Source organism: Leuresthes tenuis, unplaced genomic scaffold (genome assembly GCF_036924035.1).
Source record: "Leuresthes tenuis unplaced genomic scaffold, fLeuTen1.0.hap1 SCAF_15, whole genome shotgun sequence".
In the NCBI taxonomy this organism is placed as follows: Eukaryota; Metazoa; Chordata; class Actinopteri; order Atheriniformes; family Atherinopsidae; genus Leuresthes; species Leuresthes tenuis.
In genome coordinates, this window is record NW_027325369.1 from 4,693,055 (window position 1) to 4,837,233 (window position 144,179).

The 144,179-nt window shown below is 40.9% G+C and overlaps 1 protein-coding gene across 6 annotated transcripts; it reads left to right on the top strand.

Annotated features, from left to right (window-relative positions):
• The first annotated feature begins 13,550 nt into the window (after positions 1–13,550).
• On the top strand, positions 13,551–81,281 carry fgfr3 (fibroblast growth factor receptor 3). Of its 6 annotated transcripts, none has more exons than XM_072366152.1 (18): positions 13,551–14,005; positions 19,381–19,606; positions 38,236–38,499; positions 41,065–41,130; positions 50,278–50,447; positions 58,022–58,145; positions 58,336–58,526; positions 63,455–63,599; positions 64,241–64,416; positions 67,312–67,460; positions 67,656–67,777; positions 68,037–68,147; positions 68,238–68,428; positions 69,578–69,700; positions 70,136–70,206; positions 76,079–76,216; positions 76,458–76,563; positions 76,998–81,281. In XM_072366152.1, exons 2-18 carry the CDS (start codon positions 19,459–19,461, stop codon positions 77,160–77,162), a joined length of 2,460 nt encoding a protein of 819 aa, XP_072222253.1. In that variant the 5' UTR covers positions 13,551–14,005; positions 19,381–19,458; the 3' UTR covers positions 77,163–81,281. The 6 variants fall into 6 exon arrangements, with proteins under 6 accessions (XP_072222253.1, XP_072222255.1, XP_072222256.1 ...); XM_072366154.1 differs by having other exon boundaries at positions 67,315–67,460; XM_072366155.1 differs by having other exon boundaries at positions 64,244–64,416.
• The last annotated feature ends 62,898 nt before the right edge of the window (positions 81,282–144,179 follow it).

Consider the following 144,179-nt stretch of genomic DNA (forward strand, 5'->3'; position numbering starts at 1 on the left):
ACAAAGTGACAGTGTGGTGCTACTTATAGTGTTTGAATTTAAAACCATAGAAAAACCATAGAAAAATATAATCATCTTTTCATAACATGCTCTTTTCAAAAGTCATAATGCCAGAGTGGTACGTTGCCTTTGTATTACTTTCATTTATTAGGTTTCCAAATGGAATTAAAGGCTGCCAGTAGTCTGACTAGCATACAATGAAACTAGAAAGTGAATTCTTTGCAAGATGTAAATCCCAGCAAAGCAAAGGCAGGAATTTGCTACACAGATGGCAATATATTGCAGCAATTGTGCCATTGTAGTATGATCACAAGGTATATTACAGAAGCTCTGATAATATGAGACTGTGGTTCTGAGGGGGGAGACAGCTTAGTTCATGTAACCTCACTCGAAGAGCTTGTGTACTATTTTGGCTCTGTGCCTTCTCACCACTGTCTTCAATGTATGTTTAGATAGTGAAATGTATAGTCTGCTGTGTATCCTAGGCAGCTGAACATGAAGTCCTTTTTTACTTACAACAGTGATACAACAGAGAGTCAGATCAAAACCACTTGTGAAAGAACAGATTTATGGTGGGAAAAAGCTGCAGTGACACACAATGTGATGATATATCCACAGAGGAACCACACCTGAAAATAAACTAGTTTAATAATGGTTGAAAACTTACAGGTGGGAAAGACCAGCAGGATCAAGGGGAAATAATGATGAAAAAAGGAAAACCACTGGGACAAGATAAGAAGTTGTCAACAAAGAAGTTTGGAAATTAGGAAGATAAAAACCGAATGAGCATCATTGAAGGGTCAACGTTAGGAAAGAGAAGGAAGCTAGGTAAGGAAGAAAGGAAAACAAGCTCATTGAACAAGGACGGCAGAATGGCTGGAGATAAAAAAGGAAATATGGCGGTAATGATGGAAAGAAATAAGAGAAAAATCTAACAGAAAATGAGGTAGAAAGGTGGAAAAAAAGAACAAAAAAGTTACAATGACAGAACTGAACAAAGACTGTAAGACATACAGATGCAAAGAAAGCAAACAAGAGGAAAGGAAAAAAAGAAAGATTTCACTAAACAAAGACACAAGAGAGAGATGATTTTAAGGTTCTCTTTTTGAATCAGACAATTTCAGCTCACTGCACTCTGGTCTAACCCTGATTTTGAAGTGATTAATTTAATAACACACAGCTCAAGTGCCTGCTGTGTTGTGTATGAATGTAGAGACAGAGAAAAAGCTACATTCTTCTCTGATCCAAGCACAGATCCACGTATCCAGCATCACCACCTTGATTCAATAAAGTTCAAGAAAGCTTTTGTTTTTATTCTGTCTGGTTGACAGCAAAGCATATGGCAAAGTCTGACAAGCTGTTACATTGACAAAAAATGGGAAGAGAAATCCTCCTAAAAATATTGCTTTTTATACCTATTTCTTTTTTTCAATAAATTTTCTTGTTTTTGCTGCCATGTAAAGAGTAAAACAGTACTTCATGCTCAAAACCAGACCTTTGGCTTTCTCTCCGACCTCATATGGATTCTTTCATCTTATTTTTGTCTTCAAGTTTAGTTTCAACCTAGATGAATATGTGTGGTGTCATGCTTCTTTTGTTTATTTCTTGTAAACAGCAGATTGTCTTTGAGTTCTCAGGGAAGGGAGGCAAAAAATAAAACAAACTGCTTTTTGACTTTCTGAGTTTTTTTCTTTTCTTTTCTCTTCGGTGAGTCCAAGTGCAAACACAGCTGAGATCTTGTTTTGTATTGACTTTCTATTTTACACCTCAGCTTATAATCAAAGCAGAACAGAGGTAAAGCCTTAGATAGACATGGATATGGACAGTGTGCCAAGGCCCAGACATGGAACAACTGGCCACTGTGTCCTGGAGAATTGAGAGTCTCCTTGCTCTTGTGCCAAACTAGCTCTGAATAGCAGCAAATAATCAAACTGACTTATTTTGATTTACTGAGCTAACCAAGTTGGAGGTGGGGGGGGGGGGGGGTGGGGGGGGGGGGGGGGGGGGGTTTCAACTGCAGATGGATGATTTAACTCCTCAGATCAAATTAGAACATTCACACCTTTGGCCAGCTCCAATATCCTATTTCTCATGGAGAGGGAATGTAACCCATTTCTAATCATAAATCTTAAATTTAGCACCAAAACCTGTGTTACAACACCAGCTCCAGCAAAAACTTCCATCCTTGAAAATTGATTTCTAACAATGTCTACCCCATTATTACTTCTCCACCTCAAACCACCATAACTCACTGATCCTTCAGCCAAAAACTTTTACTACAATGTTTTGTTGCAATTTTGTGATAGTGATATTGGTCTTATATTAGAGGTCTTTCACCTCTCACTTTTACTTTAGGAAGACTTGTCCTGTGAGATTTTTGTTTTAACCTGGTTTTGTTCCTCTCATATCACCAGCTAAGCTGATAAGTTCTGAAATGTTCCATCACAGTTAATCTTTGCTTTTGTTGTCAGTTTTTTTGTTGCTCCTCTCCACTATAGCATTTGACATGTTCTCGTAATATTATTTATTAAACATATGACTGAAATTAAAATCATCATTATGTCTGAAATTAGATTTCACACAACTTTCCAGCTGTTTTGGAAGTTGGGTTGAACACTGAATCACCATCTCTTTGATATTACAGTACACTGAGCAGGTTTCACATAAAAGACCTACTGCTCATAAGTACTACTGTACTTTTTGAATTGTATTAGTTTACAGAAAAGCAGGCTATAAACACCTGATCTTGTCCTGCTGATGGCTCCCTGTTTTTACAGCATACACATGCATATAGGATTGAGTGACAAGAGTGACCACCGGAAAAAAAGGACTAGGAACAATCTTGGCCCTTAGAAGTTGCTTTCAAGCTGTTCCCAATGTCTCTCCAGTGAGAAACCCAGGAATCTCAATAATTATTAAGTGTAATTGAGCATTTCATATCTGTTTATAAAAAAGTTGATTCTATATAATGTGGAACCAGATGGCTTTGTTTCAGAAAAAGCTTCTAAAGACGATGACACTAAACCCCTAACAACCAAAATCCTGAGCTAATTTTATTTTGCTAAGTGTTTTGTGAAATCCACTGGTTGATGGAAGTTTGTGCAACCATTTATCATACAGTGGATGTAGGATCAAGAACACAGCAATGAATGCCTGCAGCTGATTAGGAATGAGTTGTTGATGAGCAGTTGGCGACTATGCTGATCACACACGACCACTTGCAAATTGAATAAAGACCAGTCGCCAACTGGTAGGCAACTACTTGTAAGTGGTTGGCTGCTGGTCAGAGACCAAACCAGAGGGGTTCCTTACCTTGCAGGAGAGCTCACATTTCTGTGTTTATGTCATCAACAGACTGGATGATGATGATCAACAAGAAGAGACACAGGCATAGCCCCTAATGCCAGTGTCTTCATCATAGTTTGCAGTACCATTGTATTTAAAAAAAAAAATACTTGAAAAGAGAAATTAAAGAAAGACTGGGAGTGAGGGGTGGGAAAAGAACTAAGCTTGAAAACATCCAAAAAACACCAACATCCAAAAAAACAGATAAGCAACTGCTGCATCTGTGGAGAGAAAAGAAAACACAATGCGGTCATGCACAGGACCATCAGGAGCACCTGCAAAAACATAAATGGAGAGAAACACACAATAAACAAACAACAACAACATCACCAGCTGTAAGTATATGAGAAGGAAAGTCATGTAGTAACTGATTATTATTAAAGCCACAAAGTCACATTGTAACAGTGGAGCGAGCATGTGACTGATTTTACATGAATTTATCATGATCCGTGTTGTTTTGATGTCTTTTGGTGTTTGTTTTTTCCATTCTGTTTCTTGTTAGGATTCTGTCATTCAGCCGTCAGCTCCACTCCCTTAACCTGTGTTCACTTATCCTTCACCAATCACCCTCCTCTGTATTTAACCTCCTGGTTTCCTTCACTCTTTGCCAGAGCCTCACTATTACCCTATCTCATGCTCTTCCTAGTTCCTTGTGTCTTTTTTTGTCAGTCTAGTCTATTCGAGGTTTCTCCACATTTTGATTTTGTATTTCCCGCCTTGCCGCACCTTTATTTCAAATGATTTTTAAAAATATTGTTCTGTTTCATTTTTGCCTCCTGGCTCTCGGTCTTTGTCTGCAGCTGGATCCTCCTTCCTCGCTTCCACCATTGACGCGTGACAGAATTGTATAGTAATAGGGTAAGGGGGCGAAAACCATACCCTGCCCAGAGATTAGGAGCAGAGAGGATAGCCCCCCTGACCAGTAACCCCCATCAGACAAGGAAGAGAGAAACCAGGCAGCCCATCCACTGCTGTCCGCTTCATCCCAGCAGGCAGTAGAGGAAGGCCCTGGGTAGGGTGCCCACCGTAGTGGAGTGAAGGAGCCAGGGAACCAGGGGTGATGGGCCAGTACCATCCGCCCAGCGTGAGCCAAGTGCAGGACCAAGAGCCCCTCATGCTAAAGGACCACACCTCTACCCAGCAGAGGCCCACACACCCAAGGGGACTGTGCCACCACTGACAGCCGCCCCCAGCGAACTAGCAATCGCCCCACTCTCCAAGGCAAAGTTGCTCCGGGAACCCAGATGTGCCCAATAGCAAGGGTATCAAGGAGGAGCGGGAGTGGATGAGGAGGAGACGTGCAACCAGACGACCAGTCCCTCCTCCTAGTCCCTTTGCCCTGGGCAAAGCCCAGGAAACAGGGGTGTGGGAAGACCTTCCCCTCGTCAATGCCATGGAATATGATTGTATGCTAGCTAAAGTGCAGTTAAAATCAGGAGGGGGAAATGCAGCAGAGACCGTCCACAGCACCCAGACAGCCCAGTGTGACAGGGGCCTGACATCTAGTTTAACAAAATCTGTCTTAAGTCTAAAACAGTTATTAATGGAACTTATCTCTCTTTATCTAATTATGTGACTTATGTAGCGTTGTTTCTCTTTTTTTTTAGAATTTCTCAATGAAAATGTATTCTCTTCCAAACTGTTGCTTGGCTAAAGACTTTAAATAGCACAGTAACCATCAACACTGTGTTTCACTTCTTTTGGGTAAAAAGCCTTAGCCTTAAACTTTCACTTGTTATTCAAAAAGCCATCTGATTCTTATTCAGTTACTCATCTTTTTTTAAAACTAATGACTGAGCAAATGTTCTAGGTCCATCATAGTCTTGGAAAGTCTCCAACTGCCTATCTCTTAAACATAATCTAGATTGAAATTAAAGGAGATATTTGTTTCAAGCTGTATTGGCAGATGTCCAACTGACGATGTGGATGGAAACCCTTCAGGCCTGACAATACACATCCCAGCCATTATTGTACAATTAATCTTCATGGTGTTTATCTTCTGGTGTGTTAAGACTATAACCTTTTCTTTTAATATTTGATGAAATGAGGAGCCTACATTTCTCCATCAATCAAACTACAGTCCACTGACATGAATGCAGTTTTACTCTAAAAACATGATGATCCAGATGGGCCTGAATGATTTACTCATGCTTTCATTTGTTTTTCTCTGGACAAACGTATAAAAAGCTCAAACTGTCAAATGTGTTTTGACCAACAAACTATCCTCTCTCACATCACAGCCACACCTCATCATGTCCCTTCCAAAGTGTGAAAATGGCTTGCAACTCTGTAGTCTTCTGCAGAGCTGTAATGGGAGCAACAGTCCTAAACATATGGACTAGCTCAACATCTTTACCATCTCCACCAAACAACCTCCATCACTGAGGCCATTAAACCCAGTAGGAAACATTTCAAACTGGAACACTATAGAGCCTTAGTGTTGAGTTCACTTCATCTTGTGCTTCAAATATGCTGGTCTCATTTTGTCTCACAGTTGTTGGTTACGAGGGTCTTCACCAACTGTCTTATCAACTGGCTCCCTGTGTTCTGGAGTTTTGTTGTACAACTCATTTGCTTGCAAATGAGCCCATGAAGTACATGTTAATGATATACCCATATAACCATTTCAGTTAGTATATTGACTTGTTGGTATATTCTATATGTAGATATCCCCAAATGACTAGTTAGAAAAATTAAGTTAGAAAAATGTTGTTTCATGCAGAAATCTTGAAAATGACTTCACTGGACAGACAAAAATAACTTGATTAAATCAGATTACAACAAAACTAGCATTTGCTAAACATTTGAATGAACTCAGACCGCCATGGAGGCCACTTGTCCGACCTATTTCTTGTTTCACTGATATGAAAAAAAGTAAATCAAACCACAGCAACTACCTCATAAAAGAACAAATCATTTATGCAATTGACTTATCAACACTGAGAGGTGTTCTTTTTTTTGTTAACCTTCTGTAACTATAAAAGATAACACCGGTCATTTCAACCATTGTTAAAAAAAAACAGCGACATATCTGCATTCAAGTGGCGAAGTCCAGTTGTTTGTAACTTTTTACATCTAAGTCAACTTTCTGATTTGTTTGCTTAGATGGATCTTGTCCATAAGCACTTTGTGGAGGAATGCAGGTGATGCTGCCAATCAGCACCCAAGAAATCCACAAAACCCTCTTTCTGGTGCAAATCAACACAAGGTAGTCCAGTTGAGTGTTCTGATTGTGAACGAAGAAATTTTGGTAAAGCTGTAATAGAGCCACTGTATCTGTGTAGGGAAGGAGTTTGGATGACTGAATTGGTCAACAAACCATTGGATTTCATTAAAAGTGATTACTTTTTTTTCAATTTCAGTGTGATGGACGTTTCTGTTAATTTCGAGTACGAGAAAACCATCCAATACTAAACAATTTACCTGCATGTTTAATATTCAAATGTATCGAAATGCCCTTTTGCCTTAATGCATTATGTAATTTGCTATTGCTGCTGTGATATCATCATGACACAAGTTTGTCATTTATTATTCCACGGTGACTTTTTTATAGTTTATCTCAGGCTTATCTCTTGTTGGTTTTATGTTCTTATGGACCCCTCACCTAAGTAAAAAAAATAGAGAGCAGTAGGGTTTTTATTTGAATATTTATCTCAAATTAAATCATTCTAAAACAACTTACAAATAAGTTATTTCATCTGTAGCTTCGTGCAACTTTTGGGTCACCACGTTTTTATTAATGGACAAATGCATAACATTTGGGTCACATGTCAGCTTCAGCTTTATGAGGTATTAACTGATTGTGAGGTGGAAGGAGGGCACCCCGCTTTCACCTGAGAGACTCAATGTTGACTCTTGGAGGAAACTATTCATGTTTAACGTGAATACCATCAGCCCTTACCTCACAATCCATTTCAAAGTGTGCCTTTGTTCTGTATTGTGTCCTGTGTGAAAGTACAGAAGCAGAATGGGTTGAGGTCAGGGTTAGGGTCCATCAGTGATGAGCCTCTACTATTATACATAAAATAATTCATGCAGTCCTCAACTGGCCTTAAATTCAGGTAAATACATCCTCATATAAACAATAACACTTGACATTTTACATCACATCATTATCAAACAAAACAAAAAAGTTAAGCAGTTATAAACTACCAAGCACAGTGGTCGTGAGGTGATGATTTGGGCTTGTTCTGCTGCCACAAGACCTGGACACCTTGCAGTCATTGAGTTAACTCCAAACTCCTCTATATACCAGTATTCCAGAGTCAAATGTGATGGCATCTGCCTGATTGCTTGTTTAGCAGAAATTGGGTCATGTAACAGAACATGACACCTCACAGACTAGCCAGGCTAAAACACAGTGGCTGAAAAAATCAATTAAGGCGTTGCAAAGGTCCAGTCAAAGTCCAGACTTCAATCCAATTGAAATGCTGTAGTGTGACCTGAAAAGAGCTGTTCATAAAAGAATAACATTAAACCTCTATGAGCTGAAGCAACATGGGAAAGAAAAGGGATCAAAATGTCTCCAAAACAATGTGAGAAACTGATCACATCATACAGAAAAAGGATTATTTCAAGTTACTGCAGCTATAAGTGGCTCTAGAACCTGTTGAATCATAGCTTTTTTTCACACACTGCTTCTGCATTTTCGCATTCATTTTGTCATGTGTTGTTGTTCAATTTTAAGAGCTGGTAAAGATTAGATGATTTTTTTTTTGTCACACTAAGAAAAACCTTTACATTGAAAGAGGGTGTTTTCTTATTGCCATTACTGTATGTTCCACAGCCTTGACGTAATCTTTTCAAAACAATATCTAATTGTCCTTTTCAGCTTTGGCTCCAAACCACAGATATTAGTACACAACCTGTAAAAGTTGAATGGTGTCAGCTGGCCACTGCATGCAACTGACTAAATTGTATCGTAAAAGTATTTTTGGCCCCCACTGTGTATTATTTCATTTGAATTACTTTTAATTACCCGAAAAGCCTAACAGAAAGAACAGGAAATAAAGGGTATTTACAAAAAAAGTAGCAAAGTAGAAAAGTAGTAGAATTTTTTCTTCGGTAGTTGAATCTCTGGTTATCATGGTGTCTCTGGTGTCTTACCAGAGGGGTCCAAAACCCTTGATGGGAGCCACTGGTATACAGTATGTATGTGTATTACAGCAACATAGGGAATCAGCAACAGTTTCTTTCTGGCAAGTGAGTAACTGAGTTCAGCAGTGCAGAGCAGAGAGCAGCCTTTAGTCGAGTGTGAAGTGGCCTCAGTGATCAGAAACCTTCCTTTGTGCCGCATCTTTGTCTGGCCAGAATCTATCCAGTTAATGATTAGCCCTGCTGCTTTTGTCTCCCTCAGTTCAAGTCAATTGGCAGTTGCCCACACAAGCGGTGTACAGCGAGCCCAAAGAGAAAACATTCTATGCTACTAGCTCCTTGGGGTTATCAGTGAAAAAATGTGCCATGATAACATCAACCAAACAAAAAATTGCTGGACCAAGAGGGATCTATTGAAGTTTTCACATTTGTTTCTGGATGTTTCAGTCTTGGCTAATCAATCCAAACTCTGAGGCTTTCTTGTTGTTGTTTAATTTTTAACTCTGTTTTAAATGAAAAAGCTTCACCTTTCATCTCCTGTTGATCTCCTCCCTGGGGGGCAGGGAGAAGAGGAATGTCAGGGGAGGGGATGGTTTTGGTTGTGTGTGTGTGTGTGTGTGTGTTTGTATTTGCGTGTGTGTGTGTGTGTGCGTGTGTTTGTGTGTGTTGTGAGAGTTCATTAGAAGTTAGGGTGTTGTCGGGGTGCTGGGAGGAGTTTTGTTTTTCCTATGAAGATGAGCAGTTGTGGCGTGATGAGAACTGTGGTTTGTGTGTGTGTGTGTGTGAGCGTGTGTGAATGTCTGAAGGGGTCATTTGGTCAGTTTGCCCATCAGTACTCAAGATGTCTGAGTGAGCATTCTCACCATCTGTATGACCTCTCCTCCTGACCGACTGGCTTTTGTTCCCAAGCTAACCTCCCTCCCACTAACGTCTCTCACACAGCACTGTAGTCCAAAGGGTCACTCAGCCCGGCTTCATCATCAATCTGTTCGCCTCTTCTTCTCTTACCTTATTGGAGGCTGCTTGTTCTTTTTCACTGTTGGATTTTCCCTGATTTTGGGCACAAATGCAGTGTCACTTATAGTGAAAAAAACATAAAGATGTGTGCATTTAAAGCTAAATTCTTGTACAAAAGGTAAAGACATTATGAAAATACAGCAGCCAGTAATAACCCATGCATAGGTGCAACTTCATTTACCAGGAAACTGAGCTTTACAACAGTGAACCAAACTGTGCAAAAGTAAAATGAAAACTTCTACATTTAGGCTGTTTGAAATAAAGTTTTTATGCATATCTAATCAAACAAATTTAGGATCTGTGAGTGTCAGATAAAAGGACGACTGTGGTTTTAGGGAATCGCTGTAAAACTGCATGTACCGTGTCTTTTTATGGACTATCATGACAGAATTCAAAAAACCTTGACACTGTCATGAGAGCTGCCTGCCTTCTTGCCACATCTGCTTTGTTGCCCACTGAGACAGGCACCTCTGAGGTCCTTTGCAGAACTCTTGAAACAGTGAAAATTATGATCACTTGGGTTATGTCTGCCGCTTCCACAGAGGCACCATGATTAGGATAGTCTGTCTTTCCATGAAACTGTGCAAGCCATTCGTTCAAATGTGGTATTTGGCTCACAAAATTCTGAAGGCAAAAGATCAAAGATCACATGTTCTTAGCACAGACTGAACATAAAAGATGGATGTAGCCACCATTTTGTGGCGTTAAACCTGTCTGCAACAGCCAATCTGATATTTTACCGTAAATCCAGCATTTTACAGCTACTCTGCCACACAACACGCGTCGGTAGCAGTGACGAGAGGGGCTTAATACCTTCATGTGCTGACCGTTCAGCCAATCAAATGGCAGCATATCTAACCTCTTTGCAATGCAGGTTACACTGAACATTGCGATGAGAGGGCACGTCGGAAAAATAGTTCTCTACAAATGTTTAATACTACGTTTGTGAAAAATATTATAGTTAATGCATCTTATTAAAAAAATGTCATATTAGAATATTATCAAAAATATTGGTAGGGACAACCCTGTCTTTCCCTAACTTTGGTTGTGACTTGTCCCTATGGTGCCTATGCAAACTTACGCCCTTAAGAAAAAATTAGGACTAATACTCCCAGATAATGCGGTTGGGGTTCGAATCATTCCTGCTTGTATACGCTCAATAGGACTCATATAGAAACTACTAAAGCATGTTTGATGGACTGAACAGAAATTTGCTTGCATTACTTAAACATATCGAGTTTAAATTTGTTAAAAGATTCATTGCTGTTGGTTCAAAACTAATCTGTAGGATGAATACCACACACTTCCATCTAATCACATAAAGTACATTATGCCTTTCTTGATCATTAAAAATGAACACCACTGGTATTAGTTGGTAAAATGTAATTTGATTATAAATGTAATCTCCTCCCACTCAATCAGTTTATTTTCTTTAGGTAAGGGAGTACAGTGATTGATGGCGCCCAGCCTTCACTAACCCTTTCCTGCCATGGTATCACTGCAGTAACACAGCAAGAAGTTCAATTAATTTAAATTTAGTTTTATCTATATGGTACCAAATCACAACAATTGTCTCAAGGCAATAAAAAAACACTCCCAATTCAAGCCAATCACAATTGAATTCATTGTAAAGCAATCAAAATGAATACAAAGTCAATTAGAAATGAAATTGCCTAGCTAAGGAAACCAACAGATTGCACTGAAACGTCTCTTCGATTCAATCCCCTCTTCCTGAGCATGCACGAGGCGAATGAAAAAACTCAGAAGGAAGAAACCACTGGCAGAACCAGAGTCAGGGAGGGCAGCCATCTGCCTCGATCGGCTGGGGGTTGAGAGGACAAGAAAGAGGGAACAACAAGCACCATAACACCAACCCAGGCATAGCTGCTGAGAAAGAGAAACACAAATTAATGACAACAGTAATGTCACATGTACATAGAGAGTAAAAGAGAGCAGAGTGAGGAGAGGTGCATCATGGGAGGTCTTCCAGCAGTTTGGGTCTATAGCAGTATAACTATGAGATGTTTCAGGGTCACCTGAGCCATCTGTAAGCTTTCTCAAAAAGGAAAGTTTCGACCCCAATCTTAAAGGTAGAGAGTCCTGCCAATTTGAGTTTAGGAAGCAGACACCCAAGTTCATCAGATGAAAGCAGCAACATCCATAATTGTAACTGTAATGTAATACACAACGCAGTTTCTTAATTTCATTGCCATATACCTAAGCAAACATCTTTCATAGTTGCATTTGAGAATAAATTGAAATAAGAAAAAAAAAGATCCATCTATTTGATTATACAGGTGCATTGCTTTTTTCAATTTATGATGTGTTGACACAGATCATCACAAATCATGGAGGAGCAGCCCACCTCTTCCTGACCAAGGTGGACGACAGCAGCACACTCCTCAAGCCTCTTTACAGTCACTTAGCAGAGGGCTGCTCCGCTTTATGGTGTCATAAAGTTGCCTTCTCAAAACACAGTTTATGAGATGACAGTAATTAGCGTGTTGTTTAAAGTTGGGTGCTATCACCTCTGTCCTGATAGCAGCAATTAGCCCAATGGCCAGTGTGTGGCAGATTAAATGGGTGTTAATGGTAATTTAGTCTTGGCCACTTGGGTTTGAATGGTCAAACATTGGTTCTGGCTGGTAGCAGTTGCCTAATGACTGATAGGCAATTGTGACTGAAAGTAAATTATGTTTAACTGTTTGTGTTACAATATGAGAAGTAGCTGGTAGAAATGCAACTGTATAGACAGCAATACAGCAAATAAAGGGAAGATGTGAAGCAGTGTGACCCAACACTGTAGGACAGAGGTTAATTATAATAATTGACTAACAGGTCACCTTTGACCAGGAGATAAATTAACTATTCAAAGCACAATGTCATGAGTTACCATTTTCATGTGTGCTATACATCAATGTGTACAGAAACCACCACTTCCAGGTTTGTTGAAGTATCCCCGTACTGTTGAAGGCACATGCATGTGAAATCTTTGGTCAGTACAATATCCAGTAGACTGGAGTTACTGTGCTGAAACTGAAGCTCTCAGTCATATTTCGGCATTCCATAGACCTTCCACAGCTCCCTCGCGGCGCTCATGTGGCATCCCCACGAGCCCTTCAGACTTCACTTGAACCTTGAGCTTTTTTTTTTTTTTTTTAAATTAAAAAGAAAATGAGAGTGGCAGGCGCTTGGACCGTCACTTTGCTGCCATTAGCGGACCCCGGAGGGGCTTCGGGGGCGGCGACGAAATCTGATAGCCCCGCTCTTTCTCTCCGCTGGTACCTATCCCGCAGCCTGAGGAGGGCGAGGGGCAGCGCGGACCGAAGAGAGCACGAGCAGCGTCAATACCCGCAACACACAAGCGGACACGAACGTGACGACTCAGCCTTCAAAACAAAAGCATAATCTCTATTTTTGCTTTGCTGTAAATGCGACTAATCTGATCTGTTGATCACTCACATAGCTACGTAGAACCGCTTAACCTTTTTTTTAATTATATGTCGAGTTATTTCATTGAGATCTTACAGATGTTTTCAATATTTCCCCACAAGTTCGACAAGTGTTGGTGGGTTTAAAATATATCAAAGTATCCACAAACGACTGTGGAACAGATTAACACCTTAAAATGCCTTAAAACGTGAGGCCGTTAATATGGTAATAACATGATAATGGCTAATAGACAGTTTGTTGCTCATTTAGAGAATAAACTAAATTAAAAATCTTTTCTGTAAAACAATGTGTAATAAAGATCCAAAATAAGGCTTAAACATCTAGCTGCCTCACAAAATATTAGCAAGAAAAGCTACAAACCAGACGTAGTTCAAAGCAGAATAATAACTTTTACTGAACTAAAGGTTTCTTTCTTCTGACGTGAAGTCGGAATTTGTCAGTGGTGTGTTTTTTTTTCTCATTTCACTCAGCCTGCCGCATTTTCACCGAACACCATCGACTCTAACCCTTTCCTACGCACTCGAAAAGCATTGCGTCACAGTTTCGGCGCTAAACATTTATTCTGAAAGGAACACGCGGAAGTCCTCGGGCTTTTTAGCCGGGCTGACTTTACTGTAGCACCTGGCAAATCCTACTTCACGAGCTGCAGTCTGAGAAGAGCCACCAGACCGAGTTGGGTGATCCTTGAAGCAGAAACACGCAACAGGCATTGGGCGCCGGAGAGAGCCACGTTCACCGCGTCTCGTCATTCACAGCGCTCCGCTCGGGACAGGATGAGCGCGTTTTGGAGGTTCGGATACTTTGGACTGTGTGGACAGCAGCGCGCAGCGCAGAGCGGGATTTAGTGGAGAAGTTGGATTTCACAGCGGCGGAGCCCAAGTCGGAGGCTCTCGTCTTGAGGAGGATTTCTGAGTTATTTTTTCTTCCCGCTGTCGCCAAACTGCTCCAGAAGCGTTTGGACGTCAGGATTTTAAAGTGTGGATTTTGTGAAGTTTAAAGGAGAATAAAGGCTGGTTTTCTTCCAATTAAAGATTAAAAGATTAAAGTGACATTTGGAATCTCAAAGCTGGTTTTCTGTCAAAACGGAATACTTTGGGTAAGAATTATTATTATTATTATTATTATTATTATTATTATTATTATTATTATTATTATTATTATTATTATTATTGTTATTATTATTATTATTATTTTAAAAGCTGTCTCGCAGCGGCGGATTCATAAGAGACGGTTCCACTTCCTTGTAGATGCGCGTCTGACAGGTTCCAGCGTCACAGCGTTAAGTGGCTCAGTCACGTTACAGTTCTGTGTGAAACTTGCAGCTGCGGGTTCGGGACCAGCGCCGCTGCAGCCTCTCGGCACAGGTGGCGAGGAGACTCCGTCTTTCCCGGTCTGTGCGCTCTTGGCGCGTTCTGCCCGACGCAGTCCGTGCGCGCAAACACGTCCAGGGTTTGGACCCAGAGTCTGACGGTGTTCCACTAACGCCAGTAAATGCGGTCTACGCTGTGTGTGGCGGGCGATGAATTTACGCACAGAATAGCTCGCACATTTGGGATTGACTGAGTCTTTACTTCTTTTAGGTTACGAATCAATTTCATTAAAGAATGGCGTCCAAATTAAAAGTCCTTCCCAGCACCTAATTCCGGGCAGTTTTAAGATAACTTCACTTCATCTTCCTGAGAAACCCTGGAAAGAAGGGAAACGCGTACGAATTACGTACGTTTATGTCCATCAAGATATTTGATGTTTTTGTTCAACTTTACAACGGAGTTTGCTTCTATTCACGGTAAATCAGACGTATCTGTCTACAATTCCATTATCACAATGTAAAATCCTCCCATTCTCTGCTCGTCAGCACGAGCCCTCTGCTCTCCTCTCCTCGCTGCCGGTGACGTCTTCCCGGACGCGGAGCTGAAATCTGAATTGCACATCAGCCCCTCTCACTCCCCAGCGCTTCTGATCATCTCTGAAGTTTCCCCAGAAAGCAGCAGTTTTTTTCTCCTTCTTCCTCCCTTTGAATGAACGAACCGTGCGGTTCTCTCCCCTCAGCAGCAGATCAGTCATCCCCTCTTCAAACACACATGCGCCTCAATGGGATTCAGATGGTGATTTTGGCCACTCAGCTCAGCTCTGAGAATCGCAGCACGTCAAATCTAAACCGGGGGGGAAATTAGCGGATTGTCTCGTTCTGTGAGTGAGAGAGAGGCAGGCTGACATGAGATTTGGGACTCATGGGATATTGGATTAACCTATTAAAAGAACGCAGCTGTTAAACAATCGTGCAGATGATAATAGTTAAACTAAAAATGATGCTTGTCGGTTCGCGGTTCTCACTCAGCCTCAGTCACATTTCGGTTAAGAATGAGGCTGGTTGCCTCTTTTCATGATCGAAATTTGTTTGAGACCATCGCTCAGCTTTTAGTTTTTACCGTCTATTTTTACTGTTTTCTTCTTCTGGTTTCTCCCACAAAGAGATAACTGCCTTTAACCTCTTTAGTGGGAGAGGAAAAGCTGATCTCTGCCATACATACATTCTAAAGCCAAATCCAGAAAAACATAATGTGTGGCAGCATTGACTTCAGCCGACTTCTTTTAGGAGTTTCCTTGATTTAGAATAAACCTGGGATCCTCATCTGGGAACTTTCCAGCTTCATTTTAAAGCATATTTTATTCCTGAATAATTCTATATTCCTATATCAGACCATATTCTAAATTAGATGTGGCTCTGTTGAATCCAATGCCTGTTTTCCTTGTATCATGATATCTCTACAAGGACTAAAATGTTTCCAAGGCAAGTAACACTGGGCCTTATTAAGATTTATAGCATTTTAATTGTCCTTTAGTCTTAACAATAAAGTCTGACAGAGCTTTACGTGCACATGCTGGTTTATGAACTATGTTTTCATGTAGCGTAATCCTGTGAAGCTGTGTGCTTCTAAAAAGTCTGCCTCCTGCTGAGGACAATAGTGTGGTGTTGTGGACGCATAAGAGAACGCAGCACATCTGACTGTCAGCCCGAGGTGAGGCGAGTCCAGCACTTCTCACTCGGTGTGGTGCTGCACCTCTGACAGCTTTGACTACAAAGCCCTCTCTGCCCCTCAGCTGATCAATATCTCCTCACACCTGAGGGTGCGTTTGACTGAGTGCTCTCAAGAGAGGCTGCTGGTGATGAGTGCATGGAGGAGTGGCGTAGGGGACAAGACGAGGAGACAAAGGGTGGGAGTCGTGCATAAAAGAAAGAAATGTGAAAGAAAATGAGCAGAAAAAGAAACGTTAGAAATTATCTTGTTGTGTGCCTTCTGTTTGCACTTTCACTCGCCTAAAAACCTGCAATCCCCCTTTGCCAAAATGACAACATGGATCCACCTCTGGCTGTTGATTCTCCAGCTTAATAATTAAAGCTTGCTGGCACTCCGCAGAGGTGTGACTAGCATGTGACCGCGTTGCATTGATCCTCACTAAGGGGAGAGCGATGACAGGGATTTGAACTCTGCTGGAAGGCCTTTTCTGCCTCTGAGCTTTACAATGTGAAAATAGTCCTGCATGAATAATGTTCATGTATTATTCACTGATGCGGTTGTGTTTCCCTTTCATGCTTTAAGGAAATATTAACATAGAAGAAAAAAATCTTTTGAGCCTTTGAACTTCTGGAGAAGATCAAGATCCTGCTCTTCTGCTTTTTAAGGGCTGGTTATTGATGTATTATGCTTAAGTCTTGAGCCACCCCCCATTTATTTATACCTTTGCCAGGAAAAAATGCAATTTGTGTGCAAATATCAGTGGTAACAGAGTAAATAAGTCAAAACCAGTGTCTGTACTATTCTAATGAGGTCTAAAGTCAATATTTGGTATGAGCATCTTTATTCTTCAATGCAGCCTCACAGAGTTTCTCTCAGACAAGCTTTCTGCCATTTCTTTAAGTAGTCTTCAGGAATAGTTCTCCAGGCATCCCAAAGCTCTTCTTTGGATGTGGGCTGCCTTTTGTTCCGTTCTCTGTCAGATGATCCCACACTGCTTCAATAATGCTGAGGTCCGGGCTCTGGGGAGGATTCATCCCTCCATAAGACCTGTTGCCACTGATTTTCAGTCCACTTCTTGTGTCATTTGGCATAGCTCAGCCTTTTCTCCCTGTTTCCCTTCTTTAAGAATGGCTTTGTGACAGTCAGCCTTCCATGGAGACCATTTCTGATGAGGCTTGGGCCAACAGTAGATGGATCAGCTGAAGGTCCAGATGCATCTCTCAGGTCCTGTGTCAGGTCTTTGCAGCTTATTTTCCTCTTTCTTAAGGACATCATTTTCAGATGCTGTTCATCTGCCGTAGATAGTTTTTTTGGGGGGGAATCAGACTTCTTTGTTTGTCCTCCACTTGTCCAGTTTTGTTTAAAGTTGTGTAAAGTGTGTGTATGCTTGTATGCATGACAATAAATCTAATCTTAATCTTAGGGAATTTCATGTTTCCAAAACTGTTTCATCTTTGTATTTTTTGATCGATTCAACTAAAGAAACGTGAACAAAGGATGTGTCTTTGTGACAGGCTGTTGGTAACGAAGTGTCCAAAGATACTATTTGAAATTGGTTCTTTGCTGAGTATTCTATTATGTGTAGAAACAACACAGTTTCATCCCTTGAGTTAGGTGCCTTTTCTTCTGCTTAATTTTTTTATGTTTGAACAAACAGACACTTTCATTCCTTAGAAAATGGCCGGGGGGAAAAGGACTGGACTGGAAATGAGTGAAAGAGCAGCAATGTCCAAAGAACAACCTTCAGAAAGCCAGGAGAACTATTGCTCAAGACCACTTTCAAAGATTACAAGACAGTCTGGCAGCTTGGAAGCAAAATATAAGGAAATGCGGGGGGGTGCAAAAGACTTTTGCCCAGTGCTATGATTTGAGTTTTTCACTCAGTGTGTAAGAAGAACTGACAATGAAGCTTCTATTTAGTCAAGAATGGGCTTAAGTTACCTACCACTCTTACACATTGATCATTTATCTCCATTTAACACCATCAGTCATGTGTCAACTCTTGGCTCCTCCTCAGTTTCAAGGATTCACTTTGTCTAAACTACCATCCGACACCAGATTAGTCAGTTCGTTTCTGTGTTCCACTTTCTTCTCGCGTGGCGTCCAACACTGTCCTTGTTCAAACAGATCTGCTCTTTTGACAAGAACCAACTTTTTGAGCCTCATCAGCTCTGTTGTTGTGCCCCGCAAAATTGCTAAATAGATTTTTTTTCCCCTTTTTCCTTTTTCAAAACGTGCGTGTTTCTGCGCCTGCCAGAGAAAACAAAAAGTTGCGATTCAAAGGGGCTTGCAATTATTGCCTGGAGAATTGAGTCGTTATCGTGCTGTTTAAACAAAAAACAGCAGCGTGTAGGCGTGCTGGGCTGCAAGAAGGTGAGGATGGGCTTAGAGAGGAGAACAAGAGCCCCCCTCAGCACATATAGATGACATTATAGGCTGCAGAGGCATGAAAGGTGCAGCGTTTAGATTAGGACAGTGTGTGTGCCTTTAGTTGGTGTTTTCAGTGCTGAAAAACTGATAAGGCGCAAATGAAAGCCTTGCAGTTTGTGCTGAGCAAGGAACGGGTCGCGGGTCCTCCGAGGGAAAGAAAAACGCCGCTGTTAAGACTAAAGACAACACAACCTTTCTCTTGACTGTGCGGCTGGGTGCAGCTCAGTGAAACAGCAGCGTATGTGCTCATCAGACGTGTGTTTTTGTCACAGCAGACACCTCGCAGTCAAGGGTTTTCTGAGGAGTCCAACAGAGGTAGTAAGAGTGTGTGTGTGTTTGTGCTTTGCTTCTCTGGGCACCTCACCCAGAGCTTTCTCTGTGAAGCTCAGTGCATTCCAGTTTCTTCCCGCTCAGGCGTTCATGAGGCAGAGCTCTCCATCGTCTTTCTCCATAGCTGCCATGCCTCTTCCGCCCACTGCGAGCCGCTGGCTTTGTTGAGCAACTCGTACTTATTAACTCAGCGTTTCTAGTCCTGCTGGAAGATTGATAAGTTTGTGTCCGTTACTAAATCATGCAGAAGAATTTCTCAAGCAGAGGAGAGTCCCGTGGAAGGAATGGCGGCTTTGGAATAACACGACTCGTCTCTCATCAGTTAATTCTGCAAAGATAATTGATAACTTAATGATTTTGTATTCAGCGTTTGGGATTTAATACATGGGCCTTTTTCTGAGCTGTCTCTCTCAGAATCTACGTGTGCCCGTCAAAATGATCAGGTGCTCTGAGAGAGTTTCTGAGAAAAACTACGGAGAGGGATTTCCACCCTAATGCTTGGAAATCTGTTCGGAATGTCATGTCACAATATGGGAGCATGCGTGCAGACCCCAAAGCTTTTCTTCACTTATTTACTGCTTTATTTAAGACTGATGTCGATTTCTTTTCTCATTACCTTTTACCTCATAATGAACTGTCATGTCTTCAGCTCTAATTGTCTCCCCCCACACTCATGTTTGTTGTTTTGCAGGTCAGAGGCGGGGATTTGTTGGACGGTTTCTTGCGGCGTCTGTGGCTGCCGTTCTGCTGGACGGCATGCAGATGGAGTATGTTGCGTGAGTTGGAGTCGGGCCTCGCTGCTCTGCGTCTCGCCTCTCCGTCCAGAGGAATGACGGCTCTATGGTGCTCACTCTGGCTTTCTCTCCTCCTACCTCTCTGTGTCGCTCCGGCCAGGCTGCCTACTGCTCAGCCCACAGGTAGGATACAACATCAAAGCCGAGCATATTTGGATTATACTGTGCCTTACAGCTCTGTGCAAACGTCTAGAGCCACCCCTCATTTCTTTATCTCTTGCCAGGGTAACGACAAGTAGGTGCTGCAGTTTTGTTGTGTCCAAACATAAGTAGAAATAAAGTATATGAGGTAAAAACAAAGCTCTAAGAAGCTTGAAAGTCAATATTTAGTCTGAGTACCTTTATTCTTCAACACAGCCTGGACCCTCTTAGACGATGTTCTTGTAATTTCTTGAAGTAGTCTTCAGGAATAGTTCTCCAGGCTTCTTTGGATGTTGGCTGCCTTTTGTTCTGTTCTCTGTTGAGATGACCCCACAGTGCCTCAGTAATGTTGAGGTCCGGGCTCTGGGGGGTATTCATCCCTCCATAAGACCTGTTGCCACTGATTTTCAGTCCACTTCTCGTGTCATTTGGCATTGCTCAGCTTTTTCTCCCTGTTTCCCTTCCTTAAGAAAGGCTTTAAGATAGCCAGCCTTCCATGGAAAAATGTGCTGATGAAGTTTTTAAGGACACACTGCACATCATGCTGAGATATGCCAAGTTTTCAGCCGCTAGCTCTTGTTTTTTGCAAAAATAACATTTTATGCATGTCAAACTGTGTTATCTTTGGCATTTTTCATAAACAAAACAAAAGAAATGTCTTTGTGGTGTGTGCAGATGTGTCCGATAGTAAGTGTCTAAAGATACAATTTAAAATTTAAGATTTTAAAATGTCTGTTATGTGCAGACACAGCACTGCTTCATCCCTTGAGTTAGGCCCTTTTGCGCTTAAATGATTCATAGCTCCACTGGAGGCCTAAGAAACAAGCAAGGTACTGGACTGACAATTATTGAAAAATCAGCCAGTGTCCAAAGAAAAACTTTTAAAGGCCTTCAGAAGGCCTGGAGAACTATTGCTCAAGACCACATTGAATGATTACAAAACAGCCTGGCTCCATGGAAGCTAAATATAAAGCAGTTAGATGATACTCAAGACTTCTGCACAGTACTGTACACACTGCTGACAACACTGTGAACATTATTCGTAAATTTTGTGTCACTGATGTAAAAAAGTCATACTATGGATCACACATCAGTCATTGGTGCTGAAATTATGAGGTTATTAACTGATTCATTCAATCAAACAACTGGTTTAAACAAACAAACTGGTTGAAACTGTTTTATTTCATTGTGGATTGAGCATCTTTTATTTCTGGGCTGCCACAAAAAGCAGCACTGACATGCAGCACAACAGCAGCACGCTGGCTTTTACACTGAGGATGAAAGGGTTTCCTGAAATGACAGCATTCAGTTGATTTGCTTCCCTTCATCGGTTGCGTCATTTTCCATACATGTGACATCTGCTTAGAACTGCGCTCAGTTTTCTGTGTGTTCATCACTTCAAATGAAAGCTCTCATAAGACATTTATTGTTTATGTAAATGTAGTCTTTTTTTTTACAAGGAGGATTTAATTGGACTCCTCTTGCTTCGCTGAGCTTAGCGCGATTTTTCCCACTTTGTTCTCGAGGCGGAGACAAACCCAAAGATCAATCCAAAGTAAACGTTGACTGTGTTTGCTTTAATCTCTCCATATTGCTCAAAAAAACTAAACACAGCAGACTAATCTTTTTCTGAGGCGTTAGCCAAGAGTTGTTGTTTTTTCTTCCCTCTTCCCGCCATGTTTTTTTTCTCTTTTTATGTGAGAGTTATTTAAACCGAGTCTTTGACACACTTTGCACGCTACAGTTCATTGGGAAAGACGAGGAGCTGTGTGCTTTCTGGAGAGGGCACAGCTGTCTTAAGCAAGCTGAGATATGTTCATGTGTTTACAGGACATGTTGGGGCTACTTTCCAAATAATTGAGCACGAAGCAGGGATGTGGATTTTGAGACCTGCATGTTTCCATTGCATGCTTATGTTTGTGAAGCATCACAGTATGAGAAACTCGATGAACACAGCTTTGGAAGGACATGAGGAATTCCATCACTTCACGGAGGCTTGCATTTTGAGAGGCTGAGCTGACAGTGAGTTAATTCCACTCCTCACAGCCAGAAAATTCCCACACCTCTCGTGTAAAACCCCCAACGATACTGTAGACGTTTTGTTATCCTGTACGCCTGATTGCCTTCCCTGCTGGGAGCCATCGCAGCCTATCATGCTTGACATCATCCACAAAGCTGAGTGTGTTTTTTTTTGTTTTTCAAACTCCTGTCCGTGGCCGGCGTTCACGCTGTGATCTTTGTATACCTGAAGCCAAACATGGCTGTGCAGTGGATACTCTTTCGAGCTGCTGTTATTTGCTGTTTTAGGGTGCGATGATCCATTTGAAGTGAAATGGAAAGTTATGCTGATAACCGGTGCAGCCATGCTAGTATCTAAACAGTCAGTTTCTCATCTCTGCGGAGAAGCTTCTCGGTTGGAGGACATACATCATCTAGTAGTTCTTTTTATTTGCTTTTCTCATTTACAGAGCTTTAAGGAAGAATTGGACAGATGTCGCATTATGACCTGAGCCTTAAATATCTCAGCCACTTAAGGATTTTTTTGTCACGACCTTCAGCTGCTGCAGTTTCAGCTTGTACACAGTTGGGCAGTTTTCTAGATGACATGCAGCATTTTCCCACATGCAACCATGTCTGTGCCTGGTTGGCATGTCCGGCCTGCACCTCGTCTCCCCCACGGCCCTCTGGCCTCCAGCAGGGTTCCCCACGTCCACAGATGGATGAGCAGTGGGGGTAAAATGACTGTCGTTTACTGGCAGATGGCACGATTTCCCCTCAGCCGCTGCAGCTCCGAGCTGCAAAGTTGTCACTTAGGTTTGTGTTTTCTGTGTGTGACCCTGTGTTACTGTATGTGTGTGTGTGCAGTGGGGGTGGATTAATGTGTACAGGGTCAATAATTAGCAGGTGCTGAGGACTGAAATGTCCTTGAAAGTTTTTTTGCAGGCCTGTAAATGTGAATTTAAAGTTATGCAAGTTGGACAATTGCTTACAAAAATTCCAAACTGTTGATGTGTCTTTACTGAGCTGAGACTTGTTTGTATGTGGATGAGACCAGTGATCCCTGTGGGCCACTCTGCCATAGGTACGTTTTGGGCAACACTAAAACAGCTCTTGTGGAAGGAAAACAGCTATTTTTAGTCTGAAAGCAGTTCAGTTCACTTTGAACGATGAGAAACTTTCAATTTAAAAACTGTAATTATTCAGACAGAGGGTTTTTCCCCCAAAACGCCTTGCAAGCAAGTCATTTCAGAGTTTTACGAGAAGCTGCAAAAAGAATGGAACTGCCCTTTAAAAAAAGAAAAAACGAGACTCTCGGGAATGAATCTCAGACCTTTCCCCTAGCCTGTGTTTCTGCATGTGTAAAGTAAGGAGACACTATGGTCTGTGTTTGAGTGAGTGTGACGTGAAATTCCTTGTTTCCATTAAGTCCACCATAATGTTGTCTCAGTGCGCAGCATTGTTTATTTCTCCAAAGGCTGGTGGCATTTCCAAATGTTTTAAAAGAAATGTTTGAGAGGCCTGGTTGACTGATGGGAGAGCCTAATGACAAAGAACAGAGGCTTTTCGTGTGTGTGTGTGTGTGACTGTGTCTCTCTGTATTTACTTACCACACACACATCCCGCTGGTGCCCTGCACTCTGTGGATGAAAAATGTGGCTCCTCAGCTGCGAGCTTTGCTGTGAAACGGCACACGTACGCATTTTAAACATTCAGTTAAGTCATTGCATCGAGGTGTATGCACATATGCCCCCACGACATAAATCATTATTCATATTAAAGTTAGCATAGGGCGCGCACACACACACACACACACACACACACACACACACACACTGGAGCGCCCCACAACACTATCACCCTTTAATCATCCAATTATGTAAATGAGCACTGCTCCATGTGTGGGCTCACTATGGCCCAGTGAAATTTGGACCGTTCGTGACAACTTGACCGTAATGTTACTCTTAAGCGGTTCCTCCTCTTGCGCAGCAGTACGCTGCCTTTCCGAGTCTTTGCGTGGACGTTCATTTCCCGGGAAACATTATCAAGAAATCTTTTGGCAAGCGTGGGAAACGTGCTGGCCAAACAAGCTCTGCAGAATGTCGATTCGTTGAACAATGGCTGCTCTATGCCGAGTCTATCATGCACCTAATCCGATTGACACGTTAGACACTTTTTTGGATGAGAATTAAACATTAAACACAAGTCTCATTTAACAGGGGCTCATGGTAGAACACCTTTTAGAGACTCTTGTAAGTCTTGCCCTCAGAATTTATTGCTAAACATTGTCACTTGTATGGATTTTCTACAAAATGAGCTGCTGGCAGATCTGAACTGACACACCAAGTATTAAGGCCCTTGCCCTGATGAATACTTACAGCAATATTTATGTTGTGTTTCACGTTGTCTGGTCTTTCTCAGCACATTATGCTGCTAAGTACAGTGTTTTTCCAAGAACACACAGTTTACTAAAAGTGGAAAACATGGGTTTACTAAAGCTTTTCATATCAGATCACAACCTCATATGAAAAGGGTGGAATTGAATCATTTTAAAAAACATCATTCAAATAAAAATAAAAAGAAGCCCTTCCTATCTCTGCACCAGGGATGGATATTTACTCTCGTCCATTTCTGACTTTTCTCAGGTTTACTAGCAGACAACTGTAGATCAGCAGGTCACTGTCAGCTTGTGGCCCTCTTATGGACCTTGTGTGCAGGCCTTGGCGATGTATATATTAATGCCCTTTGAAATCCTCTCTGCGCGCCATTGAATGAATTATGGATGAAAAGACAGACCTGTCTGTGTTCTCTACTCACATCTAACCCCTGCCACCTTTTCTGCAGTGGGCTTTTTTTTTTAACGTGTCTTTCTTTTCACTTGTGCTCCCGTTCACTGCACATACACATGCATTATACCCGGTCAAACACATTGTAAGCTGATAGCTTTCCTTCTCTTTTGGCATGTTTTCAAATCTCAATCAGTTTCTAAGCCCTCTGATAGCAGCATGTACTGCCTGTTTCTTTTTAATGTTGTCTTTGAGGCATGTACACACACTCTGTCTCAAACACACCTGTACATGTCCTCTGCTCTACCTCGGGCTGTGATTCAGGGCAGTTTTTCGCCCGCTGGCTTACAGTGGCGTTGACATACAGCAGGTTTTTAATTACAAAGCTCCCCTTAAGGAAATTGTTGAGATACTTAAGAGATAAGGCCAACATGAAGGGGAACAAAAAGTCTCATTGTGTTGTATCTGGAGAACTGTTTTTGGGGGGGGTTCAGCTGAAGCCGCTGTTAAATCCGACTAAATGCTTTTGTGCAGTGAACTGGCTGGTTTATGTAGTGTTCCTTTGAAAGTTATTTGTCATCTGATTATTTATCTCTGTCATGTGGATCTGTCACCACCATCAGTTGAATTGTATAATCTCGTCTAAATTGTCGGGATGGATCTGTGATTGCAAAACTCAGCCAGTATATACTGTGCACGTTTAAACATGTTTGAGACTGTGTATGTGTCTATGCTATGAGCCAGCTTCCATGGAACAGTGTATCGGGTAGGGGAAAACAGATGGCACGTTGTGTGCTGAGTCCAACACACACGCATACTAAAATGGATAAACATAGGGACAAACCAAGCTTGAGGCTATCAGCCCCTTGATTCACTCACTTTCACCCCACATGGTTGCCTACGTAACCTTTGCTATATTATCACCTTATGATCACACCAAATCTGTGTGTTAGAACTTCTAAAATAGAGTCATTTTTAAAAGATGCCAACCCCGAGCTTGGTTTGTGAAGCCCAGCGATGTGCGTTATTGGAAACTGGAACTTTTGGAAACACTTGGACATCCAATTTAGTTAATATATAAAATCAAGGTTTACAACTCTTTGCACTCTTTTTGTGTGGGTACCCCTTCCCTTTAGGGATGTGCTTTTTAAGTGAAAATACGATTCAAAATCAGAGAATATTGTTTGACCCTTGTTAGATTATCCCCCGCCGCCACTTGCGCAATACACACACACACACACATACAAAAGAGGGAGTGATGGCGAGTCAGTCCTTTCACAACTCTTTGTTTATTTTGCTATCACGTTCATTCGCGATGTATTGCCATCAATGATCTCAAGCCAAATGGGTCATACATCGTCATAGTTGTCACAAGCTCCACCATGGTTAAATGAACGGGGCTGGGTGTGTTGGTCTAAAATGTTAGTTCCTAGTTATGGTAAACTTACGGCAGGCTAGCACAGAGTTCAGCACAGAAGTGTTTTGACAGCTGTGGTCAACAACGCCACCTATACTTTTTTCCACTAGAATGACAACAGTATTCTTTAGTTTTACTTTCGGTAACAGTTCCACTTGTGACCATTCCAAGCAACAGGAACTCTGGTCTTACTTTTGCCAGGACGTTAAAAAACATAAACACGTTGGTCCAGCTGAAGTTGGACTTGTTCAAAGTCAAACTAACGCACCCAAATAATGCGGCCAAATAACTCCTTGTGTGTGATGTTCAAGATGATCCGTTTGTTCATGCAGGCCAAAAAAATGTGCAACCCCTAATGGTCACAAGAACAACTGCATGTGATGATCAACAATGATGGCTCTCTAACTCTAACCAAGTAATGGTCTTAAAGTGTTTTAGTAAAGCTGGTTGTGTCATTAACTGAACATAACTCAGAAGTGGAAAAGCGGTTGTCCTTAACACGCTCCATTAAGACATGAATCATTGAAAGCAAAAGCAGTGTACAGCTGGGGGGCTTCAGTCCTCCGCAACCCTGAACAGCATAAAGCAGGTCTTGAGTGGATTGAAAGAAAAAGGCAAGGAGAGCAAATCAAACCAAATTACTACACATTCATTCATAGATAACTCTGAATGTAGCAGTGTAACATGTCAATCTCTTTTTTAAACCAAACCTCCCTCCCTTACTGGCTGGTCATCTCTTAAATTACAGTGTTTTTGTGTGTGTGTGTGTGTGTGTGTGTGTGTGTGTGTGTGCGCGTGTGTATCTTGTGTAGCGGTGTGAGCTTTTCTTCTTGCTTGTGAGTCCATTTCTTTCATCTTCTTGCTCTTCCAACCCCCCCACCTCTCTCTGTCTCTCTCTCTGTCTCTTCCTCTTCCCTCATGCACCTCTTCACACATCTGCTCCCTGTCCCTTCATCCCCCCTCCTCTTCCTCCCAGTACAATGTAATTAAGTAACTTCTGTCTTTCTTTTCTGGTTCATCCATCTATCTTTGCTCGCTGCTGCATTGATGAGAAGTTCCGGGGCCTTTGCTCTCATATGTGCTTCTGTTCAAAGCTCCCCCACATCCAGGGTGGCTGACACATCTAATATTGCAGCTAACCCCCCCTCCCCTCAATCTCCCCTTATGTTATTTTGCCAGGAGAGCTAAAATAATAAAGCCTTGTACCGTCTGCAGAGTGTAATGGAAGCCTTTTTCTCCCTGGAAAGAAGAGACAGGGAGACGTGGTGTTGTGCTGGCTAACAGCAGCGACAGCAGAGCCGACTCAAGTTTTTTTTTTTTTTAAATAACCTACGTCAAAAGTTTTTTTTTTTTTTACAACTCGTGAAATGTTATTTTTGAGTGTGGTGTTTCTGGTAATTGGCTGCATTTTTTCCTCGTGACAATATTCTCTGTCTGGTCTGTCTGCTGTGTATTGTTGCAAAATCAAATCAGAAAATCATTAGATTATTTCAGCTGTGTTGTATTTTTGTTATTTCTTTGGCTTTGCTTTCAGGCAAGCCTGCTCCATCTGAGCATCACCCTACTTCAGACTTGTTAACTAGTCAAGATGTGAGCGGTGACCTTTATCCTGAAGGAGTGAACTCAAGAACAGGGGCAGAACTGGTTCAGTTTTTCCGATAAAGTTCCTTCTGACTTACATAAGCCATGATGTCTTCCTGTAATCCTTTTTATCATAAACAGAAAATGAATTGTATTCATAATCATTTTAATTCAGATTGTTGGGAGTTTTATGCTGATATGTCGGGTTTTGTTGCTCTCTCCTTCTATATCATGACATTGTCCTTTCATAGATTTAGTTATCTGTTTTGACAGTACTTCGCTTCAGCCTCAGAAGAAGTTCACATTCCTGTTCTCATGCCCAAGTACTGCTTGAAACCGTCAGATGCTCGCTGAGCAGTTTCACAGGAACAGCTGGACATCAAGTGCGATCGCTTTGCTCAGTGGCATGTTGGCGTTGGCTGAACAGGGAAAGTAACTGAACATTTTCTGTGTTCAACTATCAAACTGTGCTCTGTAGGAAGCCCCATTGGCTCTTTAATTCTTTTTAAGGCTGTAATAGGATGCACACGAGGAAGTCCCCCTGGTTACTGAAGTGGTCAGCATGGAGACGTCGGGCTATCCGGGTACCTGCCGGGCACAGCTAGCTTGCTGGAAATTCTTTTACTCAGAAACTGTTAAAATCAAATATAGATAATTATTTTTTCTTTAGTTATTTAATGTTCATTCCACTTATTTTGCTTCTAAGGGTCTACTATATGCTGTTTAGTGTGCTATGGTATAGACGTCTGATATCGATGTCTTGGGACAACTGTGCTCCAGTTGTTCGCTGTTCTGAACAGAGGCTCCTCTCTCTGATCAGATTGTGCAGTGAGTGGAAGCCTGTCCTGCAGGGAAGCAGGAGGGAGCTTGATAGGATTAAAGGGCTTTCCTGCTCCTGTGCTGCTCTCATAAGCAAACACAATTTTAACAGTGCTTCATTTTAGAGTTTCTCCATGTTCAGTCCAAGAACCACAGGGGAACTGAGATGTTGATACTTACTCTGTGACATATTCCTGACCCCCGCGTGCCCCAATCACATTGGTTATTTTTTGTTATTATTCAAAGAGGAGGAGAATAGGAAGGAGCATAAAGCGTCGGTACAGGAAGCAGCTCAGCTGCAGGTGATCAGAAGCACACGGCAGCTCGCGGTACATCCCAAACTACAATGGGGCTGAGAGACAGATCCATGTTTTCCCACGGCACTAATAAACAACATCATAAACAGAGCAGTAAACGCTTTTACGTCCTGTTGATCCCAACACGAGGACAGACACACACACCGCCCTCCTGCCTCCACCTTTTCAGGTCAAACTGCTTTACAAAGTCATGCTGCAAGTTTGGAATTTACCCTGTGAGCTAGATACTGTTGCAGTGAAGACTAAAGAAGACTTTCAGTGCTGATGCTTGTACTATCAGCACCAAAAAATGTTCAATTTAAAATCCATGTTGTGATATGTGTGATGTCAGTAAAAGTTTTCTTCTCACTCTTTTGATTTAGGACTGTTTTTTGGTCAAATCCACTTCTAATTGGTGGGAATAATACAGCTTATGTTGACTCCTTACAATACATACAATACCTGTAAAATGGTTACACCTACTATTTCAAAATGAGTGGGTGGTTGTGTATAATATCAATACATTCCAACATAATGTAAAATATTAGTTTGTTACCATGGTTGTTCATTTAAAAAAAAGCAAAATGCCACAAAAGAGGAAGCTGTTGCCGCCTGTATTCATCATAATTTTTAGTATTTGCCCAAATTTCATGATCCACTAGCTGTATAAACTGAATACAGTTCAGATGGGAAATATTAAACTCCAGAAATGGAGCTCTAAATATCGAAAAATACTGGAATTAGATAGTATGCACAACGTGAACATTCTAATTATAACTCCCTAGGATTTCCCCCCCAAAAATGTTAAGGACTTCACATCAGAGTCCCATTTTACAGGCTGGCTCTGTTTGCAGAGTGGAAAAAGCATGTAACAGGCTGATAACATTTTTGATAGATTGAATTTTGATGAAGTTTTAACTCGTATTTCATTATCAACTTCTCTGAAAAACAGAGTCCGTGTGAGAAAGAGTCAAGACAAGGCCAGCTGGGTTTGCAGTGTTATGACAGTGACACTTAGACACAGAATAAGATGTTAGATGTTTTTTGAATATATGTGTGTGTGTGTGTGTGCGTGTGTGTGTGTGTGTGTGTGTGTGTGTGTGTGTGTGTAAAGACAAGCATGCCTTTACATTAATCACACTCCACAACACATATGCCTCTGTCGCGTCCCACATATAGACGCACAGCACTATCACTGTCCTAGGAGAGCAGGGCAGCATTATTTGTGGGGGAGCCATTCCTGCTGGAGAGTATCAGAGCTTGTGTGATAGTGTGTGTGTGTTGTTGTGTGTGAATGGGGGTCACACTTGCTACACTGAGAGGTCAGGGCAGGGTTCTAGTCGAGGTCAAAAGAGGCCAAAGTTTAACGTTTCAATCAGGCGTCTCCTCCTGCTGTGTCAGTGTGTTTGGAGATGGTTTCCATCAGCTGTTTCTTGTCTTCTGGATGTGATGCCTTCAAAGAGCACTTTGAAATTTGAAAAATTCTGTTCTTTCTAATCAGTTCTGATTGCTTTGGCCCGGATTTACTGAGCCAGCCAAATTAGTATAGAAATGTTTGTTATTAAACAGTTATTCTAGTTACCTCTTTAACAAAAATGGAATTGGCCAATGTTACATACCAGTTTTTCCTCCTAAATCAGATGTCATAAGTCATTTGATTTTCTTGTTGAGATTCCCAAGTCATTTTGACAAATAACAACAAACAATTCACATTGAGTATGATGTAATATTACCTTAGCCCTACAAAAGAAAGTTAAATGAACTTGCTGTCTCATTTAGAAGCAGCTTCGTCCACATTTGGAACCAAAGAAGCTGCCTTGTAATCAGATTTGTTCCTCTGTGTTGTTTTGGGAAGTGTGATTGTGTTGTGTCGTAGTCCTGTATTCACTTCGCAGACATCTTGGCTTTTGTGGGCTGAGCTTCTTACACTTGTCTACTGAATTGAAACTAGGCCAGTTCGTCTTTGGAATGACAATTACCATGGACCAAACCCAGACCCCCTTTCTGAGAGTGGAGGGATGGAGGGGAGGTGGGGGTGACGATGAGGGTACTGAAAGGAGCAAAGACGATTGGTCGCTGCCAAGATACTCTGGATGTACAGTAGCTTCCGATGCTCGTTAGCGCAGCTGAGCAGAGGGCCAGGCACTGAGGGGGTCAGTAGAGGAGGTGGGGAAGGATGGGAGGGTTGAGGCTGGCACAGGCCGGGGCGGGATGTTTAGAGGCAACGTCTATCTTTAACTTGAATTTAGAGGTGCTTTTGATAAAGTGCGGCTCAGCTCGGTAAAGAAAAGAGCCAACAGGCTGGGGGAACCCCTTCCTCCCTCCCTCTCTTCTCTGTCCCTCTCATCTCCTTGATCTCCAGCGAGCCATCCCTCTTTTCTCCCCATCTCCTCCTGGCAGGCTTCTCCGCAACGGTGTGAGGTTGTCAGGCTGGCCCAGATTAAGGGCATTGTCCAAAAGTATTTACATCCGGCCAAACCATATTAAACAGAGATTAGGGGGTTTTCACTGCACATTTCAAAAAAAGAGGGAGAAAAAAAAAAGAAAAGAGTGAAAAGAAGAGGGAGCCTTTCCAAGAGGAGCAGGATTTACAATGTGCATAGCTGTGAAATGGAGAAAGAGAAATGTGCTCTTTCTGGAGGGGGGAGGTGGTAGTTGTTGTTGGTCGTGGTGGTAGTGGGTGGAGGGGACGCTACAGATCCTGTTTGAAGGTCATGTGATGCTGGGCTGTCTGACGGGGAGTTGAGTTTGCCAAACGGTTGGCAGCCGGTCCAGATTTTCTGCATTGGAAGTAGAAGTAAAAGAATCTGTTGGCGGGACGCAGCAAGCAGACGGGCTGTTGCAGAGGACATCACAGTCTGTGTGGCTCGAACTCATCAGGAAGTATTTTTGATAACACCTTTTTTCAACCCACACTTTTTAATTATGAGCTAATTTCCTGATTATTTAATGGTCATTTTGCTTATAAATGGATTAAAGTTGTCATAATACATTTTATTTCTCTCTGTTTCACAAGAAAAAATGCATATTCTTTGGTCAAAAAGTCGCAGAGATGGTCCAACATCTCCCTTTTTAGGCCTCACCCTCTATTGCGATCAATTGTATAATTTTGCAAATCCATGAAAACGTAAATTTTGACATAAATTACACTCAATAAGCCCTCAAACACGGTATAGCATATGAAAGAGAATGCAGTACCTAGCCTGACAGCTCACATTAGCACACACAGAAAACCAAACCTACACTAATATAAATTAAAATGAAAACACTAGCAGTTTTATTGTCAAATATTTACATTTCACTTGCCTGCAGTTGAACTACAGACAGTTGGAATTGAGCTGTCATTTTGACACGGTCTCGTAGTTTGTCATGCATTGAACTGGACCAGACACCACAGACTAAAGTTGAAAAAAAACTCTTATCTTATCAAGCACAAAAGGTTACTGTTATAGAAAAGCTGTTTTGAGTGTTCTATTTGAGCAGCTGGGCTTTCTAAACAAGGGAATGACCGTATTACTACCTTAAAAACACACGGAAGAATAATGTTCAGAGAGAAAACAAACAAGGAACTGGAGGAATTAGTGGCTGTAGATGCTGTAATTAGAGATTCGGGGTACACATTTGAGAACAGGAGGACCACACTAAAATACAAGAACGTAATGCATTAAAAAAGGTGACAGCATGTGAATTTCCTTTGTCAAAGAAGCAAAATACAAAGAGGCATAGCAAATTTGGAAACTCTCTGAGACAGAAAGGCAGAAAACAAGAATAAGAATTTTCCCAGATATGTGGCAATAATGATGACGTTCTTGAGAATTAGCTTGATTTCTTCTCAGTAGCTAATCTACCCTCTCAAAATAGAGGGTAATTGTGGGTGGACGCCATGTGAGATGGTTGCTATCTACAACTTCACCACTAGATGTCTGTTAACTGTTACACACTGATACATTTAGCAGTTAATAAATACGTGCACATCACTTTTTATCTAAAAATGTACACATGCATACTTTGCCAGTTGACAGCTTCTACCACATGCACACCAATTGGCCTCGACCGATCACCAAATAGCTCTCTCTGTTCAAAGAGAAGGAATATATATATATATTTTTACAGTAGTAGACGCACACAACTAATTACCTGCAACAGGCCATTTGTCACCGAATTGTTTGCTGCTGTTTGGGGAGCAGCCTGCTCTGCACATGTTGGAAACACAGCCTTGTTCTATTATTATTAGCTAAATGTAGTGAGGAGGAGGAAAAAAGAGAGCTTGATAAAGATTAATGTCCCCCCGGACCATCTGGAATCCATCACTTTGAAAAGCAGTTTTAATGCAGATATAGTTTGAAAAGGTATATGCACTGCTGCTTTTCTACCAGACTCAATAAAAGTATCTGTTTAGAAAGCAAGTCCCGTATACATTTACAGTTCCCGGTGCCTCATTCCCACCTTGGTTTAACCTGTTTGGATGTTGCTTTATGCAAAGCAGCCAGCTGAACAAGAAGACGTGCAGCCAACATCATAAATCACACTGTCATAACAGCAAGAGATTAAAGGGACACATAACTGACAAAAGTCTTTTAAGGACACTTTAAGGTTTGGTCTTTCATCACAGCAGAGATGAAACTTGTCGTTTTTACTTCAATTTAGTCGTTTACTGACAGAAACCTAAACTTTAAAATGCATCATCTTCACGCTGAATATTACAGATAAAAGCACCTGGAAACACGTTCGGTACACCTGAGGTGAAAAAAACACACCTGTAAAGATCTTGAATAGATTCAGGAGTTGTCCCACTCTGGCTTGAATTTAATTCTTTCCACATTTCCACATTTTCCACATTTTCACAAAACTCAAAACTTGGCCTGAAAAACTTTGTTTGAGACACGCTAACAAAGTCGGACAGTTGGTGACAGACCCCACTGGCAAAGCAATAAGGCCCAAAGAACAAGCATGTGCTATATGGCTGCCATGATACCTCTGATTTTCACGATTTGATTATTGCGGTCAAAAGCATTAAGGAATACAATATTTCTGCAATATTGAAAATCTGGAGGAAAAAAAACAGCATCGAGACAATTGATCTGTTTGTTTTTAGATTGTCTTTTTTTTTGTCAACTGAACTATTCTCAAAATAGAGAAAGGAAACTTTAAAAATTGCACAGTGTACATTCAATAACACTTGCAATTCTTTGGGAAATAATAAGCAAAAGAGTTGTGTTAATTGGGTTAAAGTGGGTTTACAGAAGTAAAAGTCATCAGTGTTCCCTCCTGTGACCTGATACCACAGCAGCCATGGAGACAGCTCCTCAGTCTACACTCCTTCCTGTTCCTCTATGATCTTACACTCGGTCCTTCAATGAGTGTGTGTGTGTAAGCATGGAAAGGCTTCCCACATAAAGAGGCCTTTTTATCCCTGGGGCCGCGGCCTGCCCACTGGCCCCTGGAGAAGTTTGTAGAGGATAAATAAACCTCTTCAGAAGCACAGAAAAGATGGAGTCTGTAAGCGGCACTTAAACGAACGACGCTCGGCAGTATCTCAAAGACAGACTTTATATTATTCGGAGGAGTTATTTGTTATGATATTGAACTGAAAGGGTAAAGAGGGCCAGGAGGGCAGGGGCCTCTTGATTTATGGTGTGACTGTCCAGCCTGCCCTGCACAAATACACACGCACACAAAGCCGCGGTATCTGGTTTGCAGTCGTACCTACGTACACACGCATACATATCTGAGCCCACATCCACATTAACACACATGCTCAGAAAGTACATATCACACATTGCTTCCAGCTGGGCCTCGGTTCCGGCAGCTGAAAGGAGTGTTATTACCCCCTCTCAGACACACACACGCACACACGCACACACACACACACACACACCAGGCAGCCGATAGCTCACACATGCTGCGCCGGACAAGAAAGCAGCGGGAATGTCTAGATGTTGATATCAGACTGCATGCCACCAGAAAGTCAGAGCAGAGCTTTTGTTCATCTGCTTTGTTTGAATCACTTTGCCAACTTAAGCTGCATTCCCACCTCTTGAACCATTTCCAAGAACCAGGGTGCTTCATCTCCACTGTAGGAACCAGGTGCTAAACAGAAATTTCACCCCCAAAAATGGCCCTGGTAGGGAGGAAGTACTACTCCTGAGGCTTGCAGGATAGAGTTAGTAGAGTTTTTCCAGCATTTGACTTCTTTCTCAGTCATCTTTCTCAGCTTAGTGACTCTTTCAGTGATCTGAGTCGAAGCGTTCAGCACATTGCCTCGACGGTATATAGTATTCAGTGTTCTTAGACTAACATAAAAGAACAATGTTGAGTTCAGGTTTCTGGATCTAGTTCTGAATCAGAAATGAAAACTGGAAGTAGTTACAGGCAGAGTTCCAGCACTCCTGTTAATATTTCGGGAAAACATCCTGTTGTCAAAAGCGAACCTAATTCTCCTGTTAGAAGCACACAAGACACACTGATCCAGTTTGATTTCATCCCTCATATTTTTCATATTAGGGAAAGTTCTCACCTTGGAGCTGCTCAGTACAACCACAGTCCCGCACAGCTGGGCACACAGCTGCTCGGTTTCTTTTTTTGTTTTTTTTTTCACTGAAAGTGCCCAGTCCCTAATCGGGAATTCCTCACCGCATATTTCTCTGTGACTCACTTACACCAGCGTGATCTTTTGTTGCTCAAACCTCTGACCTCGCAGTACAGTGCTTTCACTTAAATGTACAACAAGGCAGCCTCGGTCTCTTCTGAAGCTCGATGACTGGTCGATCGGTCCTGAAAGGTTGTGCAGCGGCACAAAGTGTGGCCCTTCGACCCAAATCCACGTTGATTCAGAGCAGCTTCAAATCTGCACTTCAAAGTGCGGGATCTGAAGCATCAACAGACATTCAGTCACTGATGGTGACCAAGAAAGGAGAGCTTTGCTCTTTTGTGTGACACCTGAGAAGTTATGCATTTGTTTTCAAATTTGGAGGAAAATTAGTTTTGTGCAGCGCAGTGCACTCGTTCAGCCTCTGAGAGTCGAAGCATCCAAAGATCACCCTTAAGATCAGAGCAAAGGATCACACTAAAGTATTGCACTGCCTTGCCTTGCTATTAACAAATGCCAATTTAAATTTTTCCCCATCTGAAAGCATTCGGGGGCTTAAATATCATTGGGTGTAGCGTAGAAATATGTTTCTTTAATCTACTTGAAGCAACCTCTTTAAAAAGGAAATGTGTGCCTAATACAGAAAAACAATTCCAGCTGAGTCTTTGTGCTGCTGCTGCTGCTCATTCTGAGCCGCCAGTGGAGGCTGTGGTCGAGCGCTTGGGGTCCATAAAGCCAAAGTGAGCTACGAGTCTCTGGAGAATATTATATCTGCCCCATAAAGCCCAATTCCCCATGTTTAAGACCTGAAGATATTCTGCAGCCTATTTCCTCATGTTTCTCTCACAGTAATATACAAAAGGTAGAGAGCCATTCATGCCGGGCTTGGATTTATTTTGCCTCACTGTTGCCTCAGTGCTTTTCTTCTCCTGAATGAGCTTTTTGTTTGAACAAAAAGTGTTGTAAATTTTTGTTGTCAAATCCAGAGGCCTCCGTACAGCCCTGTTAAGTACATTATTAACTTAATGTCTGCAGTATTTTTGTAAAGTATGAGTTAGGACTGAGATTCCCAATTCATCTTATCCATCCATTTTATTCAAGGCCCGTAGAAACGTAGAAGAAAAATATTGCGTTTGGTTCATTTGATTGCATTTACATTTATCCAGTGGCTGTGGTGACTGGCTGTTCAAGAAACTAGCAATAAAAGATGAGCTAGTTATATAGTTATCGTCAGTGAATCTTGTATTGTTACTGTCATTTAATGGACTGATGATGAGCTAATGCACAGATGTGTTTTAAAGTGACTCTGTCAGCATTACCTGCTGCCACTGCTAATCATGCAGTTGGCCTGGGAGGGTGCGTTTGTACACGCCAGCAGCCTGCCTCGCATTCAAAAAACTCATCACTCATCACTCACCACTTTTGATTTCAACCTTGCGGCTTCAGCTCCGATTTCCTATTCTCAGGTTGAGGCTGTATTTGAGCGGGCTGGGTTCAAGTCCGCCACTCACTTACGTGGCCCCGTCTGCATTAAGCAATGGGTGTATTTATTGGCCTTCATAAATCACTCTCTCAGCACACCTCATTCAGTTTTTCCCATGAGTGTGAGGCGGTGCTCCTGTGTGTGCAAACAAGTGCGTGTTGAGTCATTTGTTGCCGAAGCGGCTCATTCACAAACGTCTCCGATGGCTGAAAGTTTAAATGCATTCGAATGCTTCTTAGTTGCTTAGTTGCTTAGTTGCATGAGGATGTCCACTCCATCTCTCCCCAGTAGCGATAATGTGCGATTGACGTCTGAATAAGACAACACTTCTGATTATTGGATGAGAGGAGAAACAAGGGACCTCTGTTATTTTATCCAAACATGTCTGCTCCATCCTCAGTGGGGGTCAGCATCCTGAGTGAAGTTAGAAAAACATGTTTCCCCGGTTCTAACTAAGCTGGCACTTCTACTGGAGTGAATGAGCTGGTGTTTGACAGAGATGGCTGCAGAGGAGGGTGGTTCGTTTCCACGCGGCCCAGATCTGTCTTCTTCAAAAAGCTGTGACTTCCAGAAGCGTATTAGCTGATAGCTTGCCAGCAACTCTGCAGTTAGCTGTACACCACTGCCTTCTTTATACTAAGGAAACACTATGACTGGGCGGCCTCTGCGTTGCAGAATTTCAATACAGTAAAGCTTTAAGGTAATTCTGCTTTGTCAGGAAGAAAACAGACAGATGTTCCAACAGTCTAAACCACAAAACTAATCAATTGCATCTGGTCATGCAGATGAAGATAACAAGATCATATTTTGCATTTTTATATCATAAATGTACAGTATGGAGAAAAAGTCTTAATATGTCCTGGAAAAAGCATGACTTTCTTGTAATATTTTAAAGTGCTCTTGAGCAATAGTTCTCCAGGCTTTCTGAAGGTCTTTCAAAGTTTTTCATTGGACATTGGCTGCTTTTTCTTTTACTCATTTTCAGTCCAGTCCTTGAGGAATGCTTCTTTTTGATTATTTAACTTCTTTAAAAACGGCCCCCTAACTCATGGGATGAACCACTGCCATCTTTGTTCATAACAGACAACTTAGCAACTTAGTCTTTAGACACTTGCAGCCTGTCACAGATAGACATCATCATCGTTTCCATTCCTTTAGTTAGATCATGACAAAGATAACACAGTTTGACAGTGATGTGCCGTGTGTTCTTCAAAAAAGTTGGTAACAGATGAACAGTATGTGAAAGGGATATTCCTTATAAATAGGACAAAAAAGACTTGACGCGGGACCTGAGAGATGTATCTGACCCTTGAATTGATCTATCTCCTGTTCACTAAAGCCTCATCAGAAATGGTCTCTATGAAAGGGTGTCGATCTTGAAGCCATTCTTAAGAAAGGGAAACAGGGAGAAAAGGCTGAGCTATGCCAAATGACACGAGAAGTGGGCTGAAAATCAGTGGCAACAGGTCTTATGGAGGGATGAATCCTCCCGTCTTCAACATTATTGAAGCAGTGTGGGATCATCTTGACAGAGAACGGAACAAAAGGCAGAAGAATAAAGATGCTCATTGGATTTGAATTAAATCATAGGTCAAGTTGGATTTTGTTTTATAAAACTCTGTTTTCCCCTTTCTGTTTGCAGACTCTGTGTCCAGCGAGACAGCCTTCGTGGACGACTATGTTCTGGTCATGGGGGACACCCTGGAAATGCCATGTGAGCTAGAGGACCACTCAGAGCCCATCGTCTGGTTCAAGGACGGTGCTGGACTTGTGCCGAACAACCGAACGCGACTGGGCCAGCGGATGCTGCGCATCATTAATGTGTCGTACGAGGACTCCGGAGTTTACTCGTGCCGACTCGCACTGAGCAACATGCTGCTCTGCAACTACACCTTCAGGGTGACAGGTGGGAGCATTTTGTACTTCAAGTCTTTCTACTTCAAAACTTGGGTCTAAATCAAAGCTGTAACCTGTGAACCTTTTCATGATACTTGGGACATTGGCTGCACCCAGCAGAACTCTCTGAAGTCGGACCTGTCCTGCTTTTTCTGTCTGTATGATAGACAAATTGAGACTCAAAGTAATTCCTATCAAAAATACTTAAGTGGTTACAGTGGTGATGTCTCAACATGACAGTGAAATCTTGCTTAGGAGGAGGGTTCTATTATTTTCCCCTTGCCTGCTTTCAACTCACAATTAGATCCCTGCCAAGCTGCACACACACACACGCACACACACACACACACACACACACACACACACACACACACACTGTACGCACCGCACTGACAGACTTTCATTGGCTAACATCCGGACAAGTTTCCCCACAGATCAGACCTCCTGATGCACAATCAAAAGTGAAATTCATGAACTAGTGTAAGGATGATAGCTTGATGAACTCTCTAAGTGTGTGATGCAAGCAGATAGTTAATAAGCATGCATGGAGTGAAGGATGGAGGGAGGGAGCGTGTGTGGTGGTGGTGGGGGGGTGGTCAGAAGGGAGTGAACTGCAGCTTAAAAGTCAGCCAGCATTTTCCTGTAAAACTCATGCACACCAGCTGAGCCAGTTACTGACAGCTAATTAGAAAGCAATTAACTCAAAAGATTTCTGCATTGGAACCAGATGGGGTAGCAATAAATGCACAAGTTGGCTCCCTCTGAGTTCACCTACCTAAACACACTCGCATACACACGTGTTTAGCTGCAAGCCGGGGAAAAAATGTCCTTTTCCAGTACTGATTAGAAGTGGACAGCTTCTCATCTTGGACCTGCATATCAGCACTAGACTGCAGGACACATACAAGCACACAAGCATGCAGAAGAAAGTCATGTTCTGCTTTAACGTCAATTTTTCCTTCTGAAGCAAGTGCATGAATAACGTGAGATAAGTGAATTTGCTTCCAGCTCTGCTCAGCATGTCTCGGGTTGAAACCACACAGGACGCAAATTCATTGCTAGCTATCGTGAAACAAATCATCTTAGCACTCAGTACCTGTTTGAATTGCTTTAGAAGTGTGATGACAGTATCCTGTTCCCCTCCCTATACTTTAAACACCGGTCCGCCTACAACACACATGCTGTATTGTGTTGTTCCTCAAATATTTGAATAAGGTGTCAGATACCATGAAGCAGTATTAGATTTAGCACCTGGACGTCGTCCAGGCAGCAGAAAGCAGCCAGATCGTATTGTACACAGACGGTACTCATGTTGAAGACAAGAAGCAGTGAGGGGATGAAAGAACTTATCTGCAGGCTGCAGTGCATGAAAAGGAGGCTTAGAGGTTTTGCAGATGCATCATAAATTTCTGGAGGTTCGTCAGAGACATATGTTTTGCATACACGGCCAGACTTCTTTGCCGTCTTGTACTGAGAAATATGTATTTTTAGTTGATCGATGTCTCTGACTGAGTTTGGTACAAAGTTGTGAGCCACGGCTCATAGGTTCTTGGAAAAAGTGACCCTTTGGTGGATGCTCCTTTTGTACCCAATCCCGACACCCTCACCTGTCACCAATTAATCTGCTCATTGTAGTTTTTGTTCCATTTTAGAAAACTTTCCCATTCAAAATAGGGTTTGTAATTTTATGGTGTGACACCAGTGTGTGTGTCTTCCTCACCATATTCCATTTTAAGGCTTGTTTTCTCACCACCGGGGGAAAAAAATAATTCTTTCCTTGTCTGCAAAATTCCACCAAACTTTGGATGAATATCTCTGTTGAGTTGTTCCACAGTCATGGAGGGCTTCTGTGGACTGAGGTGTCAAATAATAGAAACAAAAACCTGCTAGTCAGGAGTTTCAGGAGCAGATTTAGCTCACCGGGGCTGTCGAGGTAACAGCTGGCTCTCATTAAACAGACCTGAGGAACTGAACCAGAAAACTCCAAGGTCAGAGGGAAAATAATTACAACGCTGCTGTGAAAAAGTGTGATACAGCAAATCTAAACAGTGACCGTGGCTGCAAAATAATTAGACTGACACGCAGACCTGTTAGCAAGCGCCAGTTAGTCTGTTTTGCTAGGATAGCTCCAAAGGGTTGCATTTGGGTTTGTGTCTTCATGTGCACACACTTTCAGACAGCCACACAAATGAGCCTCTGATTTCTGACATGTGTGGAAATGTTTGGGTTGTAATATTTGAGAGCCGCCGCACTACACAGAACTGTACACTCATTCATGAGTTTCTGCACAGTTGAGTGGAACGTGCATTTGTGCACCCACGCATTTGTGTCTATAATTGTATAATAATACTCATTTGTGAGCACGCACCATTTAATCTGTAATGTGTGCAAATTTCAGCTATTTTTACAGTCTTATTTTATGTTTTTTTTCTTGCATAACTGTGATTCTGAGTTGCCGACCTGCCAGATTGTTATCTGATGCCAAACAAAGTTCAGAGCTTAACCAGGAATCAATCGTTGAAATCCAAAACATTAATAATGAACTCTGAAATGTCTTTGTGTTTCCCTTTTTCAGATTCTCTGTCATCTGGTGATGATGAAGACTATGACGAAGATCCAGAAGATGCAGGTAATGGAAATGGTGAATTCTTAATTAATCTTTACTCTCACACAATTATGAAGTCAATCTCATTTGTTTTTCATGAGGCAATATTTCCGATGCTTTCCCTGAACCTCAAAAACAGAAAGGAAAAATATGACCACTTTACACGTCTTTATGAGCCATTATTATTGTGATAGGATGAATTGATCCCTTACAAGAAAAACATCATGAGTAGCCAACAGATTAAAGTCATATAAGAAATAAAAACGAATGACTCAAGACTATAAGCAGGAGCAAACAGAAAGCTTAGATTGTGTCTTCCCTCAGATTCAAGAAAAAAGTATTTCTCATTTACTCAAACTGAAGGTGACGAGGTGTCATCAACAGGCGGGTGGGTGGTTGGTTGTAGTAGGTGACATCACTTGGTGTATTATATCCCATCACAGCGGGCAGCGGCGTCTTATCTCTGCTTCATGTGGAATCAACTGTAACTACCCAAAAGCGTTTTGGAACGACACACAACACGACTTGCTGTGTTGGCATCGATCAAACACTCAAACACACCGTTTCTGAGTAGCAAACAAAGCAATATTTCTCTTCGCACTGGAGTGTGCCTGGTTTACTTTATCACCTCGAGACGGGGACCTGAGTTTGATTAAGGCAGCATGAGCCACATCGTTAAGCTTCATGAGCAGCACCTGCCACACAGGCTGCTACATGACCTCAGGAGTGGGCGCTGGTAGCAGCTGGGTGAGCCTGCATGTTGGGAACATGTAGGTTTGTAGACAATGCTTTAGCGGCTGTATTTTCCATTGATAGTGTGATGATACATTTTTTAACTTAGTTTTGAAAGAAGATAGATTTGATCCACACGTGGGATGTATTTCCAATAAAGATAATAATAAATGCTAACTGAGGCACAGTTGTTTTATGTGTTCAGATCCAGATTTGTGTTGGCTTTCATTGGAGACAAAGATTATTAAACATGAAGTATGGGCGACATATGGAGTACATTAGTGATAATAACGGCTGCCAGCGGGAATGAAGTGCAGAAGTTTTCCAAGAAAGAAACTCACCTGATAAATCTATTTTACATGTTCATTTTCTTATCTTTACTTCACATAATTTCATAAGAAAAACAACAGAAACGTTGATGTACAGTTTGAACAGTGTAAAAAACACTATTTATTGGCAACCTTTCTTTTAATGAGCCGCTGGAAATGTTTGCTTCATATTACTTCTGCCACACTCTGCTACCTTTATTCCTAGAGGTTAACCAGCATTTTATAGTTAGGATTTATTTTACTTGTCATTGTGGTGAAAGAGTTTGCCTACAGAAGCAACAACAATGTCCTTAGAAAGTTTTTGTGTGCCACTGTGAGTCTATCTATGGCTCCGTTAAGATGATTAGAGTTATCAGAGTTTTGTATGTATACTTGTCGTTATGTGGCTCTTGTATCCACCTGCTGCTTTGCTGAACTCGCATGAAACCCGTTACCCCAGAGTGCTTAACTGAACTCCACTGTTGCTCAGATGAAAAGCTGGTGGTTTGCAGCAGGTAACACCCCTCTAAGTGCTCCGCTGTGATGTGAGCTGATTTGGAATTCAGAGATGTGCCGAGTTCAGATACAGGTGAACAAAGAACAATGTGGATTGGCTTCGCAGAAATTACATGCTCAGCTCTGTCAGAAAGCTTGACTGCAGAGAGACAGAAAGCGTCTCCACCCAAGCCAGACGCCACACTGCGCTGCCTTTATTGTACCATATGGATGGAAGAAGACAGGCTGAGAAAAATCTGAATTAATAAGAGAAATTAGATCATGAAAATGCTGTGAAAGATCAGAGACAAAAGGAAAGACACGAAGGAAGACAGTGGGGAGCCAAAAACTTGGAGTCCCACTGAAAAAGAGACAGGAATGGGTGGATGAATTGATGGATGGGTGAACACCAGACTCTTTGGATACTTAAAATGTACACGGCAAAATAAAAAATATTTAATTAGACAGCAAACAGCAACTGAAAAACAGCCAAGTCGTTCCAAAAACGTCATGATTATTAAAGTCAATCCCCATCCACCTTAATTGCTCATAAAATGTGTGCCAGGAGCAAAATATGGAGCAGTTTCAATGACGGAGCGACAGGCGGACGCCTTGCTGAAATCAAAGCCCCTTTGTAAAAACGCTACGACTCTTTAAACCCATGTCGTCACACGTGACTCAAAGTAAAATACCAAGACAGTGACTTTTTGGAGATGCTGCTGCTGAGACAGCCCTGTGGTTATCATTACGGTTTCACCCAGTCTTTTGCCATCATATTACCACTGTTACATGGCAGGAGATAGGAGATTGAAAGACAAGAGATTTTTAATTCCAGAGATCCGTGCATCTGCATTAGAGGTGCTTTGGGTAGTGGGAGTGGAAGGGAAAAATCAGTGAAACAATTCTAGAATGAACTGCTGCAGAACTAGTTAAAAAAGATTTTCTTGCAAAAAGATCATCAATCTTCAATGAGTGTTTTGATGGTCTTGGATTAAAATGCTGACGTTGCACTGATTCTCAGTATGAGTTGGTTCCATGTCACACCCAATCTCTCTCAGTCGATCAAAATAACAGTAAACGTTCTCAAAGTTGCTCAGGTCATTGAGACGCTCTTTCACTTGTTACATACTTGGATGTCTGTTAATGTTCACTATATCTGTCCGTCTTATTGTTCCTGTCACTTTCAACTTTAATCCCTTCATTTTTCTTACCTCGGATGTAATTTAAAACGTAATCTTGCCTCACTTTCAGATGCCTTTTTCTTTAAAGGTATGTATGATGCTTTCATCCAGAGACAATGTACGTGAAAGCAGCACATTAGGATGCAGAGTTAACGCTGCAGAAAGCTCCTTGTTGCTGTCTTTGTGCTGCAAGTCACTATGGATAAGCTTTAACACCTCCAGAGTTAAAAACCTGAAAGTGTTTGAATATGCAGTTTTCCCCTGCACTGAAAGCCTGTAGTGTTTTCCAAATGGACCCAAGTGGCAGCAGCAGCAACTTACTGCAGACATCCTGAATGCCAGTAAATAGCCCCCAACTGCCAGACTTAATCTCTGGATGTAAGTCTACCTCATGACATATGAGGCTCCAATTTCCTAGCCAAAAGGAGAGGGATTAGCTCAGAAACATTAAACCCCTATCGCTGTTTAATGTCCGCTAAGCCACCGCTAATTAGCCGACTGTAGCAGGAAGGAGCCATGTGACAAGCCACACAGCCAGACAGAGAGTCCCTGATAGTCAGCGGAAGAACATCCACATCTACAAGCAGAGAGTTCCAAGATGTGGAGATGGTGAAAGAGTCAAACTATTAATGAGGAGTGGGAGCAGAAAAGTCTTTGCTGATTGACAGAGACTTGGAAAGCGAGAGAGCGGGAAAGACGGAGAAAGAAAAAGAAGCTGATTGTTTGAGGATGTGAGTTGAAGCAAAGCTGCTGCAGACATGAGCTTGTTCTCCACAAACATTAAAAAAGAGAAAAACAAAGTACACTGTCTTTTAATTCCAAGATTTTTTGTATCAGGACAGAACAAAAATTCTCTGGCCATCACAGGCTCTGAACATCAGGTTCAAGTTCACCCCCAGCAAAGACCATGTAGTGCTCAGAGAACAAACAGAGCTCCAGCTCAGACTCTACAGGCCTCAGTTCGAAACATTAAAGTTCATGACAGCACAATTAGAAAAAGACTGAACAAGTATGGATTGTTTGGAAGGATTGAAGGAGAAAGCCTCTTCTCTCTAATGAGACATATTGTAGAGGTATTATTGCCACCTTTTGTGTGGGAGACCTGGGTTCAAATCTCCTGCATGAAAGGTGCTACCTCCAGTAGGGGTCCTTAGGCAAGACCCCCTTATCCTACCTGTAAGTTGCTTTGGATAAAAGCGTCTGCCAAATGCGTAAACAAAGTAAAGTCCCTTAAGAAAACAACATGAAATGAAACAAAGGCATCCACAAACATGCTTTACCCTGCGGGCAACATCGTCCTTAATCACCTTTAGTAGGAGAATTATAGCTTCTGCTCTTTGATCACTCATTTGAAGCAACACAATTCAACAACATTTTTAAATTCAATGCTTCAGAGATGTTGAGCAGACAGAGCAAATAAAAAAGTTAAGACACTCAACCATCCTTTGCCCTCACACGATGAGTTTGAGTTATTTAAGTGGGAAGCAGTATGCACTCTCCGAGCCTGCGTGAAGCGAAAGGGTAGTGTATGTGTGTGTGTCAGGGGGGAGGAATTTCAACAGAGCCTAATCTGTGCTCTGCTGTGCTCCGGAGCTATGCAGCCCCCTTGTTTACCCTGGCAGGAGAGCAGAGAGCCGGACGCCGGGCCACACTACGCTGCTCCACAGACTCCATTCCTCCAGTTCTGTTTGCCTTGAGTCCCTGCAGGCCCTCCGGGGCAGCGTGCCTTCAAAGAGCCCCAGTGTAATCTGTAATGAAATCTGCCTGTGTGCTCGCAGGCGTCAGTGAGGGCAAATTATACAATTACACAATTAAAACACCCCCCCCCCCCCCCCCCTTTTTTTTTCTCTGCCCCCCTTCACCCAGATCGGTGTCTCAGCGCTGAAGGGCCTTGTGCCCTCGGCTCTGCTCCGTGTCCTGCTGCAGCTAATTGCTGTTGTGTTGTTGCGCTACAGTCAGACTGGAAGAAGATTCCCAGTCACGCTTCTCTGATGTGCAACACAGAGCCACAAGTCAGAGGGAGAGTTAGAAAGGGCTGTAAGGGGGTACATTTCAAAGTGTGTGGAACACTTGTTACGGCAACACATGATTCAAATACAAGATAAGTGCAGTCAGTTTTTTTTGTTTGTTTTTTTTTTAAAAACAGCACCCCTGCCAAGGCTGCACAATCCACTAATCTTGTTTTTTTAATAACAAAAAGTATTCAGAAACATTTTATCTGAATCTGGATCACCATCAAAATACACACTGTGCAAGCATTTTGCCAGATGTCTGTCCTTCAAATTAGTAGTTCATGAGAAAATATCATAAGGCCTTTAGAAATAATCTCCCAGTATAAAAATGTGGAAAAAAATGTGGATCCTGCCTAAATGTGAATAATTTTCTTTCAAGGTGGCTTAACGATGAACCAGATTTCATTGAAGTTAGTTGAAATGTTTCAATAATATGCTCTCTAACAAACAAAAAGGTTTGAAAACCCTCCCATGTGCCAGTGTAGTGAAGGTGATGAATATGCATAACTTGTAGTTCCATAAAACACTGTAATGTCTGCGTTGTACTTGTTTCTACGGACGTCACTGAGTTTAGATCATGCTGTTTACCGTTGTAATGAAGGGAGGGAGACTTTGTTTGGAATGAAACTCTCCCCACTGACTGAGCTCACCTCCTTCTGTGTTCAGAGATTCCTTTAGCCACACTTTGGAATCTGTTATCAAACATAAACCAACCAAGCTGGAACTCCGTCGTGTATTTTTAGGCTCCCGGAGAGATTTCCCTGCCCGGTTAACCTCTGCAGCTGACAGGTGGACGTGACACTGTAACTGCAGAGCTGAGAGAAGATGTTATGGTAAACCACTTTCCACTACAGCAACTGCATATCCATGCAGGGCAGGGTCATGTGGAGATCCCATCCCAGTGGAGGTTAAGGGGTATCTGTTTTGAGCCCCCCCTCCTTCGCCTCCCTCTCTGAAAACCCTACTCCCTTTCAGTGAGGAAATACCATCCATACAATTAGACAGGGGATGAGATCCCTGTGTCTTCCTGAGAATGCAAAACAGGACTTTACATTAAACAAAAAATATGCTGACATGAAATCAAAATAATGCCTGAAGTTTCACTTCGGCAATTTTTTAATCATTGTATCCCAAAAAATTGTACAATTCAAAGATTTTGCCAATAACAAAAAAAATGCCTTAAAATGGCTTGGGTATTTTTCTTCAGTAAGGTAATGGGAATCTATGAATATGCTATTCTTGCTCTACCCACATCTCTGGCCAGCAAGAAATGAGTAACTCGGGCAAGTTACTGAGCTAACTCACATGGGGTGCTCATCTGGTCTAGCAAGGAGGCACTAGTCAGTAACTAGAAGTTGATAAAATATGACACTAGAAACGAATGACATCCTGCAAGCAGCGTTGCCCGCTTGTCGTATTTATCACTAGATTTAGCTACTTCTCAGACCCTTCAGCAACCTTTTTTTAAAAAATGCAACTCTCAACAAATTTAGCAACATGTAAGACGATGTGTGACAGCTGTGTATTCTAGTGAGTGAGAAGTAGCAGGCAGGCTAACTCACATCTGCAGTGTGACAGAAGGGAGGAAGTGGAGCAGCAGCCAGCCACCACACAGCAGTTGACATACTTTAATCTCTTAGAGAAAACATCTGAGACATTCTGCTATTTCTAAGTTTCTCTAAGTCAATATCAAACACGTGAATGTAGCTTTTTACTAAAGTGGATGTTGGTTTTGTCATGATGCTGTGCGTATAAAATACAGACTTTATTAGAGCAGAGCGGCGCCATTTTATCCAAATGGGGCGCTTTTCTTTCACAATCTCAGACTTGTAATAAAAAAATGCGAGCAAGTACTTAGGATTATTTCTTTTCTTCTATGTGACTGTCTGACCCCACCTTTATGAGACTGTAGGTGTTTCTCTGCAGGTTCTAAGTAGAACTCTTCTGTCATATCGTTGATGGCAGATTTTTGCTCATGGCTTGTCCTGTAATGGACATGTCAGCAAGGTTAAAAACTTGACATCTAAGGAAGGAGGACTTTAAGGACTATATGAAAAGTTTGGTTCTATACACTTTTATAGAAGGACTGACGAGAATATAAAAAATTCTGAATTGTGAACTCAACTCGCCACTTCGTAATAATCAAAAAATCATGTTGAGTGATAGGTGATCTGTTTGACCCCACCTTTATGAGACTGTAGGTGTTTCTCTGCATATTCTAAGTAGAACTCTTCTGTCATATCATTGATGGCAGATTCCATGTGACCTTTTAAAAATTTTCAAAAAGCCAATTTTAAAGAACCTACATGAAAGAGAGAAAGGGGTGAACATTTTTTTCTTTCATTTTTTAAAGATTTAAACATCTATTTAGCCTTAGCTGCACCCTGTCACCAACTCTTGTGCACAGGACAATGTTTTTCTTGGGAAGTAGAAAAAAAAATCTATTGCCAGAAAATTTTGGAAAAAGACATCACAGTTGCACCTACTCTGTTTGACTGACAGGTGGTTTTGAGGAGTGGCGCTTAGCAGCTAAAGGTCACTGAATAAACCAGTCTTGTGTGTTATGTGGACAAAAACCACAGAGACTTCTCAAGCTTGTATTGAATCCACGTCGGCGTCTATTTTGAGCCAAAGACGTCATTGTGGCCAAAGGTTCAGCAGCAGCAGGAAGGTGTTTTCAGGCCCAGATGAGTTCAGGACTAGCAGGACCACACATCGAGAGAGAGAGACTGTTTAAAAACTGTGTGTTTTTCTGTTTAACTGTGTGTGTGTATGTGTGGATGATTACGATGCCAAGAAAACAATGTGCTCAGACTCCTTGGAGGGTTGTCCCACACTGTGCAAGTTGCTCCACATACGCAGAGACAGAGAAGAGACCGACGGAGGGGAGTAATGAAACCTAACAGATATTTCATTTTTGAGGTGGAAGCAGTTTGTGTGTGTGGTTCCACGCGGAGAGTGTTTGTCGTTGCAAGCTGAGGAGTCTCACTAACTCTTCACACACACAGTTTACTGTCTGTTTAATAGAGTTTCGTGACATTCTGTTTGCTTTCTAAGAGGATACGTCTGCGTCTTTCATCACTGAAAATCTCCCTGAGTCTGGTTGTCATTACTCTGTAAAGCTGGAGCCAAAGTAATCTGTGTCTGAAATGTATCAGAACACCGCCAGCATCACGATGAACAGACTCGCACGTGTAGTAGATCCAGCTCAGGCTTTATGTTCAGCAGTGATTGACATCTCACCTGCTGTATACTGAGGAGTTAAAAGCTGCCCATGTGGTGTCGAGGGCAAGAATTACCTTTTTAGCTGTTGGCTAATCCCAGTCTGATAGCACACACTCGCGCATGCAAACATACACACAAGCGCTGCCATTGAGATGGTAATTTGCTCCCCACTCTCCTCCTGTGTTTGGAAAGTAAAAGAGACATCTGATGACCGGTCAGCTACCTCCCCAGCTTTTGTCCTGGGAAACACACACACACAGACCTATAAAGAGGGTGAGTGAGCCATGCCTCAGTGCTCTCACACTCCGCACCCACACAGCGGGAACAATACGCCTGTCTGACTGGCTACGCTCTCTTTGTCCGGTGTCCTCTCAATACAACTCAATAAATTGGCCTGACGGGTTTCCAAACTCTCAGGTTTGGACGATTCGGATGAACTGTTGTATTGCTATCAGGAGGATGAAGATGATATGTTTTGTTTGCTCCTTGCGACGCTTCAGGCACCAACATTATGTTCTTTCAAAATCTGTCAAACTGTGTTTCACACCGCTCGGTTGTCACAAACTTAATGGTGTCTCTTTGGACACCAGGTTGGGCTTCACATTGCAGAGCAGCGTTTGAGCCTCGGGTACTTTCCTACACATGCTGATGGGGAAGTTGTTGCTGATGGATTAACTTTGATGAGTCCCCAAATCTCATCAAACTTAAAATGTTATTAAAAAAAAACACACACAAACCTAGTTTAAACTTTAAAGTTCATGTCAGTCTCTGTAAACAGTGTTGGTGCTCTTTGCATTTTAAAGAAGGAAGATCTCTTGCAAAAAACCACAACCTCACATCTGTTCTGGAAACGTGCGTAACTCATCCAAGATGCACTTCTTTCAAAACAGGGCAGGGGAGCAAGTTGTCCCATCTTTGCCATCTTTTTGCAATCACAACATCATGTAACTATAATTTGTTGGAGGGTCTTTCCCCAAATTGTTCTATGATCTAAGAATACACAATAAAATAGAAAACAAGGGACAGATACGTTTGGAGGAGAGAGAGGCATCTCTTCAGGGAGCAAAAGTCAGACAAAGCGATCCATCTTCCTGTTCATCACAGCTCTAAAGCCAACGTACCAAACTGCTCACAAATTGTTATATGTAACTGTTTGTCTTAATTAAGTCATTTTCCGATAACTAAAACAGTACTATTTTGTTTTTTGTTTTTTTTTGTTTTTACCAACAGAAGCCCCATATTGGACCAGGCCCGAACGGATGGACAAGAAGCTCCTCGCTGTGCCCGCCGCCAACACCGTGAAGTTCCGCTGTGCTGCAGCCGGCAACCCAACACCAACCATCCGCTGGCTGAAGAATGGCAAAGAGTTCAAGGGCGAGCAGAGGATGGGAGGCATCAAGGTGAGAGGAAGAACATTTTCACACTTAAAGGTTAGAGGAGCATGGCTGTGATTTATAGACTCAAACCTTCTCACTAGCGCAAAAAAACTCTGCCTGGAAGAGGTCAAGCTCTGCCCTGCTTGAGCTACTTTCTAAATTTCTTTTCGTAAGGCATTTTAATCCCTTGGTAGTGTAGAGGAGTCCATCATTAGATGAGTGTTGCGATGCTCCCTGGTGTGAATTTCCATAACTGGAGGAGTGTGAAGGTGTGTGCTGAAAGAAAGCCATGCTCTGTGAATCTTCTCACGGTGAATAAAGGTCAGAAAACACGCCACGAAGCCAAACCCCACCGCCCAAAATAAATTTAAGGAGTCAAACTGCTGTTGCTGAAATCAGAGTGCTACTCAGATTGGTGCATGCTTGTGTGATAGTTCAGCGTTGACAGTAAGGCAAACAACAAACAGCTGTTGTATTCAGTTTTGTCATCGAATTCACTCTTAAACAGGGGGTTCTCGTGTGGAATGGCACCGTTTAAACTCACAGGGCTTGTTCCTCTAATGGCCCTTAGCTATAAGAACAAGAGACAAAAGAAGATGTGTGTTTAGTTCAAAATAAACTGAAACTCAATTGCATGTAACTTCTAAAATTATACCCAGAGATGTTAAACCTTTGAGGCTCATTCCACCCTAATTTCGCTCACAATGCCTTGATAAAGTAACATTTAGGGGACATAAATATACCTTTAAAGATCTTACAGTCAAATATTTTAAGACTTCTGTTCCCATATTTTTTTAATCTTTAAAAATTGTCTTGTTAATGGTGGTTTGTTAAAACAGTTTGGTTTAAGGAAGCAAAATAGACAAATGAAAGTGTCTTGAGGCGCACTACAGTTTCATCCTCGAATGTCAGCAGAGTAAACATGGTCAGGCGGTCAGTGAAGTAAGGGAGAGACGTTTCTCTCCCCTGTGGAACTTTAGTCTTTAAAGAGTTAAATGTAATGAGATCCCACAGCTATTAACAGTTTACAGAGATCTCCAACATCTGCTCCCAGCAGACCAACAGCAGTTGTCTCTCTCCCTCTGTCCCCACTCACACACACACACACAGATTCACACACACCTGTCACCAGCCTTCAGGACGCCCTAACTTGGACTGAAGTGGCTTCCCGACAGCAACTTTTAGCATGTATAGTGCACATGACGATTTGCTGATGATAAGGTGTATCTACATTGTTAGCAGCAAATTAATCTCGAACTGACCGCTCAGAGCTCTTCCACCTGTTCACCCGGTCTCTGATTACATAGTAGTCAGGTAGTCCTGTTGGCTTTGTGCTGGCATTGTTAGTGTGAGCTGTGAAACAAAAAGAGCTTTTTCAGGACTCAGTTTTCGTATGCACACTGCAGGAGCAGTGGACGTTTCATAGGACGTTTCATTTGCGTAGCTGATTTACACTGAAGGGATATCTGCTGTGTTGATGAGAAAACCAGAGAAAATCCCTTAAAGGCTTGTTTGACTTGGTGTTGATCAGTCGTCCAGCTCATGATAATCGTAAATATTCAAAATTCAAGAAGGAAACTGTACTTTTTTCTTTCTTTTTTTTTGCTTCTTAGGCTTGCTTCAATTTCTCATCTAAAAGGATTTTCAGTGCTCACTGACTGGTGGAGAGTTTCAGGCTTATCAGCTGTTGTTAGGACATGTTTCTTCAGCCTGTTTGGTTCTGTTTGGTATTTAGTTCAAAGGCACCTGAAGTCATTAAAAGGCCATTAGGATTCCTGTACATTATCTGCTCTGTGCTCTTCTCAGGACTAATTGTGAGTTTAGTCACCACAGCCTGCACTCACCCTGGAGAGGATAAAAGGGTCCAACCAAACAGGACGTGTCGTATTTGTGGTATGCGTTGGTTAAGTTCTGTCAGAAATGTTTGCCAACAGCTGTATGGCATCACTGCAACATATTTAAAGCAAAAAAGTGGTATAGTATTGAGTTTTCATTTTTATTATTTTGTCTTAACAAAGACAGACATTTTGTCACCACTCGTCATATCCTTCCATGCAGAACCGACAGTTTGAATGCACTTTCTTGAGACTCAGCTTGTAATCAGTCTTTTTGCTTTAAAGCCATTTTTTTTCCTCTTGCCACTGTTGGATGGGTTTTGTGCCCATCAGTATGATATTCAAGAGGACATTTCCGAGCAAAGCAATAATCGTGATTTCTGATGAAAAATTCTTCTGTTTTCTTTTAAGTTTTTTTGGATAGGTTTTCATCTACAAAAGCATTTACCTCCTTCATAATTGAAAGTGCAGTGGTATCTACACCAAAATGTTCAGAGGTGGTCGATGCCTTTTTGAGATGTTTCTCTCGTGAATTTGAGCTCTACGAACACAAAGCATGCTTGAAAATGTAGCACATGTAATTGATTTTGATGTCCATTTTGGCAGATTAAGATGTTTTCTTCATGTGTCTTTATCGAGAAGGAATCGCACGCTCCTCCCCTCCCTTCTGTCCCCAAGCTGTTTTAAAATCAAGTTAGCTAATCACCATGTGGCCACTATTGGCCTTGAGGGAGGTGAAGAGAGAGGTCATCCTCTATAGAACCGGAGTGCTGGATGACAGACAAGTCTGTGACACGGCCAGCCTTCAGATGGGGGGTGTCAGGACCAACAGCTCCGCCCCCAACCTAATGTCAAAACTTCTGCTGACCAGCACAGTACAAAGTGTTCAAAATGAGATGTGTCATTGTGTCTTTTTAGTATCTTGAAATGAAAAATAAGGAACAAAACACTGTTAAAGCTGCAAATATAAAAGAATCAAACAGATAGTTGATGTCAGAAATAACTTGCGGCACCCACAACTATTAAGCCAACTTTTCTTTTCATAGCATAAGCTTAGAGTACCACCACATAATCGCATTAACAGAAAATCGTGTGAGGCAATAAAAACGTAGAAATAAATACTTAGCAACAAGGCAGAGAGTTACCCAAAGAATAAAAGAATATTAAGTTGACAGCTGATGATTGATTTGTCTTTGTGCCGACACGAGTTATAGACATAATTTTACAGACAAGATTCTGTCGCCCCGTTTCACAGACCTCATAACCCCACTTCACATCTGCCTGTGATGAGTTCATCCAGCCAGGCCGGGAGTAGATGGGTAGAACACAGGGGGGACTGAGTCCTGACAGCCTGACAATGGCTTTCTAAAGACTCTATTTCTTCACCAGGGTCCTGAAGGTGAAGACGTCTTCCTCCTACATCCATTTTCAAATGACAAGATCATTTTTGATATGACAGCCGTAGTTAATCCCGCCTGAATGAATGCCGGCCAAGCCGTATTTTTAACCTTTGGACGGGTGTCGCAATAACTTTGTCACTCTCAAAGCAGGGCATGTGTTTGGGACTTTAAGTGACTTACTAACTGATACATGCTGATGTGCACAGCGAAGTCCTCTCCAGCCAGCGCTAAACACCAGCCAGTTTGTCATTTAATCTAAATGCCTTCAGAGCTGCAGAAGTGTGAGAGAAAGCTACCAACTGAGTGGACCATTACGGACCATTAGCCCACCGACAAAAATACTCCCTGTCTTCACAGCAGAGTGGTGGAAAGTAGCCTTTGTTCCCTGAAAACATGCATTTGAAAGAAGCAGTTTCTTCATTTCTTTTTTCTCAAATGTGAAGTGCCTCAATTGTTTCCCCTTGCTTTCAGAGGTGGCATTTACAAGAAGAGATAAGAAGAAAGAGGGAAAAAATCTTAGTTTTGATCTTTGTGGCCTCTAATACCAGTTATTTAAAGTTTTCTTGTGTATAAATACATTTATTTTAGAGCGGTAATGCCTTTCAGACATGCTGTTGTTGCTCAGGCTCCATTTATGAGCTGCTGACAAGGCTTTTATCAGTCAGTCTGCCTTTTTGGAACAGTACTATTGTCCCATAATGATCTGAATGCTTTCAGTTCCTGACAGTGATGCCTATCTGCAGAAAAAATGCATGCACATATAAAAAAATATTCTAAACATCAGGAAAATCCATCCTCTTGGAAGCTTAGCTTTAGTGCCTTTTGATTTTTGTCTGCTCTTTACTGCGTTCAGACATTACTCTTTACTGACATTCAGTCCAGCCTTCAAGGTGTTGTGTAAGTCTATTGCAATGCAAGGGAACTAAACAGAACATTAGTTGGAACTAAATTAAACAATAGATAGGGGATGTGCGGCTCATTTGTGAAATGGAAAAGAAAATTCCTGCAGGGCGATGTGCTGGAGCGTTGTGCGTCTTCCCAGACAACTGTGGCGCTCTCCATTGTGGAGGGGCAAGTCCTCAAGGTCAGAGTTCAGCTCTCTATTGAGCCATCAGATGGAGGTGGCAAGAGGTGGGTGTGTTGTCGCCCTATTGAGGCTGCCTGAGCCTTTGACACCTACAGCTAATGCTGTAGTATGCTGCAACATACAGCGGAAGGGATTTTATTGTGTTGATGCTAAACTGCAAGACTTTGACAATGTCATTACTGTGTTTCATTCCATCCAGGTTGCTCAGCACAGATTTTTCAATCTCTGTTTTGACTAGTTTCCAAGACAGGCTCTTAAACTGGCTCCACTGTTACTTTTTAAGACTTTAAGCACTTTAAGTCCTTGTTTTTCCAGTCCAGATTTGAACACAGCCTGGACTGTGAGTCTCTGTTGGCTACGTAGGAATTTCTGCTGTTGCAAGATTATTTCTCTCTTTTTTTTTCTTTTTAAATTTTAGACTTGCCATATTATTCTCTTTTCTCCCCTGTCCTTTTACCCCAATCCACTATGGATGTCAAAAGACAGATTATCCTGTTTATTTGGTTTTATTACCCTTTTTTCCCAGCACTGAACTTTCTTTCTTTCAATTTTACAGTCTTCTCCTCTATGTTGACACAATGTCAAGCAGAGGCAAAGTCGGGAAACAGACCCACAAACGTTGCCAGCTTTAATAGCCAGCCCTTAGGGCCGCATCTATCTGTTTCCTCCTTCTCTGTGGGTCAAATTAGACGGTAGCAGAGATCCGGCCCACTGGTCCACTCTGGCACAGTCATAAATTCTGGTAACTGGCCCCGCCGGTTCTGACAGCACTATTTTGCGAGGTGAAGACGGAGGGTATAGACTATAAAGGGAACAGTACTTCCTGTGTTTTCTCAGACAACTACCACACTACAAAAAATGCCTGTGCCTGTAAGGCGTTCAAGCTGACAGTGCAGTTGGGAATTCTTGTTGGAATTAGAATAGGTGACAAAACCAGCCAATAGGATGAGGTAACGTAAGTGTTTTCCAAGGCAAGGTTAAAATAAAACAGACGATGCGGTCCCAAGATGTGTCCTTTACAAATTCTGAGCCAAGTACAAATTCCAGCCCACTCCTCTGTCGTCCATGCCAAGACTCTGAAAGTTTCATGTCTTCTTCAGATGCACACTTTTTGCAGTGTATAACCCCCTGTCAATTTCCATGGCTTGCTCCGTTCTGTGCATCCACAGCCAAAGCCCTAAAATCTTTAAAGCCTTGTATGACTCTAACATAAGCTGCTTAATAATTTAATTCTGGTTGGAATCTGCCATGATTGAAATGGATGGGATTATCACGTTTGGGGACTAATGCTGCAGGTTCAACAGGGGTTAGCCAGTGTAACATGTTAATAAAAGCCAATGGCATGCATGTAGATAATAATTAAAGTGCCAAGAGACAGGTGGAGGGATATCAAAGTACAGTGTCAATGAAGATTACGTTTTTCTACCGTAAGCAGATGGAAAAGTGTTGGCAGCCAATGTCTCACTGCAAATCTGCAAAATAACAACATCTATCAGATAAATGTAATGGAATAAAAGGTACCAATAAAGTCTATGTGGGAAGGCTGTAGCTCAGGAGAAAGAACAGTCGCCCACCAATCGGAAGGTTGATGGTTCCCCTGGTCACTTGTCGAATCGTCCTTGGGCAAGGCACTGAACCCCACATTGCCTACCAATGGATCCATTGGTGTATGAATGTGCATGAATGTAGTAGGAAGCGTGTAGCTGTAGGGACTAAGACGTGCTGTATGAGTGTGTGACTGAATGGGTGAATGTGACATGTAGTGTTAAAAGCGCTTTGAGTGGTCAGCTAGACTAGAAAAGCGCAATACAAGTACAGTCCATTTACTATTGATACCTGAAGCCAACTTTGTACTTTCAAATACCAGAAGCCATAACTCTAAATCCAGTCTCTCTACTTCTGTTGGTGGTCTTGGCCTCTACTGACTTTCAGCCCGTACTTTACCACCTTATAAGATTCCCCAGCTCATGCATCGCCTCCCCCCCCCCCCCCCCCCCCCATTCCCCTCTGCTTTGTGACCACAGCACAAGGCGTCACTCATTTGCTCATAAGAGCAGCCATTGACTTCAGTTTGACTCCTCAGTGCTGAGAGGGGGTAGACGGGGTGGAGCCAGCCACTCTGAAAAACCATTTGCCAACTTAGAGCGGACGGCCTGGTCTATGTTACCACGCAACTGCAGAAAGCACACTCAGGCATAATATTTACACTGTTCCTTTATTTTCCAAATGCACCTCCAAGAGGGAGTCAAAAAGTGTACAGTATAAAACAGAAAGGGAAGAAATGGGGGAGGAGAGCTTACAAATATACATAGATATGTTGAGTGAATGGCTGGCTGGTCACACAAACTTGTGAGGTTAAATGTTTGTCAAAACAATCAGCCCTCTCTGGGTCGCCACATTTTCCTACGCAGGTGAGGTTAAGTGTTCCACCCTGAAAAGCCTCCTTGTTGACATCACTCACTCCCGTCATTAGTAATTCTGACCTCTTTCCTAGGAGTTCACCCCACTCAAGCATGGCAGCAGCATCTGTGGTGCACGTTTCCATTCAAACCGAGGAGGTCGTCCCCATTAGAGACTCTGCCTGTCGATGCGTAGCAGGTTCTGTGTCCTCGCCTCACTGTGCTGGGCCCACTCGCTCCTCTTCCCGAGCAGCTTCTGAATCTTCCAAGATAGTATCTGTCGGCCGCTGCCATCCAGCCACACCTGGTTTGAATTACCACACAAAATTTACCCTTCCACTCTTGGGCGACGAATTGCTCTTGAGTGGTACAGTGGAACCAATTTTAGAAGTGCAAAAAAATTCTGTCTACTCTCACTGCAGGCAGAGACAGGAAAATACTTTAAGAGACCGAACGCGCTCTTGTGAAACTATGACGTGAAAATGCTCTGTACATCACAGTGTCTTGGTTTAAAAGGCAGTCGATTGATATTCTGTTACTCTTAATACTCTTGCCATTATTTCTTGGTCAATTTGTTCAGCAATTATGCACTTTTAAGGTTAGAAAAGATTATCTCTAAAATCTTAGGGGTCCATTAAAAAGTAAAATATCTCACTTTCAACATTTTTTATGTTTTCTATGTTCTGTTGTGAATAAAATATTGGTTTATTAGATTGCAAATCACTGCATTCTGTTTTTTTTGTGTATATATGTGTATTTTACACAGCGTGTTGCCCATCTATCAGGCCGGCAAATCTGAGTCCATCTTATATTTCTTGAGATGGTTCGGTTTCCTCCTAATTTAAAAGTCATTCCCCTGTCACTGTCCTCTCGCCAGCTGAGACACCAGCAGTGGAGCTTGGTGATGGAGAGTGCTGTGCCATCAGACCGGGGAAACTACACCTGTGTGGTGCAAAACAAGTACGGCACCATCAGCCACACCTACCAGCTGGATGTTCTAGGTAAACATCGCCGAAACTTTTTCACTTGTGTCTCTGTGTAAACAGCAAATAAAAATAAACATGCGCGAGGAGTTTCGACAGGAGTTGTGCATTGGAGAAACGGGTTATTTAGCACCACTGTCTTGATTTCCTGCATTACATCATTCCCTGCATAACTTAAGCTAATGACTCCATGTTCTTTTCTTCTCAGAGCGTTCACCCCACAGGCCCATCCTCCAGGCAGGCCTGCCAGCCAATCAGACAGTGGTTGTGGGCAGCGACGTGGAGTTTCATTGCAAGGTTTACAGCGACGCCCAGCCGCACATCCAGTGGCTCAAACACATCGAGGTGAATGGCAGCCGTTACGGTCCCGACGGCATTCCCTACGTCAACGTTCTGAAGGTGGGTCTGGAGCCTCACACTGTGTTCCTCATTTCTAATGAGTTTGGAACTCATTGCCTGGAGTCCATCTCAGCCGGTGATAATTTTACTCATAATTAATCTCCACTGTATGTCTTGTTTAATGAGCTTTATAAGGTGGGTCGGTGGGGCCTGCAGGCTCTTTTCACTGCAGCATATAATTGAAGAGCTCATTCCTCAAACGCCAGACCTTCATTATAAGATACTGCAGCTTCTACAAATGAGCACCCATTAACCTGATGATTTCACTGTAAATCACAGCGGATGTCTCTGCTCATACTACATATGTAGCACCTGCACTAACTCAGATGCAGCATCTTGCTGTTTTTGTGTTTTTTTTCCAGAAGATTGTTCCATCGCAAGTTTTCACTTGGGGACAAAGGTTAGATAAAGGATCACATTGTCTCAGGAGGTCTTCCACACAGTTTTTGATGTGAAAGAATAGAGTTGGAAAAAATCCAACCAAATCCGGTGTGAGGCCTTCTTTTTGATTTGGGGTGAAGAGAGGAAGACTCCCGTCACAAACCAAGACGGCTTTTGCCTTCTCATTTGCCCCCCTCTTCCTCCTCCATAGAAGGCGAATAAAACAAACATCTGGTTTGGACTAAGTTAACTGCTGTGGTGGCGGCAATGCAGGGAGGGAGACGAGCTCTGTTAACCACCGCTGCCGTCAGATGTGCTGCGTCGCGTGGTTTGAGAAGAGGAGGAGGAGACGGAGAGAGGGAAGAGGCACCCAAAAAAGTCACGGAAAAAATGAGTGGCGCAACATAAGGAAGGGCAAAGTCAGCAGAGAGAAAGAGAATATGTGACAGAACAGTGGGGTGGGATGGACGGCGAGGCTGAAGGGTGAGGGTGAGAGGAGAAGAGAGTCAGACAGAGAGAGGGGGGAGAAATGTAGCTGAGGGGTTGGAGAAAAGAAAAGAGAAGAAGGTGAGAGACAGAAGACAGAAAAAGATATGAAATCTAACAGCACTGGCGTCTTTTCTCTCTTGAGTTCTGCTTTACTCAGCAAAGAGTTGAAAGTGATCACATGAAGGCAGAAAGGTTTTCTCAGGCTGTAGCCATGATGGATTATTTTGCTGAAGCCTCTGAAAATAATCACGCTGAGGGTAAGGAATCCTCAGGGCCTCATTTTCTTATTTCTGGATCCTTTATAAAAATAAAAAAAATTCTGTGTATTTTCTAGAAAATTAAACATGGGGTAAGAAAGTTTACATGTAAGAGAAACAGACAGTTTGATGATGACGGTAGTCATTTATTCAGATTTTTTCCCTGTGTTGCCTCACTTTTAAACCTCAAAAAACAATTTAAGCAAAATACTTGGCCCTTGGTTATATTTTTGATCACATATGGTGGTTCTTTTAAGCTAGAAGACCAGAAGAAGTTAAATAAGCAATCAGCGGAAGTTGGAAATTACATCTCTAAACGACAACTGTGTCATATTTGTGACATTCTCAAAAACAAGGATTCAGATGTCCAGGATTTCATGTGTTGCAACAAACAGGAAAAAAAAAAAGGAACCCAATGTGTTAATTCGCAGAGTAGGAGCTGGCAGAATCTAAACCAAGCAGCTGCAGCCAGGCTGACAGAGGAGATAGAAGCACATATTTGGTGTTGAGTAACATTTAGCCATGTCTAGGCATGAAAGGATCATTGTTGTGCAAAACCGCCTCTAAATATGTAAATTACATAAACATGGATAAGTTCCGTGGGTTTTATGAATACCCTCTTCAAAACCCAAAATAAACCAGAAAACCTCAAATGAATGAGGTGACATTAGAGGAGCTATTAGAAGGGATTTGTTTTCATTACTACCTAAAACTTCTAAAGCTTACCTATTGTACTTTGATTCTGTTATATTCACAATATTTGATAATTAATACTGAACCATCTATGAAACAGTATTTTCTCTCTGCATTAGGAGTGATTATATATCATTTACATATTTTATAAAATTTCCTTTTGAGGTAAATAAAGTCATTTTCTTATTTCATTGCTTTTCATTATTAAAAGATACATTTTGTTTATTAGATATGTACGGTACGTTGCGTTAACAGAAATGATAACTTACTAGATCTGACTACCATCACAACATTTATGAAAAAGTGACTCGCTTACGTGGAGCTTAAATTATCCAGCAAATTTCAGGAGGTTGCAAGTCTGAGAAGTTGGTGAAAATGAACTGATTAAAAAACAAAATGAAAAGGGTGAAATTGAGAAATAAATGCTCAGGCAGGCAGAGGAAGGAGGAGAGAAATAGTAGGAGAAAAACACACCAGAAAGCAAGCCTGTTGGGCCCAGACTGCGGCTCCAGGCTCTATTTTCGACTACCACATAATTGAAACAGTATTTACAGAGATTTGTGTGTGCCTTTCTCTCTGGGCTCACCACAGTTCACTCAGACATGATATGCTCTCTTATGTGTGGCATACTGCAGGAGTTAAAAGCAGCTCAGAGTGGGAGGAGGGGGCCGTGTTTTTTTTTTTTTCTTTTTTGGTGAGAACTGCCTGAATCGCTCTTTTGAAGCCTGGAAAAAGAGTTAACGATGAGCGACTGGCCCTGTATGGGGAGGGAGGGGAAGAGGGAGGCGTCTGGAGCCAAGCCCTGGATGTTCATTAAGCAACTGTAAAACATGATATGTTTTCTCCTTTATATGCTTTGCCCACTTAATAATTCAGCAGCAGTTTTTCCTCTGGAAGAGCTGGCAGTGTGTATTTTAGCATATGTGTGTGTGTGTGTGTATGCGTGTTAATGCACACAAGGTGCACACTTCAATAAGACTGACATGTAATCTCTTTAATCTACCAACAGTCAGCATGTTTTACTGCAGATAGTCAGAGTAAGATGTGTGGATCCTGTTGTCTGTTTGTGATCTTACAGATTTTATTAACATAGCTTAGCATAATAACTGAAAGTAGGGGCAAACTGCTAGCCTCGCTGTGAAAAACTCCTCTATAGCTCTAGTTTTTAAGGAGCTTCCTGCTGTCAAGTTTTATTTTTATGTTTAATCCTTTTTATTTCCTTTAAGATTTAGTTTTTGTGAGCTACTGTTTTTTTGGGTTTTTTTTATGACAATGTGTTCTTGCAGGACCTGTGCAGGCCTCACTGTGCCTCTCAATTTTCCCTTCACAGAGTAATGTCAGTAAACACACTGTGGCCCACAGTAAGTTGAAACTGTCCAACGTGACAGAGAAAGATGCTGGGAAGTACTGGTGCCGTGCCTCAAATTTTGTAGGCAAGTCGGAAAAAGCTTTCTGGCTTAAGGTATACAAACCAGGTAAATACTGAGCTCTGTACAAGAACCGCCTTCATCACATCTTATCTTCTGCTGTGCCTCCTCCCCTGTTCCTCTTGGTTGTGGGTCTGCTTGACTTGCTAATGGGACAAATACAAACACACGCACATTTATATATATATATATATATATTTATATATATATTTATATTTAAACACGAGCACATTCCTCTGCTGAGCTCAAGTAATCTTTAATAATTTTGTTAGCCAGTAGCTATCATTCATTTGAACTCCTGGTGGCAGTTTAGAATCAATAAAAAACAACATTGCATCGTTAATTACTGCTAAGACTTCTCCCCCTCACACACCCATATGCCACCCTACTCTTAAACACACAACACTGCCAACATATCAAAGCACAGACAGGTCGATATTGATTTCCCCAGGAGTGTGTTCTCTAGCAATATTAATGTGTTTTTATATGAAAGCATGCTGCACTCTGAGGCTTAATTGGGTCTGAATGTCAGTGTTCATTACTGAAGGCCCTTACTGGTCAGCACGGCAAACATTAGTCAAAGTAGAAAAAGTGCAACTAGTGTGCTGCTTTTTTTAGTTTGTTCAGAGAACGCTGTGCTAGAGGTGCTGCTCTTTGGTAAAATAACGCAATCTCACAATAAGATGTGTCCTGAGTATTTTTGTCCACATGTCCAATGTAGTACTGTCTCAATTAAGGTACTGATATCTTATTAATCTATTCAACCGCTATTTGAATATCTGAACCTAACCGTGTGTTTTTTATGCCTGACCCCAACATTGGGACTCAAAACTTGGTGGTCTTGTGTGACAGTCCATAGTCTAACGCCACCATCTACCCCTCCTACGTCCTTTCAAGTGTTTTTTAACTTTTGTGAAGGTGTGCGGTATCACATGGCAGTTTCACAGAATAAGATCATACACTCGTTTAAATTTTCAAGAGAAAACGTAGGAATATGACATGTTATCCAGGTTTTTTAGCTGTTTTTGGTTTTGTGGATCAATTGCTATTTCACCTTCTATGTGACTGGAGACTGTTTTGTTTAGGTTTCTTTTCTTATTTCTTATTCCTTCCATGATTCTTGCAGGCAACAACTCAAGCTGAAAGCATGTGGTTTGCTTTGGTGTCAGGTAAACTGTAGACCTTACACTGGTTTAAATCAGAAATCACAGGTGCTGTCACAAGTGACAGATGACTCCCTCGATCAAGAAAAGCCTTCAGAAATTATAAGATAGAATCATTTGTGCATCACAAATCTGTTACAAATTAAAATGGACCTCTAAATGCAAAGCACTGCCTTTGAATATAGAAAAATGAGGGGAAAAATATAGATTTTTTTCTTTTGAAATGTTCATACTGCGACATTTTAAAAGAAATGATGACTTCAAGAACTAAATAACAGGTCCGAAAGTGCCTGTGGGATTGGGTTGAACCAACAAGCTTCATTGGCAGCGGGTTAAAGGTGCTGCTTGGGTGTTTTCAGTTGCTGGTGGTGGCACAGCTGACTCCTTCAGATCCTCAGTCCTGTTCTTTCCTTCAGGGTGTATTTGGTGTTTCCTCTAAGAGGCTTTGTGCTCACAGTATCTCTCATCTATCTTTCCCTTCTCCCTCCTCCATCTTATCCCTCTCTCATCCTCTACAGACGGCTGGTATTAACACCACAGATAAGGAGCTAGAGGTTCTCTTCTTGACCAATGTGTCTTTTGAAGATGCGGGTGAATACACTTGTCTGGCAGGGAACTCTATCGGCTTTGCTTACCACTCTGCTTGGCTCACGGTGCTTCCAGGTATATTCACATTCACGCAATGGGTCTCCAGACTCTTGTAGTCCATTTCTTCCAAATACAACACTGAAAATATTATGGACATTACTGAAAATATAAGTGCAAATGTACTTTTTTTTTTTTACAATTTCATGTTTTCTTCAGTAGCACAGTCTTTATCTCACAACCACATTAACATGCATCATTGGCAATTGCTAGTTGTTAACACGTTTAAATATTGTTTAAACTGTGTCATCATCCCTTTAATTGAACAGACTCAGCATGTAATCCAGCCTTCACTGAAAGATGCCTTTAAATTGTAGCAGATCATGTGGTTAAATGTCTCAAGGCTGGGAGGCAATTTTAAGAAATATTTCTGTGTTCGATGTTAAAGACGATGATTACCTCCCTGGAGAGAAGCATAGCGCAGGTGTAATTACCTGCCTCACTTTTAAAATGCAAGCTGATTATTTTGAAAGTGACAGCATACCTTTCAGTATACGAAGGCAAGTTTCTGATCTGTTAGAAGACATCTCCTGAAACCCATTTGGGTCTAGAACATACTGCTGATCAAAATGATGACTTGCATTCATCTTAAAGAAATATGACAGAATTTGTTTTGTGTATTTTGACTGTCTTCTGTTTTTCATCATTTTCTTCTAAAGCAGTGAACCCAGAGAAGGAAGACTACTATGCTGACATCCTAATCTATGTGACAGGCTGCGTGCTCTTCATCCTCGCCGTGGTTATTGTCATCCTCTGCCGCATGAGGATGACCACACAGAAGACTCTACCCACACCTCCTGTGCAAAAACTATCAAAGTTCCCCCTTAAGAGACAGGTAACAGAAAGTAGATACAAGATTCGTACAACACTTTCCCCTCTTTTTCTCTCTACTATTCATATTTAGCCTATAACTCTGGTCAAATTTGATGCAAATACGTAATGTTGCATTTAGTTCCAAAATGAGAAACCTTTGCATTGTTTGTGTTTTAACCCATATACCTCTGCAGAAATTCACAAGCGTGAATTCCTGCAAGCTAGCATATAAATAAACAGTGATGGTTATTGTACATCTGTCCGTTATGAACCATTCCCCGTCCTGCTGTTTTAATGACGTTGCGCGATGCTGGAAGGCATCATACTGTTGACATGTGTTCACATTTATCTTGGAGCAGATTCAGCAGAGGGATATTTATGCCCTCCTGTGACTGTCAGTGTTAGTTTTAGATTTCACTGTGTGTGTAACACACACTTTCCCCTCAACTGTTTGGAGAGAAACATGAGGTGGAGCAGCTGCATTGCCACAACATGCAATCTGAAAAACTCTTCACAAACCTCAGTCAAGTTCAAAATCAATCTCAAATGCAAAGATCAAGCTAATGTTTGCATTAGCTTGTAAAGATTAAGCTAATCATGCAACATTTGAGAATAACACTAACTAAAATGAAAACAAGTCTTAAAGGAATAGTTTTGGACAATGTTTTACATGTGAAAGGTTCTATGAAGTTAGAGCAGAAACCTACTTATCTTAGCTTAGCAAAACTTGAAGTAAGGGAAAAACAGCTGGCTCTTAGCAAATGTAACTAACTGCCTACAAGCAACTCTGAAACTCACTGATTAAAACGATATATCTCCTTTGTTTTAACTTAACTATAGAAATAATATGTTTTGAATGAACCTTTGGACAGAATCAAGCTAGCTGTTTCTTCCTTGCTTTCAAGTCTTTATTGGCTGCTAAGCAGGGCTAATTATTTTCTTGCTTTTTTTTAATTGATATTAGCATTAAGCATAAATTCTTATTTCAATCTAGAAAAGAGAGCAAATTCGTATTGCTTTCCAAACTGCTAAAGTGCAGTATGTCTTGAATGTTAAATAACCCAGACGTAACAAAAAAATAGCAGAACTCTATTTTCACTGCTCTCAGCCTTTTTGAGGAAGAAATTCACAATTTACTTGTTTACTTTTAGTGTAAGTAGATTTTCATTTATAGTTAAGAGTTAAGTTAAGTTATTTTTGTTAGGTAAGGAAAATATATTTTGCAAGATTTGTCCACAGTGCAGGTGACTTGTATTTCTCCATCCAGCTTCACCCTACTGGAGTCCCACAGTGTGCTGGACAAAGCCACTGTGAGGTTGTTTTGTGCAAATTCCAGTTTTCCAGCTTCGTAATTGAAGGGTTGAGCTCCTCAAAATGCACAAGACGCATTTGCAGAAAGGCAAACTATTACTTGAAAGTCTTTTCGGTTCTTGGAAAAGAAACTGCATTTTTGGATGTAAACATTGTAAAATGATGTATTGATGCATGTCACATAAAGATGACTCGTCATGTTCAAATACGAACCTCATCTTTTAAAATATCCTCTAATTGCACCCTCAAAGTATTTTCTATTTTTGTTACCTTCATATAAATGGTCTTATAAGGCAGTACAGGGAAAGTTCTTATTGCATTTTTCTGTAATCTTTGCTTAGTTTTTGTGAAGCTAATCTCCCAGTTCTCCCCTTTCTTTTTCATAACTCAGAGTAAATCTCATGTAAACCTCCTGGCATGTTCTATCAGATATTACTTTTCATGCCTCTGAAACTGTGGTCAGAGCTTTTTCTTTTTTCCTTTTTTTTTTTTTTTGCCTCACAGCATTTTTCTCATTTTCCTGCAGTAAAGACGTCTGGTAAGTGGACTTGTTTGTTGCAGAACCCCACCTACAGGGGCAGAGCTAGTAGCAGTCTCTGACACGAAATGATCCATCAAAAACCAGGCCGGAGCCGCCATCTCCTCCCCAGCAGTCAGATTAATGGTGGGAGGATGTCGAGCCCACAGGCTCAAAGGCAGGACTGCCAATCTGGAAATGGAGCCTATTGATGAATAGACATGGCCATCTCGCCACTCTGTCGCCCACCTCTGCATCCTCCTTCATTCGTCTTTGTTACCCGCCGCTTCCTTCTGTGCCCATCCAGAGGCCCACTGTTTGTAAAAGTCACTGCCGGTGTTAGAAGTCAGGCTGTCTTTCAGAGAAAATGAATTGAGAGATCTCTGAGATGTGGAATAAAATGGTTTTCTTTGATTCAAGTTGCTTTGAAATATGTATGATTTATCGAACTGTTTATCTGTGAATTTTCCCAAACCCCAGCTGAAAGATATCTTTATAGTATCTTTAAAGGAAAATGTGTTTTAATTACATATGAATTTTCAATTGTTGACTCATTGGCCTGTTCTTAGACATGAAGACATAACTAGCCCTTTTAACTAGTTCAGCAATGAAGAAATCATCTGACAGTTATTTTAGCTTCTGTTTTAAGGAAGTAGCTCTGTCACAATATATGATTTTGACGACATAGTTATTGTTGCCAAAAGCATTCATGATAATGATATTACAATATGAATAGCACACTTGAAAAGAAAAGAAAATATATTGCTAAGACTTATTCATCTTTTTTGTTTGTTCTTTTCTCCTTTTTTGGCAACTGAATTACACTCAAAATAGGAGGTAAGAAACATAAAAATCTATTTATTTTTATAAATTATTTAAATATAAATTTCACGATTATCATTAATACAGTAATATACCCTTAGCAGAAAGCAGGAATAGAGCCTTGTTATCTTTACAGTGATGTGACCAATTAGATAGTTTTAATATTCAAAGGTCACATTAGGCTTCTCATTTCTCTCTGTCACCTTGTTTAAACACACATCACCTCATTTGTTTCAGAAACTATAACAGATGGTTTTTGCACCCAAGCAGGTATCCTTGGATTCCAACTCCTCCATGAACTCCAACACACCGCTGGTTCGGATCGCCCGCCTGTCATCCAGTGATGGTCCAATGCTGGCCAACGTCTCAGAGCTGGAGCTGCCCTCTGACCCCAAATGGGAGTTTCCTCGGACGCGGTAAGAATGACAGGAACTGGCAAATGAGATGTTTCAGAATTGACAGACATTGTATGCAGTCTTTGTAAGGTAATATTGCGAGTTATCATTTGATGAAATGTAATCACACTTTAAAACTGACATAGAAAGCACTCATCAACAGTTTGTGATGGGGGGGGGAGCCAAGTTCAAGAACTGTTTTTGGTTTTGTTTCAGGCTTACTCTGGGTAAACCTCTGGGGGAGGGCTGCTTTGGTCAAGTGGTCATGGCTGAGGCTGTTGGCATCGACAAGGAGAAACCCAACAAACCACTCACCGTGGCTGTGAAAATGCTGAAAGGTTAGAAATTGCTGTGGCTGCGCTCCACGACTTATTACACGAAGTTGACAGTGACAGCTGTGATTTTGCGATCTGTGATTTCCTGAAGGATTCTTGTGCAATTTTGTCCTTTTTTTGACGTCTGATAATTTGTGTGTAGATAACAGTTTTCCGGACTTGTCTTTCTTCTCCTTGTCTTTTGTCTCTCCATCCCACTCTTTTTTTTTTTCAAATAAAACACATCATCGGTTGTTCTGATCTTGCTTTCCTCTCGTCTCAGATGATGCAACAGATAAAGACTTGTCAGATCTGGTGTCAGAAATGGAGATGATGAAAATGATTGGCAAACACAAAAACATCATCAACTTGCTGGGAGCTTGCACGCAGGATGGTGAGCCCACAGTTTATATGCAGAGGGAGATAATTAAGGCAAAAATTAACCTGGTCTCAAAGGTGACACTGTTCTCTGTGTTTCACGCAGGTCCTCTGTACGTCTTGGTGGAATACGCCTCAAAAGGCAACCTGAGGGAGTACCTGCGGGCGCGGCGGCCACCGGGGATGGACTACTCCTTTGACACCTGCAAAATTCCAGATGAGCAGCTCACATTTAAAGACCTGGTGTCCTGCGCCTATCAGGTTGCCCGAGGCATGGAGTATCTCGCCTCACAGAAGGTCAGCCATAAGTCTTCTTTAGGAAAGAAATAGAAAAGAGCCAACATTTACCTCTGCAGCACTTCTAAGCAAATAAGGAAACTTAATTTTTCAGTTAAAGTAACAATGTGTAACAATTACTGACAGCTAGTGGTCAAGTTGGAGATAGCAACTATCTTAAATGCTGTCTACCCATTATCTTAAAACAACTTGCAGCTCATTTACATTGGTAGGCTCAGTTACTTGTCGAGGAGAGTTACTTGTCTTTGGCAAACTTCACTTCTTAGTTTGTGATTTCCATCAGGGAAAAGACAGCCATGTTTATTCCTGTTTTCCATCTTTGCCTATGCTAAATTTGCTTTGCCTCTTCATGACACCACTTTCTATGACAAAGTTTATTTGTGCTGTTGCCTTTTCTTTCTCTACCAAATAAGTATGATCCTCCGTTTGTCGTATGTATATCCACAAACAGCATCAACAGCCACAGATCTGTCCTCTTTCTTGTCCGTAATATTTTACCATGTACAAATAGGTAGCTCAGATCTTTGGTATTTTTACACACTGCAACTTTAATCTTTTCAAATCATCACAAATAATGCATTGTGTTATGGGGTGTGTGTTTTGGGGATTAGGACTCTAGTTGTTTTTGGATAGGGTAGCTTTTAGTCTATATGGGATTTTGTGGCAGGTATGAGGAGGTTTTTACTGTCTGGGTAAAGTTATATTCAGATAGCAAAGAATGTTTTCCCCAAACATGGGCTATATCTGTGGTTTTATTTGACCCACATTTGGCCTTGAAGGATGACATTCAGGTGACACCTGATCTCAGCCACTTATCTAACAGATGTAGCCTAAATCTGGATTTTTTGGGGGGCTATTGGGTCATGCATGATCCTCACAATCCTTGCTGAAACATACTAAAAGCAGTCGTATAATGTTGTACCATGTCTGGATCATACAGCATATGCAATAACCAAGGTTTGGCCCAGCCATGACCTTTGGACCACATGATACCTGAGAATACCATAACTATGTCATAACCCAAACTAGACCCAAATTTGTCTGGTCTCTGGGAAAAAGCTGTCAGCCTACATTGTGTCTTAACATACATATATTTGTGTGTAGGTGTAATGTACTGTGTTCATTGTGTGTTTGTAATTCTTCTCCCAGTGCATCCACAGAGACCTGGCTGCCAGAAATGTCCTTGTGACGGAAGACAATGTTATGAAAATCGCTGACTTCGGTCTGGCCAGAGACGTGCACAACATAGACTACTACAAAAAGACCACAAATGTGAGTCTCATTCCATCATTTCTCTCTGTCACAGAAAAATATGATTTATTTAAACTTGCATGAGAGAAGAAACGGCATTGATTGCAGCCAAATATTACATATCAGAAAGATTTATCTTTGAGGTTCCAGAAGAAAAATGAAAGTGAAGAGAGTCAAAATGAACAAATTTGTCAAATTTCATCCCTGGATAAATATGACTGAATGTCTCCATTGTGATACAAAAAGACTATGGTCATACATTGTGGCTAAGTATCAAACAAGTCAAGTACAAGTCACATCCAATGTCTGGCCCTTTATTTGAGCAGCTGACATTGAAGGCGTCAGTGTTGTCAAGACATGATGAACATTGTCTGTTTGGATCTATGTTTTCTCTTCTGTTCTGTACAAAATGGTTCTGCTGACAGAAGCAATTCTGTTGTGCCTCTTTTGTTCCAGGGTCGTCTGCCTGTGAAATGGATGGCTCCAGAGGCTCTGTTTGACCGGGTCTACACGCACCAGAGCGATGTGTGAGTTTGCACAAATGAACTGTTGCGTGCCAACTGTCCACTCATGTGGAGCTGCTGTACACTAAAGGAATGTGGGTGTTGAAATATTGTGACTGATCGTGTTAGCATCAAGCCCTGAATTTGTGTGTGTGAATATGGAATCACACCGTTCCCTTGCCAAAAATCTCCCGTTCACTGTCAACCACGCTCTCTTGATAATCTTTAGTTTCTTATGGATAAGTGGCTCCACATTCCTGCCTGCATTTGTTCTTAAATCTCCCAACACGATCACAGAGACATCTTACTGCTGCTTTATCAGCGTAAATACAACCTGCCCCAAAACAGAAGGAGATAAGAGGGTCAATGGACTCAACATAAGGTGCTCCCTCGGGATGTTTTTTTCCATAACAGTTCAAAGGAGTCAGGGCAGTTGAGACAAACACACCTTTTACCACCTCTGACTGCTTCTGTGTTGGCTGCGATCAGGAAAAGACAGGCAAGGAGGTCACAAAGTCAGTCTGGCATGCAGTAGCTGCAACCCACTAAACCTGCTTCTTTCCCCCACCGGCTACAGCCAGACGCTGTGTCCCCTGCACAGCCATCCAAGCCAAACAAGAGCCCCTGTCAACACTGCCTGGCCGTGTGATTACACCAGACTGGGAACGGGCTGAGGGAAGAATCAGCTTGCTCTGTTATTTCAGCAGGCCTGGATTACAGAGTCAATCCTCCCGCCAAACCTCCTCCTCCCTTTATACAGTAGTCACTCTGAGGCCAGTTTACTCTCACACACCCTTGGGGAGCTTTGACTTTTGACCCATGATTGCTTTTCATGCAGTATGATAGGGAAACAGTTAAAATACATTAAAATAAATCTTTCAGAAACCCTCAATCGAACTATAAATAACAAAAACCTGGCATGTAGAGTTACAAACCATGACATCAAAAATCCCAGTTCAGGCGGTCAGATTCACACTCATTATACATTTCCAAACATTTACCGCTACAGAGGCAGAGCTGGCAGTGACAACATTCAGGAGGTGTTTTATTGGATTTTTTTTTTGTCTGTTTGTTTTTCTAGAGAAAGTGTGTGTTGTTTAGTGCAGATATAGACCTTTTAATTCCTCCGTAAGCTTTTTCCACTGGCAGTGCCACAAAGGTGAGGATTTTATTTTGAACAGCTTCAGAGGTGTTAGCCTGTAAAAGCAGCAGTGAACAAATCTTATTGCACCTTCTCAGAGATACACCAATGCAGGGAAGGTGGAGGCGTGGGTCAAAGTCGGCTACTGGCAAAGACACAGTCAAATAAATGGTTTTAATGGGGAAAATTTCTTAACTGTAAACTAGTTAGGGGATCACTATAAAGCAGAGCTTGATGCTGGCAGCTTTTGTGAAGATAGACTCCAATTTAGGACAGGGCAACATGGAGACAAACTTTTATGATTCATAACAGCATCATTGCAACATTTGTTTCCTTCTCTGGGAACCTAAACACAGCTGGTTGTGTCAGATACTGACATTTATTTTGAAGCATCTTCTGCCATAAAGAAACAACAGCTCCTCGATTGGAAACATGCCCAAACAGTTCATTAAACAGGACTGAAACCACAGATGGACACCATTTCTCAAAATACCGATTTTAGCTTCAGCATTAACCTTAGTTTTGTTAGTGTAGGGGTGTTCTTTTTCTGTGTTTTCGGCTGACAGCAAGCAGCAGCCCTTGAAGAACAACTTTATTTCTGAAGTTCTTGTTAACTTTTCACTGTCAAGTTCCCCTGCCCATCCCCCCCATCTTCAACCAACTGCTTGGAACAGAAAGTTCTGCTAGATAATCAGCAACACTTTTCCTATGATTGGTGGTCAGACTGGCCGAGCAGTGTCCATTTTTATAAAATGAAAAGTGATAGTACAGAGCTTCACTTTCACAGTCTTTGTGCTGAGTTTAATCTTATAGCACATTTGGCTTTTAGGTTATTCTTCAGCAACTATTCATCCTTAAATTGTTTTTGCATTACACTCTAAGAATGAAATTGCCATAATCAAAAATGAATACAAAAAAACATAAATGACACAAGAGATAATTTGATATGCTAATAAATGCTACTAAAATTATGTATAAAATATATATGCAATAATCAGTGTATGATTATTGACCTTTTTTGTATTTCTGTATGCATCTCTGCTTAATTATGCAAATAATGAGGGCTGTTTTTAAAGATTGTCATAGGCTCAGCTTCTCATATATTGTCTGATCTTCCTTTTTCAACAAATGACACCAGTAAATGGAAATAGAGGAACTTTGCATTACACGGCTACAAAACAAATAGCTTGTTCACTAATTGATCTGTTTAAAGTACAGTTGTTGTTTATCGAGTGAGAACAAAAAGCTGACATGGCTGACTGCTTTTGGTCAATGTTCCGACTTAGCATTAAGCTAACCGTTAGCGCTGTTAGGGGTGGCAACACCCATTACGAAATCCCGCCTTTCCGACATCCCGCTTTTCCGACATCCCACCATTCCGACATGCAAACGTCCCACCATTCCAACATCCCACCATTCCGACATCTCGCTATTCCGACGTTCAAATTCCGACAAGGCTTTCCGTAGAAGGAAATGTGCGTTACTCAACAGGTGAGTCCCTTCTTTCTGTTCATGCAATTTATATGTTTAACACATGTTTACAGACAAGCGTTATTAAGAACACAAAGTCTCAGCAACTGGAGGAGGAGAAGCAGTCCGCGGTGGTTTTCAATCACGCACTCCAATGCCACTTGTTTCAACTTCCGAAAATTTAATCCAGGAAAAAAGGCTTACTAACATGGACCAAAACGGCTCCATAACACGCACAAGAATCCAAAACAAACGAAAGTTAACTAAAAGAACGCAAATAAACAGCATGAAGTGGTCAAAATTGGTTTTACGCATGCCTATGTGCGTCTGGCACATACGTCTTCGGGCTCTCCCACGTTGGTTTGTGGATGAAAGCTATATGTTCAGCTATAATGTCATGTAAAAACAATCTCTACATGACATTTACTCCCAGGTGTGACCAGTTAGGTCCTTAAGATATCAACAGGCTGTATAAAGCCTTGCGCAACGGCTGTGTGTTTGTGCCAAATGCGCAAAGCCCATCCGCGCTTCCCATAATTGGAGCGAGTACTCATAAATCACGTGAATAACATGAATAAACGTTTTTACTGCATTTTGTTGTGTTTTATACGATCTATGCTGTCATTTCTCTCTTCTCCTATTGGCAAGGCAAGGCAGAGTGCTCGCAACTGTGTCCTGTGCAGTAGCCGTGATATCTGTAATTGCAATTATTACTTTTGCATATAATGACAGCGTGCAAAAGACGCATTGGCTCTGTGGAGAGCTCCGCTCCAGCTGGCTGCTGTGACAGGTCACTGACACTGCATTTCAGCTTAATCAGTTTCAGTCTTGCTAGAGTTACATTAATATCTGTATTTTTATATTTGCAATTCAGGGGATTTTTATAATAGATTATTAAAGTTTGTTTGCGGGGCTGTGGCCTCTGCATGTGCAGAGTTTGTGCGCCAAACTTTAGGGCGTATTTGCGCCGGCATATCATTAGTGCAAAATGTTTTGGGTAAAAAATAGACTATTAAAAGGAACTGTCGGAATGGCGGTATGTTAAAAAAAATATATGCAAATACGCCGGCATATCAGCCTCGCAAATAAACTTTAATAATCTATTATCAAAATCCCCTGAAATGTCAAATTTGCAGTAAAAACGTTTATTCATGTTATTCACGTGATTTATGAGTACTCGCTCCAATTATGGGAAGCGCGGATGGGCTTTGCGCATTTGGCACAAACACACAGCCGTTGCGCAAGGCTTTATACAGCCTGTTGATATCTTAAGGTCCTAACTGTCCTAACAGGTCATACCTGTGAGTAAATGTCATGTAGAGATTGTTTTTACATGACATTACAGCTGAACATATAGCTTTCATCCACAAACCAACGTGGGAGAGCCCGAAGACGCATGTGCCAGACGCACATGGGCATGCGTAACACCAATTTTGACCACTTCATGCTGTTTATTTGCGTTCTTTTAGTTAACTTTCGTTTGTTTTGGATTCTTGTGCGTATTGTGGAGCCGTTTCGGTCCATATTTGTAAGCCTTTTTTTCCTGGATTAAATTTTCGGAAGTTGAAACAAGTGGCATTAAGTGGATTAAAAACCACCACGGTCTGCTTCTCCTCCTCCAGTTGCCGGGACTTTGTGTTTTTAATAACGCTTGTCTGTAAACATGTGTTAAACATTTAAATTGCATGAACAGAAAGAAGGGACTCACCTGTTGAGTAACGCACATTTCCCTATAGGAAAGCCTTGTCGGAATGGTGGGACGTTTGAATGTCGGAATAGCGGGATGGCGGAATGGCGGGATTTCGGAATGGGGGTTGCCACCCCCCTTTCTAAATATCTCAACCTCACAAAATCAAACTTGAAACTGATGGAAGCCTTTTTGCCCTTAATTTATTTAGACCGTTAGCCCTTTTAGATGCACATGCCAGTAAAAGATTAGGTGTTTACATGTCATTTGTGTCATTCTGCTAGCTACTTAATAGCCTGTTAATATTCAAGGGTAACGATGAATACAAACAACCTAGATATGTGTCATCTTTGAGATGGTCCTGAACCTATTCCAACCATGGACACCTGTTTTTTGTGTGTGTGTGTTTGGGGGGAGGGGGGGGGGGGTTCTTTAATGTTATAAACATGATGTTTATAATGGGTTATTTAAGATTTGTTCAGTCTGTGCTCTGTATCACCCCCCCCCCCCCCCCCCCGAATGCTGATGGCTCTCTTTCAGGCTTCTGTACCCTCTCAGTGTTCGGAGGGTGGACCAGCCAGCTGGGTCAGCAGCGGCTGTTTTCCACCCTCTGGACCGGAGCATAGATAATTAGATTAAGCCCACCGTGCACCACAAAGGCAAGAGGGGCCTCATTGTGATTCAACAGATGAACAGCTGAACAATAGTACAGTGGGTTAATAAACTGCCCATTATGTGATTACTTTCCCTTATTTTTTAGCTATTTAGGAATAATGCAGCAGTCCACTCAAGCTGCTGCCACAGAGAGAGAAAGAAAGAGAGATGATGGCTTGGTTTAGAGGTACAATAGATTCCAAACTGGATAGCAGCTGGCCTGGAAACATAAATACTGTAATAAGATTCTCCATTTATCTTTGGTGTTCATTGTAGGTCAGGGTGTGTAGGTATTTTTGAGCTATTATGGCAATTATTTGGCAACTGTTATATTTAAGTGTGCATTATTTGGTTTACATGGCCCAGTTAAAGCTAAAATATGATTCTCTTGGACTAAAAAACTCCATTGAAAGACCTAAACCAGCAAATAATCTGTCCAACTGCAGACACCAAATATGGATCAGTTAAAACTGATATTTTCACTTGTCAGGAGATTATTAAATTTTTTAAACATATTATTCATGCTTCATTTTATACACTCACATTCTGGACCTCTTTACAAGAGAAACAATTGGAACAGTAGTGTTAGACTTTTTAATCTAATATTCAGTAGATTATACATCTAATTTTTACTGACAATAACAAATCAGAATTCATCCCACTTGAGGGTATCTGAACAAGAGAAACCGGTCTGTCAATAGTTCAGTCTTTCCAATCTGTTTAACTCCTTTTTTGTTTTACATCTGGCATAAGGGAAGGGATGGTGAGTTTTAGAAATATTGATTTCTAAATTGAGTGCAGTTAACATTATTTAAGATCAATACTGTTTCCCAAACAGATTGATCTGAGGAAGGAGAGCCTCTTCATGGACTTTGTTACACAGCTTCAGGCTGTGAGTGCTGTTTGACCTCTTATTCATTCTCTGTGTCTGTGTTTATGCTCAGGTGGTCTTATGGAGTTTTGCTGTGGGAGATATTCACATTGGGAGGCTCGCCGTACCCGGGAATCCCAGTGGAAGAACTGTTTAAACTGTTGAAAGAGGGACATCGGATGGACAAACCTGCCAACTGCACACATGAACTGTAGGTTTTATCACATTGTTAACAGAAAGCAAAATAATGCTCAAATTCAAGATGTGTCTTACATAGACTCACGGAAAATGAGAAGTTACTTCAGGCTAGAGCTGGGACTTGGACTGGACTGTTTTTGTGTGTGTTTTATCCTGTTTGGTAACCAAACCTTGAAAACAACCCAAATAAGATAACATGTAGAATTTAAAAGGATCAGGTTCAGAGTGATGAGACTTTGATGTGTGGGTTTCAGGTACATGATCATGAGGGAGTGCTGGCATGCGGTGCCATCCCAGAGGCCGACATTCAGACAGCTGGTGGAAGATCACGACCGGGTTTTATCTATGACCTCCACTGATGTAAGTCTCCCTTCACAGCTGCTCTTTACAGCTGTGTACAGAAGACTCTTAGTTTCACCTTGAACCAGTGTTAACTTATTGTTAGGAAACGCTTCCATCACTAAAACACACAGCACCTGGGGCTTGTTGCACAGTCTTTTGAAGGGTTTCCTTACAATTAAATCAGTTTATTTTATTTTCTCAACCCATTTAGACCCAAGGCATCCTTTAATCATGGGAGCGTTAATACGCACATGGTAAATGAGTTCTTAATGGGTTACAATAATCACTTAAATGTGTAAAGTTGTCTAATTTCTTGGTCGTATGCATGAGAAATTCCTTAAAATAGTAACAAGATACAGTTTAGGGTTCCTTACGCTTGGCATGTTTGTGGCAATAGACATGGTTATATGACAGTGACATCGCAGTGTAACCTTTGAGCTCTCCTCTGACAGGAGTACCTGGACCTGTCGGTGCCCTTCGAGCAGTACTCACCCACCTGTCAGGACTCCAACAGCACCTGCTCCTCAGGAGACGACTCAGTGTTCGCCCACGACCCCCTGCCTGACGAGCCCTGTCTTCCTAAACAGCTCCCCAGTAACGGGGTGATTAGGACATAAAACCAGAGCTCGAGGAGGTTGGACATTAACCTCCTCTCACAGTTTGTGACAAATAATCACCGTCTCAGTCACTAAAGCTCCTCAAGATATGGAAAAAAAAACTCAGCATGCAATACTTCCACAGCTCTTTAGCTGGTCTTAAACTCTTAGTCGACATTCTCGTTGAGCAACTTTTCTTTTCCTCATCCTCGTCCCCAAGAGACTCTCTCAGCATTGAAGGATTATTTTTTTGCTGTTGAACCATGTTGGTGTTCTTTTCAGAAAAGATATTATATTTTTTTACGCGGGCCAGTCTTTTGTTACAGACGGTGTGTGAGGGGAAACCATTCCGTGCCTACTGGGATTAAACCTCCTAAGACTGAATTAAAACGGATGTGAGAGGAGGAAGTGAAGGGCATTGATGAGTGACCGGTTAGCCATGTAGTGGGCAAGAACCACCGATTATGATCCCCTTGTCTGCACGGAGCCCATAGATGGTAGAAAAAGTTTGTGATCTGAAAGAAAATCAGTTAAGATGATACCAGCAAAGCCAGAATCCACTCGATGATGGGACTCGTTCGTGGAAGACAGAGAGGATTACATGAAAATATGAGCATTTACTCATCGACTTGTACGCTATCATCGCAACAGTTTTGTGTCAGTCGCCGAACAAATTCCTCAAAGTTTCAGGGCCATTCATTAATAAGAACACTAAGGTTTGGAGGACTTTTTTTATATATATATAAAAATATATATAAATATATATCTAAAAGTGATTTATTGTAAATATATAATTGCAAATATGTATCATATTGCTGTTCACAGCCATGTACTTAAAAGACAAAAAATACGTTTTTAAGGTAATATTTGAGGATGGAAGACACTGTCATGAGCGTGTAAAACATTTAATCATTTAAAGCGATACAGAAAAGGTTTATTTGAATAATTAACATGTATATTTGTAAAGGTATTTATAGACTTAACATGTGGTTCTTAAGTTTTAAAGGTCTAGTTTAGGATTTTAGTACTGTACACAAAGATTTTTATTTCAATTTTTTGTAACTTATTTTACAACAGAACTGCAATGTTCATGTCACAACTGGCAGACTCTTCTAGGTTTTGATCCATCTTTTTATTGGTTTGTTTACAGTTTGAAAATGGAAAAAAAAAAGAAGAATGTATGACGAAGATGATTTTTTTGAGAGCGAGTGTGATGCATCTGCCAGAGAAGGATTTGTAAACTGAGGGCTCCTGCTGAATAGAGTTGGATGTTTGAATTCTGGTTTGAAAAGTAGATGTTTGCAATATGAAAACAGTGATTGACTCTTGCTGGGCAAGAAATAGCAGCGACTCGAGAAACTCACCACAGAGAACCTCAAAAAATCCACCATATTGACAGAATTTTCTATCACTGTTCAGGCTCTCATGTTTGTTGAATTCCGACAGAGAATAAATGAGAAGTTTGAGGCAAAACTACAATTCCCAGCATACTTTCCAGCAAATATCAATATAATGCGTTTGGTATTCAGAGAGATGTGAAAACATCTCAGAGACAGCGAGCTAAATGAAGTTGCATTGATAAACACAAACTAACTTCTGACTATTTTCTGCAATGCATGCTGGGGCTTTAAGTCCACTTAGCAGCTTCTCTGCTCCTCTTCGAGGATGCAGGGCAGAAAGAGAGGCTCACGCCTTCATTCTGAGATATTTACATGCAGACTCTCTTCTCTTTAAGCTACCTGTGAAGAACAGAGTTAACGCTAACAAGCGGTGTCAAAATGTGCTGTGTCAGCTCAAAGGGAGAAACGTAAAGCCCTTAGGTCCTTACTCTGCTCGAGTGCTTCTAAAAAAGCTGCCCGGATGCTTGAGATTTTATCGCTGCTCTGTAGTATTAATACTGAAATGAAGGCATGCTGTGTGACTCACAGATCATACAGCAAAAAAAAAACAAATATATGTATAAATACAGAATATCTTTATTAGAGACCCTGAAGTCTGTGGTAGGTCCTTCTTCAAGTTCGGTTTGTTGAGAAAAGTGCCAAATTAGTCTTAAAAGTCTATTTTACTGAGTTCAACAAATATCTGAACCAAATGCTGCACTGTTGAATGTAGGTGGGCGGAGCTTACATGTGCAAGGAAGGATCATGGGATTCCCAAATGGATATCTCCATCTTCTCAGTATGCAGCCGGCTCACTAGCTGACCCCCCCCCCAAAAAAAAAAGAACGCGTAAGGATTTAAATGTTTACAGTCTGTTTTTAGCAAAGTCACAAAAGGGAAGGACGTTCATGGGGCATTGCAGAGTTAAGAAACACGACTCACACGCTGCTAAATGGAAATGGTGGGAACCCGTAACAGTGCAATGGCCTTATTCCAGAGTGTGAGTTGAAATCATGTAGAGAAATTAACTGTAATTTCCGAACAACTTAATCAAATCATCCTTATATCTGAAGTACAGAAAACAAATTGGTACCTAAATCTGTTTTTACACTGATGAACTTTTGGGTTATTGGCACCGAATACTTTAAACCGATACTTTTATACACAGAAAAAAAGTCAACTGTCACACAAGACAGTCTGTTTTCAATACAGTTTTGGTCCAAATCCGTGAAGTGCCTCTTATTTAATTTAGCGAACAAAAAAAAGAGATTGGTTTTGATCCCATTTTGAATGTATGATTGCAAAAAAAAAAAAACTATAAATGTAAAACTGTAGTTATGAGAAACGGGCCTGTTTCGTAATTACAACGTGAACAAAACAGTCCAAAAAAGCACTTCTGTTAAGGATGGATGGATCTAATGAAACGGATGGTGTTTTGTTTTATTTATTCTTCCATGCTGGGTAAAAGCTTTCCCTATGGTGAGAGTATTTTTATTCATAGCTGTCTGCTTTTCAGTGTTGCTTTCATTAAAGAGCCAGAAGAAGATGAATATGATGTAGAGTAGTAATTTTACTAGATACTGATGCGTCCCATCAGGTTTTACTTCTGGTGTCATTTCTATTGTATTCTCTTTGATTTAATCTGAATGCCCTCCCTGTTTTTTTGTTAGTTTTTTTTGTCTCCTTGTCACTGACACTGACACATCTGTCTCTGTTAAATCGCTTTTGAAATGAATGTTGCTTTTAGCAAGCTAAGACTAACTGATTCCTTCTAGGTATTTTTTCATTCGAGCCGTTTCAACCTTGCAGCAAAATTTGATGTTTTTGTTTTGTATAAATTCTTCTGGATATAAAATGACATTAAAATTATGATTCTGCCCAACGAGTTTAATTAACTTATTTTAGATGTAATTATCAATTGGAAAAATACTGCATTATTTGCACCAACTGTGAATGCGAAACATCAGCATCGGCCTTGAACTATTAAAAGATAACACACTCCGTTCTGTTCAGCCACAAGATAATCAGGACTGAAGATGAGACTGGAGGGAGAGGAGTGTCATGTCGGATGCACACCTTTCCTTCCAGGGATACAGAAACTAGATATTTCCCCATATTCTTGCTTTTTTTGTTTGTTTGTTTGTTTTATCTCAATGTTGGAATGTTAGTTTTCACACAACTTTTCTCTGTTTTGATCTTATCATCAGTTCTGATCCAGCGATGGGAACGTCGCTGATGTACATGAGTGCTTTAAGAAGCTGTGTGAGCTTCTGTAAGACCTTTAGAGAGGAAAGGATTTTAACACTTCCATCATGTTTCTTTTTGCATTCCACTTTTTTTTTTTTTTTAACAAGAATCGTGAGACAAAATCCTGTTAGTCTTTTGATTTTTTTCTACCCACTTAATTTATTTTTTCTCCATCTGTATTCACATGTCTAACATAGAAAGGTGGAACTAACCATTTGGCATTATATGATTTTTTTTTGTTTGTTTGTAATTCATAGCTTGTTTGTTGCAATGTAACTATTTTGATCATGATGTAACATTCCACCACAGCAACCCCTCTGGGCAGACATCTCCCAGTGGAAAAACAAAAACAGTTATTTCACACTGTCTCTCTCTCTCTCTCTCTCTCTCTCTCTCTCTCTCTCTCTCTCTCTCTTTCTATCTCTCTCAGTCTGTCTCTTTCTCTCTGTGCCTGACAAACTATGCTGTCGAAAAAGGTTTTCAATAAACACGTTATAATAGCGTTTGCTGTCAACAGTGTGTCTGTCGCTGTGTATTTGCACAACAAACAGTTCCCATGGCAAAAAGCAAGTCAAACATAATCCCAGGCTGATTTTTATGATCCGTGGCGAACAAATCAAAAGTTTAGAAGTTTAGTTTGATGAAATGGAACCAAAATAGCACAGAGTGCACATGTTGGCCTGTTTCATTTCCCTGCTCTCCCATTTTGTTTTGTCTGAACACAGAAGCCACAGTTGCAGACAGCGGGACTTGTATACCTTTTACACAAACCGTAGGTTAAAGTGAATACAAACAGACTTTGGATATGGTAAGCACCTCTCTGACAGGCTGTAATGATGTGGCTCAGACATAAAGTGAGAGGGAAGTTGATGACAGGAAAGATTCCCATGTTTGCTTTGGGATTGTTGCCCAGATTTGACCCTAATGTGTCGGCTGTTTTAGAATTGATCGCATCATGAGATGATTCACAGTGACGGTGCCAGTGTCTTTGTGCCACTGGCGCTCACCCATTACATTTCCCCAGTTTAAATAAAGAAAAAATAATACAATGGCAAGCTAAAGTACGAACAGTAATAGAGTGAAGTGAATTGTAGATCTTTCCAACAAGGCAGAAACTCAAAGGCCTGCGCTGCCACCCACAGTTAAAATTATAATGTTCAAATGTTACCGTACGTCCTCAAGGATGAAAACGTGATGCTTTTCTTTGAACATTTTCACCAGATTGTGTATTGTTCTCTTATTTTAAAAAAGCAAAAGGCGAGATGTCAGCCCTGGGAAGTTTCCTTAGAGATCTTATCTTTTTAAGGTTATCAAAAAAAGTGGGCAGGGTATGGAAAATGCTAAATTGAACTAAAAGTAATCATTCTTCCATTTGCCTTCACTTGTATTTATTATGAGGTATTTCATGTTTTGTCTTGTCAACTATTATATATACTAGTATATATATTACATTGTACTAGTATTTTAGGTCTTTAAACGTTCAAACATATTTGGAGCAGAACAATTTAGGGCTAGTAATGAGGTAAGAAAAGTGACGATGTTATTTCAAGTGTGCGATGTCAACAGGTGTTTTTTAATCATGTTTTAGTACAAAGGTACTATCCAAGAAAGGCTGAGTCTTTGAGGAGCAAAGATTGGCAGAGGATCACCAGTTTGTCAAGAAATGCTTGAGAGGATCAATGAAATCTTCAAATGACCAAAAGAATCTGGAAGAATTTCAGTGTGTAAAGAGGAAGTGATCTTCACCAAGAACTGTCATTCATCATCAGCTGATATAACCACACGGGCAAAAGATCACTGCAGGAAATCTTTGTTGATCACCACAATGCAAAACCACGTTTAGCACACATTACAAAAGCATTGCTGTGGAAGAAGAGGGAGGGTAAAAGTTCTGGATTACCTGTGGTTCTGATTTGTTTCCACCAAAGACAAATTTATGACAAAAACTACCCCTGTCCTGTTACCTACATGTTTTCAGGATGAATGGAACAAATTAACAAGTGAAATGTTTCATCGTTTAATGTCATCAGTGAATGAACATTACAGGTTCAAATGCCTTTGAATTAGACATTTATTGCAGGCCTGGAATAAAGAAAATAGTATGATTTTTTTTTAAAAAGAGATGTCTTGAGCTCATATTGTATGCATTTTTAAAAAAAAGTCAAAGCAAATGTATTAATCAAACTCCAACACATAACAGAGCTGCTTGTGCCCTGATGTGTGTTTTTTCCTATCAGAACACTCAAGTGTGTTGAATGATTCAAATGTCTAGAAGATGGTATCATTGTTACAGCAAAGAAATCAGCAGCAGTTAAGATAATCTGTTTTATCTGTCTGTTACCAGATGCTACTCCTGGTAATGATCAATAATTGGTTTAGAGTTCTTGGGGTTGAATGCCTCTCCTTTGCTCCTTCATACCTAACTCTTTATCCAATCTGATCCTACACTTTTCATCCAGAGGACTTTTTCTTTGTTCATGTTATCAGCCACAAACTTTAGTCAAGCTTGACTGTGTTGGTTTTGGAACAAGAGTGCCTTTCTTGGACAAGCAGCCTCTTAGTCTGTGGTGATGTCAATTTCCACTACAGACAGAGACACTGGTGTTCCAGTTGTTTTTATTAGTTGATGGCAAACTTGTTACCTAGTGGTTCCCTGGTCATATCTGATCATTGTAGATGATTACCCCTTTATCTCTCTATCTCGAAAAAGGGTGGAGAATTTCATAAAAACAACACCTCTCCAATTGTTAAGTGGCTTTTGTTGCTGCCTGTGGTGCATAATAGTTCATTGGTATGAATGAGAATGGAGTCAAATATAAGCAAATTCAGGAAGCATAATCAATCTGCCTGTAAAAAGATGAAAAGATGATCTTCTTTAGAAAACTATAATGATGGCAAACATACCGCAAAATCCACAATGAACTATGTCAAGGAGGCACAAGCGTAAGGTTTTTCCATGGCTCTCACAGTCCACCAACCTAAACATCATTAAAAATCAGTGGAAAGACCTCAGGAGACCACTGCATGCAACACTGCCCAGTAATCTCCCAGAACAAGAAACCTTTTGGAAGGAAGAATGGGCAAAACTCCACAAATAAGATTGAAAGACCTGCAGTTGGCTACAGAAAGTGTTTGCAAACTGTGTTCACAAAATTCTGCTTCAGACTCTATCTGCTATTTTTAAATGATGGAAGCAAAAACAATTAATCTAGCTGAAAATATTTTTGATTTATGGCTCTCTGAAAGCAAGTCAGGTTTACTCACTTATATATTCAGTGTACTACATTTTGAGTTCTTTAGAGAATTGGAACGTCGTAGTAAAAATAAAAACTTAATATGTAATGTGATCAAAGTCTTATGTAGCTGAGTTTTTTTGTGTTATTAGTTAAAACACCGTTGTTCAACATATTGCTGTAGCAATTTATCTATAATCGTTAAGAATGGATTTTGGCCAACATTGGCTGTCCATTATAACTTACTTTTGCCACCATTTTCATATTCTTAAGTTTTTTGCCAGACACACCAGTTGGATCTGTAAGGAAAATCCAACTATCCACATCACACAGATTCTTGACTCTGACTATTAGCATTAACTAAAAGTGATAAGGTGAGAAACTCGACCATCCAGAGGGCACTTGGAGTAGAGCCGCTGCTCCTCCACATCAAGAGGAGTCAGCTGAGATGATTCCAGTATCTGATTAAGATGCCTCCTGTCACGCCCCTTTAGAGGTTTTTCCACCACGTCCAACTGGGAGGAGGCCTCAGGGCAGACCCAGAATAGGCTGGAGGGATTATATATCCCATCTGGCCAAGGAACGCTGCAGGATCCCTCAGAAGGAGCTGTAGAGTGTTGCTATGGAGAGGGATGTCTGGGTTTCCCTCTTACACCTGTTGCCTCTGAGACCGGATAAGTGTAAGAAAAGTAAAGAGATAAAAAATGTGAATAGGATTCATCTTTTAGAGAAAATTTGATTTCAATCTGTCAAGGAGTTTTGCCATTTTTCCATCTGGATCAATGCGATGGATCAACAACATTGGGCCGACACAAAAAACTCATTCAGTAGGTCCAATAAAGTCGTGATGTATGGGGAAAGATTATAACCCCTTTTACAGTGTCTATGAGTAAACTACAGCTAGGTGCACCATGATGTTGCTACCAGCCAGTGAAACCTACAGAAAGTTACATCTGCTGCCATTTGATGATAAGTTCAAGACAGCATGTAACCCTCATGAAACCAAAACTTGTTGATTTAGAATTTTGTTTTTCAATGACTAAATGGAGAGATTCTAAAGTGTTACGAAGCCATTTGTTCTTTGAATCTGTAGAGCAACACGTCTGAATGGCTAGTTCAGACAGGCCACGTGTTCAACATACAATACAATATTGGAAGTTTGGTGACTGGCTACAACTTGATGACTGAGGCTTTTTGCATGCACATGAGGAACTTAGTGAATAAGGAGCTAGCACAACAAAGAGGGAAAATTTAGCACAAGTTTGGTGGCGAAAACAGCAAAAACAAGATTGAGCGATGGGCCTGCCGGGAGCACAGGCTAGGAGAGGCAACCCTCGGGTGAGCCATGAGAACCGGGACAGCCCGACTTCAGACTAATTTAGCCAGGAGCCGGCCAATTGGCAAGGAGATCAATTTGATGATATTGAAAGAGATAGAAACTCAGATCGTAAAGATTTTACAACCTAAATGTAGCTCTGCAGTTTTCTAAACTATTTCTTGGCCTTGAATGACAGTGTTTATTCAAGGTTGTATACCTATCCAGAAGAATCAATCTGTATTTAAGCCAACAAGAGCTAGGAGAGGCCAACAATAACCAATTTCAAAGAAGAAAAACCATGAATAGCAATGAAGCACTGGTAGAAAGCTCAGACAGCAGCTGCGCTGGACAATCTTTATTACTCAACACTTAGTTTATTAATGGAAAAAAAGCTTTTTGTTCAATTTGACTTCAGTCTTTTTGCAAAGCAGTGCAAAGCTAAAGAACCAACAACAATACCAAAGAAAAATGCAGACCATACCTCAAATATTGTTTGAGTCTGCCTTTAAGTGGAAGTAAAATGCTATAACAAGTAGACATAGGTGCATAGACAAAGCCCCAACGCAGAGCAAACACAGTAGCATGTTCAGACCCTCAGAATGAGTGTGACTGCTTAGACTCAGCCACATATCCACCAGACATCACCCAAATAAGTTTTTCTTTGAGCCCTTTGGTCATGTCTGGTCCTCACAGCTCTTGCTGTAACCATGTTCTGACATGGTGGTCTTTGACATTTGGGCTGCATCTGGCCAGTACAACACTTTACAGTGCCATAACTGACAAATAAGTGTCTTCATGCAGTACTCATGCATCTTTGTATAATTTAGTTTTCTACTTTGAAAAATAGCTCTCTAGTTTAAGCATTTGTGACTGAATTATCCCAATACTGTAAGTACTAACAGAGTATGGTTTAAACTGTGGAGACAGGGCTGTGTCATTTGCTGGAAATTAGAAATGAAAGTGGGGGACTCCTCACTTCATGAGGAAAAAGATATAGTCATACCCCAGCCACTGCAGGGCTTTTATAGTTCTTCTGATTATACAATTTTGGGGATTTTTTTTGGGGGGGGGGGGTTATAACTGCTGGAATGGAACTTTTTTTGTTTAACTCTAGAGACAACAAAGCCAACTGCTACCTTCACATCATGTCTGTATGCTAAACTCAGCTAATATGTTTGACTATTTGACTATTTATTTTCATGACTCGTGACTGCAAAAACTGCATTTCACAAGGTAAAATGTAGAAAAATGGAATAACCTTGTGGTATGTGTGCAGGATACAGAGGGAAAGTGAAATTACCTAAAATTGAATAACTCCAGTATTCTCCTTTAAATTGGAGCAGGAAATGCAAGCCACAAAGATTTTTGCACCCAGTTCCTGTTGATTCTGTCACACAGTGAACAAATTAGCCTCTCATAGCATCTTAACTGCTCTTTAATCACGGCAAGTCTTTGCCCCTCTGTCTTTGTTTGCTGAGTACAGTTCCACGCCCTCCCTTGCCGCCTCGCTGGCTGCAGCTCAGTAAACGGCTGGTAGGAGAGGGTTTTTTTTCTTTCTCTTTTTTTCCAAGGGGTACTGAAGCTACTCTGCCAGGGAAGGAGGGCAAAGCTGGACAGTGACAGAGGGAGAGAGAAGGGTCTATGTAAACAGGCTTTTGGCCCTCAGCCCGTCTCAAGTGCGTCCTGAGGGGAACATCCTGCCCCTCGATGGAACTTCCTCGGCCGGCTGAAGTGGCCCATTCACGGAGGTCTTGTGAGGGGGGCTTGTTTTCGCTGCTAAATGGATGTTTCTGTTTCAGAGGTGTTTGCGGTGGTGGCCTCTTTCCACCAAGACCCCCCCACCACCACCACCACCACCACCATTCTATTCCTCCTACTCTCTCCTTACCGTTCCCCATTTTTCTCCCTCTGCTTTCTGACACTGTTCCACCTCCTCACACCATGCTCTGCTAAACACAACTATCAGCTCTTTACGGTCCTGTTTGACCTTCAAATTACATCTCATCAGAGGAGGAGATGGAGATGAGGAGGTGTGGCTGAACTGAGTAAAGGCAACACCGACAGCTAATTTTTTTTAATTTACTGAGTTTCAAATTATAGAAAAACTGTGCTTAAAGAAAAGAAAAAAGGACAAATAGAATGAAAACTGACTCTAAGTACAGAAGTTTTTCTGTAAGATTCTCATGAACCGCACAGGCCACACTGAGAGGCCTCACCCGTGCTGAAAAGCTCAGCCATTTTTATTGCTGTCTGGCTTCATGTGCTGCCAAAAAGCACTTTAATTGTTTCCCATTCAGTCAAAGCCACAAAGCTTCAAGCATTCCAGTTTATACAAACTGTCCCCCCTTTTTTGCACACAACTGAAAATAATTGCACATTTCAGACTGGCTTTGAAAACGTAAACGTGTGTGTTATTGCAGAGTTTTAAGTTATTTTGGTGAGTCAACAGTCAAAGGAAAATCAAAGATGGCTGCTCTCTGTGACTGCTGCATAGCTGGTATGCTAATGAGGTAGAAAAATAGTGCGCCCTTTTCTGCCCTGTTTTCGCAGATCTTTAGGAGTTTTTCAAAGTGATACATATCTATCTGTGTGTGAGTGAGCACAAGAATAAAAGTGTGTTTTCAAGGGCGTATGTGTGTGTAGATACTAAGTTCCTGAAACTGGACCTTGGTATGTTGTCACTGTAAGTGTGCCAAATCAGCGATTAACTGCGCTCCCTCTGAGACAGCCGTGTAGTCGAGTGACATCCAGAAGCAGGTGTGTGTAAAACAATCTGGTTTTCAGCGCTCCTTGGAGAACTGCAGTCCCACTGAGCTAGAGGAATAGACCTAATGATAGTTTTGGACTAACATAGGTGTGTTTGCTGCTTAGCCTGCGGACGATCTCGTAATATCAGGGTTCTTCTCTAGAGTACCTTCCTCTCGTACAAAGGTAGCTACGACCCTGAATAGGAATAGGATAAAGTGGGTTTGGATGTCAGATGACAGTGTTAATTGGGAAGGTGAAAGTGCAGAAAGGGACAATAGTCCACAAACATGTACAAATAATGTTTTTATGTATAATGTACACATTGTCTAATAGATTATAGGCACGACCAAGACTATAATTGAGAGGCTCAAAAAAATTAATAAATAAACTGATGGTTGATGATATTTCACCAAGACAATGGAAAAACTTAACTGTCTCAGAGGGAATTTGTTTTAACAACTTGTATACTTTCCAACCACTTTGTATAACCACAAAACAATAAAAACATCCAGCACATCCTGAGCTATCACACTATATCCATACATAGATGGATGTGGATCTGTACAGGCAGCACAAGTGGTGTTGCTGCTGTTGTGCTGTTACTGTATGGCTTGTCACTGAGGTTAGTCATTTTGTGTGTTTTTGTTTTTTTGACAACCAGGAGGCAGAAGAATTCAAACAATGTGCAATGTCAAACTCAAAATTTTAACAAAGTCAAAGTGAGTTCTATTTTTAGCCGCTGATGTTTGGACAACTAAATAGATTTTTTTCTAAAGCACTTTTTGATTCTCGTTTTCAGGATAAATGTAGTAACTGGGTAACACTACCCAGTCCATGAAGCGCCAATTTCTTGAACTATTTACAATTTGCAAATGGTTCCAAGATGCTCAGATTCTCAGTTCAGGGGTCTGTACTTTCTCGTTTCTCCCCTGAAAACGGCCCTAAAAAGGCTTTCAGACCAAAGACTTTTCGGTGACTACTTTTCGGTGACTAATTTTCGGTCACTAAGGGTAAAAGGAACAGGGGAGATCCCAGAAGTATCCATACCTTCAGGGACCAGTCACCATAAAGATATGTCTCGGATTATTTGCCTCCTGTCATTAACTCATTGGACATATCAATGTGCTTCCGCTGTAAATTAAAGTTTTACAAATGCTGACTAATTCTCAAAGGCATTGTGAGTTTTTGTCTTCTACATTTCCAGCCTGGAAGATGTGGAACATCAGTCAGAGTTCACTCACCATCAAGTGTCAAAAATCTATTTCCAGTAGAACATGCCTGCAAAGTTTTAGGTCTTCAAAGGACATCTTGTCACACCCAGACTAGCCAAGCATGCAGGTTTGAGTTATTCTCCCATTCAACCATATGTACCTGCACGTTGTAATAAAACAAAAGCTTAAAACAGGCAGTCCCAAACACCAACCTGACATATTATTCTTTGACAGAGGTATTAAAGCTTAAGGTGGCCATTAGTTCGTTTTTGGGGGTCTGACAGATTGTTCTGGAAACAACTACCAATAAAGTTTTGGAATTTTTTCTTTTGATGTTCATTCAGTCTTATACATCATTCCACAAAACCTTCAGTAAAACTAAAAAATATTGAGTTGAACATCTAGAGTTGAATAATAATGATGAATTGCCGGATTCAAATTATGAACGTACAATAGATCTTCTGATCGAATGTCAGAAATGTGCTCCAATTGAAGCACAGTGACTCTTTAAGTAGCAAAATCTCCCTTTCTGGCACCTCTTGTTCTTAAGACAACCCCCAAGAATTACTCACAGCACGCAATTTGACCTCAGTCTGTACAGCAGCACGGTGGTGATTCTCTTTCTCTCCACTGTCCTCCTTACAGAGATTAGACTACCATCATCAGCCAAGACTCCTTCTGCGATTCCCATTTATGGAACATCTGTTCCATCTCTCTGGCCTTTTCCTCAATTGCTGCATTAGAGGGTGACGGGAAGGGTTGTTGAGAGTTGTCTCTGAGCTGTTTTGACATGTTAGCTCATGAGGCGTGATCATGTGGGGAAAATATCTGTGTCAGTCATATCTCAATGTTTTATGGCGTTTTCTGACTGTTTCAAGTGAGAAAAGGGCACGGTGTGTTTGTGCTGCCCTCTGGACATTTTCTCAAACTGGCCTTTGTGATTTACAAAGAAACAAATTGATAGTGTAGTTTGAATTGATAGTGTAGTTTGAACTACTGTATAGTTCAAACTACACACAGTGTACAGTAAATACATTACATTTCCACCTATAACACTACTTCAGTGTTTACTATTATACAGCAATATTTTGACTAACAACGGAAAGTTGGCCAGTCATGGAATTAATTTTAACAAAGTGCTTCAGATACTATAAATATTCTTTGGACTGTGGGATAATTATGTGTGACTGGATCAAAAATGTTTCAAAGCTACAGATAAAAGTTGTTAATGTAGCTATTTTGCTTGAGAGACATATGCTTCCAACAAGGTGAGTTCTTTTCCTGTGAGGTTGGTGGTTATTTCAGCGGGACAATGGCAGACCTGATTTTGTAGAATCTAAAACACAGCCTGCCTCTGCACACACAGAGTGTGTGTGCTTGACTGGCCTGCCTGCAGCCCGGGTGTGTCTCTTACTGAAAATGTATGGCATATCATGAAGAGGAGAATCAGACCTCAACAAGCACAGACAGTTGAGAAGCTGAAATTGGAATTTCATCAAGAATAGACGCAGATTCTTTCTTATAAAACTGCAAAATTGTGTATCCTCGGTTCCTAAATCTTTTGAAAGTGTCATTAAAAGGAAGGATGATGTATCATAACAGTCAACTTGTCTACGTCCTAACCTTTTTTTGTGTAGATTGATGCTGACATCAAATTTCAAATTTCTTTATAGTTTCATATACAGTGAAGGATCTCTGAAGACTCTGACAGATGTTTTTTTTTTTTGGACTTCTGCCTGATAAATGAAAGGTTAAATTGAATAAACAAATTAAAGATTCAAGTTTTTGTTGCATTTGGAAAAACGTTTCTGGAAACTTGGGCAATGGAATTTATAGTGGAACCACTCGTCCACTCAGACTTATTTTGAAGGTAAAATTAGAGGGGAACTGAAAGATGTTGACTGAATAAGTTTAGACAAAACAGATCTTAAAAAGAAGATCTAGTGAAAGCGTTCCAGTACAAAGCAGCCGACCGCAAACTGCCTGAAAAACTAAATCACAACAAGCCAAGTGCACTCACAGGCCGATTAGTAGATAAGAAAGGAACATTTGAGCTGCTCTTTGACTGGAAAAGAATGTGATTTTGTCTTGTTGCAATGCTCCACAAATGAAGCGGGACTCAAAGGCATCATTGTTTTGTTTATTTGCCATGAAATTAGGAGTCATTAAGGCTGCAGAAAAATGGTTCCACATGCAAAAACAACCTTCCCTCTGATTTTCAAGGTAAACAACAAAGAAAGGCAGCCCTATCTCTCACACTTATTTCTCCTCCTTTGTTTTTACAACCTTTAGCTTGCTACAGGTAGTCCCCCACTGAGAGTACAAATCTTCCCCCTCAGTAGACATCTGACCTAGAAAGTTGCATCAATAACAAATTTTACAGCACACAGCGCCATCAATACATCTCTTTTTCTCCCCCAGACATTTAAGGCTTTTGTTTGACCTTGTGCAATATCTTAGATCCGCAAACACACAAATGAACATGATGGATGACACAGAGGTAGCGTTGGGCGACCAATGTGAAATTTAAAGCAGGCCTGCGAAACTTCGCTGCTACCACCAAGACAAAGCTCCTGAGCTCCGTGTACACACAGCCAGGTGGGGTGCAATGGATAGAAGGTGCGAGCAGGAAGTTCAGGGCTGTTTCAGACAGCAATGGAGGATTTTTCTGTTGAGTGTGACGCACTATGATATCATCAGGTGAAAACGCTGGACCTTGATGTTGTTGATTGTCGTGCGAGATTCATTTTTGACACCAAAAGGCTAAAAGTGGGAAAATGGGCCTCATATTTTCCTTTATGACAGACTGAGGGAATAATTCAAGTGGATAGTGACTTATGATCTTACTCAGATCTAACTCTTCCTTTAAGAAATGCATTCTGAATTGTGTAACTATTAACTTAATTCACCAGGAAACTAAAAAAAAGAGTTAAGTTAAAACTATTACTAAGGCAGATTTATAAAATTCAGTCAAACTGGCAATTTTTATCTTTTACCTCTTTTTTCTTTTTCACTGTGTGACCTACTAGCAGAGAAAATTATATCATATTTTGAATTATTTACAGTCTCAGTTTTGTTACAATATCAAAGTTCACTCAGCATGAGTAATTTGATTTTCACTGTACTTGTACTTGTACCTAAATTGGATCAGCAGGAGGGATGCTCAGCTCCGCCGTTATTCGTTGTTTCACTTGGCAGCTGTGATTGAATGATTTACTGTTACAAAGCTGATGATGCTACAAAGGTTATTATGGTGGTGCGTTGAGTAGGCACCAAGGTTGGGTCGTGAAGGCAACGCAGACATCCCTCTTCCCAGCGACACTCTCCAGATCCTTCTGGGCCGTCCCAAGGTGTTCCTAGGCCAGATGGGATAATAAGGCCAGATAATCCCTGCAGCGGTTTTTGGGTCTGTCCTGAGGCCTGTGCCTTTTCTTTTGCTACGTTATTTTTGTGTCTTCAGTGTATCAACTTTGTGTTTTCAGATCCTCGTTTTAAAGCTTATCCTCTGTGTTTGGATATATGTGAACTATAAGGTGAAACCATACAGCTCTGCGTGAATTTGTGAATTTGCTGGTCAGGCACAGTTTAAATAATGTGAGAAATGTGTGACAATAGCAATTCAAGATCAAGATAAATGAGTTTTCACTTTATTTATTGATTTAAAGTAAAATTAGATCTTTAAGTGTTCAGATCAAAACACTTAGCTGGGCTTATTGATTTCATTTGGTGACTTAGGTAGTATTTTGTTGGTAATCTGTTGGTCTGTAGCAGCTGCAATTCATGCTCATTTCCTCTTCCCCCATTTGTCTTATTTTTGCCCCCTTGTCTCTTCTCTCCTTTGTCCTCTGTGCCTATAACCAGTAAATCCATCACTGCAAAACATTTTGAAAGATGTCTCAATTCCTAAAATGCACCTTGAGGTGAATGCATCGAGAGGAGAGAGGAGTCTATGGGAGCTATAGGTAAGACTGCACTGGTCTATCCTTTGCAGGAGTTGCTTTGGCATTGTGATGTTTGAAGAGGCTGTGACAAATCCCAAATTGTAAACTGAATTAATATGATAACAAAAATCGTTAATGCTTATCTGAGAGAAATGATGAAATTCTGGGAGAGGCTGTAGAGAAACGATGATTAGATCCAAACCAGTCCAATGCGACTTTATTTGTAAAGCACATTTAAAATAACTTAGAATTGACCTAAAGTGCTGTACAGTCCAGCAAAAAATTTGACTTTGAAATAAGAGATCAAAAACTCACATTATGGTAAAAGCTGACAAAAACAAATGGAATTTTAAAACAGAGATTTTAAAACAGGAGAGGTGTCTGACTGACAACAAAAAGCACGTTTGGGAGCTATGATCACCCTAGGACTTTACTTAGTTTTTGGCACAACCAAGTTCAGTTGATCAGCAGACCTTGGAGACTGAGAGGGAACATATTTCTGAAGCAAATCACAGAAGTGGGGTGAAGCGAGACCATTCAGACATTTATAGGCCAGAAGAAGAATTTTAAAATCAATTCTATAGCGCACAGCCAATGAAAAGCAGAATTTGAGAAATATGCTCACATCTGTGCAATCCGGTTAAAAGGCGAGCAGCTGTGTTTCAAGATTCCACTCAGACCAAAACAAACAGCCAAAACCCAAAGAAAGACCTAAAGCGCAGCCATTCAAACAGCTTGAAGTCTGTCTATCTCCAATAAATTTTAAAAAAGCTAATTTGGAATCAAAATTAGGGGGGGGGGGGGGGGGGGGGGTGTAGGTTTGGGGGAGGGGGTATTCTGAGAGAAATCGGATCGAGACATAACAGATCACACTCAGAGGAAGTGCGACTTTGTTCTTTGCTGAAGATTTCATCACTCCTCTCTATGTCTGGGTAGCAAATATTTGTTCAAGTGAGTATATTGAGCCTTGTTTGGTTTTTCTCTTTCTGGGTACCATGAAAAGACTTATGTATCACATCAATTTCAATTTGAGGGATTATTCCACGGAATAAAATGGCAAACTCTTATGATATCATCCAGCAAATCAGCTGCAGATGGAGATAAAAAAATTTTAAAAATCACTCTTTGTGTTACTATCATGCTGGCATCAGCTGAAATCTTATAAGGATGATGAAATGCACTTATTCATGTAGAAAAATATAAGCACAGCTCATGTATTTTTCAACGTTTTCAGCCTTTTGCACGTTGGCAAGCTTCCTTTTTGATCTGTTAGAGTTTTAAAGCAGGAACTCCACTCTCTGATTCCTCTAACATAAATTTCTTTGAGACTGATCAGGTCACATTTTAAGGAATTGGAGGAAGCTTTTAAAATGAGTTACAATGTTTTTTTTTTGTTAGTTTTTTTATTTCTTTAGATTACGTAACATGTCACATCACAAGTTGTGAGTTAAAGTGTTAAGAGTGTTCCCACTCACCCTTGATATCATATGGGAGCTCAGGCGGTGGAGTCTTCTTCCAGTTGAAAGTCCCTGAAAAAGAAACTGAACTCTGCAATGCAGAGATGTGGACTCAAGTCAGACTCAAGTAAAAATTTTAATGACTTTTGACTTGATTTGATAGTCATAAAGGACTTTGAACTTGACTCAGACTTTAGTGAAGTCACAATGACTTGCGATATCACTTACACTTGAGTTATTTGACTTGAAAATACTTGATATTTCACAGCAAGCAAAACATTTTATGTGTCGTAATGTTTCTAATACCTAATTCTAATCAACTAACTCAAAATTCAAATGAATTAGCTGTTAATTTCCAGAATTCCCAGATCCAACACATACACAGTGAAGTCACAAAATAGACATACAAAGATTTATCGTGACATTGGGTGAAAAATTATAAGGTTATTTCGTTTGCTCACCTAAATTACAAAGTGGTTAACAAGAAGCAAAGTGCAGTATGCAAAACATGCAGGTCGAAAATTACAGACGGGGATGCAACAACGTCCAACTTCGTTCAACATTGGGATTCAAGGATTCTTTATTGTCATTTCGACACGTGTTAAAAACATGAGGTGAAACAAAATTAGTTACTCTAGTCCCAGTGCAAGCCAAATAACAAATAGAATAAAAAAGAAATAGCTAACTAAGGTTATATACAATAAGTAAGATAAAATTAAATATGTATAATACTCCTTAGGCAAGAGTCCCTTACCCTACCAGTGTAAGTCGCTTTGGATAAAAGCGTCTGCCAAATGAATAAACATAAACATAATAAGTGGAAATTATCTACAATGAAAAGACACAGCAGTGTTCAACAGCTCCATAAAGGACGATAAGTCAAGGCTGTCATGTGATTAGTGGGTAGTTAACGTTAGTTTAATGTCTACGTACATTCTCTAGCTTGCTATTTTGATAATGGAGGCTTTTAATCCATATTTAAATTTTTTTGTAGTTCTGGGTTATTATTTGTTGTTAAATGATAGCCCAGCACTTTTTTTATTTGTGATCAAGTTTAGTTGCATGCTTACTTTGGCAAATAAATACACCTTTTAAGAAACACTTATTATTTATGGCAGTAATCTACTATTATTCTGCATTTGAATTAGATATTTGGTCAGGTGACTTGATAAGGACTCGAAAATTCTAAGTTTTAAGACTTTAACCTGACTCTGGACTTCCACATCTTGACTTGGGACTCACATCTTTACTTGGGACTTGACTCGAGACTTGATTTGAAATACTTGACACATACTTGTGACTTGCAAAACACTGACTTTTTCCCACCTCTGCCACATTGCACCTGAGATGCTCCTCTGTATGTGATTATAAGATAAGAATATAGATATAGAATAGAAAAACACAAACAAAAATTGTACATGGTGGTGTCTCTTAGATGAAGGGTTGTTACAATTAATTATTAGCTTAGCTGCAAAACCATGCTGTTCATGGGTCAAATTTGTAAAAGTCATTTTCTGAAAAATTAAGATTGGAGACCTGTGTCCTCTCTGGTATTTTTGATAGGACACTGCAATGTCTCCAAATAAACAGCCTCCACTTCAGCTGTAGCTCAACAATTTATGACAGTTTACAGAATCTGACTTCATGTTATTACAATGAAAAACAGAATGTCACATTTGCCATTTTAGCAGCCAGAGGAAAACACATCAGCTAGCTTCTCCTCTTTGCCCATGTTAGCTTCTCCTATAGCCAGAGCCCCACCGAGTTAGTGCAGTCCCACCCCACAAATTTTCAAAACTGGGTGGTGCTGATACAGCCAAATACTCTACATAGGACATTAGGGCTCTGTGGACTCACCTTTCTAAGACTAATGATGTTGCTCTACTATTGAAAGCAGAAATTCTCAGCCATCCTGCTGATGGGTGAAACTCCTTGTGATATGCTTTGAAAGACATAAAGAACACCTTATGAACATGTTAATAAGATGAAAAAGTTCATTTTTTGTGGAGATGTACTTTGGTGAGAACTAAATTTCCTCCTCCTTTACTTTTACAGGTCTGTCTGCAGTCTCTATCTCCTCATATACTGTAGTCTGAGAGCTGTGTATAGAGGCATTTGAGTCTGGAACATGTTTTTGCACCACGTCTCAGTGAAACAGATAATACAGCAGTCCCACTGTGTTCTAAGGGCTCCAAGCTCATCCACTTTATTTGCCAGTGATCTCCCATTCCCTGTGCTGATGAGTGAATTATTTAAACTTACTTCTCCTTTCTCCCCGCTTCTTCCCTCCATCAACGATGTCTCCTCTTCAGCGTGTTTGGACTTGGAGTCTTATTCTGGGCTTCTGAATTTAATAAACTTGCCTAATTGGACGATCTCAGAAAGTCATGATTATCAGAAAGCGTGGTCCAGGACAACCTGAAGGACACAGTGTAATGCCATCCCCTCATGCTGTTAGTATTACAGTTCGTTGGAGAGAGTGGCAGTTATTAGATTGGTTCTGAATACACTGTGGCCCCTAAAGCACTGAGGGTTAACACAGCACTGCACACAGATTTAAGAACGCAGTTTCAACGTGCCACTTTTGGTGTAAAAGTGAGATAAGTGGCTGCATCTGTAAGCTGCTGGCAGCCCTCAATTTGTAGAAAAAATGTGGTGGTTTTGTTTTGTTTTTTTCACTAAGCTTGGGTTGGACAATGCAGCCAATTGAACCATGTCATGTAGCATGTCATGTATTACTTCAACTGTCTATGGAGCAGAGGAACATCATGTCGCTACTTAGGCCAATAATTAATGGAGCAATGGATGACTGCCTTTGCCATCCACATAAAAAATGGAAAGAGCACATAAATGCTGTGTGACTCATTTGAAGGTTACTATACCCAGGATTAAATACAAAAGCAGCCACTAAATTACAGAAAATGCAATTGAAATCCATTCAGCAGGATATAGTATTGGCACAACTCAATATTGCGCATGTAGGCTGGCACAGCAGGTAGAAATTAATTTACAGAGCCACCCAGCTTTTAGTCATGCTTAAAGTATTATTCAGGTTAAGCTACCAGACCTTAACATGAACCTTTGATACTGTGGGATTAAGTTTTCATCGTTTAAAAAAAAGTTAATAGAATATTCTTGTCTACTCTGCGCCTGCTGCCCCATATAATATATGAAAGGGTTTGGCTGCCAGCTCCCTCAATGACAGAGGCTTCCTCTAATAGCCCACAGGGGGATTATAAATTAGGATTCCGATAGTAGTAGTGATTGCAGGTACCACTCGCTTGCCTCTTTGTTGACATTCAAATCTACCTGTGACCCATAATTGAATTATAAGCGCAGTAAGGTTGTTATTCACCTGCCAAAACCAGGGTGCCTCTGTGCATCGAAATAAAGTTTCCCACACAATACGTTTCTTAACATTTTGAACTTTTAATCTAAATCAGGAAAAGTTGATGAGTTATTTTCAGTTATGTTTTCCTGAAGTAGTCCTTTACTTGTTCCTGAGACAAATGAATGAACTAGGTTACTTAGAAGTGAATCCTTGGTGTATGTAAACATGGCTGCTGTCTCATGTGCTGTCAGAGTGTGATGGATGAGCAGTGGGGATGATTAAACGTCCCTCAGTGTGCAGTGACAGGTGAGTCCAACAGCTTTACGCCGCATTTCTAAGTGCCTACACACTGCACAAAGCTCTTTGTCATGAGCTGGACTTAAAAGGCCCTCCAGGCCTCTATTGTTCTCTGCAATCAATATCGAGGTGCAGCATTCAAAATCACCCCCAGTACTGTTATTGCTGTTCAATTAAAACAATGGCAAGAGTTGGTGCATCAGTGGAGACTGTTCTGACTCCCGTGTGGTTGTTTTTTATTTTGTCATGTTATGAAAGCAGCGCAGTGGGTGTGACAACGGAGTTCTTAAAAAGCGAGTTCTCAAACTGCATGTATGCCACTACATGTATGCCATTGCCATTGCCGTTGCCATTACCGTTGCCGTTCCCCTCGCTAGCTGTTATCTGTCAGTTATTGGTCAGTTTGTTGAGATGCGGATTGCTATCACAGCTGACATAGAGCAGATGTTTTTCAGTTTCAAGGTCAGAGAACACCATTGACATTATGTACACTTCCTGTGGCACAAGGATAACTGTCCAGAGAAAGAAATTGTTGATTACAGAATGACTGTTCATGTCTTTGGAAACAGTCCATCCCCAGCCGTAGAAATATATGGACTGCGGCGAACAGCAGAGCTTGGCGAAGCAGAGTACAGCACAGACGCCAAGGAGTTTGTGCTACACAATTTTTATGTTGACGATGGGATCACCTCAATGGCTAGTGAAGAAATGGCCATAGACCTGCTGAAAAGAACCCAGAGAATGCTGTCAACAGCAAACCTGAAGCTTCACGAAATGGCGTCCAACAGCACCGCTGTAATGGAAGCCTTCCCCCCTGAGGACAGAGCCAATGAACTCAAAGACCTTGATCTTAGCTCTGATCCTCTACCCCTGCAGCGGAGTCTTGGCATTATTTGGGACTTGAAAAGCGACTGCTTCACATTCAGGGTGTCAAGGAACACCCAACCATTTAGACGACGAGGGACGCTGTCAACGGTCAACAGCCTGTATGATCCTCTAGGACTCGTCTCTCCCATTACAACACAAGGAAAAGCTACAGTGAAGAGGCCTCAGTGGGAAACATGGACTGCATCACTTGTGGACCTTGAGCACCTCCACATTCCATGGCCATATGTGCCAGTCTCACTCTCGCAGGCCCAAGACATAGAACTGTGCTTCTGTTCTGGTCATAGCTGCTGTGGCATATCTGCGAGTCACAGACTCAGAAGGTCAGTGTCATGTGGGGTTTGTGATGAGTAAGTCTAAGCTCGCCCCTTTCCCTGTTCACACTATCCCACGCCTGGAACTGTGTGCCTCTGTGCTTGCCGTCGAGCTCATGGAGCTCATAGAGGAGGAGATGGGCACAGCACTGCATGTGAAGCTCTACACTGACAGCCGCGTGGTCCTGGGCTACATCCACAACACAACCAGAAGGTTCCACATGTATGTAGCAAACAGAGTTACACTCATATGAAAATCCACCTCACCTGATTTGTGAGAAATGGCATCACTACTTCAAACCTTGCACTGCAGAATTTTCACAAATGAAATCTACAATCATCAAAACTGTGCAACAAGAAATGTACCAGGGTGAATTTGAGTGGTCAGTTAGACTAGAAAAGCGCTATACAAGTACAAGTCCATTTACCATTTACCATTTGAGAGTCTAACACAGTGTTTCTCAATTCCGGTCCTCATGACCCACTGCCCTGCATGTTTTCGAAGTTTCCCTCCTCCACCACACCTGGTGAAAGTTCCATTCTTCATTTTATTCTCGTTAGCTATCTGTCAGTGCTTTGGAGTGAACACAACTGCCAGGACATTATTCAAGGCCTTGTACATTAAGTTAAAATAGATTATAGCATACCCATACATGACAAAGAACATATATGAAGCCTATTGTTGTGTGGGGCCACCTTATTCTGTGATGTTCTCACAGTGAGGCTTCTGTAGTACCCTCCAATCAGTGGACTCAAAACAGTCCCTCAAAGCCTCCTCTACCTCAGGAGACCACTTCCTGAATGAGCAGGTGGTCCGCAAATGTCTTCTCTGTCGCCTGCACTTAAACATTTGCAAAATAATCATTTGTTCTTCAGTATTGATGAGCTCCAACTGCAAATACAGCTGCTCCACCTCAGTGGCCATCATTTACTGTTGTTGACTGTGACTGGAAGAAAAAGCAAGGATTTGGCTTTAACCCCTGAAACCACGCAAACACACAGCCACACCTCCCTAGCGACATGGTGAATTGCAGAGCAACGTGTTCCCTCGACGCGGAATTTCGAATGCTCAATGACAACGTCACAACGACATTATGGAGGAGTATAAACTAAGCGTTGGAGTTGGCATATAGGAGGTCTATTGTCCTGTTCAGCCTGGTGGGACATTCAACAAATCCTGAAGTGTATTATCCAGTGTAAAGTGGTTGAAGTCTCCAGAGACAAGAATCAAGGCCTCAGGGTGCTGGGTTTGCAGCCTCGACACGCCGTGTCCGCGTGAGCTTGGGGAGGAACGTAAACAACAATGGCGATGGCGAGGGAGAACTCTTGCCGCATGTAATACAGCCTCACCGCTAGCAGTTCAATGTCCTGCCAGCAAAACGTCTCCTTCACAGTCACATGGCCATCTGATGTTCACATACAGTGTCAGTCCCCCTCCTTTCCTCTTGCTGCTTTGTTTGCAGTTTATCGCTCTAACCAGATGGAATCCGGGCATTAGCATCCAAAACATTGCCGGTCGGCAACTCACAAGAATTGAAAAATGACAGACAACATGAAGTGTTAAACACTAAAAACACGCGGACGGAGCTACCGAATTCGCCACTGCTCTTGTGCATGGTTACATGCACAGTTGAGTCCAGCTAATAGTCCTAACATCCCATAGTTAAGCTGCTATAGGCTTAGACTGCTGGGGGACCACCTTTCCTCACTTTGTTCTCTTTTTCCCCCTGTTTAATTTCTCAAATGATTTTATGTAAGCTATATTACTTAAGTGCCTTGAGATGACAATTGTTGTAATCTGGCGCTATATAAATAAAATTGAATTGAATTGAATTGAGCTACAGTTTGAGTCCAGCTATAGGTACAGCTTGATTGTGTCATTGACCTTCTCTCAAGAAAATCGATGCACAGGAGCATAATGGAGTTACCAACAAAAGTGGGTCTGAATCTGTGATGGTGTGGACTGTGTGAGGCAGTAAACTACATGACTGTTGACAAGCTGTTGTTTTGAAGCAGCCATGTTTAATTTCTGATTTGTGAATCATAGTTCAGATTAAAAAAAAAAGAAAAAAATATTTGAGAAGAATGAAAGGATACAGTATGTTAGAATGTGTGCTCTGGGGCTTAGGGGCTCTTTAATTTGGCTCTGTATGAAATTAAACAGGTGCCATCTAAACAGCAAATTTCAGTAAGGCTCCTGAGATGTTTTACACATTCTTGTATCCAGGTAAAATGCATTTTGCACGGGGCTCTTTGGGTATGTAGGCTGCCCAGAGGGCCGCGCTCCCAGTCCTACAAGTTGGGCTGCCCCTCAATTTTAATCGCTCACTATTAGAAAATATTGAAGAGCCAGAAGGGTGAGGGGAGGGGTCTTCTTCCCACACCCCTGCTTCCTGGTTGCTGCTCGGGGCGGGAGGGGCCAAGAGGATTAATTAATTGTTCTGCTGGTTCGGGGTCTGTGGTGGCTGGGGGGCTGCTGGCCCCCTGGTGTGCCCGCTGCACTACACCCCAGCAGAGTCGAGGGAGGGAGGATGTGTGGATGTATGGGACGTGAAAGTGTGTGTGGTAATGATTGGGCCTGGATCTGGGACTTGCTGTCGCCTGGCCTGCCTGTGCTTCTCCCGATGGGGGGGCGGCGTTGCCTCTCCCCGCTGCTCGCAACTTCACCCACCTGTGGGCACGTCTTGACTCCCAGGGCACTTGGCCAGGGGCGCTGGGGCAGGCGCTGACCCACTGCGTGGCTGTCTGAGGCACTTGGCCCTCCTGGGTATTGGGTGGGGCCTCTGCCGGGGGGTTTGGGGGCGCTCGGGCTCCCGGGGCCCGGGTCCAGTGCACGGCCCATGTCTGGGCGGCTGGGACCTGGCGGGGTCGGTGGGCTGTTGCCCCTGGCTCTCTGAGGGCCTCTGCCCTATGCTTATGGGGGCTCTGTCCGGGGGCTTCCTCTGCAGTCTTCTGGGTGGATGCGTGGTTGTCCCTGCGGTGGGCTTCCTGGGTTCTGTGCTCCGTGGGGGCTGCTGGTGGCCTGGGTCTTGTGGCCCTCTCTGCCTGCTTCTGATTGCTGGGGGGGGCTGTGGATTGTGGCCCTGTACACTTATACACTCATAACTAACCACGGTTACCATGTAGATCCTGTGCCATGGGTGTTGCATGTTCTCACACACACACACACACACACACATTTATTAGCCCAGTAGCAGCTCGCTAAGCAGTTGATGTATTATCATGTCGTCTCAGGTCATCTATCCACAGTTGTGTTGTATGCGATTGCCGCTTCTTGTGCTTGTTTTTGTTTGTTTGTGTGTTTGTTTTTTCTTTGCTTGTCTGATTTCAGGTGCTCCTGGTGGCGCTAAGGCTGGATTCCCCTCAGAGGCCATGGATTGTTGTCTGTTTTGTTTTTTTACAGGTGTAGCAGCTGGTTGTCTGGTTTTTGTTTCTATTTTTGTTCTGTTTCCTCTTCTTTCCTCTTCTTCTTTCCTTGTCCCCCGGTCCGGTTCAGTTCTATTACATGTTATATATTGTAAACAAAAATAAATAAATGGGCATCAAGGGGAGCTTTACATTTATAAAACTTCCCTTGGCAAAGCAAATCTGTTTGGCATCAAAGGTATTCAGACTACAATTCTGCTGCCATAATGCTGAACAGGACAAGGGGGAAAAAAAAAAAAAAAAAAAAATGCATTTTGCAAAATGACCTACTTCAAAACCTAGATGTTAGATGTAGCCTGTTCATAAACTGAATGTTTAAATTCATTGAGTCAATTTAGTTATTGGCCCTTTTTCTTTATCTCAAACAAATGTAAAATGGACTAATTTAATCATAATATGATGTATTAGGTTATGCTCTGTTCTTTTATTATTGTATATCCCCAGCTTGGTTTAAAGTTTGCAACTCAGTTTACTTTTTAAGTCTAATATCCAAATACATTTGATTCAGTGCCACATAGCCTTATTTGGAAAGTGTTTGATTATTTTAGAGTGCCTGTAGTAGTTGTTAACTTAGTAAGAGCATATTTTCAGGATATTAGACTGTGCCTAAGTAGAGCAGGTTTCCCAACAGGTTGTCAGAAACTAGGAATAGGCATCATGGCAAGGTGTACGATTTCTCCATTAGCATTTACACTGGCAATGGAGATAATTATTAGAGCTTCTAAGTGGGTTGTAGGTGGAGAGAGACGTCAGGATAGCATGCGCCTTACACCAATTAGGGTCTACATGGATGATATGACGTTGGTGACTACAACAGTGCCATGTATGAAGATAATACTTGAGAGATTTAATAAAAATCTAAAGTGGGCTGGTATGAAAATCAAACTTACTAAGTCTAGAAGTATCTCAAGTGATCAATAAGTAGCAGGCAGTGCAGTTTCGCAAAGATGTTGCTGAGGGACTGGATAGAATAGATGAAGCAGGGATTCCAGGAAAGTTGAAGCTGTGGTGTCTGCAGTTTGGATTGTTTCCTTGGTTGATGTGGCCACTCTCTGTGTATGAGATTCGATCATCTGTTGCAGAAAAAATGGAAAGATTAGTTAGCTTTTACATTAGGAAGTGGCTAGGTGTTCCTACATGCTTAAGTACTGTGGCACTGTATGGGAAAGGCATACTCCAGCTCCCAGTATCTAGTCTAGTAGAGGAGTTTAAATGTGCTAAAGTTAGGACAGAGCTCCTGTTAGCTGGGAGTAAAGATGTGGTAGTTAGTAAGGTGGTTCCAAACCCAACAAAGGGGAGGAAATGGAATCCAAGAGCAGCAGCTCAGGAGTCAGAAGCAACTCTTAGACATACAGAGATTGTGAGTAATGAGAACTGGTCCTAAGGAGAAGAGAAAGCTAGTTGTTGAGCAAGTTCATAGACAGGAGGAAATGTTAAGGGGTACAAAGGCAGTGGCTCAGGCTAAGCAGGGACGGTGGTTAAATTAGGAAGGTGTAGAAAAGATAAAGCTTAGTTGGAAAGAGCTGTGGAATATGGAGGAACGGAGTATTAGATTTTTGATTGGGGCAACATATGATTGCATCACTTCCTGTTGCTTTGTGTGTGTGCACTGTGACAGTTCTCGCTCTCCTTGAACTACTAATAATCACCTTATTTCTCCCTATAATTTACACATCTTGCATAGTTAACTCTATCCCATACTTGTTATATTCTAACGCTCACTCTTACAGATCTTTAGTCTTTATTTTTCACTTTTTAGCGGTGTATCTGGTTCTCTAGCTTAGCATGGCTACCAGTTCTCTTCCTCTATCTCCTGCTTTCACCTGCTCCGTGTGTCAGATGTTTAGTTACTCCTCTGCCTCCTTTAGTGGTAATGGTACATGTAACAAATGTAGTCTTTTTGTAGTTTTGGAGGCAAGGCTTTCTGAATTGGAAGCTCGGCTCTGCACTGTTGAAAACCACCCGATAGCGAGCCAGGCCCCTTTAGTCAGTGCGGAGCCACCTAGCGTAGCTAGCTCTGTTAGTCGTCCCCGAGCAGATCCCGAGCAGCCGGGACTTAAGAGTGGCTGGGTGACTGTCAGGAAGAGGAGTCATAGTCCTAAAGTCAAGCCCGTGGTTCACCATCAACCTGTCCACGTTTCTAATAGATTTTCTCCACTCAGCGACACACCCGCTGAGGAGAAAACCCTGGTAATTGGCAGCTCTATAGTCAGAAACGTGGCATTAGAGACACCAGCGACCATAGTCAAATGCATTCCAGGGGCCAGAGCGGGCGACATAGAATCCTATTTAAAACTGCTGGCTAAGGATAAACGTAAATACGGTAAAATAGTTATTCACGTCGGCGGTAATGACACCCGGTTACGCCAATCGGAGGTCACTAAAATTAATGTTGCATCGGTGTGTAATTTTGCCAAAACAATGTCGGACTCCGTAGTTTTCTCTGGACCCCTGCCAAATCTGACCAGTGATGACATGTTTAGCCGCATGTCCTCATTCAATCGCTGGTTGTCTAGATGGTGTCCAGCAAACAACGTGGGCTACATAGATAATTGGCAATCTTTCTGGAGAAAACCTGGTCTGATGAGGAGAGACGGCATCCATCCCACATTGGAAGGAGCGGCTCTCATTTCTAGAAATATGGACGAATTTATTAGTCATCCAAAAACATGACATCCCAGGGTTGAGACCAGGATGCAGAGTTGTAGTCTTACACACTTCTCTGCGGCTTCCCACCTGATGCTGCCCCCCCCTCAATCAAAAAACACAAAAGGAGCAAATCCTCTTGTGCAAAAAAAATTTAAAACAAAAACTTTAACTGAACAAAAACATCAAACTATTAAATGTGGTTTGCTGAATATTAGATCTCTCCCTTTGAAGTCTCTGTTAGTGAATGATTTGATTTGTGATCATCATATTGATATATTTTGTCTTACAGAAACCTGGCTGCAGCAGGAGGATCATGTTAGCATTAATGAATCAACTCCCTCTGACTATTTAAATGTTCATGTTCCTAGAACCACAGGCAGAGGAGGAGGAGTGGCAGCTATCTTCAGATCAGGGTTACTAATCAGTCCTAGACCCAAGATTAGTTTTAGCTCTTTTGAATCTCTGATTCTCAGTTTTTCCCACCCAAAGTGGAAATCACAAAAACCTCGTGTTTGTTGTTGTGTATCGTCCACCTGGCCCTTATTCTGAGTTTCTGTCTGAATTCTCAGTTTTTATCCCAGTTAGTGGTGAGTACAGATAAAGTCATTGTAGTGGGTGACTTTAATATTCATGTAGATGTTGAAAATGACAGCCTAAATATTAACTTTAATTCTATATTAGACTCTATTGGATTTTCTCAAAGTGTTCACAGACCTACTCACTGCCTTAATCATACCCTTGACCTTGTGCTGACTTATGGCATTGAGAGTGAACAGTTAACAGTGTTCCCTCATAGCCCTGTCTTGTCTGACCATTTTTTAATAACTTTTGAATTTACATTACTTGACTACACGGTTTCTGAGAAGAATTCTACATATAGAAGGTGTCTGTCAGAGAATGCTGTAACCAGATTTAAAGAGTTGATTTCATCATCCTTTTCTTCACTGCCATGTGCTGATATGACACAGGATGGCTACCTAAATTTTACTCCAGTAGAACTTGACTCTCTTGTTGACAGCACTACAGCTTCAATGCGTACAACACTGGACAATGTTGCCCCTCTGAAAAGGAAGGTAATCAGTCAGAAGAGGTTGGCTCCTTGGTATAATTCACAGCTGCGTGCGTTAAAGCAGACTGCAAGAAAGCTGGAGAGACAGTGGCGTTCCTCTAATTTAGAAGAGTCTCAATTAGTCTGGAAAGATAGTTTAATAACGTATAAGAAAGCACTTCGTAAAGCTAGAACTGCGTATTATTCATTATTGATAGAAGAGAATAAGAATAATCTCAGGTTTCTTTTCAGCACTGTTGCCAGACTGACAAAGACTCCGAGCTCTGTTGAGCCATGTATTCCTTTAACTCTCAGCAGTGATGATTTCATGAGATTCTTCATCAATAAAATTGTTTCTATCAGAGAGAAGATTAATGGAATCCTTCCCATTATTATCACTGATGTATCATCAAGTAGAGCAGCTTTAGAAGTATCTTTCTAACCTGAATTGTATTTAGACAGCTTCTGTCCAGTTGATCTTTCTGAGCTAACAACAGCAATAGTCTCTTCTAAACCATCAACTTGTATGTTAGACCCAATCCCAACCAGACTGTTCAAGGAGGTTTTCCCCTTAATTGACACTTCCATATTGGATTTGATCAATCGGTCTTTGTTGATAGGATATGTACCTCAGACTTTTAAGGTTGCTGTAATTAAACCTTTACTTAAAAAACCTACTCTTGATTCAGAAGTGTTGGCTAATTATCGACCTATATCCAATCTCCCTTTTTTGTCCAAAGTTCTTGAAAAAATAGTTGCAGTTCAACTTTGTGATCATTTACATAGAAATAATCTGTTTGAAGAGTTTCAGTGAGGATTCAGAGTGCATCATAGCACAGAAACGGCACTGGTGAAAGTTACCAATGATCTCCTGTTAGCTTCTGATAGCGGACTTGTTTCTGTGCTTGTCCTGTTGGATCTCAGTGCTGCATTTGATACGATCGATCACAGCATTCTGTTACAGAGACTTGAACATGTTATTGGGATTAAAGGAACTGCATTAGGCTGGTTTAAGTCATATTTATCTGATAGATTCCAGTTTGTTCTTGTAAATGAGGAATCTTCCTCACACGTTGGAGTAAGTCATGGAGTTATTCAGGGTTCTGTGCTTGGACCGATTCTTTTTACTTTATACATGCTTCCATTAGGTAACATTATCAGACAGCATGGCATAAATTTCCATTGTTATGCTGATGATACTCAGCTGTACTTATCTATGAAACCAGATGAAACCAACAGGTTGGTCAGGCTACAAGCCTGTCTTAAAGACATAAAGACCTGGATGACTCAGAACTGTCTGCTTTTAAATTCAGACAAAACTGAAGTTGTTCTCTTTGGACCTGAGCGCTTCAGGGAGAAATTGTCTAGTTATATAGTTACTCTAGATGGTATTTCCTTGGCTTCTAGTTCTACAGTGAGGAACCTTGGAGTTATTTTTGACCAGAATTTATCATTTGACGCACATATAAAACTGGTTTCTAGGACTGCCTTCTTTCACCTTCGTAATATTGCCAAAATCAGGAACATCCTGTCTCAAGGTGATGCAGAGAAACTAGTTCATGCATTTGTTACTTCAAGATTGGACTACTGTAATTCCTTATTATTGGGCTGTCCCACATATTCTCTGAAAAGCCTCCAGCTGATCCAAAATGCTGCAGCCAGAGTTCTGATGAGAACTAACAGGAGAGATCATGTTTCTCCAGTTTTAGCTTCTCTTCATTGGCTCCCTGTTAAATTCAGAATAGAATTTAAGATTCTTCTCCTCACATATAAAGTTCTTAATGACCGAGCTCCATCATATCTTAAAGATTTAATTGTAAGATATTTTCCTAACAGAGCACTTCGCTCCCAAACTGCAGGTTTACTTGTTGTTCCCAGAGTTTCTAAAAGTAGAATGGGAGGTAGAGCCTTCAGTTATCAGGCCCCTCTCTTGTGGAATAAGCTGCCAGTAAATGTCCGGGAAGCAGACACCCTTTCCACTTTTAAGATTAGGCTTAAAACTTTTCTTTTCGATAAAGCTTATAGTTAGGGATGGCTCAGGTAATCCTGAAACATCCCATAGTTAAGCTGCTATAGGCTTAGACTGCTGGGGGACCTCATCTGTCACACCTTTCCTCACTTTGCTCTCTTTTTCCCCCTGTTTAATTTCAAAATTGATTTTATGTACATGTGACATTATTGTGGTTATTAACCTATGTTTCCCTGTTCCAACAGATATCCTTTGAATGGCGTTATGGTGTTTTTCCCCCCTCTTTTCCCTCTTTTCTGTCTTCTCAAACCCCAGCTGGTCGAGGCGGATGGCCACCCTTCCTGAGTCTGGTTCTGCCAGAGGTTTCTTCCTGTTAAAAGGGAGTCGTTCCTTTCCACAGTTGCCACAGGCACGCTCAGGACGGGAGATTGGACTGAAGACACATTTCGGTGCAATCTGTTGGTTTCCTTAGCTAGGATATTAATTTTTTGAATTAGCTCTATATGAATTAATTGGATTATGATTACAATGAATTGAATTCCAATTGGCTTGAATTGGACTATATTACTTAAGTGCCTTGAGATGACAATTGTTGTAATCTGGCGCTATATAAATAAAATTGAATTGAATTGAATTGAATATGATGTATTGCCAACTCCCCAGAACCTAAAAATATGGATAAATGGAGACCTGGTATGTTTGTTATGTTCAGGTACTGCAACTCTAAGGTATATTTTGTCAGGTTGTAAGCTTAGTCTGTCACAAGGCCGGTATGCATGGTGACATAACCTAGTATTAAGAAGCTTAGCTGCAGGTATTGAAGATAAACGAAAGCATGTACATTTAGGAGGGTCTAAGGTGAAGAGAGTGGCAATTCAGTTTGTTAAAGAGGGGGAGAAAGTTAATCAGACAATAAAGAGGCAAGGCAGCTTAGAGGATGCTTGTGATTGGGAGATGCGGGTAGATTTAGGAGATTAGCTTGTTGTTCCCCAGGAAATAGCCTCTTCAAATCTAAGGCCTGATACAGTCTAGGTCTAGGAGTAGAATGAGAGTCTATTTCATAGAGCTGACTGTTCCTTGGAAGGAATTAGTTGCAGAAGCAGAATATGAAAGGAAAAAGCTTAGGTATGTGGAGTTGGGGGCAGAAGCAGAGCAGTGAGGATGTAAAGTTAGGATATGTCCAGTGGAAGTAGGATGTAAAGGATTTGTTGCAAAGTCTGTTGTCTCATTGTTGAGGGAGTTGGGGATAAGTTGACAGAGTGTGAGGAAAATAGTAAAGGAAGTGCCAGATAAGGCAGTAAGGTCCAGACAGTGGATTTGGATTAGAAGAAGCAATAGTAGCTGGGGGCCCAGCAGGGGGAGCACTTAGGGTAAACAGACTCTTGGAAGAAGCAAGGAAGAAATCCAGGCTATATTTAAGTGGAGGGTGTGGCCCATGTGAGCCTTTTGAGCTTCTTTTTGGACTATGTTATTTAAGTGCCTTGAGATGACAATTGTTGTAATTTGGCGCTATATAAATAAAACTGAATTGAATTGAAACCAGGTGGCCATTTTAGGTGAGTTGGCCTGTATGGCCTTGTCTTTGCTGGCATTTTTAGTGATTTAGGACTGTTTAGGTCAAATTGTCTGTTGAATCTGCAAGTGTGTCTTGTCCTGCCTCCACCTCTGGCACCCTCTATACTTTTATTACCCCCTACCTGAATTAGGGTTTGAATCACATTCCTACTTATCTTTACCTCTTCTATTTCTACCCCCTACCCGAACCAGGGTTTGTATCCCCACCTGGCTATGACTGGTATGCAGTTGGTGAGAGGCTGGGGTAGCTTGTGGTTGTGGAAAAAAGATGGTTGTTGTGGTGTGAGAAGCAGTGGTGGCCGGCATTAGGGGAGTGACTCTGGGATGCCAGTGATCACTGTCTAGCCTCCTGGAGGTGTCGTGGTCCCAACTAAGCTCTTAATGACCAAGCTCCATCATATCTTAAAGATCTCATTGTAAGATATTTTCCTAACAGAGCACTTCGCTCCCAAACTGCAGGTTTACTTGTTGTTCCCAGAGTTTCTAAAAGTAGAATGGGAGGTAGAGCCTTCAGTTATCAGGCCCCTCTCTTGTGGAATAAGCTGCCAGTAAATGTCCGGGAAGCAGACACCCTTTCCACTTTTAAGATTAGGCTTAAAACTTTCCTTTTTGATAAAGCTTATATCCTGAAACATCCCATAGTTAAGCTGCTATAGGCTTAGACTGCTGGGAGACCTCATCTGTCACACCTTTCCTCACTTCGCTCTCTTTTTCCCCCTGTTTAATTTCTCAAATGATATTATGTACATGTGACATTATTGTGGTTATTAACTTGTGTTTCCCTGATGGTATCCTTTGAATAGTGTTATGGTGTTTTTTCCCTCTTTTCTGTCTTCTCAAACCTCAGCTGGTCGAGGCGGATGGCCACCCTTCCTGAGTCTGGTTCTGCCAGAGGTTTCTTCCTGTTAAAGGGAGTCGTTCCTTTCCACAGTCGCCTCAGGCATGCTCAGAATAGAAGATTGGACTGAAGACAAGTTTCGGTGCAATCTGTTGGTTTCCTTAGCTAGGATATTGTTATGATATTGATATGAACGAATTGGATTATTTTGAAATTCATTCATTGGATTTCATTGGATCATGATTACAATGAATTGAATCCCAATTGGCTTGAATTGGACTACGTTATTTTAGTGCCTTGAGATGACATTTGTTGTAATTTGGCGCTATATAAATAATACTGAATTGAATTGAATTGAACTAGAGGAAACACTGAAAGTTCCCACCTGATGACCCCAATGACATGTTGGTCAGCACTGCTTATGAGTCTATATAGGGATTATAGGGAATTATTCACTCAGTCTTTTTTGTTTTTTTTCTTGAGCACAAGTTTCTTGTGTTAACCTTGAATTAATGTGTTGGATGTGGTCAAGATGCAAGTCATCGTCCATAGTTAATGGAATAAAACTATTAGAACACTATTCAAATTCCATCCATCCATCCATTTTCTATACTCGCTTAATTCAACTATCGGGTTGCGGGAGGGGCTGGAGCCTATCCCGGTGGTCATCGGGCGAGAGGCAGGGTACAGGTATAGCTTTGTTTCATTGTGATTAAGTTTTCCACAGTGTTAACATTCAAGAACATAACAAGAAAAGATGCATGTGGTTCTTCGTGTGTTGTTTTTTTGTGGGGGAACGATATGATCTCTGCAATTTGGTAAAATGAAAATATTCATTTTGTTCCTATTCTCAAATAAGAACACATAAGGCCAGAGATTTCTTCCTGTTAAAAGTAAGTCGTTCCTTTCCACAGTCGCCACAGGCACGCTCAGGACGGGAGATTGGACTGAAGACAAGTTTCGGTGCAATCTGTTGGTTTCCTTAGCTAGGATATTAGTTTTTGAATTGGCTCTATATGAATGAATTGGATTATGATTACAATAAATTGAATTCCAATTGGCTTGAATTGGACTATATTACTTAAGTGCCTTGAGATGACAATTGTTGTAATCTGGCGCTATATAAATAAAATTGAATTGAATTGAATTGAATTGAATTGAATTGAATAACAAAAGAGGAAGCGACCATGGTTTATTGTTTACCTACATATGGCGTAAATACTTGTTATACAGTGTTACATACGTGCATATATTTGCACCATTTTCCTGCACTTCAAAGTATAATGAAACCAAAGAAATGTCATACTGCTTTTTATCGCAGTCGCAGACACTATACAACCATGGTGGATATAATTATACAGTACATATTTATACATACTTATTAGAAGTTCACATTCATATATGCATTTACAATGTGGTTGTCTTCATTTTGTTGAAAGGAACCAAAATAACGGCACAAAAATAACCCCCTTTTTTATGTCTTCAGTATAATTACATATGCTTCTTTAAAATATTTCTATGTTTAAGCTACTTCAGGCTTTAAGCCAGAAGGTTTGATCAAACTAAAAATTAAATCAAGTCGGAGAGCGCAACTGCTGGGAAACTTGATAACCTCTACAGTGTCACCTGTTAGGTCTACATATCTTTGAGCAAGCTACAGTGTCCTGTGCTCTGACCCCTCTGAACAAAATACATATATTTGTGGCAGATAAGTGCTACCAGGCAGCGAAGGTGTAAGTGACTGGTGGTGAAGTGCTCTTTTCTTCTCACAGCTGCATGGTAAAGAGGACTACTCGTCGTCTTTTCTAAACAACAGCCCATCTTGTTGACAGAAACCACAGGCTGTGGTTTATGGTATAATTACATGTGTACATTGGATAATTATAGCATAGTATCGCATTCACCCATATAGCTTCAGCATGTTTTCCTCCATAACTCCAAAGAAGAGCCACATAAAATCATAGAAAATGCCCTACTCTCGTCAGCAATGGAGGCCACAACTGTGGCTTACGACATAGTTTCTATCGTGTGTAACTACCATGTCGCAAGCAGTTATATAAAGAGACTTTGTTTTCACGAAGCATGTAAAAGCAGAGCAATATATAATCACAGACGTCTCGTATTTCATGACTTTTCTCTTTCAGAGACAGAGGCTGAAGCACATAATGATTATGCGGTATATTCCAGGATCTTGTTAACCAGTTCTGGGTCACTGAGGGATATAGTTTAAAAGTACAGTGTGTATATATTGTAAAGTGCAGTTAAAAAGTGTTTTGACAGGGAGGTTTTTCTTGTTGATTTCCTTTATCTGCTCTAGCACACTGGGCTTCAGGAGAATGAAGAACATGAACAGTAAGGAACAATATGGGAGGGTAAATTTGAAAGTTTAAGCCTTTCATGCAGATCTCCATATAAACAAAGTAAAACCTTCCATTTTGTTACTTAGCTTTGGTAGAAATTTAAATTTTAAGAGATGAGAGAAATTTGAGGGGTAAAACCTTTGCTAGTGATGTAAATTACTTACTTCACTCGTATGTTGATCAATACATCATGAGATTATCTAGATGATGTTTCAACTGTGAGAGTGAAAGTTACAGGAATTAATTATTCACAAAGTTTAAACACAAATGTAGAATCAAAAAGGTTAGATGTGGTAGGATTAGGGTTGTCACAATACTGGAAAAAATTATTAAAACTTATTTTAAAATAACAGGGACGCAAGCCTAAAATGTAGCAGAGTGAAGTAGTAGTTTAGGGTAGAAAAAAATCATTATGTTCAACCATTTTTTTTTCTTTACTAAAACAGGCAACATAAATTGATTTCAATAAAACAGTTTTGTATTCCTGTGGGCTAAACTGTTCATTACCAAAACAGTTATCAGTAAAGCAGCTACAGTGGAATAAATGTTAAGGAGTTGAGTTTCGTATGTTATTTGGTTGAGACATCTGTGACACTTCCAATGAGCTCCACACATATTGTGTCATTTCTTAGTGTCAGATTCACCTGGCAGCATTTCCTTTATAATGTGAGCATTTCTGGGTGTTCTGAATTCTACTGTCTAGTGTTTCACTCCAGACTGATAAGTTGATTCCCTTTTACGTGTCGTCCTGTTTTTGTGCTTCATAAGATTTTCATTTTTAAAGTTTGTGGTCAAGTCAGCAATATAATTACACCTGCAAATGTTGGGCCACAACAGTAGCAGTACATGCAGGAATACGTTTTTTTCTATCTGTTAGTACGTGTGCATTGATTTATTTTTCTGTTTTTCTTTTGATGACCTTTAGTATGATACACACCCTCTTTGAGATACAGCAGCATTGAGAATATCTCTGACGCACAATTCTCATTTCCTCAACCATTAAGTGTAAACAGTATTTGACTGAAACTGAATTAACTGTCACAAAATCAATATAGGTTACAACACAAGCAAAATACGAACAATTAGTACAAAATTAATTTAAATCCAAGTTCATATACTGTATGTGGCAAAACCCTTCCGTGCTGTTACAATTTAAACTCTGCTGACACGTTCAACTTGCTAACACGCACCTTCGACTAAAGTTGTGAAAGATTCTCCAAAACTTCAAACTTTAAATATATACAACATACCCGGGCAAGAGAGAGATTAGTGATAAGGGCAAGTTTCCTCAGCAGCACAAATTCCTGGCACTGCAGTTTCCCCAGAGTGAGTAGTGGTACACAAACACAACTGATATAAGACAATCAGATTATACTTCTCAGAGGACAGGGAACAGTATTTTCATTTTGCTTACAACCATATGGAATTAGATTAACTATTGATTAATTCCTAAAAAGAATTACGGTATTTTAACCATTTCAACCTCAGGAGTTGTTACTGTTCTTACTGACTTTTAACACTAACTGCTCCTCATGACTTTAACATTACATAATCTTACTGTTATCATAGGCACGGATTTACAGTATTTCTGATCCCTTTAATAGATTATTAGTGCATCTTTTTGACAAGTCACAAAAGCCTGCATATGATACATCAGTTCATAATGGGTTAAACCAAGTTGAGATTATCTTGCACACAAAGTTTAGGTGGTGAGAACAGGATGAAATTTCATGTTGTGTTGTTTCTCATTATCTTTATAAAAACTTTCAATCAATCCTTAGCCCTCCACAAGACCAGCATCTCTTTGCACGCAAGTTGCGCCTTTCTAAACACAACAACAACCACAGTCTATGGCTCACTGAAATGAACACTTACAACATGAAGGGGTAATGGAAGTTTAAACTTCATGTATGCACGCAGTTCAATCCTCAATGTGGCCACAGTTTCTTTGGCTGTACGCCCTATATGCAGAATTCTGACTTTTTTGGCATGGTCTCCAGTTTTCCATCTGATTCTGGATTCATACTACAGCAATCTTTATCGCTTAGGTATAAAACTAATGCTGGACAACAAAGTTTGTCAGTGTTTCAGTTCATCTTAGATGTGTTGGATTGGATTAAGGTCAGAGCTTTGTGCAGGTCACAGGAAGTTATTTCACAGCAATATGCGAAAACCTCGTGGCCTTTTATGTGACGGCACTTTCATGTTGAGACAATAAAGTGCCATTCCCCCAACAGCGGTGGAAGAAAACTATGTCTGAAATGTTTACATGTATTCATCATTGTCTCATTGTTGTTTTTACATTTACATTACATCCTGTTCAGTTGAATCAAGATGATCAAGTTTTTCCTCAATGAAAAGAAGGAAATTTTAGTCCAAGCTAGTTAGTGGCACACATTTTCCCATGTAGACAAGAAAGGAGGTTTTAGGGCTAATCAGAGGAAATTTTGTGTTACATAGTCAGTTATCTGACAGATTATATCTTTCAGTGGCCACATGAGGTACGCAGTTACACCAGACCATAACACCAGATTTGCAACAGCACTAACATTCACCCTCCAAAGTAGATCAGCATCAACCATGAAAAGATTTATGCTGATTGTCTACAGTTCCTTTATCTGAGTCTACACAAGTTCAAGGGTCAATGGTTTGTTGCTGACTATAAATGGAACAAAAATTTTAATTTGATTTGTTTTCCACATCATATGATAAATGAAGAAAAAGGAAAATCACATAAAATCTTGTTGCTTCCTTCAAGCCAGGGGGTTTATTGTGTTGCGACACTGAGTTTAGCCAGCAAGCCAACCAGCCCTCACAAACATGTAAGAACATAAAAAAATATACACACACCAATTCTCCACCAGCAGCACCACCGCTGGCTCTGGACTGGCTTGTTTAGGCCAGGAGCGGGCAGCCCAGCAGCTTTGGACCAGGCTGGGTCAAAAGGGCGCAGTGGGAGGACGTCCAGCTCTGGCGAGTGCAGTCTCTGTCCAAGACAACTGTTGATGAGCCAGAGGGGCCTCACTGGGCCCATGTCAGGCATGCTGAATAGTCCCCATTGATAAAACACTTCCTGGAGTCAGCAACGCACAGAGAAATAGGTTAAGAAGAATGAGAAAGAAGAGATGAGGAAGAGAAGAGGGAGGATGGTATGAGAGGGAGGAAAGACATAGATGGATGTCAAACAGGACAACAGAGGAAAGACAGACAAAAGAAATGGAGAAGAGATCGAACGGAAAGGGAATGGGGAAACAAAAAGAAGGAAGAGGAGCAGAGGAAATTAGGTAAGGAGGAAAAAGACAAGACAAGGAGGTCAATAATTTAGAAACCAATTGCCAAGGTTTGGAAAGGTCTGAGAAGGAATATGATGGAGTTTGTAAGTTACCCTAAACCTAACAAAAGGCAGGACAGGAGGATCAGAGGCCAACGAGAAAAAAAGAGAGGAAAAATAAAGACACAAAAGGATACAGCTGCCGGTGGCTCAATAAGGTTGTTTTTAGATTCAGTAGTGGGTATTCTAGCATCGTAGCCTACTGGTTAACACAAACCTACATATCTTTGCTGGTGTAGATTCTTTTACAGTCAAGGTCACTTGACTGCTTTTTTGGTTCTTGAAGATGTTTTATCTCTCATCTGAAAGGCTTTTTTAGTTCTAACTGAAAGGTGGAGAGTTTTAGGCTGGTGTTCACATAAATGGACAGCACCAAATACAGGTGTGGATGCACTCAGGACAGATTAAGGACACATTCAGATCCGATCACTCATGCCACATCCAGAGGACATGTGCACCCGTATCCATTTAGAAGTCTGAACAGAAAGTATCCCCAGGATGCATTCTGGACCACCCATGTAACTTATGGCCAATTGCATAAAAGGAAGAATGTATTTGTTAGCAGACAAACTAAATCAGTGCATGAAGAATGTTTACATGGAAATCTTAAGAAGCACAGCTGTCAGCTAAATTGAAATTATGCTAGAACATTCTGGGAATATGGTGAAGAAATCATTTTTAGGGGGTAAACATGGGTCAGTGGCTTACTGGGGGGCTTTCAACCTAAATAGTGTCATTTTTGTTTTGATTACTTACACACTTGTGCACTTGTGTACGCAACAAAGTTCTGCAGAAAACAGCTGACATGCCACCAGTGAGCTGTTGGAATTTAAGGGTTTAAGAGCTTCAGAGTGCGTGTCTTTATCAGTGGAGCTGTGTTGACACTAAGCTCTGTAGGATCACAAGTCATTTATGTTTTGCTCCCTTTCTTCTCGTGTCATGCCTGTTGCACAACTGAATTTACTGAAATACTTTATAATATATTTGGGGTGTTACAGAAGCATCAGTATATATCCTGCTGATATCCTGTTTGTGTTGCTCAGCTGACTGTGTGGTTGTATGAGTAACTGAGATATTCGCTCGTGTTTAGATTTTCCAAGATATATGATGATACATGTGCCTCAGGGAGGTCGCATGTATGTCTCTGACCCATCCAACCATCCTGTAGGTTGTTAACTTTTGTTCACAAGATTCAAAGTGCAAATGGTTGTGAAAGTGTGAGTGAGTTTGTTCTGCTACTTTAATCTACTTCAATCCTTCTTCTATGCCCTTTTCTTCTATCAATGAAAAGATTTGTTAAGTATCTTGTTAGTTTCTGTATTAGTTTCAAATGGAAAATTATGGATTACCTACACTAGAAGTCCAGAAGGCTACATTGATGGTTTCACAGAAACAGAAAAAAACATATGAGGAAGGTCTGCTCATCTATCCATCCACTTTCTGCCGCTTATTCAGGTCCAGGTCCAAGGGCAACAGTAAGCAGAGATCCCCAGAACTCCCTCTCCTCAGCCATCTCCTCCTTCTCTTCCAGGGTGACACCGAGTTGTTCCCATGCCAACTGAGAGACCTAGTCTTACCAGCAGGTCCTTGGTCAGGCCCGAGGCCTCCTCCAGATGGGACATGTCCAAAACACCTCAACAGGGAGGCATCCAGGAGACATCCTGACTCTACTCTGAGCCACTCCCGGATGATCAAGCTCCTCACGCTCTCCTAAGGGTGATCCCAGCAACAGAGGAGGCTCATTTCTACCACTTGTATTCATAATCTCATTCTTAATTTGAAGTGCCTTGAGATGACATTAGTTGTCATTACCACTATATATAAAACTGGATTTAATTTAATTGAACTGAATTCTTTCTATTACAATTCACCACTTGTGACCAGGTGAGGGTCGGAATGTAGTCCAATCTCCTACACCCACTCATGAACAAGACCACGACATACTTAAACTCCTCCACCTGAGGCAGTGACTCATCCCCAACCTGGAGTTGGCAATCCACCCTTATCCAACTGAGGACCAGAACCTCAGAGCTGGAGGTGCAATTTTATCCCGGCTGCCTAACTCTTGGCTGAAAATCCCTCAAGTGCCTGCTGGAGATCTCTGCTTGATGAAGCCAACAGTACAACACCATCTGCAAAAAGCAAGGATGCAAACTGAAGCCAACCGTACGGGGAACCCCTCCGACCCTTTACTGTGTCTAGAAATTCTGTCCATAAAAGTTATGATCAGAATCGGTGACAAGGGCAGCCTCGTCAGAGTCCAACACACACCTGAAATGTGTCTGACTTACTGCCAGCAATACAAACCAGCTCTCATTATGGTTGTACAGTGACCAAATGGCCTTTAACAAGAGGCCAGATACCTCATACTCCTGAAGGACCTCCCACAGGACACCACAAGGGACACAGACATAAGCCTTCTCCAAGTCCACAAAACAAGACTGGCAGGGCACACTGCCATTCACCCTCCAATATCCTTGTGAGGGTAAAGAGCTCATCCAGAGTCCCACGACAAGGATGAAAACTGCATTGTTCCTCCTGAATCTAAAGGTCGGTAGCCTGTTAAAATTGCATGACACCAACACACAATGCATTTCTGTGTGACCAACTTTAGAAAATCATCTGTGAGCCAATGTATGACAGCAGAATGTTTCACTAAACCAAGCAGTAATTTATTTATTTCAGACTGACTGTGAAAGTCACCAGTATCTTCTGGGCACCATGAACATCTGGCCAACTTTTTATACCAATCCATCCAGTGGTCAGCATGGAACAAAGTGGTGGACTCAGTAACTGATAGTGCTATCACTAAGATGTAAAAAGTATAAAAAGTCTTAAAATCTCTGATGACAGAAGTGAGATGAAAGCAGACATCTACCCCTGAAAGGAGAAGAGATGGGGGAAAAGGAAACAAGAATATGATGAGAGGATTTGAGGATTGTAACAATATTGGATGCACATATGAACATACATACATACAAGCAAACACACACAAGCAGACACACTTCTTTCTCTGCCAAATGTAATTTACTTTCTTGACCTCTATGAACTCAGAAGTTTCTTCTTCTCCCTACCCCCTCTAATCATCCTGTTCTCTTTCTTCTTCGAGCTGATGGCTCGCTGCTTCTTTTCCTTCCCCCTTTTTTTTCTTTCAACTGTGAACAATTATCACATCTGGAACTTTCTTCACAACATCCTTGCTCCTGTATCAACAAACATTCACCACCTGCTTAACCTTTCATCTGACCAGAGATGACCGGGTCACCATTATAGGAGCATCTGGAACTTTTAAATTCAAACAAGCCAGGAACTCTTTTGGGGAATAATGTGGAACATATACAAAAACTTTCCTCTATCTTTTTCTTTAGCATCAGTTGGTGTGACAAGACTGTGAAATGATTAATAGCTATTTTCCTGTGTTGCATCTTAATTTGCTGCTACTGCAAAATAAACTACAAGACTTCACTGTCAAGATCATTCTCGTAAGTGCAGTCGAGATGTTTGGCCATAATACACAGCACCATGTTTGATGAATATGCATATCAGCACAAACACTTTATATCAACTGTCAAGCACGGTGATGGATGGGTGATTATTTGGGCTCGTTTTTCAGCTTAAGGACTTGGGGACCTCGAAGTCATTGAATCCACCATGAACTCCTCTATACATCAAAGTATTCCAGTGTCAAATCTGATCCCATCTGCCTCACAGCTTAAGTTTGGCTCAAATGCATAGCGACTAATCTCCAACAGAATGGCTGAAAAAGAAAAAAAATCAAGGTGTTGAAATGATCCAGTCAAAGTCCAGACCTCAACCTGAAATGCTGTAGTGGAGCTTTAAGAGAGCTGTGTATAAACAAATGCTATAAACGAAATTAAAGCAAAATTGTAAAGAAGTTTGGGGAAAATTTCTTCCACAGCCATGTGAAAAACCTACGTCATGCATGAAAATATTACTTTGAGGTATTGCTGCTAATTATAGTTCTACAAGCTATTAAATCATTATGTACTCTTGGTTTTCCATACATTGTTCCTGCATTTTTGCTCAATTTTTGTTCAATAGATAATAACATAGGGTAAGCCATGTGTTGTTTTTTATCGGAGGTTGTATTTACCTTATTTCAGGTACTGATACAGATCTAAGGATTTTCCATTTTCTCCCGTTTAGTGAAATATTTTAATTGACAGAGGATGTTCTTTCTTTTTCATGACTGCATGTTATGACAACAAGTCCTCCAACTGAAACAGTTATGTAAGTTGTTAGTTCATATCCCTTAATACAGTTGAAAAGGGGATCCTGTAACATAGCAGCCCTACTAGGCTTTGTTCTGTTATTAACACAACTACACTTGTTGTCAGAGACAACATACTGGTTTTAAAGAAACTAAAACTACTTGGGGTAGGGTTGGAAAATATCTATAGTTAGAGCTAAGGAAAAAGACAAAAACCCAAAAAACATATGTACCATCATGGATGCCATTTTTGCCTTCACATCTTCTCATGACTACTAGAAGTTGCATATTCTTTGTTTGTGATTATTGGCCATATCTACCTGCATGTGCAAACAGCAAAAAAAGCATTTTTTGAGATAAATGTCTCTCATACAACAAGGTCTTAGTAAGAGAATTTAAAACAAAGGAAATCTGGTATGATGTAAGTACCTGCAAACTATGTGAGCTGGTGGTAGTGTTCCTCGTTCACTACCAACTTAGCTGTTCCCTGTTGGCCCATCAGCCTGAATGCATAAAGACAGCCCTTTGCACTAAGACTTGTCAGACTGTCTTCACTGTTGCAGATTTATTTGCCTTTTGTCTGGCTGCCTGACTGTTCAAGTGTTACAGCTGTAGCTGCTGTTCACGATGGTCGCGTTTGCTGAGGAAACAACAAAGGACATTGTATGTTGACTGAAATGTCTATTCTAGAAAGCCTAAGAATGAGATAAAAATATCACACACCTGTCTGGACTAAAATGTGTTGTCCCAGCTGAACAGCACAGAACAGCGAACAGAAGACAGGAGACAAACTAAAGACACATAAACCACAAATAACTTCACAAGTGGTGATTCTGTGTAGGTTGCTCATGCTTTTCCCTACATAATACATAATGGCATCTTAAATCATTAACTATATGCTGTAAAGTAGGGCAGATTGTTCAAGATTATTGCGCCAACATTTAAATCACTCACAGGGTGAAATGAATGGCAGATGTGTGTGTTTTCCATAAGGTGCCTACAATGAAAGACTAGCGCTATGTCTTCCCCACTGTTTAGATTCAATTGCTTTTTGAATAATTCCATGCCTGATTTCTCATGGCTGTTAGCACCTTGCTGTTCATCAAAAGTGGGACAGAACTTAAAAAAAGAAAAAAAGAAACACTTCAGCCCCAGACCTAGTTAGCCCCTCTGGAGAACCTGTCCACAACTCATCAGCAAATGCAGCTCTCTGTGTCAGAGTGGTAAAATGATACCCACCCCCGAGGTAATAAGAACCTCTTTGCTAAGCAGAAAACCAGGTTTATGTTTCCCGTACAAGGCAAGAGCGAGAAAACTGGAACAGACTGTCAGAATAAAGTAAAGGAGGAGAGGGGAGCTGTTGCTTAGCAACAAGCAAACCTGACAGATGCTTTGTGGGGATAGGATGTTGAGTTCATCCAGTTGTTTTTATTCTTCTGTGGATCAACACTTGTAAAGACATCAGCTGCTCACATATTGCAACGTCTTTGTCTCAAGGCCGAGGAACACAGAAGGATTTCAGTGGTGGAATTAACACCAAAATGGTGTCCATCACTTAGAAGTAGCCTGTAGTCGGCTGTGGGAGTCCATATCAAACCATTACGAGATATTCACTAACTTGTTGAATAAGTTTTGTATTTTTATAGGTACAATGGGAGAGTCCTCTATTTTGGATTCAAAGGCAACATATCAGGAATTTAAGAGCTAAAAACTATGTTTACCAGTTAGTTGCTAACTGTCAGCCAGAGGACACAGTAGGTTGTGACAAATGAAAGCTTATCTCTGTTCATCTCTTTAGAATATTCTGACAGTATGTACTTGGAAGTGATCCCTCACTTGGTACACCTTTACCATCACGTCCTTACAGACAGCTACATATCACAGGTTATCCCTCTACAGTAGTAGCTGATGCACAGGCTACACCAATAGTAAATGCAAAAGTCTTATCTCTTTGTGTCCATAATTTTTTGTTGTTAGTTTGAGAGCTTCCTTGTGAGACATTAGAGTGAGTAAACATCCACACTGAAAATAGCTGTGTATGCATGAATGTTGTGTTCCAATTGATGCCATGCTGAGCTGGAGCTGACAAAAACCCACAGCTATTGTAGAGTCATCTGGCCCGGGACTAATCATTGATTAAGAATGTATACACTGCACTCCGAAGCCAGGTCTAAGCAATCTAAGATTTTTTGACTAATGTAAAAAGCAGCTTATGTGATGAGTTAATAGCATGTTGATAAACTGTTAATACTTCCCGGTCTCCAGACCCAAAATGCAAGCCCCAACCAACATATTATATTATATTATTATTATATTATATATTAGCATTTAGCATTGAAAAAAAAAAAAAACAGCACACAGATATCTTCAAAATGTTAAAAAAACAACAACTTTGTGCAGCTTTATGGTCAGGGGATAAAAGCAAAACAATGTAGAAACAAAGTAAACATAAACAAAAGATTAATTGTTTTTCTTTTTTTTAAATCCTGCAATAAATCTGCATATGTTCATTCATGTTCTGAGAGAAGCTGATTGATTTTAAGGAATTTTTTCCTGATCCTCTTCTCTCATCAACAAAAGGATAAAAATGATGAAATAAAGCCACTATAAAAGAAAAACTTGATATCCCCCCTGAGATTAACTATTTTGAACATTTTGAAAGCAAAAAACTAATTGAAAACTTTACCTCTGGAGCTGAAACACAGAAAATAATGTCATGATGGTTGTGTCCTTCAATCTTCTCAATCCCACCCAGGGACATGAAGAAGAGCTTTGGAAGATTATTGGAGGAGAACACAGGCGTTAGGAAGGCGAGATGGAGGGTTTTACAGGTGAATAGGTGGTGGGGATTAAAAAATGCAGGAGAGGAGAAAAGCCTGGAGGTCAACTTGACTGCCAAGATGTTGCCTTTCATGCTTGCTGGGGCTCCCTTTCATCTGCCGCTCTTGCCTGAGGAAAGAGGACGGGGAGGGTGAGGAGGGTGAGTGGATCTCAAGGGTGAGGAGGGAGGAGTGACACAATGCATACAGGGAAAGAAAGGCAGGGTGGTATTAAATCAGTGTTAATCTTTTTGATCTGTCGATTCACATACATCACAGATTACATCATATTCAAAAGAACTTTGGGAATTTTTAGTGGAAGTTTGAAAAGTGTCAAAGTGCATTGTTACGAGACCAAGCTGGTCACCTCACACAAATCCAAAACCGACCTTCACCTCACCCTAAGAAGAAAAAAAAAGAAACCCTTTTTTCATTACAGCTGTACAGTAGCTGCTGGCGTCGTTTCACACATTTCTGCCGTGATGACAAGGCCTTGGTGAGTGGCTGGGGTGGACAGAGGTTGTTGGTAAGTGGAACCAGTTGACAAGGGGCACAGCTGGGCAGCTGTTGAGAAGAGACAAGGGTCCCTCAAGTCCTTCTTAAATAGGCCTTTTCATACAACACCCACTCAAAGTTCACCGAGAAACAAAGAGGAGGGAAAGGAGCCTGCCAAAGAGGAGGGAAAGGAGCCTGCCAAACATGAGGTTGAGTGCAGTAGTGCACCATAAACAAAACCCAGCGTATCAAAGTTTATGCTTGTTTATGGACTGTACACAAACTGTGCTTCCCTGTGTTGTGCAAAAAGTGCACAGTTGGTTTCTTCAGTTACATGACTGATATCTCAGGCTGTCAACACCATTAGACAACTGGTTTTCAAAACAATAAATGAAATTGGATGGGAGGAGAGAGTGTTATTCTCAGGACTTCTCAGTCATAAACACCCTCCAAAACAAGATTTCGAAATGCAGAGATTTCATAAAATGATTAGGGCTAACCTGAAACTGAAGGTCTAAAACCCCACTGATGACATCTAAAGGTCGCAGTATCGATTACACCCTCAATGTCAGAGAGCAGCCAAACATTAAAAATAACTGTGATGCCTTTAAGACCAAGGCTAAAGGACATATGTTTGTTTGAATACACATTGGTCACATGAGAACAAAAGCTAACGTAACAATATCTGGTGACTGGATACCGGGGCGGCTGTAGCTCAGGAGGAAGAGCAGTCGCCCACCAATCGGCTTCCCTAGGATACATGTCGAAGCGTCCTTGGGCAAGACACTGAACCCCACGTTGCTCCCCCAGTGTATCGTTGGGGGTATGAATGTGTGTGAATGCTTAGAAAGCACGTAGTTATGTGTATCTTAAGACGTGCTGTATGAGTGTGTGTGAGTGGGGTGAATGTGGCATGTAGTGAAGCGCTTTGAGTGGTCAGTTAGACTAGAAAAGCGCTATACAAGTACAAGTCCATTTACCATACCTTGGTGTCATTTTAGCCAGTCATGCACCTTCCGATATTTGTAATTGATGACTCATGAAGGCCCACAGAAAAACACCTGAGGAGAAAGGAGGGGATAGTGGTAGAATAAGTATTTTCACTGGGAATTGCTGGCTTAATTTCTGAATGGAAATGTTAGACAGCTCAGATTCTTTACTATTAATGGGCAATTGTTGCTTTTGTTTTTATCTGTTCGGAAGGTTTTCACATGTTGTTTTTACTCTCACTTCCAGTCTGAGTTCAGTCAGATTTAGCACAAATTTGACACATCAGCTTTTCCAGTTGATACAGCAAACAATTAGGGATGAAATGCATCTCTGAGATGGCTTCAATTTTGCATTTGAGATTGTGATTCCAGTCTCACGTCAGTCTTAATTGTTAAAATGTTGGCTTTGTCAGGGACAGAGGTAGGACCCAGTCTTGACCCAGTCATTCAATTAAAAAAAAATATATATGTAGTTACGATCTCTAAATGAATAAATGACTTCTCTATTTTCCAACAGAGCTTCTCATATGAGAAAATAATTGTAATATATCACAGAAACAAATATCTCATGGGAAACTACAAGTAACTTCTGACAATGGCAGATTCTGATTGAGGATCAATTAGGATTGGCTTGAAAAGAGAAACAAAAATTATATGGCTATCAACCTGCAAGACACAAGATGAGCAGCCAGGAAGGCTACAAACTATTCAGAAATGTTCATCCATTTGTGGAATATGTTGGGGATTATAAATGTTTACAGTTTTGCGGTCGAGAGAGAGCTGCTGTCAGGAGGGGCAAGAATAAAAAAAATCACAGCAATGTGCATAAGTAAATCACAACTACAATTAAATAACAGCTGTGTAAGCACAGCTGCGTAGGTCCAGATTCACAATGTGAAATCTGGAAAAGACAGTGAGGGCTGAGAAACAGATCCAACACTGTGAGAAAGTGAGCCTGTGCTCGGGCAGGAGATGAGAAGGTGAGATCGAGGGAAGAGGAAGGAAAAAGGAAGCGGAGATTATGTTTATGAAGCGCACTCATTATGTAACTTTATAGTACCACAGTACAATCGTGGCCATTCCTGGAATTTCTCATGAGTTCACATGGAGTAAAATGGCGTCCGTTGTTTTTCTAGCTTGGCAGCTGTCACCCGCTCGGCCCTGTGGCCGCTGAGGATTGTGGCCCCAATGAGGCACGACATTGTTGAGGGAGCATAAGTGCAACAAAATGCAATACCCCAAGAATGTAAACCCTAATGTCCCACCTCCCTCAATGCTGTTCTGAAAATGGTCACTCCCATGTTCATCACATATGTTTAAACATATATTCAAGGAAAAATTGTTGAGGAAATTCAAGACGTTTTTATCTATTTATTAGAATTTACAATGAATGCTTACTCGTATTTGTCTATTTTTCAAGCTCTCGTTCATTTAATGTACAATCTTGGTGCATATAGGGGCCCATAATGCAGGGGCACCTTTGGACTTATCAGAACAAGTACTGTCTGTGAATACTTCATTACCTTGCTTGTCTTTTTAGCCACTTCTTCTATTACATACAGACTATGTAAGAAGAAATATAGATTCTGCCCAAGACTTTGTCTTTTTTTTATATATATGGTAAATGAATATGTTATTTGAGTGTGATTTATGAGGACAAGAATTGGCACATTTACAAATAGTGCCACATAGAAAACTAGCTCTCAAGAAGCGGTTAGGGTCACAATATTGCACATACCACCCTTGCTAACAGAAACCTCACAAGGCTTCTCATGTGGTTTTCTGCCAAAGTTGCTATGGAGCAGCTTCTCATGCTCTAATGTGAAAACCATTTTACCCTGTAAATGGATCGACAGCAAAAAGAAACGCCTAAGCTGTGGCTTGCTACGTCATTAATTTCCCCATCGACTGCATCAAGGCAAAGGCAAGCCTATAATTTAGCTACGACTGATCCATGAGCCAGTAGAGAGAGCATTAATGACTGAGGTACTGAGGCCTCTTTGCGAAGGATTGTCCGCTCAACACAAACCACTGCAAATGTTTACCCTTCTTCTTCATTTATTATGAAGTACTCTTCAATTTTTCCACCATGACTTCTCGAAGCAGAGTTTCTTCCATTTAGTTTATTCCCTCTTCACTGAATAGGGGGCTTTAATCAACTCTATGTATATCTGAAATGATTTAGGATACCAAACATTTTTGGATCCTAAATAGTAGGAGAAAAAAAACATCATGTATTTGATCTTGCCAGTAATAATTGACTGAGGTATTTACAATTTTCACTATATTTCAGAGGAAAACGCTTCCACTACATTGCGTTTATCTGACCACTAGAGTTAGTGAAGTTAAAGGGGAAAAAAAGCTCTTCCTGTTAACAAGGCAGGTAAGTCTCACATGTCACCATGATGTGCATTTGAAGTTTGAGTATAACAAAATTCAACAAAAAACATGCCTATAATACCCCTTTTCTTAGTGCCATTCCAAATAATGTGTTTCGGTGTCCGTAGCTTTAAATCCAAATGAGCTCAGTAGCTCTTACCCCACCTTCCTTCACCTCTGAGTAGACAGACATTGCCTCTAACTTACCTTAGTGTTCAATTTTCAAGCTACATGTAGAATGAAGTGAAGATGTTGGCAGAACAGCAGGTCGAAAATGACATGGAAGCGATTGCATGTAATCATGTCTTTCAACTGTCTGGCAACAAAAGAAGAACGACTTTATAAGGAAATTTTTCTGTATCAAAATGTGATATATTTGAGCACAGAGTAAGAAAGAAAGAAACAGGTGGTGATGTTGGTCACATAAACCGCAACTAAGAGTGTGTTGCCATCAATGTGTGGTCTGTAGTTCCCCTAATACCAGGAGCGAATGCAGACTCTGATAGTGACTCTTTCAGCTAACAACACAACAGAAAACTTAGTCCACTTTGCTGGTATCTAACACAGTGAAATGCAGACGTAGTGTATATACTGTTTAATTTTAGCCATGTTATACTCTAAGTCCACTGCAGTCCAAACTGTGAAACAGGGATCTAATGAACTTGACTACAACATCATGTTTGATGTATGCCAAATGTATGATTGGGCCATCACGATTACGGCTAATTTAAAACGCCATGTATAGACAAGCAAACCGCAGGGGCTGCTAAGTAACCCAGTTTTTTCTTTAATCATACTTCAATTACATGTATTATTTAATCTTAAAATCAGATGTCAAGCAGCAAAGTCTGCTTGCTGAACCATGGAAATATTACACCGAGGGTCTCCCCACTCAGTCCATTACCAGTAAAGTGTGGCTGTCCCAGATGCAAGGTTACCTGAGTGCCCAGCCACCTGGGTCTCTTATTTTTCCACTGCCAGGAAAAAGGGTGGTTATGAAGAAACAGTAAGTGTTTACATACTGATAAGCACTAACAAAGCCTAAGCAGGTTTAAGTTACAAGAGTGGTTTGAAAGCCTATCGGAGATCGGTACATGATGACTGAAGAAAAAAAATAAACCAGGATTCTAGCTGAGGAGCTAAAAGCTTACAAACACAATGGTATTCATTTGGATTGAAAGCTCTGAGTAAAACTTCTGCTGGCTCTGTGAGATATCAGATGAGATCCTAAAACATTGGACATGAGATCTGAAGATATCCCGTACCCCCAACCACCCAAAAGTCACAGCTAATCCTTCCACTGCAGCCCCACATCAGCTGTCTGCACCCCCTTCCAGCTGTCTCTCTAATGATATAGCTAATGAGACATCTGGGGGGTCTCAGCATGAGCTAACCAAGGGAAAGTGCTGGGGAGTACAGAGGGGGGAACACATCAACTTTCCCACATGTCCCAGTATAGCACTGTGACTAATTCCTTGTTGCTCTTTCATGAAATTTCATGAACAGCTCTTTGAGGTTTATGACCTGGAAGTAGCACAATTTTAAAGGTGAGGCTGAGCGTGACATGAAGCCGGAGTGTCTGGGTTATCCATGAAATCAACCATATTTGATATTCATAAGTACCTGTGCACTTGAAAAGATAAGCCTGAGTCAATCAATCACATTTATTGCTATGGTTCTGTATAATGTCACGGCAAATAAAGTAAGCCTCTGGCTTTAATTCTTAATTCAGCTGGAATCTTTTGAGACTTTCATACGTCCTTGTGAGTGTTTAACGTATCTGGAGAATAAATCTCCCATACTGAATGCTTTAGTACTCAGTATGTTCAGAAAGTCAACATTTTTCCACTGTGCAAATGTATGTTGAACTTGTCTTCAAAAATTCATATCCCAAGTTAAAAAAGAAAAAAAAAACTTAGAGGATAAATAATTTCACTCCAAGGTGGAACATTTTTTGTCTGAGCTGAAATTACAGGCAATTGATGGACTTTCTGAAATTTGATTTGATCAAAACACACAGTGGAGTAAGTGGAGCTGCATTAAGATTTAAATGGAACAGAAACTCTCAGCTGGGGCTCCGTGGTGGTGTGGCAGTTACTACTGTCACCTTGCAGCATGAAGGTTTTTGGTTCAAAACTTTACTCAACTGTATCTTCAAATAAGATTTCTTATTTGACTGGCTCAAAAAAGTATGTATGTATGTATGACACCATTATGGCTTGTTAGAGGAATATCAATGCCATATCCTTTAACCAACTTGTAACACTAAAATGAGAAAATCCTCTTATTTACATTAAGTTAAAGAGTTGGGATATAGCTGTGCATACACACATGGGAAGAAAATGTTGAAAGTGTTCTTTTGCATTCTTTATGACAGAAATTTATTCTTGCATAATATTCTATTGGGACCCACTTTTTGATGTCTTGTCTTGATACGTAGAGCAACACACCCACACCACAGCAGCCTGTTGTAGTGAAGTTATGTTTGCAGTAACTGTGACTCAAGTCACATCCAAGAATCTGAGGCCTTTTGCTGTGTATGACTTTAAACTACCTCAAAACCTCACCCCAAGTCTGTCTGACACAGATGCACCACCGGGAATGTTGTCTAAAAATGTAAGTGAAGGCTTTAAGGTGTCATGTGCAGCCCTGCTCGAAAATAAAACAATTGTATTTTATGGCATATGGGTTTTCTGTTCTGTTGGTGTATCCGTCTGCTTCTGAGATAAAACTCTTGCTAAGCATGCCCACAGACAGCGTAACACAACACTGTGAGAGGGATGAGCTGCTGATAACATCAACCCCCGGGAGGCAACTAAAGACAGTTTGATAACAGGGAAATCAGAGAGGTGTTTATAATGGACCCTCAGCTCTCTGCAAATGAGGTGTGCAGGGAGATGTGTCATTCAATCTCTTGCTGCAATCTGACTTAAACCCACAAGCCAGTGATTTATGGGAAAATATTTCATACATTATGTTTGCATGAATCAGCAGGTCAGAAACTTAGAAAGTAGGGCCAGAACACCAACAGAGGTATTGGTTTTCAAAAGTTTAATTTCTCTGCTGAACAGCTCTGAATAAAATCCATTCTGTGGTCGTCCACTGTGTCCACCCGATGAGGTTGTTTTGGCTGCATAATGAAAATAAATGGTGATGTAGCCATACTGCAGCAGCTCTGCTCACAGCCTCATCCATCCCCATCTGAATGAGAACTATTTGCAGAGTTTCTCCAAGAAGTCACTGCAGTTACACCTTCAGACCACACTCAGATACATATTTCTGTTCAATCCAATTTGATCTGATAACGTTGCACTGTTCCAATCCAAAGCAACATATTAAACACATTATTTGCACCAACAGGTTTGAGGATGAGAATGTGTGAGCATGCTCACGAGAGTATGATGTCCAATGGAATGATTATTTTGATGGCACGCGATGTTGAATGTAGAAGAGAGTCACTGTGAAAAAGGATGACTTAGTGTTAGGTAGTCTTGACTAACGGTTTAATCTTAATACCCAGTTGATATAAATCTAGTTTGATTTATTCCAGAGAAGGCTGTTCTGTTGGATGGTCTTGGTTTTGAAAACTGGTTTGAATAGATGGTAATTGTTAGAAATGATTCAATGCCTGCTCTCAGATGTTAATTCATCCATAGTAAAAATGAATGCTAATAGGTCTCAGCTTCAGTTTCAACTCAAAAGAAAATCTGCAGTTTCCTCAGCTCTTTGTGAATCAGTCATGTGATAATATGGAGGTGGCTGAGGCTCAGAAGGTAGAATATCTTTGGAGGTTGCTGGTTTGAGCCCAAGGATAAATTGTTTCTCACTTGTCTCTTTGGATAAAAGCATCAGCTAGATGAATGCAATGTAATAACTTAGATGGATGAATGAAAGAAGAAATAGGAACCAGTATTTCTTGTGAGTCAGTGGCTGAGCTGAATGCTGGAGCCTATCCGAGCTGGCTTTAGATGAGAGTAGCCAGTCCCACAAGACAACATGTTGTAGGTATGTTTGTTCACGTCGCCAAAACTTTGTTGTGTGACAATCAATGGTTCTAAATTGTCAGATGGTACCGTAACCCAAGGCATGTGTTTTTTGTAATACAGTATCAAGCGATGTAATGGGAATTGTGACCCATGAATATTAAATGTGTAAGCTCTAACAAAGTAATTAATTCTTCCCTAGGCATTTTCTTAAGTATTATCCCAAAGGCCGAGAATATACCTACTTTTTAACCTTGCTCTCACGTATGCAACCAGGTCCCCTGTCAGTGTTCACATACTCTCCTAAATTCTGTCAAGCACATCCAATTCACAAGTGAAAGGTTAGTAGAAAATTGAAAGGACAGTGTAACATGTTGTGGAGCATGGGTCTCACACTCCAGAGAGAAATGATTTTCACCATCCTCCTTTCAGATCTACTTTTAGCAGGTACATGCACAGGTACAGGTACATGCACAGTTGCATTGAGCTACTCCCAAACTATTTGGCAATTTAACTTGGCCACCGTTCTTGTCCAAATGTTCATGCAAGGGAGCAAAATTAAGTCACAAACCGAAGCCTGTCAGACACCTCATCGCCGTGGACTGTGTGGGAAAATGTTCACGATATGTCCCTGCTTTCTGATGGAGATCATCGTACTTGGAAGTATAACTAAATTCACTGTACAGACGTGGTCTTGAAGTTACTTGAATGGTGATTTTGTCTGATGATGCTGTGTGTATGAAATGTAGATTTTATTGGAGCAGAGTGACAGTCTGGAAATACTTTAAGCGACAGCGAGTTGACACATAGTCTTAATGGGCTGATTTTCAGTCACAGTTTCTGAAGTGTTTAGTTGCCTGAATAAAGAAAAAGAAAATATGTGAATAAGAGCAGATTGATTGATAATTTAGCTGTTTTCATATACACTTCTATGTTTACTGTTCCTACTTTGGAGAATGTACGAAGTGCCCATGTAAAGAGCGCCAAGGCTTATTTGAGTCTGGTTGATCGAATACACGCAGGATGGATTATAACCCCCAACTGCATTATCTAGGTGTGTTAGACCAAGTTAAGAAACACAATTTTGTACAATTTAGGTCTGACTAACATGGATACAGCCATTTTAAAAGTCCAGTTTTGGTCTGACCAACTCACTTTTCTGGTGTCATGTAAGCCTACCAAGTGTCAAATGTGTATGAGACATTTATTGTTGTGTGACACACTTGGTGAGCTGTGGAAGGTAGGAATGACATAGAAACCCTGATGTAATAGACATAAGCTGCATATCTGTAGGAAGGGAGGAAAATATAGTAATTGTATCATTTACCATGAAACTGCATCATTTTGTGCAGTTGACCAGCATAGCAAATACACATTCTGTTATGAGTTCAGTTTAATAAGGACAGATCAACTGGAAGGGAGGAACAAACTTTCTGATGCAGAGAATTAGTAAATGTTTGGTGATTAGACTCTGATGGGGAATCATGCTGAGCGAGACATTGCTGAAAGTGAGGAGAGGTTAGGACCCCATGGTATTTAGACGCTGGTGGCGAATGAGCTGTAAAAGGAGGCAGGGATAGTTAGAGGAGGCCCACAGGGCATCAAGTAGAATAGAGATGGAGAGGAAGTAGGTTGCATGAAAGTCGGTCTAGAGGGAGAATGCCAGAGCAGGAGAGAGATTTTAAGAATGAATAACTTGGGCCAGCAGCGATGTCAAATTTAGAATGAGGGGAATTTTGACAATGTGGGAGAGTGGAAGTGAGAAAAATAAAGGTGGGAATAAGGGCAGGTGACAGGAAATAGATCTTTCTGATTGAACTTTCGCCAAAGCAATCTGTAATCTATATTACATCGATATTATATCATAATATAATATATATATAATAATATACATATAATATGATATATTCTATCACAAGGCCAATACAGCCAGACAGACAACCAGGACTCCTCCAAAGCTCACTTAGTAGCCCGAAGATCCCATGTGCAGAGCTGAAGTTATTGCTTGGGTTTCTACCCCCAACTCTCTCCATATAAAGTCAGAAAAATATTTTTCTGGAAAGCAAACATGCAAGCAGCAGTGTTGCATGGTGGAAATGCTGCATTTCATTAAGAGACTTACTCATGACCATACAAGATGTGAAACTAAATTTTTACTTTTTTTATCAGAATGCACAACACAACAGCCATGAGTTCACTGTTGACATTCTGTTGTTCCAGTCTGGATTTAACATCATCAAAAACATGTTCCTCACACAAAACGTATTTATCTGACTCCACTGAAGCCTGCCAGTCAGTTGATTTACCGATTGAATTACCAATTGAATTCCCGCTCTCATCAGTCAGTTGACTGACAGGGCTCATTAGAAAATAAAAAAAAGAAAAGATTCATTACGGTGACGGGAAGCAAGATAAAGTGACATAGTTACTATTATATTTTACTTGTTACATTTTGAATACAGTCTATTTCATTAGCCCCAATTTGTTCTATTTCCTTCCTTCCTTTTAACTGTACTTCAGCACATTTATATAACGATTTTCATAAGACATTTTAAAAGAAATATTCTGTAATAACCAACAGTTATTGTAAATGCTGTGAGTTACTTTTTTGTGGATATGATCAGATGACAATCTGAAAAGCAAAGGATGCAAAAAGTAAAACATTCCAAAAAAATATGCTTTCATAAGTCTCTTGTTATTGTTTCTGCTTTTGCTTGTTTTATTTCTCCCTTTTATCTAATAATCATATTAGGACATTCAACTGAAATAGGATTCTTTTGTTCTCCTTCAAGTCAAAGGCGGTACACAAAGAGTTGGAGCTGCTGCTGCTGTTGGTGGGTGGGGATGAGAGCTGGCTCGAGACTGCATCAGTCACTATAAAGGCTTCTCTCTCCTCATCAACAGCAGCAGCAACCTGGCAGCTTTCCACAGATGTATGTGTGTGTGTGTGTTTGTGTGGGGGTGGGGGGTATATGTGTGTGTGCCCTTCAAACACATTGGACTTGGGCATATAAATGAAAATGCTGTTACAAACAGAGGGACAGAGAGGGAAGAGGAAGCTCCACCTGTCTTCCACCCTGCTGGGAAGTGTTTGTGGGTATGTTGGTGGAGGGAGAGTTGGGGGCTATCTCCTTCTGAACAAGGTGAGCCCCACCCCTCCTCCCCCTCTCATTGCCAGGGTCTGAAATCTGCAGCCGAATGGGTGGATTCAGGGTGCAGGGGGAGTACGAGGGCGTGTGATGGGGGTTGTTAGCCCTCCCATTTTACATGAAAGTGGCAATTTGAGAGAAAACAGAAAGGTGTGCCTCCACCTCTCTCCTCCACCACCATCTCTTTAATTACCTTTCCAAAATTTGTAGCAGGGACAGTAAGAAGCAGGTAGGAGGGGACAGCCTCCATCACCGGCCATCCCCACATTCTGCATTCAAAAGGTCTCGTCAGTTTGGGTGCCAAGGTGGCAGACTGTTGTCCAGCCAAAGCTCTGCCAAGACCTCTGCCAAGACCTCTGCCATCTAAAACACTGCAAAAATGTTAAAAAGTGTTTATGTGTGTGTGTGTGTGTATGTATGTGTTTTGGTCACCTGGCACCCGGCACATACCAACAGAGCTTTTTTTTTAAATGTTTTTTTCTGAAACTATCTGTGCTGTTGCTCAGAAGGTAGAGTGGATGTATACCAGTCAGGAGGTCCTTTGGCAAAATACTGACAGTCACATTTTCCAGGATGTGTTTAATGGCATATATTGAATAAGAAATACTTAGTGAATGGGTGAACACAACTTGTATTGCAAAGTGCTTCCAGAGGTCAACAAGAAAAGTGCATCCATTTATCCCTCAAGCTCTTCTTCATTTGGTATTTGACGCAGTTTTAATGACCGCTCTCAGCCTTCAGGGGAGACTGCACTTTCATCCCAGTTTTCAAACCTCAATTCAAGAGAAGTTGGGAAAGAATCTAAAATGCTTCAACACCTAAATCTGTCATTTGCCTTTTTTTTTCGACAGACAAGTTCAAAGAACCTATTCTCAATGCCATCACTGACCAATTTCATTGCATTAGGAAAATATAAGCAAATTTCAAATTTGATACCAACAACACACTCAAAAATGTTGGGAGAAAGACAGAAAAGTCCTCAAAGGTTCTACGGTCTGCAGGTTGGTGACAGGTGAGCATGTCAGGATTGGGTATAAAGGATTAGTCACTATCACTGTCCATGGCACGAATGACTTACACGTGTGTAGGTGTCTCATGTCCCTTACAACTCTTTCTGAGTTTATTGGTCAGTGAGGACACTGATAATCATTAGTTTGTAGCTCTCTTTGGAATGCTGCTTGCATAGCATTTAAATTCAACAAAACTTCAACTGCTGAAATAGATTTTTACAAGACAAGGAGATCTGTTTTACTGTCATTCTCTTTCTTTTTGCTTTCCCTGGTTCCTGTGAATGCTTTTTTTTTTCTCTTACAAATCACAAAACTTTTCTGGTCACAACCAAGAAATCATTTTTAGTAATTATCATAAGACGGGCACTACAGGTACATTATCCTGTTGACAGTTGTCATGGGTCTTTTTTGACAATCTGAAACAAGTTTTATTACATGATTCATCGAGGTAAAACTTGTTTTTGTCTCAGGATAATTAATAAAGTGACAAGCTCCTTTCCCAGAGTGGCAGAAAAGTTTTTAAACACTGCAGAGACAAAAAGTCAGCTGTCACACTTATGTATTCCACAGTTTTAATGGCTAGGTCCACTTTCCACATTTTTTACCCTTATTTTTTCTCAACTTATTTCCAAAAAATTGGAATTAATTTGTTTGTTTTTAACTCTGCCAGAAATATTTCATATTTCACCTCTATTAGTGAGCTTCTCTGTCTGTCTGCCAACAGAATATTTTGCTACAGACTAAAGTGACATTTGATCGAAAAAAATTGCCGCTTCTAGAACTACCACAAAGAGGATTTTTTTGTTGTTGTTATTGTTTTTTTGCTCATGTATGCTGGAAATGACAATAAAGGCCTAATTCTAAAGAAGATCTCATGGCCAAAAAATGCATTTAAAGTGATGCATTTATGTGGAGCATCTCAATTCTGAATGTAAGTGATCGATTTGTAGATTAAAAGAAATTCAGTGACTCTGTAAATCTCTCTGATGTAATTCTATCCAAGTGAATTATTGTGTGTGTTTGCTCTCAGAGTTCTTTAAGTTCTTCTGTGTCATGGCTGACTACGCTGATTAAATCTTTCTCGTCTCAGTTTCACACCTTTGCTTGTGTGTTCTGCATTTTTGATCACAAACTTGAGAGAAAATCTATCTATTTCACCGTCAAAGCAACTATGCATTCTTTTGCATCCTGCTGTTATTTCATATAACTTTTCACTCTTGCTTTCCTCTTGCAAAGCTCTAATTCTAAAGAGATGGTTTAGCATCGGGGACTGACTTTGTTTTCTTGTGTCTGTCGTCATTGCCAAAGTCAAACACATGAATCACACATGTGTTTTCCATTTAACAGAGATTCTTTTAAAAAAAGATGGAAATATCCTCTTGGCAGTGTTTATGTGTGCTCTTCCTCTTTTAAGCAATCTTATTTAGCTGGTTTGATTCCACCCCCCCATCCCCGCAGTAGACCTCCTACCACATCTGTGGTGTGGTTTGGTTTGGAAAAGAGGGAGAGATGTAAGTGAGGAGGAAGGTGTGTGTATGTGTGTGACATAAAAGGGAGTTCAACTTTGTATGCTGCTGACAGAGTCCTCCTCTGTTTGAAACTCCATCCCATCTACCCCTGATGACCGAAAGAGCTGTCCTCAAGATGCACGACTTGTTCTGTGCAAAGCACGCCTTTTCTGAGATTACAAAACTACATTTGCATAAGAGAAAATGTGAAGCATCTTATCACACTAGGAGACTGCTGGATGAGGCCCAGATTCGGTCTTTGGAGAAATGTGGAGAAACATTCTGCGGAAAAAAAAGGAGAGCAGATTAAAGGAACCACAATCAGAGTCATGTTCCTGTTTCTTGGCCTGCTGGATTCCAGGTTAGGGTGAAAGCTGCAGATTTTCTCATTTACAAAGTAAACACAAATAATGTTTAATTTAATGCTGAAACATTACCAATCCACTTAATACATTTTGTGAAACATTAGGACAGAAATTAATAAGAAAAAGTTGCCATTCTGTCTGCAGTGCTCAGAATTAGTTAGTATGTGAACATGATCCAGAAACACTGCTGTTTTCTCTGCATCAAAGCTCATTCAAAATGAGATAAGTTGGAAAACTCTTCAGTAGAAATTGAGATTTCAAATTTGGAATGGGACCATCCAGATTGCTATCAGCACTCAGCTTAACAGCTGAGCTGAATGGGACTGCATTAGTGCCTATGGAACTGGCAACTTCCATATCTAGAATGATACCATCAATGCTGAAAGGTATATACAGGTTTTACAGCAACATATGCTCCCATCCAATTGACAGATTTTTCAGGAAAGACCTTGCCTATTTCAGCAAGACAATGCTAAACCACGTACTGCATCGATTACAACAGCAGCCCAAACCTTTCACCAGCTGAAACCCATTATGTGAATCATGAAGGAGACAAACATTGGACTGGTTTCCACAGTTCTCAGACTTTTACAGACCATTGTTGAAAGATAAAGGCAACATTATACAAAGGAAAACAAGACCCCGTCCCATCCGTTTTGAGGTGTCTTGCCACCAACAAATTCAAGATGAGATAATTTTTTTCATGAAACACTAAAAATTTCTCATTTTCAACATTTGGTATTATAGATTATAGAAGATTATAGGAATCATAATGCACAAATAGAGAATGTGAAGTTTACAGTCTGTTTCGATGCTTGCTGATGTTCTGAGACTGTCTTTTCTAAGCACCGACTTTGAGCTCTAACTTCAGGATAGTGTTTCTATGCTCAGACTATATGATCAGCCTCTGAAGCTACATCCCAGTCAATTTCCACTCTTAAAAATCAAATGCTAAATATATCTGTCTTCCTCAAATATACAGTACAACATGTCTTGCATTTCCATTCCATGTGTTATTTTTTTTAATAAAATTTATTTTATTTTATTTTTTTATATATTACAGACTACATAGGGTTGGATAATTCAAATCAAATGGTCAAGGTTAAGTAATGGCTTAACCATCATGGCTTGCATTAAGACAGACCTTGTACCCTCATCATTTTTTGCATTGAAATTAATATTTTCCTGGATTTCTGCCTGCTGAGTCCTGCCCCTTTAGCTAAACACACAAAATGTGCTGGACATGCCAGTGAGGTACATTACTTTGAAAGTTGTGCTGGATTGCATGAGAGAAATACAGAATTCATTTTCATCAGCACAAAGATTTCTGCGTCGTCCCAATTTCATTAACATTAATGGTATACCATTGAGTAATATGTCATGGTCTAAAGTAATTAATGTCAAATGTTTTGTGTGACAGCCTCCATGTGTGGGCATCCATTATTGCCCTTCGTAGAAGTGCATTTTGCCATAAAAGGAAGAGTTTTTTTCTTGCAAAGATGTTGATTGTTTATACTGGGAGTTCTGGGAGTTCTGTAGCTCACGTTTACACAGAGGGTCTACACATAAAGCTATCCATAAATTTGTGGATTTATCATTATGGTGGACCCCATTAAGATTTGATGTAGTCAGTGTATCCACTGGTAATGTCACTTTTGACGACATGACAGCTGTCTCAACTTGTCACCCCCCCCACCCCCCCCCCCCACCCCCCCACCCCCCGAAAAAAAAGACATTTGGATTTTGTAGCTTCAGTAACACTCAAATTTAAGCTGATCTTCTGAGAGACAACCACAAGGGAACTGAGACAGAGAGAGAAAAAAAACACCTAATCAAGATTGAAAGTTAATTTAACTACTCAGTCAGCTATGCAGCTTTATTATCCAAGACACAAACATAGAAACTCAAGTAAACAGAAAAGTGATGCATGTCATACAAACCATAAGAGAACTGATTTACAGCTCATAAGAGGTTTCCAGAGACACAAAAATTTGTCCTGTTGGTAAAGGTTATAACTTCAACAATTTTGAGCAGTTCCTAGTCAAAATCGCCCACAAAGTTTAAATAAATCTTGCACTCCTGGTCGTGTGGCTCAAGCAGAGGCAAGAAACTGCAGTGCTGCGAGAGGTTTGAGAACTTTTATTGCAGCTTTAAAAACTTCTGTATGTGCTTCTTCTTCTCTGGTGACTGTGAGGCATGCTGATTGAAGGGCGTTCATCAGATCCCACTAATACGGATCCCTGTGAGTGACCACAGAGGCTGGGTGGCCTTCAGTGACGAGCCAGGCTGTTTGCAGACGCCAGAATGAAGGTTAAATTCTATGCCAGATTGCAGGGGTCACCAACAGCCCAGGAGACAGAGATGAATGTGAGTTTGTTCTGGAAGGGAGACAGGCCTCAAGAGTCTAAGAGTGCAGTGCAGCTCGTCCTCCAACTCACACCCGAAACCTTAAGTAGGACATACATAAAGACCAGAGCTGCAAAATGACTATATACATTTACACAGGTACTGTACTTAAAGTTTATCTTTTACTAGGCTGCTATCTCTGTTTTTCGGAGACCTTTCACTGTTACATCAAGACAGCAGTCTTTTACACTTGTTACGACAAGGCTAAAAGTAGATGGACTCTGATAAGTGAATCAGTCCATCCATTTCTAAACCTGCTTTATCCTACTCAAGGCTGATGTCAATCTCTATTGGGTGAGAAGTGGGGTACACCCTTGACATCTCATCCGTCCATCAGGGGGTTAATTTACATGGCATCACATTCTTCAGTTACATTTAAGCTGCTGTCATCTCAAATATACACAAGGGGTCCTTTGACATCAGTGGTTTGACAAACCAGCACTGAACTGTTGACAGCAAAAAGAGCAAACATTACTCCAAATTGTTTACTGAGAAACAAGCGACAAGATTCTCATATGGTGAGATAGTAGTAGAGGAAAGTCATACTGTCACTCACTGTTTGGTTAGATTTTGGAACAAAAATTGCTAAGTCAGGTTAAGGAAAACATTTTGGTCGGGTTTAAAATGCACAGTTTTATAAGAGTCATAAAAATGCCATAATCATCAGTTTATCTGTTACATACCCATTTTCTCATTTCCCAATTTGCAGACACTCCTTCCTCCTTTCGACTCCTCTGTTTGCGTGTTATTCCCTCCCACCACAGATTAGTCAAGGACAGACAATGAGACAGGAGTCGAGGAATTGAGATATTAAATTGAAACACCCTTTTTTCAGAGCCATCATGAATATAATGTATGACTAAACTGCATCATCAAACCCTTGCTTTGTTGCAACTTTGTCTGAATTTCATTACTTCTGTCAGATGAGCGTTAAAGATGTTCAGGACAACATACATATTTACATTTAAATCAATTTACAAGGGCAGATCAATAAGATGTGCACCCCTCAGATGTTGCAGATGCTGAAAGAAATTTCCCTAAAGGATGCTCGGTTGTATCCTCGATTCTCACTCCTGCCTTCTTGAGGTGCATTGCAGAAACTGAGAAACCCAACTAAATATTTATCTGTTAAAGTTACACTAGAGAATTTGGCTTTTTTTGTTTTTTGCTCTTTAGCTCCCCCTACAGTTACAGGATGTAACACCACTATCATAAAAACAAAGCTACACGTGAGTCCTGTGCAGTTTGTCGAAGAGGCCACAAAGTTGCCATCAAAAGCCAATTAAAATATCAAGTGACCATAAAGCAAAATTGTGTGGTGCTAGGGGTGGAAAGCGGAGTTGTGAACTGCGGTATCTCAGCTGTGGTCCAGGGGCCACCCCTGAAAGCTCATTGGCCACCCCTGTGGCCACTCCAAATCTGATAAGTAGTTGGTCAAGTACTTCAACACAAGAAACAAGAGAAATGCTGTCAATCAATAATGACAACCAATGAGCTGATTCAGTTTTACATTTATAACTAGAGCAGTAATGGTCGGCTGGAGGCTGCGAGAGCTGATTTCTGCTCAGCGGACATTTGACCAATGGCCATGAATGCTGCTGCGTGCTGCTGCGTGCTGCTTATTGCTGCTGTAAGTAGAGGTATGGTAATTTGTTTGGTTATGTCGTAGACGAACTACACTGCACTAGCTGCCCTTGTCCTGATTTGTAATTTGGCTAATTTGTAATTTATAGCTACTTATATCTAGTGTGACAGCCTAGATATAAGTAGCTATAACACAAGGACAAGCTTTTTTGCTCTTGGAAATAAAGGACTTTTTGTTTGTATCAATTAGCTCATCTTCACAGTTCACAGTTCAGTAAATTGCATTCAAATGCCACAAATGTTTGAGATGCAATATGTGTTAATTGTGTTATTAAAAGTGATTTGTAGATACTATAAATAGAGAACAATTAGGCTACTACTTCAAAGAGAATTGACTGACTGGTTGATTGATAAATTGATTGATCGAGTGATTGAATTACCTTTACCCCAGGGATATTAAGGGACATATGAAGAGAAACAGAAATATTGAGAGCTTATTCCTCAAAAAAGACAACAGTTAGAGCTAGCCCCAGCTACTACCAGCAGCAGTGAGGCCCAGATAAGCCAGCAGTCTAGGTTCAGCAATATTAGTGATGAAGATCCCTGCACAGGGTGGTAGGTCATGCTTAGATAGTTTGAATTTACCATGTAGGCTCACATTCAAGTTGTTTGTCACTCCAGTTATAATATTACAACTGTCTTAAACATCACTACACACATAGTTAACACAGTTGACAGAAGATGAGAGAAGTGCGTATTAAAGTGCATAATACATAAATACACAAACACAAGTATGTATGTATATATCTATGCACGTATGTATGATTGTGTGTCCAGATGGGATTCGAACCGCGGTCGGCTGTGTGTATGGCATTAAACTTTGCTATGCCATGGCCACCCCACACTAGCTTTGTGTCCCATCTTGGCCACCCCAGGAAAAATGTCTTGGATATGCCACTGGCTCCAGGGCAGGTTCAGGCCCAGGAATATGCATAACAACTCAACCCGTAATAATTATATTCATAACAAAGGTCAGTGTACTTCAGAACAAGTTTTAAGGTTTACAAACTCTTTAAAGTGTTTCTTTCAAGACTTCCGGGTCACAGGCAGGAGGACCAAGGAGAGAAGAGATGAGGAGGCACAAATTAAACAAATGAAATGAGTTTATACTCTAACCTACACAAAGTGCCATTATACAGAGAAATAGGCAACCATTTGTCCTATGGTCAATTTAGAACAATATTTTAACCAGTCATGTTTGTTTTTGGACCTTGGGAGGACACCAGAAATCAATGCACCACCCTACCTCATTGTCATATTGAATTGAAATGGCCTAATTATTATAGACTGAATTTTTATAGATATGACCCTGAATAATAGCAGCCATCATAGACTTTAGTTCTCTCAACCAATTATCCCACAAGTGATCTAAATCAAAACTTTAATCCCCAAGTAAAACTCCCTCCCAGCTAAAGGTTCAGATTTGGGAGGACCATTTCCTGTGCTTTCTGTCTTCTTTTTCTGTAACCGTGGCCCCCTGGTCCTCCTCTGCATCTCAGAAGAATAAGAAGCCACAGCTTGTTAATGAGGGTATTCATTCATCTACACCCTCTAAACACTGTCACATTCTGCCATCTAGTGGCCAGATATTAAACAACAGGAAACTGAGTGACATAAATTGTGCTTTTGTGTAAAAACTGGTGAAGATGCCAAAGATGTCGGAATGGCAGCATGTAACCGATGCCAAATATAGTTTGTACTCAACATTTCCTGTAAGATCAGATACATGAGTGATTTCATGCCATTTCCATTCTTTTTGTGTGTGTACTTGTTTTTTTACATTCATAAGGTCCAAAAAGACGAGCACAAAGTCAAAAGTCAAAGTCAAATTTATTTGTATAGCACATTTCATGTACAAAACAATTAAAAGAGCTTTACATAAAATAAAAGCATTGCAGAAGGGAGCGGAAAAAGCATAAAAAATATGTAAAAGAATATAAATAGAAAGAAATCAAATAATTCAAATGAATAAAAACAAGCAACAGTCTCAATAAGTTAAAATTACTGTGCAGATTTCATGCAGACATATGAAAAAAGAAATGTTTTTAACCTGGATTTAAAAATGTCTACATTTGGTGACAGTTTAATCTCCACTGGCAGTTTGTTCCAGTTGTTTGCAGCATAACAGCTAAATGCTGCTTCTCCAAGTTTAGTCTGGACTGGACCAGCTGACCTGAATCCTTGGATCTAAGAGCTCTGCTGGGTTTATATTCTCTGAACATCTCACAGATGTATTTTGGGGTTAAACTGTTCTGGGATTTGTAAACCATCAGTAGGCTTTTAAAATCTTTTCTGTGACTGACCGGAACCCAGTGTAAAGATTTTAAAATTTAAGATGTGTTCAGATCTCTTAGTCCTGGTTAAAACTCTAGCAGCAGCATTATGGATGAGCTGCAGATGCTTAATGCTCTTTTTGGGAAGTCCAGTTAAAAGACCATTACAATAATCAAGTCTACTGGAGAGAAAACCTTTAATTCTGTTGATGTTTCTGAGTTGGTAAAAA

What these genes read in the sequence shown, in the direction of transcription:
- fgfr3 (XM_072366152.1), top strand. Translation starts at nt 19,459, where the DNA reads ATGTTGCGTGAGTTGGAGTCGGGCCTCGCTGCTCTGCGTCTCGCCTCT. An exon ending in TTGGCTCACGGTGCTTCCAG is followed by an intron (nt 63,600 to 64,240) that starts GTATATTCACAT and finishes TTTCTTCTAAAG; the next exon opens with CAGTGAACCCAGAGAAGGAA. An exon ending in GGCTGTGAAAATGCTGAAAG is followed by an intron (nt 67,778 to 68,036) that starts GTTAGAAATTGC and finishes CTCTCGTCTCAG; the next exon opens with ATGATGCAACAGATAAAGAC.